At 39.2% G+C, this 144,179-nt stretch overlaps 3 protein-coding genes and 1 long non-coding RNA gene across 6 annotated transcripts in view; 1 reads left to right on the forward strand and 3 right to left on the reverse strand.

The window, feature by feature from the left end:
- Positions 1 to 6,063: 6,063 nt before the first annotated feature.
- On the forward strand, positions 6,064 to 12,922 carry LOC145979713 (uncharacterized). Its single transcript, XM_083112687.1, has 2 exons — positions 6,064 to 6,157; positions 12,517 to 12,922. Exons 1-2 carry the CDS (start codon positions 6,118 to 6,120, stop codon positions 12,786 to 12,788), a joined length of 312 nt encoding a protein of 103 aa, XP_082968813.1. The 5' UTR covers positions 6,064 to 6,117; the 3' UTR covers positions 12,789 to 12,922.
- Positions 12,923 to 21,881: 8,959 nt separating this feature from the next.
- On the reverse strand, positions 21,882 to 47,962 carry LOC145979308 (putative rRNA-processing protein EBP2 homolog). Its single transcript, XM_083112149.1, has 6 exons — positions 47,789 to 47,962; positions 38,808 to 38,897; positions 34,433 to 34,540; positions 28,965 to 29,195; positions 24,575 to 24,825; positions 21,882 to 22,148 (listed from the first exon to the last, which is right to left on the reverse strand). The coding sequence occupies exons 1-6, from the start codon at positions 47,858 to 47,860 to the stop codon at positions 21,941 to 21,943; spliced, it is 960 nt and encodes a 319-aa protein (XP_082968275.1). The 5' UTR covers positions 47,861 to 47,962; the 3' UTR covers positions 21,882 to 21,940.
- A 7,563-nt stretch (positions 47,963 to 55,525) lies between these two features.
- On the reverse strand, positions 55,526 to 71,541 carry LOC145979424 (uncharacterized). The gene is made up of 3 exons (XR_014440782.1): positions 71,393 to 71,541; positions 70,843 to 70,912; positions 55,526 to 55,656 (listed from the first exon to the last, which is right to left on the reverse strand). It is a non-coding gene; the product is annotated as an uncharacterized LOC145979424 (long non-coding RNA).
- Positions 71,542 to 93,243: 21,702 nt separating this feature from the next.
- LOC145979701 (MAP kinase-interacting serine/threonine-protein kinase 1-like) overlaps positions 93,244 to 144,179 on the reverse strand; it is a 169,507-nt gene continuing 118,571 nt past the window's right edge. For 2 of the 3 annotated variants that reach the window (XM_083112678.1, XM_083112677.1), the window contains 9 exons: positions 108,410 to 108,532; positions 107,118 to 107,215; positions 105,918 to 106,039; positions 105,478 to 105,509; positions 102,324 to 102,428; positions 101,184 to 101,338; positions 98,090 to 98,284; positions 95,798 to 96,006; positions 93,244 to 95,177 (listed from right to left, as the gene is read on the reverse strand). In XM_083112678.1, the coding sequence (XP_082968804.1) occupies positions 94,904 to 95,177; positions 95,798 to 96,006; positions 98,090 to 98,284; positions 101,184 to 101,338; positions 102,324 to 102,428; positions 105,478 to 105,509; positions 105,918 to 106,039; positions 107,118 to 107,215; positions 108,410 to 108,532 (1,313 nt within the window). In that variant the 3' untranslated portion in view covers positions 93,244 to 94,903. Of the gene's footprint in view, positions 95,178 to 95,797; positions 96,007 to 98,089; positions 98,285 to 101,183; positions 101,339 to 102,323; positions 102,429 to 105,477; positions 105,510 to 105,917; positions 106,040 to 107,117; positions 107,216 to 108,409; positions 108,533 to 110,753; positions 110,992 to 144,179 lie in introns of those variants that run through there. The other variant, XM_083112679.1, reaches the window with a different exon arrangement.

A 144,179-nucleotide genomic window follows, 5' to 3' on the forward strand; every position in this document is an offset into this window, starting at 1 on the left:
CGTCATTGTTCACGGAATTAGCTGCCTTGATCCACTAATGAAACGCTGTGTATTGAAACTACCACCTCAACTTTCTAAGAGGTATGAACTAATGAAACTCCATTTTTGGAAGAGTAAGTTGTGGTTGATTTGTTTTATTTTAAGTCATTTCTCTGCTAATTTTGATAATGATGACAATAAGGTTCAATGGTGATTAGATGAAAGTAACGCAGGGGCGAAAACAAACACATGCTGACACTCAAAATACAAGCCCTCGTAAATTATTACTTTGACAGTGGTTCCAGGCGCCATGGACTCGTTGCCCTGGAAGAATAAAGTTTCCAGGGTATGCTGCACAGGATAGAGGTTGACATTCTAGTGTGTTCGAAATGGTCACGCCATACAACCCAAGTCATCTATGAAAAATAGATGAATTATTCCTGCCACGGTGATCAACTTCGATGAATTCCTTGTGTCCTAAATCATTTTGTTACCTCAAAAAATATGTTCATGTAACCATACGTGTATTGCTTGCTTCTCCCGCATTAGTAACATGACAGTTCAGGAAACGAATAGCAACTTAGCTAATAATCTCTTCAATTCTGAACAGAATTTTCAATCTTACTTGTTTATTACTTATGAGTGATATTTTGTCAAAATAGCCTTTCATTAGCCTAGGAATACTTCATGGACAATGATCAAAGAATTGGTTTGCTGTGTGTGTTTGAAATCATTCCTAATAAGACGTTTATTTTAATCCAAACATTCAGTGGCGGCGATTAGGAGGAGCGGGAAGTGGGGAATGCAGTTCCCCCGCCACATTTTGTCACTTTTTGCCCCCGCACTATGGCCTTTATGCTACCAAGAAAACGTATATTGTCCTTTCCCCTAAAATGTTTGCACCCAATCGCCGCTACTACAAATATTCAGATAGATTTGTCAGTTGTACAAACCTTGTAAGCTAAGAAAAGTGACCCCCAAGGAGTAAGAAAACTCTTTCAGTCAAAAACGCATACGATGAAAATACTACGCTCAGGAACATGCATTTAAATTACGAGGTACTTCACGATTGTCTACCATCGCACTTTCTATTATTGTCGCCGAATACATAACATCAAGTATGTGCCTCGTATTTACAACACAAGCTTAAACCTAATTCACATTTATTTCACTGTATTAACATGCATGAAAGAATGTGATTAGAATGTATGGCTGCGCATGATTAAACACTTCCTTGAAATAATTGTGTCCATCAGAGATAAAGCGAAAGGAAATGGAACAAGATGTGAGAATAGATTAGAAAAGAATAAAGAGGAAAACAAGAAAGGAAAGGGAAAAGAAGTAAAGGAAAATCGGGGGTGTAAGAGAGAGGGGTACTATATATGGTCTTACATTTACACTGCCCACCCTAATCTATCAATATGGAGCTTCTGCCCACCCGGTCGAAAATTTCTGGCGCCGCCCCTGCACCGGGGATCGCGACTGAAACTCATTTCGGTTCAACTTCTGGTTCGGGCTAAGCACTTCGGCATATCGGCCCGACGTAACAGTCCACGCCGCGGGAGAAGTGAGTTATTCTGGAATATTGGTTCGAGTAACACTGGCGAAACTACTGCAGAAAATCCATGCGACCTTCTAAAAAGCCAGAAGCGCGCAGAGGAAAGGCGAAGCAACTTGTACGGAGGAAGATAAAAGGCAGACAGGTGTTCATGCAAAACACTCGCTGGTGCATGATTGCCATATCTTTCTTTTACGCTGGTTACGTATGATACTTTGAATGTAGCGAAAGGGAAAAGTTTAAAATAATTGGAAATTCAGGTTGCTAATTTTAACTTTTCGATTTTTGAATGTATGAAGTTGAAAATCGGAATCATGCTTATTAATGTTACCGTCGGCCAATAAGGAAACGTTTTAATTTGAAATACAAAGTTTTCATATCTAACTTTTTAAAAATCGTGACACTAGAAAGTTGAAAACCGGCTTAACCAAAAATGTAAGTTGCCACATTTGGTTTACTTTTATGAAGGTATAAAGTCGAAAATCGGAATGCTGTTTGTATACAGCCGAACAGGGGAATTTAAATAGTATGAAATACAGGGTTGTCATATCGATTCTTTTTCTCAATTTTAAAGGCAGGAAGTTGAAATAGGTATTCAATAGTTACATACGTATACTACTGCAAAAATTACAAAATGTCTGGTTGCCATATCTAACATTCCAAGTTTGTAAGCAGTAGCCTAACCTGGAAATAGGCATGGTGGTTATAAGAAAATTGCAAAAATTTTGGAAAAACGACGAATGGAATGTTGCTATATTCAACTTTCTGAGTCTAGAAAGCCAGAAAACGTATACGTATAAAATTAATATTTTTTGTATTGAGTACGTTGTACACAGCAAACTGAAAGCAAGTTTTCAGTAATGAACAATGTGTAGTCAGTAGATATGTCGAAACAAGATGTATAAACCTTAATAACCGTGATAAACACAAAATGTAATATTATCTACTTGGATAGAGTCATGTTTCATTTTGAAACACAGGCCTGCGAGCAATACGTGCCTCCCTCACTGATGGCATTTGATTTTTGTTACTTAGCTTTGAATTTTGGCTAATCGCGACGATGATAATGAGAGAATTGATAAAAATTTGTACTGAAAAAAAGAGTAGCGCGCTGTACCCTGATAACATAGTGGTAACAACGTCACCTTGTAATGAAGGGGCACTGGGATCGATACCCGGTGGAGGGACATAGTGGCTCGAATCCCACTTTAGATAGGATTTAAACTGTAGGTATATTCTCGTTAGCGTATTGTTGAGTCTTAAATCCACCAAAAGTCCATAACAAAAGGCATTGTTTCAACGTATGTTGAATGTATAATAGCAATGTATATTGTGATAAATTAATCCTTAAGCAAATATACATTTGTAATTCTGTTTAAGAATAAGACTTTTCACTTTTCTTTACATCTATTCACAAGAGCATAAAAATACAACTTGGAAATTCATTTCCAAATATACAACCTCTTATGCATATCTTTTACGTGTGCGTGCGTGCGTGTGTGTGTGTTTGCGTTTTTTTTTTCTGAAATCTGGCAAAGTCCTAATAATGTATTCACTTCATAAATGCCTATTACATAACAGAAAGCATCATTGGGTATTCAATATCAGACGAATAACGAATTCCATGGGAATATTTCAGCGAGTTCGTGGATGTGAGTTCAGATCTCAACGACAAATGGTGTTGGTTTGACCCGCGTTAATGTCATTGGTTTTTCCTTTGTGTTTGTTTCTCTATCACAGTTTATTTCTTTTCCATAGTTTCGGTGTTCTATTATTTTTACCGACTTATCTAGAATTTGTTTAAAATTACGGATCATGAGAAATATACGACTAAAGGCAAGGCAAAGGTAATAGTCCGGAAAAGACAAATTGAAACTTATACTTAGTTGAAAGGACAATTGGTCATTGTTGATTACAATTATAGAAATAACTTGATCGAAATACTTTGTTTTCTTTTACATACATTTTTGTAATACTTTTTGTGCACCTTTCCATTCCTACTTCAACAGGTAAACTATAAATAAAAACTCGGCATGGTTTCCTTCAATTCATTATTACAGTATAGATCTTCCACGATTCTCGTGGCTTATGATGCATAGAATTAACAATTACGGATTTTTCTTTTTTGTTCTTGTATATTGATTTAACAAATCTAGTCACCTTATAATTCCATTAACCGAGACTGGGTTGGAATGATTTCTCCATTCGCATGGACGTCCGGAAGGGAGGGGGCCCCGCCACCCGGAAATGAAAGTCAATCAAAAAGTATATTTTTCATGCATATAATTTCATTTCAGTCACAGTAATATATGTTAATTATTGCAAGGGCGTTGCAGGAACACGTAGAATTTTTTTAAAGGGAGTAATACTATTTTGGGGAAATTCTGCCTCATTCTGCCCCCCTCCATTGGACAAATATCTTGTTTGTCCTTTCCTGGAAAAAATCCTGAAGACGTCCATGTATCAGCGGCGTTAAAAATTTCATTAAATGTCCATACATCACCGTTGACAAGCACACATAATATGCATGTAATGATAGAAGAGAACGCAGCTTTTAAAGGCTTCTTTTTATGACAGTGAAGAGAAGAACAACACGCGCAAGTAATAATTTTAAAAGAGAACAATCTAGCCAGAATTGGTGTAGCATAATTCTAATACAACTGGCAACACTGGATCTGTCTGGCAAAGGCGATGTCTCTACGGATACGTCGAACGCAACGTACAGCGCAGCGAACGAAGTTCTCAACCCCGAAAGCACACACAAACAAGCTATGTACAGTGGGATCCATGAGTATTACCTTGCAAATTGTCCATCACCATGTTCGTGCAATTTATTTGACCCAATAACTGCTTCAAGAATTAAAAGAAAACTCAAAACAAGCTGTTGACAACTTCTTCACCGGCATACATAAAAATCCATCGCTTAAAAACACATAGGTTTTAAAAAAAATAATAATGAAAATAGTCACGGTAATACACATGGATCCCACTACCAGTTTCACCCTCCTCCTCCCCTCTTGAAACGGGCACAAGACCAATGCGCTAGCCGATTGCACTGAGTCACCTGCAAGGAATACGGCACAAAACGAAGCTGTCTGTTGTATGGGGGACGTGGGTCGGACAAATCCGCAAAGCAGAAAAACCGATTGCTTGAAATTATTCGTAACCCATTCAACACAACATTCAAACTCTTATATCTAAGAGTCACAATACAAAATAGTAGGCTACATCTCAATACAGAAATACTATTTACGTAATTCATATTTCAACTTACATCAAATGAACAATTTACGTACTATAGCTCTCTCTCTATTGAGCCAAAACAACATTCTTGTATTGTTTTACCAATGTTTAATGTGCATGATTGATTGATTGATTTAGTTCATTTTACTTCTCTTCTTTGTCGCTTTTGGCTAATCGCGAAGATGGGGATGATCGATTTTATGATTAAATTGATGAACGTTACACACAAAGATTGTACACTCGCCTCACTTAGTACTCCGGCAGTTTGTTTCTTTATACAGCATATTTGCAGAAGATACAATTCAACATATAAGTGTATAAAACAAACTTATTAGTAACTTTGTTGACCCTGTACAAGCCCATGCTGGGATTTGAACCACCCCACGGATCCCTGACGTCATAGGGTGCTGTGCTGTAGAGCGACCACAAACAAAAAAAAAAGCTTCGGCCCAAAAGTCCCCGCACACCTCCCCCTTCACCCGTTCGACTAGGGCCATAAGGAAGCATGATCCACTCTGTCCCTCCCCTCCAAGCGGAGGCGATCATACAGACAAACAACTAAACTAGAGTACGTGGAAACAGGACTGCAGGCTCTTTTCCATGTGCTTCCACTATAACCACTCCGTCACGGAAGTCGGCTTTAATCCGCACATTCCATTATTCATAGTTGCATTACAGCATTCGTGTAAAAAAAAACTCCTAACCGGATCGGAGCGTGCTGTCAAAAGCAGCACGCTACGGAGCGGAGTGCTGTTGTCTCACGCTCCGTTCTGGATCGGAGCGTGCGTCTAAAAAATCTGAACCACTCCACTCTGGAGCGGAGTACTGCTGTATCACGCTCCGCTCCGGATCGGAGCGTGTGTCCCAGAAAATCGAACCACTCCGCTCCGGATCAGAGTGCTGTCGTACCACGCTCCGCTCCGGAGCGAGGAGCAGAGTAGAAATGAGGCTTCAAAGTCGCTCCGGAGTGCTCCTTTAGTACGCTCCGAAATCCTGCTTTACAGTGAAGTGGAAGGTTTAATCCTAATCCTGAATTGATACAAATTCCCCACTTTCCAAGATTTAAACTTTATATTTGCATGGATATTAATTTGCTATTTTTTTTTTAGACAGGCATTTATAGTTTTTTATTACCTAACATGGTTTTAAAGTATTGCTTTAAAGAACAAATGTTTGCACTTGGATAATTACTAAAATAGAAATATATAGACTTGTGACAAAACCAACAATGTGCAATGGAAGTGTAGATTTTTGTGCATTATTGTGGGGATTGAATTTGTTGCCATGTGAAAAGGAAATGTAGTGGCCACAATCAGTCACAGATTGAGTTTGCCACTATGGCCAAGATTCAGATAACAGATATCAGGCAGCTAAAAAGTATGCATTTGTAGAGTTATATACCTTGTAAAGATTTCTATACTTCATATTTTGGTTAGTTTACATTACTTTTCTACCTCTCTAAGTTAACTGCATTGATAAGGATGAGCATGAATAAAGAAAAGCAGTACACAACCTGCATTCAAAATTTTAATAAAATCGGTCATCATCCTACATTACACTAACCACACTCCCTTTAAAACGGATGGCTTTGAGAATCAATTCAATAAGATGCATGTGAAAAGTTTAGTTACACATTCACAAGTATCCAAAGAGGAATAAAGTCATGGAAAAGAAGTAAAATATAGGGTAAAAGTTTCATACATCAGACACATATTTCTTCAATTTTACACAAGAAACTACTTACGGAAATGAGTTTCTCCAAGGTTTACAACGTTCATTGAGATATTTTCTTTCATCGTGGAATATATTTGACTGGGAAATCACGTATTTTTCAAGAGAAATATCTCACCGACCCACAATTGCCATTGCTTTCATTTGCTTGACCTACGACAACCAGATGCTGCGTACATTTGATGACGTAAGCCCCTGTCAGTGTTTCAAACCCTTTTATTTGTTTTTACTATGCTTACCTAACGTAACCAAACCTAACCTTATCAGAAATTGTTTGTGGGGCTATCCATGAATGGTTCGTGGGGCTATCCGTGTATGGTTCGTGGGGCTATCCATCAGCTACCCGGGCTATACATCAGCTACCCATGCATAATGTATAATTTCCACCTGTGACGAACACGATAGTAGGTATTGTTCGGTGAAGAAGGTTGAAATACTGCATACCCACAACGTGAGTCAAGATGTGCCCGCCATATTGTGTGTTCCGGAAGCGAAGAAAGGAATAAAAAAAAAAAAAGCACTCAGAATGGAAAAAATTGAGTTTGTTTTCGTGTAAAAAGCATAATGGCACCTTGAACTATGTTCCGCAATACACAATTGGTAAGTACGAACCATGCGAAACACAAAATATCCGATTTTAATGTGTCTCCGATCTATGAAACTGGTACCAAATATAGTACTGTATTTGCCAGCATATAACACACCCAATTTTTCATGCACATTTCTGAGGAAAAGCTTTATCACTGGTCGTCACACACTGCCAAGAAAGAAATTGTCTAACTCAGAAGAGAAAATTTCCAGAAATGAAGGTAATCAAAAACTGAGTATTCAGATCTATTTTTAAAGCAAAAAAAGTGCATCTTATACGCTGGCAAATATGGTAATTGATATATTATTATGGGTTGCCTGTTATTTATTCGTGTTTTTAAGAACTCTTGCATACCTGAATGGTTAGCGCTTTTCCCTTTGGTTCATGCAGTTCAGGGTTCAATCCCCAGGACCTTAAAAATCTTGGTGTTGAACGAGAATCATGAGGACAATTCAGGATGTATTTCAAAGTAGCAGACTAAACTTCCATGATGCAGCAGCCATCTGAGGCAGGTCTGCCAAGCGACTTTTCATCATCACACCACTGTTTTCTGGCTTTCGAAACTGGAGTCTACAACTGCTTTCAATTGTCCACATAATGCTGGATCAACACAGATACTTTTGGAGCGCCCACAAGGATTGAACCAAGAATTGCTTGCACCAAAGGTGAGAGTACTAACTGTTTGGCAAAGTGGGAGCTCTGGAGTAACAGACACCGGTCTAGAAAACTGGTGATAGGACTTGATGCGCTCACCATGTATTGCTCAATGAAAAGTTCCCTGGACCTCACAGGCCCGTTGTGCTGTGGAATCTAATTTTACATTGTATACTGTTATGCTTTATTTACTCTTCAGGGGGAATAACCTGCCTTGGCTCGACCTGTTACTTGTATTAGTTACTTCCCCAGGCAAATAATTAGCATAACACTTAAAAAAAAAACTAACAATAAGGTTCAATCAAATTAAAAGACATTGAATAACTACCATATTCTTTACCATGGATATTAGGGAAAAACTCATTCTTTTATTTTGAATGATAGCTCAGACGTTCAATTTAAAAATATATAAAAAGACTATTTATTTCGTTGATTTAATATATACAAAAAAATTACATAAGAAATAACCCCCACATAAGAAATGACATGATCCTCTTTAATTGTAACACTGTAATATATATATATGAGAGAGGTTCGAACGCTGGCCTAGACCAGCAGTACTAGTTCAAAAATGAATCTAGCTTGTCACTAGCATACATGACATGTTTCTCTAATTCCCTCCCCTTCTAGTTTATAATGAAAATTGCCACGCAAAAAGAGACTAAACTTGATTGAAATTACAACAACTAATTAGGCGCTATTCTTGAAATTATATACAACAAAACTGTGATGATTCTTTTTCCACCCTGTCACTGTCCCTTTAATCCCAGATTAAATAAAATTCGGACCCTTACAGTGTCAAATCTACTGTACAAATTTAAACTAATAATTTCGCTTAACAAGGCACTTCACTTTTCACCAACGGATAGACATATACTTGAAATTAAACGTGTCCCTTAATTCCCTCCGATACGACGTTTCTCTAAGAATAATAACAAATGTCCACCGAAAACTAAGCCTTGGCTTGTCACCAAATGAATCAAAAAAATGTGTGGACATATATATGTATTTCGATGAAAGAAAATGGTTTATCCGTGCCCGTTAGCCATTTGACTAGCCCAGCCACTTTACCGGCACCGAGAGAACCTTCCAAAGGTCTCCCTGCTTACCAAAAAAAACTTAAGAATGCCAACCCCCGTACTCAATCGGTTCTCTTATATAGGCGATTACAAAAACCAGTAAACGGAACTTTTTTCAACCTCCTTTCTAGTTCGAAAGGACAAGATTTTAAAACTCGCCGCCTTCTACAAGCTGGCTTTCACTGTCACGTAGGCCAGACCTACAGCAGGTTACATTGGAGACTGCATAAAAAAGTATTATTGTCACTAAACAAAAAAATAATAACAAACAAACACAAAAATTAATATAAAAAAATATCATGTAGTGATTCTATCATTACAATACCTACCTCTTTTAACACTTTCCGCACAGATTACAAATACCAGGCAAAGCCTGACTTACAAGCAGGGACTGCGAACCGAATTTGAACTCGAACTGAAACATGCTCCAGTTCGACTTATAGTTCGTACTCGAACCTGAACTGAAATATTTCGCTACATTCTGGTGTACCATAACCCTCCGTGTACTTTCAATTTTAGTTCAGTTCTGGAATGAAACCCCATTGTGAACACTTTTGGTTCGCACCCGAACCTTAACTGAAATGTTTCGCTACATTCTGGTGCACCATGACCCTCCGTGTACTTTCAGTTTCAGTTCAGTTCCGGAATGAAACTTCATCGTGAACACTTTTGGTTCGCACCCAAACCTGAACTGAAATGTTTCACTACATTCTGGTGCACCACAACCCTCCGTGTACTTTCAGTTTAAGTTTTGTTTCAGAATAAAACTTCATAGTGAACAATTTGGTATTTTGGGGGCTGCCAGATCCGAATATTTGGAAATAGATAAGATCTGAAATGCCATTAAGGCAGTTTTCTCAATTTTTTTGCCTGAGAGTCCCCCTCGACATAATTGAATATTTCTGTGTACCCCCTGAATTCTCAATATTTTATATACCTAAAAATTGTATGAAATAAGTGTGAAAAATGACACCAAACACAAACTCATTGCTTCCAATACGCTCATAATAATATGGATACGTAGTTATTACTTCTGAGTGGCAATATGTAATTTGTATATCTTGGTCGTGTTTGGTGTCATTTTTCATATTTTATAGCCCAGATTTCAATTATAACAAAATAAATGTAATATTGTTACAACATAAAAAAATAACATTGTTGATTCTCAGTAGGTGACTCACTAGTCACTACGTCCGTCCGGTCTATTGCGTCACCACCTGTAGGAAGGGAAGTATGTATTTTCCAACAGTGCCTTACATCGCATTGCAATCCCGTTCCCAACCAATCACGTGGCCTCCTACCCGACTGCCATGCCATCAAACTGTTTAATTCCCGGTACTATAAATAACCCTGTTCATACAAGATATTAATCAAATCCACATTGGAATCGTGTTTTTCACCACAGCTGCAGAGCAATTCAAGAAACAATTCTCATATTGGCATTGTCCAAGAGTGGTGGTCATTGGTTCTGCGGTCACGAAAGAAGTTTGATCGACACACTGTCGTCTTAAACCACAATACATTTTCTTTCAATGGGTAACTGGGGAAGGCAAGTGCAAGGTGCATTTTTCCACTTTTCATTGTGGTTACTCTTGGGAGGGCACATTTTTCCCACTTTTATTGCGAGAGTGCACTTTTCCCGGGCACATTTTTCACAACACCGTTGGTTTTGGCTGCACGAGCCACCCAGGTAAGCGTGGAGCGGTTGTTCTCAAGTGTGAAGTTTGTAATGTCAGATTTGAGGTACAACCTTTCCTCTCCAACACTTGATGATCTCATGGTCTTGCGGACGAATGCTTTATTCCAAAAGTGTTCTGATCAGCACTTGCCAGCCTTAAACCAAGATGAAAATTCTTTCAGTTCCTCTATTAGCTCCAGTAGTGTTTATGAGTTCGTCGAGGAGGAAGGTAAATAGTCATTGTCTTTCATGCTCACATGTTTGCTGTCGTTTTTCATAACTCTCGTTTGGAAAGACATTTAAAAGATTAACATTGTAAGATTTATGTATGACCTAATTTCTTTTTTTATTCAAAATTGAAATAATAGCTGTTAAAGTGCAAATGTTACATACGAGGAGGAGAAACTCGTACTACAAAATTATGACATGTATCATTTACAATCAACCAAAGTTTGTGAAGCATATTTTTAAGTGCTTTTTCTTTAATCCATGGTTATTTGTAGGTGTGAAAATATCCATCGAGGATAGATGCTTATTGCATTTTTCATAAATTAACAGTTCATACACTATTTTATTTTAATTTTCTATTTTCAGGAATTCAGAAAACCAAACAAAATTATGTAATTACATACAAAAGAGTAAATGCCATTTTCCATGAATTGGAAAATTTGCTGCCATAGGAAAATCTAATGTGTATTAATCTTATTGATGTAGTTTTGCGCGAAAATTGACACACTTATGAAGCTAGCCACAGCTCACATAGAATTGTATCTGTTTTATTAACTACAATTTGGTTGCTGTACTGTGATGACATATGCTACTTTCAGAAATGTATGTTTGATTAACTACAATTTGGTTACTGTAATGAAGATACGTAACTTCTTTCACAGTTAATTTTCATCCCATTGTTTGATGCCATTTTGAACTGAATCAACTGAGGTAAAAGTGACGCTGCGGATTCATATAAACTTTTCGTTTTCATTTCACAGATAATTACAAAAAAGTACAATTGTCAGTACAATGTGAGATACAGTTCTTAAATGAAAATAATGTAAAAGGTACTCAGTATTTTTCTCGATCTCAAACATAGCAAAACGTGCCCAGATCCTTAACATTTGGGTCTGGAAACGGTTTAAGTTCGAGAACTGAAACTGAACTGAAAACTTTCATTCCGGGCCAAACTGGAAGTGAAAGTTCAGACCATCCAATTACAGTTCGGGTAGATATACTCCAACCTCAGATCATTCTAGTTACGGTTCGGATAGATATGCTCCGGTTTCATTCCAGTTTCAGTTCGAGAACTGAAAATGAACCGAATGGTTTCATTCCGTGCCGAACTGGACGTAAAACATCAGATCATTCCAGTTCTGGTTCGGACATATATACTCCGGTTTCATTCCAGTTTCAGTTCGAGAACTGAAAATGAACCGAATGGTTTCATTCCGTGCCGAACTGGACGTAAAACATCAGATCATTCCAGTTCTGGTTCGGACATATATACTCCGGTTTCATTCCAGTTTCAGTTCGAGAACTCAAAGTGAACCGTAATGTTTCATTCCGAGCCGAACTGAAACTGAAACTAGGTTTCAACTGCGGTCCCTGCTTACAAGTGGAAAGGATTAGATTAATACCAATGGTGAAATACTTTACCCTGGATTCAAATCTTGAACCAGTACCAACCACTGTCATAGATACTATTTTTAAAAGTAGGGAAACTACTTTCTGAACAACCCTAGTAATGATGAAAAGATTCTGTCCGGCTATTGACCACGTGAGTTATGGAAGGATTCTAAGCTTTCGAGAGCTAACATCACTCTCATCTTCAGGGTAGAAGTTCAATAACTGATAGTTACTTTCATCATTTGTTGCCACGAGAGCTTCAAGACTTAAAATTCTAGTAATAAAACAAACGAGGGTTAAAAAAAAATAAAGGAGACAGTTAAGTAGCATGTGGTCTCAATAAATTAGCAATGGAATGTTAAAAACGAAATCTTCTCTTTTACAGCTGGAGCTGTTTCCGGAAAATTTTATTCTAGCCACTACGTTGTTGACGACAGTGAAATAACTGCAGACCTCATGGAACAGTACACCCGGCTGAAGGAGAGTGGGCCGAAAGACAAGTACGAGCTGCCATTGACGGAAAGCCACTGCATTGGCTGGTACCTTGATCCTCTGATAGACACAAACAGGACCGACAGAAGACTCCATTTCTCGCACAAACAGACTGAACTGGTTAGGGTGCAGGCAATAATCAATCAATCAAAGACCAAACGGTAATGGGAACTCTTGTAAATGTGAGAAAATTTATCTGGTTTTGATGCTTAATGGTTTACTGTAAATCTAGTAATGAACTTGTCAAGATTCTATTGGAATCAGTTTCTATTATTGCTATTGTTTGTACAACAAAATTTAATATATTGAATCTAAAATCAATTATTTCAGTTTGCTTTATTATATCAATTATAGCAATTGGGCAGATGTTGTCTGGACAAAATTTTAGTGTGTTAGTTGCCAACATCACTTTTTTACTTCATCTATAAAACTGCTATTCTCTGATCCATGAAGTACTGCTTATGACACCTGTTTCAAATTTCAGCCATTACAAAGCTTTGAATCATGATCCTGTGATAATTTCTTTCTCATAATTGGCATTCTGGAAAAACAATCAGGAACTGCCAATTTCTAGACAATTATGAATGGAATAAACTGACACTCAAAAATATCAGAAAATATGTAAAAAAAAAAAAAGGACCAATATTTTTTAAAAAACAAGAAAATGATAAAAGAAATTTATTGTGATTGATAAAAAAGTACATACTATGGCTATTTTTCGACGTAGTCACCATTAACATCCAGACATTTCTGATAGAGTGGCACAAGCTTCCGTATACCCTCTGCGTAAAAATCTGCCGCCTGAGAGTGCAGCCAGTCCAGAACTGATGTCTTAAGCATGTCACTGTCGTTGAAACGCTTCAATGCAAGCCACTTTTTCAGGTGAAGAAATCGCAGGGGGCAAGGTTGAGGCTGTAAGGGGGATGATTGAATAGTTCGCATCGAAAATCTTTGAATTGTCTCAACAGTACGAGCAGCCGTGTGTGGGCGGGCGTTGTCATGGATCAGAAAAATTCCAGAGCATAGCATTCCTCTCCGCCGATTTTGGATGGCACGTCACAGATTATTCAGTGTTTTGCAATACCCCAGGTTGTCAGTCATAATTCGATGCACTGTTTTTGCAGACACTTCTGGAAACTCTTTGGCGAGTTCAGATATTGTGAACCGGCGACTGGAATGCACTTTCTTGTTAACGCGTTCCACCAGATCGTCCGTCTGAACACTAGGCCTTCCGCTACGCTCATCGTCATGGACATTTGAACGCCCTCCCCGAAACTCTCTGCACCATTGCCTGACCTTCCCTTTACTCATCACTGTCGGTTCATAAATGGCACACAATTCCAGATGGATGTCAGCTGCATTCTGTCCCTTGGCATTCAGATATCGTATGACAGATCTCACTTCACCATTTGGCGGGATTTTGTATTATGGCAGCCATTTCACATACGCAAGCTTACTCTGACGATTCTATCTCTGTTGCAAGCACAGAATACTAGGGCATGCTCAACTTCCATCAGTGTTGCCAACCCCGTGTAAAAAAATTATCGGCCCCTTTTTTAGATATGACCTCATATATCAATGAACAAAGGTTCGTAAAGCAGAAAACTTGGTGAAAAGATATCTTACAGTTTTCGGGACAAACACAATCAAAATTAAGTGTGATTTCCCGAACACAAAATGATTATGCAAGACCCAATTTAATGAAGGTATGAATAAAGGTTCTCCTCCGTGGCCCTGCGGTCCAAGGCGCTGTGCTTTGGACTCAGATTGTGGGACAGGATGGGTTTGAGTCTGCCTGGGTTCAGTTTCTGTATTCTCAGCCTGTGTATACGACCAGTGGCAACCCACCACCGTGAAGGAATTGGGGAGCTACGAGTGAGTAGCATAACCTAGTCTGGGAAATCTCTATAATGGCTGGGGATTGACATGCTGACCCCACGTCACTCCATTACTGGTTGAAGATCTCAACACCTTTAGGTAGGATTGTGGGAGACTGGCAGTCGGACGATAGGCCTAGGCCCTTGAAGGCGTACAGTGCCAAAACCCCAATGCACAGTAAAAGAAGGAAGCACTACACCAACACGAGAACAGCAGAAAGTAAAAGGACTGCGTCAACTAGAGCTGTCACAAGCACAAGCGGGAGAAGAAGGAACCATGCCGGCCGCAGCAAGACAGTATACGCCTGACCAATCCACCAGACAGGTGGTGAAATCGATCGCGAGAAAAAAGTAAGCTTATCAGAGTAAATTACCTATCTCCGCATAACCGCCAAACAGATATCTTTAGATACAACGTACCTTCAAGGGCTGTCAAGCCAAAGGTTATTTTTAATTATTTTATTATGAATACTAAAATGAAACCGTGGGAGGGTAAAGGTGGCCAGAGCAATCACAGCACCTCCAAATGGGCGATCCCCACATCCTGTAAATGTGCCTCCAAGACATGGTGCTATATGCATGAGGAACTTTACCTTTACCTGTACTAAAGTGAAATAATTCAGAATGGTGAGCTACGTTTAGTTGTCTATCCAACTTTGCATTTGCATATTTGTTATTTAATGTTTCTTTTCTGGCACTTTTGCCAAACAACGATTTGATGAAACTGTGAAGGAACATTGAGGCAGACCTCAAAACAAAATCCTTGTATGGTGACCTTAGATCATAAAATCATTTGCAAAATGTCTGTTGACAAGGTCTTTGTTTGGAAACTAAGCAAGATTTGAGGCTGCTGCTCTGAAAGCAGATACATTGTTTGTCCTGGTCTCTGTATTCACAGAAAAGTAAATTTTAAGCTGTCTCTGTGGGTCAGTTTGCAGTAACCCCCACCCCAACTCAAGCATTCCATCCCCCTACTGCTTTCCCTACAGACCAGAAAAATTATGATTTAGTGGACTTCAGCCCTGAATATGTTCGTTAAGCTTTAAATTTAAAAGTATATTAAATATGTCTTTGTAAAATTTTTCCATTATTCCAGGAATATTTAAGGAAATAGTTTTCAAAAATACGAATTCATGGGTAAAAAGGGAGTGAGAAAAAGTAACCAGTAATGTCACACTGGAGGTCACAAGTGTTTTGGAGGGGACAGTTCAATACTACAAGGTTACTATGAGGTGTGACAATTAAATTCCCAAACTCATCCTAGAAAAAGTGTGACATACCTCATTGCTGAATATTACTGTGGCCATCTTCGAAGCACTCCACTTGGGAAGCTATGCATGGACGACTGTGCCTAGTTCACTCTTAAAAACAATTTGGAACTCTCTTTCTGGAATGACCATCCAAGCTGTCATCATGTAACCCTTGATGTCCTGAATATCATCAAAACATCTTCGGATAAAGAAAAGACATCATTGGGGACCATGATTTCATCACCAGTGATAACATGTCCCAAAACACTGTCTTGTCTCTAAAAAAAGGTCTTTGTAAACTTCAACTCTCCATTGGTTTTGTTCATGAGCTCCTTCAGGACCTTTCTTGCACACATCTTTCTTGTGCAAAGATATCAGTTAATATTTTCCTAACTGTTCCTATGTCAATTATATTACTTGGGTTGCTTTGCATCTCTCAGTCAACTGAAGATTTTGATGAACAATTTGAAAATTTTCTTGCAATGTTTTCGCCAGTTCTGGCACTGCTCTTCAGTGATGTTTTCTCTTTCCTTAGAAAAGCATTTCATGCATTTGTAAACTGCTGTTTCTTCATGGCATTATCCCCATAAACTTGGACTAACATGTCCCTTATTTCACTTCCACTCTTGCAAAGTTTAACAAGAAATTTAGTAACGTTTGTTCATTGAAGTAATTCAAGCTGCAGAACACAAAAATAATGCAACAACGAAAATGAACACCACCCAGAAAGACACTGTCACACGTTGGAATGTAAGACGAACACAAGTGTGAGACATTGATACATCAAGGTTACGAAATCTTAATGAGCTGCTTTTACAGTACTGCCAACTTAACAAACTTAATTGTCAAACCTTGTCTGTCACAGTGAAATTAGTAACTTCAAGTATTACCCACTAATTTCCTGTGAGGTGGAAAGAACATTTTCACAATACAAGAACATCTCAAGACACTAGAACATAATTTACTGTGAAAAACTTATACATGTATATATTTATTTGTAATATAAATATACAGGGTGGGCCAAAAGTCAGGTGACAGCATTGTCATAGGAAAGGCTGGTGTGTTGGAGGTCCACTTTGGCCACGTGTGGTGTTTGAGGGGTGGGGCAAACCCAAGGACACATGTGACCACCCTGGGCGCCATCTTGGAATCCGCCATCTTGAACGCAACTTAGGTTTCTTAAATGGAACCATAGGCATGTGACATACGATTTCCAATTGTTTTTTCGTCAGGAGTTCAATGCCGCAAACCGTTTTGTCCTATCATGAACCTTTTCCTAATTATGGCCTGTCTTTCCCCCTTTGTGTCTCCTCACAACACATGCCCGAAATGACCACCCTCGTGCACAATGGTTTGTGCCACACGCCTCTTCCAGTTCTCATGCACAGCCAGCAATGTCTCCGGACGCACAGCAGCACAGGCATTCACAATCCGCTGCACCAGATGCTGTAAATTCTGGATTTTCACGGCATAAACCATGGTCTTGAGGTGGCCCCACAGGTAAAAGTCGAGAGGCGTGAGATCCGGTGATCGTGGTGGCCATTCTACCGATCCCGACGCCCGATCCACTTCCCAGGGAACTGCTGGTCCAGGTAGTCCCGTACACAATGTCCGTAGTGGGGAGGGACTCCATCCTGCTGGAAGAACGTTGGGTATGAACCGTCCTCCGACAAAACTGACGAAAAAATCTCCTCATCCAACAGTCGTTTGTAGTGGTCGGCGTTCAGCGTGCCGAAGATGAAAAATGGGCCAATGATCCTCGTGCCAAAAATACCACATCATACCATAACCTTCTCGGAACCAACAATCCTCGATGCATCATGCATCAATCCAGTGTGGGTTGTTTTCACTCCAGTAATGGTGGTTTTGTTTGTTCACTTCTCTGTTTACGTAAAAAAGTGCCTCATCGGAGAACAACACCTGTAAGGGGAGATCCGGGTTGGTCTCCAGTTCCTCCGTCGCACATTCGGCAAACTGTACCCGACGGTCAGGATCGCCCTCGGTCAGATGCTGGTGCATCTGAATTCTGTATGGGTGCCACTTGTTAATGGCAAGTATCCTCTGTATGGACGTTCGGCTAACTCCAGATTCAAGGGCGATACGTCTGGTGCTACGTTGGGGGATTTGGAGAAGGATGCGAGGACAGCGACAGTGGTTGCCTCATCTGTTGACGTTTTTGGGCGACCACTGCGTGCTTTATCGGCCACACATCTCGTCTTTCGGAATCTGCAGATGAGTTTGTCCACACCATTCAGGTGTAATGCATTAAACTATGCAGCCACCACACGCGAGTTCCGATTTCCACACATGAGGATGATCTCCACACGTTCCTCGGTCTTCAACACCATTATTCAGTCGATTATACCTGCAAAGATAAAACAGGCCATAATTTGGAAAAGGTTCACGATAGGACAAAACGGTTTGCGGCATTGAACTCCTGACGAAAAAACAATTGGAAATGATATGCCACATGCCTATGGTTCCATTTAAGAAACCTAAATTGCGTTCAAGATGGCGTCCGGGGTGGTCACATGTGTCCTTGGGTTTGCCCCTCCCCCCAAACATCATATGTAGCCAAAGTGGACCTCCAACACACCAGCCTTTCCTATGACATTGCTGTCACCTGACTTTTGGCCCACCCTGTACATACATACTTGGTCATAAATTGTAATGTCAATGCAAATCCATAACTGTGAAAGTGATGAAAGAATATTCTAATTACTTGTTCATGTTTAATGACTACCTTGATTATATAATGATTATTTCCATAAATTATGGTGGCTATTTGCCTCCCTATCAATGGGCCCATAATATAGGTCAGGGCACGAAATTTCCGGTCGCCAGGTCGCCATTGGCGACCAAAAGTTTTGGATTGGCGACTAAAATTTCGTTGTTTCAAATGTGTGTCAAACACGCTTCAAGACTTCACCTCTTGAGAGAAACGGCAGAAGTTATAGAAGAAATTCTAAAACTGAGTGATATCCACACTATTAGGTGGTTAGCCAGCGAAGAACGTGCAATAAGAGCTCTCTTGCAATCATGGAAAGCTGTTGTGACCCATCTTGAACAGGTGGCCCATAGAAGAGACAATGATGGCGGCGCTAAAGCTAAGGATTTGCTGAAAAGTTTGAAGCAGGGCAATTGAACCCTTTATGCGTGGCACTACAAAATAAGAATCTTTTGATTTCATCTCTGAAAACAAGAATTGAACACTGTATTTCAGTTTTGGCTGACCTGGAATCTAATGTTGGACCAACCGAACAAGATTTCTTGGACCATGTATCCATTTCAGGGAAGATCAGGGATGTGCAAGAGTTTCAGACTGTTAGAGGAAACTTAATTAACAATGTGAAGGTGTACATCACAGAAACATTGCCGCCTATGTCAACAGATGCGATTGCATCTCTGCATGTTTTTCGACACCTTGGGTTGGCCTCCCAAAGAAAATATTCTTCAGTTTGGGATAGAAGAAATAAAGAAGCTCTACATATACTTGAACCCGAGCCTTTATAATGAGAAAATGGATGTTCTGTCAGCAGAGTGGACAGAATACAAACTATTGTTTTCTTCAGACTTTGAATCAGACACTGGAGAAGATTCACAGTGAGGAGTGTTCAGCAAGATTCCCCAATTTGCTCCAGATTTTGACATTTTGTGCTGTTCTACCAATGAGCACAGCCTCATGTGAGGGAGGTTTCAGCTGTCACAACAGACTCAAGACTACTTACAGGAACTCTCTGAAGACTGAGACACTGGATGATTTGCTCTGAGTTTCCGTAAACGAAAACCCTGCCCCCCCATCCTCCCTGTCAGAGTTTGACCCAGCAGCTGCGATTGATAAGTGGTACTTCAGTGCAGAACGACAGCTCTACACAAACATTAATTCCTAACTTTTTTAATAATTGCTCATATTTTCATTATTTATCAATATAAATTAGTGGCGACCAAAGATTTTAGTCTGGCGACTGACTTCAAACTTGAAATTTCATGCCCTGATATAGGTTTTAAACTTTAAACTAATTTGTAAAAATAAATTAAAACAGTGTAGTGTACCTATCATGGTGTGTTTTGTTTACATTCAATATTTCACCTATCATGGTGTGTTTGGTCTACATTCAATATTTCAATCAAAATAAACATTCTCCACGTAAAATTACGAACTCTTTTCACTACAAATGACGTTGGTACATCATCTCCCGGTATTTTTCATCTTAATTTAAACATTTTGAACTTTTATTTATTTTTATCTCAAGAATTTTCTGCTGCTTCCTGAAAACCAATGTTCACTTGAACAGCAATGAAAAGTTGAATCAAGAAAAACACATCACCTTAACATATTTTGTTTTCATTTCAATTTTCACAAATTTGAGATTGAATGTGGTAACACAGGCAACTCCGAAGAAAACATAAGCTTTTTACAGAACTTGAATATTTTACCAGTATACTGAAATATCAATCCTCTCAACAGGTGACATTAACAGCTTGTCTGAGAAGGAAGCAAACCAAATCAGAGACTAGCAGTGTTTCAGGCATCTCTCCGAGGGTGTGGACCACCCCCCTCCCCCCCACAGACAAAATTGTATGATAAAACCAAAAAGTATAAAACTTTTCTGCTACCTTTGTCTCCCTTGCATCGAACTGCATTACTTTGTGTGGCAAATATTTTTGCCTTTATATGTCCCTCTGTAAATAACAATGCCCACACTTGTCCAGTCTTACTAGGGGTGTGCGGAACAGAATATTTTGGGTCAGGATGGGAATTTTTTTTAAATCTCGACATTATTGGATGGGAAACATTTGCCATTTCCCGACTTGGGACAGGAAAAATTTGCAATTTCCCGACTTGGGACAGGAAAAATTTGCAATTTCCCGACTTGGGATGGGAAATGTTTGAAATTTCCCCAAGCTCTGGAAATCTCGAATTCTACACGTAATTTTCACCTTAGGTGATTGTTTTTGCATTTATGGTACAAAAACTAACTATTTCCGATAAGTTTCAGACATTTACAATGCATAAAACGTCGAGAATTAACAACTTTTTAAAATTATCATTTGGTATTTCCAGACTGCACAGGATCCCGAAAAGTCGGGAAGCCATTTCCCAAAGTCGGGATCAGAATGGGAAATTTTTTTCCCAATCCCGGTCCCGACTTTTCGGGATCCTGGACACCCCTAAATCTTACATAAGAAGCAGAATAAAACTGGCAACTGCACTAGCCTTATCTCCTCTCTCCCATCTCGAATGTGCAGTAGTGCTTTCCACACCAAAAGCACAGACTCGTTGTTATCAGAGTCGACGCGGTATTTTCTTTGTAATTGATACACAACAGTATATTTGTAAAAGATAAGAAAATAGATTATCGAGCCGAAGGTGGACTGACTGAAAAGTGTTGAGTTGGAAAAAAAATCTTTATGTGATAGTTAGAATCTAGCCAACGCATTGCATTCGTCAAGTTCATTGACGAACCACGAACGACCACTGGTAATTCTCAATGTTAAACGCACATATGTTGTATTTCGCAGATGAGATTTGCAATGCCCTCCCGGTTCTCTGGATTGCCCCCTCGGAGCAAATTTTCTGAAAGAAACACCGGAGACTAGATTTAGCTCAAAGAAAGAAAAATCTCAAGGTTCTAAATTCCCAACTTCGTTCAAAGTCCATTTGCGAAAATAAAAATGAAACAAAGCAACAAAAAACTAACACTAAAAGCATTTAGAACAAGCTGTTACTGTTCCTGCGATTGTCGAATGTTGACCTTTCTAGTAGAAACCACGGTGCTATGTTGGGAGAAGCAAAGGCTGTAAATAAGAAACACGAGGATGTACAAATGTCTGTACAGCACACTGACCACTACCACGATAATTGTGAAAAATTAACATCTTGAATGGCATAAAAACGTGAAGAATAAAGTAGGAAGTGGCAATATCACGTGAGTAAGTGCCACTTCTCTGCTTCCAATTCACTCCTCACTGTCCAGTGGAAATTATTTTCCTCACTTATGATTGGCACAGAAAGTGTGCACAATTGCTAGCGTGGGATAGGTGGAAAAAAAACATACAATGTTTCACGTAGACCTTTAAAATTTCCATTTTCAATTTGTTTTTTTCCCCTAAAATGAAGTACGATCAAATTCACAACAGAATGGGTTTATTATTACAAGAGTTTACAAGTAAATTAAATTTCACAACGTTACTTCCTCTTTGCCCTGTTCCTCATTTGCTGTCTCCTACCCTTCCCTGGTCGTTCAGATTTTCCAGCCTTGGTTTTATTCTTCTTTGTGAAGTAGCGACCTCGTGGGCCAGCATCCATGGAATCCTCCTTCGTATTTTTCTTCCAACCTTTTTTCCGTCCTCCGAAACCATACTTCGTGTCCTTAAACTTTCTCTTCGCATTTTCTCTGCAAGAACATAAGCAGCATGTAACATACACAAGCAATGAAAAAAAAAAAAAAAAAAAAAATCATGTCTGCAGAATCTGCAAAGTGGTACATGCTGCAGCAAACAGCTGGTAGAAAACTATCTACCAAACATGCCCACAAAAATTGCAACAAGAAAGTGGCAAATACCAATAGTCACTTCTTGTAGAATTATACACGAAAATAGAAAATAGTTCAAAACAAGAGCCAGTTTCTTAAGGGTATTTAATGTAATATTTCTGGTCTAACTACTGGTAATACTCAGTGTATCAAAGTGAAGAATAATTTGTCCACAAAAAAATTTACTTCTTGTTCTTTTCTTCATCTTGGAACAAATTATAGTAAATTAATTACTAATCAAATATGTTCCTCCCAGCCTCATCCCACACATTGCATTAGTGATAAGAGCTTTCAAATAGATTGATTTAATAGTTAATTTGTCTTAATGTAGCAATTATGTAAAATTCACACACCCACAACCCGAAATCCGGACACTCGGACCGACCTGCGTGCGAAGTGGTTAGCATAGAATGCTAAAATGCCGGGTGTTCTATGCTCGAATCTCGGCCAGGGAATAGAAGTTTCTTGTGACTTGCCGTTCAAGAATTTCATCTAATCCCCATTCTTCATTATTGTTGCAATTATCCAAGTAGCAGAAAGTGACTAATAATAACCAAATTAGTCAGTCAATCAACGGACACTTTATTTTAGGATCAGATCCAGGTACCGAACTTTATATTGTTTGCCATCTCTAGTATACATGTGTATAATCATGTATTATTTATACGCAGACCTTCCCGATTATGTCGTCGCCTTGTAATAAAGGAGTCCCGAGGTCGATACCCAGTTCAGGCATTGTGGATCGGACTCCACTTTAAACTGTAGGTCTGCCGGCCCATGTGGCAGAGCTGTTATCACACAGACCTACAACACCAGGGGTCCCGGGTTCGAATCCTGGCCTGGGCATGGATGTTTGTGAGTGTCCATTCATCAATTTCATCGTATCATCACTCATCCTCATCTTCAGTTAGCCAAAATTGGCACAAAAAGCGAAGTAAAATAACACAATTCAATCAATCAATCAATTAAATTGTAGGTCCAGTCCTTTCTGTGCATAAAACAAATTTAAAAACAAACTCCACATTTATTTATACATATAAAGTATGGTTTGTTATCTACATTCATAATGGAAGAATCGGCAATAGGGTTAATAATAATAATGCCATAACCAGCCCCGTTACTGAAACACCACTGCTTTAAAAACATAATTGGCTTTCAGGCTCATACTCTCGCACCACATTCCAACTTTATATTCTTCTTGGTTCTGAACAAAATTTCATGCTACCATTTTCAGTCCATAATTTAAAAGATACCCAGTTAAAAGTCAAAAGACATGTTGCGCTCTGTTCCTCTTCTAAGCCTGCTGTGTGTTGGGGCGAAACCAGCCAACGTCTTCCAAACCCCTCTTTCTACAAGGTTATTAGGCGACCACGACGACTGCGAGCACCTGCAGTGTCTCTTGACCAAAAAAGTACGATATTTCACAAGTAAAATGACTTAATTAAGTATGGGGACGTAGATGCAGAAAATGAAAATATCGATCAGTGGTTCTCTAGAAACATCCTTTCTCAGTGTTGAGTTAAAATTTGAAAATGTTCTGTCGTCTGGCTCTCGAGATAATCGTGACCAAAGTTACTCCCATAAGCTTACATGGAAAATTGCTCAAACCTTTGCCGGAGTAGGAGATCGCCTTAAGTTGCAAGCCTACGCAGGGATATAATTAGTCATGATCCACATTAAATCCCACAAGCAATCCACATAAGAAACTCTGGATCATTAACTCAATGCTTCCAAAGACACAAATTGAAGGGCCAAGGGGAAAAAAACAGGTAAGTCAACATTCATCGAACTGATGAAAAGGAACTCTTAATTGCAAAACATTACTGAACATGTACATGAAAAGGTACAAAAACCATATGGTTTGATGAATGATTGATTTGGCTAATGCTAAGGCTAATCGGGACTGGACCTACAGTTTAAAGTGGGATCCAAACAACTATGTGCCTCTACCCAGTATCGAACCCAGGACCCCTTGATTACAAGGCTACGACTCTACCACTGTGCCACAGGGGAGGCCTGGTTTGATGAATGAATGTATAAAACAAAACAAAGCACGTTGTAATGTCCAGTACAGCATCCACACGGCGAGAAATGACACCACTACCTGTTAAACAAAAAATTGACTTACCTATTTTTTCCTTCCCTGGCCCTTCAATTACATTACATTGCCTTCCAGAACAAGTTATCACAGCTAGGTATCTACGGATTCAACCTGCGACCTTAAGATTATGTACTGGTTGACTCCTATCACCATACATATTTTAAATTATTAATACTAAGTTCCATACCTCTTGTCTTGTTTTGAGCCTTGATTCGGATTGCTTGCTTTCTTTTGCGGCTTGTTTTCAAGGAAATCTAAATCTTTCCTTAGCCCCTTCCTATATTTCTTCACTTCTTCCATTAGTTCCCTCTTTGCCTTACTCTTCTCCAACTCTCTCTCTACTTGGACCTTCTTGCCAAACTTCTTCATCTCCCGAAGTTTGCGAACCTTTTCTGCCCTTTCAGTACCTAGTTGTTTATTAAGCAAACGCCTTCGAACCTACAGAGATAAAAGAAAATGGTTCAATGCACATAATTTTACATAATAAAGAAGCACAGAGGCATACATGAAAATCAAAAGAGCCAACAATGCTCGTATTAACACCTTAATTGCATGGCCAAAATTTTGCATTTTCTAGTGGAAGGCCGGAGCTATTTTGATGGTGTGTACAATTATTATGCACACAACCTGTACGATACATAGATGCATGCATATTTAGTTTTGGATGAAGACACAAAATGTGAAATAACATGCTCGAATATTCATTCTTCATGTTTCTGAAAGGTGATAGATGCATTTTTGTACCCTGTTTTGTCACGAAATGATGCGAAATGAATTGCAAAATGTGAAATAGACTCAAACATGAAATGTAGTTTATTTAATGATGCACCACTTTCTGAAGTTTGAATTAACCTGCGAGCTATGCAATTCACAGAAAATCAATTAATTCTGCTGTAAATATTTGGGAAGCAAAAATGGACTCCATTATACATGAATAAACTTAATACTCTGGTAACTACATAATTGTGTTGTTAAAAAGGACATGTTTATTTTGTGTAATAAGTGCAGTTTTCAAACCAAATTCAGGATTATATTTACAATTTTAAAACCAAAATGTCATTTTATATACCGCATGTGATCCAATTTTTCACAGCTATAACACAGAAATTTTATTTTATTTACCACCTTTGAACCCGAAAATGAAAATCTCTTTACCGATATTTTGCCTTTTCTGTACCAAAAGTATGTGCCTCTAGTGACACATCTTTTAGTTGCTTTCAAAACCTAACTCTGCGAGAAAGCTCAGAAACCAACACTGCAGGGCATTTCCAGGAAGCCTGGGAAACTCATTCACGCATTTGTTTTCAAAGGAGCTGTGTATGAGAGCTATACACGCTGCCTGCAAGTTGTGTATCAATCTGATACACATGTCAGTTAAAGTGTTAATAGGTAAACAGGAAGTATTTTGGCTAGATAAAATTGAAAGTTTAATATTTTGCAACTTGACTGTATTCCTAGCATAGGCGTAAAGATGACATCTTTCAAGCTATACTAATGATATGACTATGCTGTAATATATACAGGGTTAGTCAAAAGTATCGGGACAGGCCAGTAATAACAAGCAGCGTGGACGGAGGAAACTCACATGTTGCAAGTGGCTATTGGTGTGGAAACTGCATTGAATGGGGGTGTGGCCATCATGGCAGCCATCTTGGATTCCGCCTTATTGGATATCACACAATTTTTTCAAATGGAAAGTGGTAGGTATGACACATCCAAGTTAAGCTAGAATCGTCCCACAAATGACAATCCGAACTCATTTCGGACCTATCGCCATTCGTGGAAGAGATAGGGTGTGCTATGTTTGACTGCAAAAAATGAGATTTGTTTGAAAGAATTGTTTGCTGTATTCCTGTGGGTAACTGTACACTGCAAATTACAGAGAGCATGAACAAGAAAACATGACATAGACCTACAGAATGCCTCAAAGCAAGTGCTCACACTGCTTCCCGTCGACTTGACAATGTGCCAACCGATTGTAAAAACTGCAAAGTTCACGTTGTAGCATATCCCGAGAAAGTCCTCTTGTTTCGTCCACAATGCGATTCCGTAGATCATTCAGGGAACGTGGTTTGGTGCGATACACTTTGTCCTTTATGAGCCCCCATAAAGTAGTCCAGGGATGATAGATGGAGATCGGTTTTCCTCAGTTCCCCCAGGCAAATGTTGGGATGGTACCTTACTTCGAGGCCGTGACTTTTACTTCTCTTTGTTTCTTCCTTTCCTGCCTCAAGGCCATTCCCCAGGTTGTTTCGACAGTTTGTTGAAACAACATAATATCGCAAATTACCGAATTAAAGAATGCCAGACTAAACAATTCTCGCTTACAACAGAGTAACATACTCTTTTGTAGCTGACAATCCTATTTGACGAATTAAGAGCATCAGGTACGTATATGTTTTACTTTCCCTTCCACGGACAACAATAACAGTGTTTGTCTGGATATGGACTCTACCTGTACACATCCCTTGTAGATTGTAGTCAACTTCCTTGAAGTAAGTCAATGTCATGTTTTCTTGTTCATGCTCTCTGTAATTTGCAGTGTACAGTTACCCACAGGAATGCAGTAAGCATTTCTTTCAGACAACTCTAATTTTTTGCAGTCAAACATAGCACACCCTATCTCTTCCACGAATGGCGATAGGTCCGAAATGAGTTCGGATTGTCGTTTGTGGAACGATTCCAGCCTAAATTGATGTGTCATACATAACAATTTCCATTTGAAAATATTGTGTGATATCCAATATGGCAGAATCCAATATGGCTGCCATGATGGCCACACCCACATTCAATGCAGTTTCCGCACCAATAGCCACTTGCAACATGTCATTTTCCTCCGTCCACGCATCTCGTTATTAGTGGCCTGTCCCGATACTTTTGACTAACCCTGTATAAAATGGCAAATATTTTGTTGGATTAAAACATTGATTGATTTGGTGTTTTAAGTCCACTTTATGCACAGTAAGGCTAATCGGGAATGGACCTACAGTTTAAAGTGGGATCCGAACCACTACGAGCCTCCACCGGGTATCGAAATCGGAACCCCTTGATTATGGATTAAAACATGACCAACACCTTGTGGCAACATAATTTATAATAAAAAAATACACACAAACACTTACTTGTACAGTTACAGTTCTAACACACATAAAACATAATATTTAGAGAACTTAATGGCAATTTTTGTTACAAAACAAAAAATAATGAATGAAAGAGGAGAGAGGAAAAAAGACAAAGGAGAATTATCTCATAGACCAAATTAGCTAAGAGCTACAGGACATCTGAAATTAATGGCTATTTTAAAGGCACTTCGGAAATTTGAGGAACAGACGATGGGTGTTTGTGTTGTATTTTCTTATTTTTCTTCCTTTAACTTTATTAGGAGCTACATACTATGTATAAATTTCACTTCCACTAAAAGGCATGTCATTCCAAGGAACAAAAAAAGATTTTGTTCCTCTGTGACAATTAGTTCTCGAGCTGCAAGTTGTTTGAACTTTGTGCTAAGTTTGAAATACGTGTGCTTGAGAAGTTCCCATCTGGGAGACTATACATGCAGAAGATGTGCTGTCTTCTGAGGGCTAATCATCATGAACTATGAACTTCGTCATTAAGGGCAGGAGGAACAGTTTCCATGTCCAGCCAGATGCAAGGACCTGAAAGTGCTTCTCCCCACCAACCTTTTGTTGTGGCAAGATGGGGATAGAGAAGTCTGTGCGCTGGATGTTCATAGGATGGGTAGAAAACTTAGCATCCTGCTTATGGCAGTATTGCTTTATTTCTTCTTTTGAGAATATTATACTTAAAAACACACAAACAGAACAGGCTCAAAATGATGTAACTTGAAGTTGCCTCTCCATAAGGAATATGTGGGATTCTGTAATACTTATTGATCATATTTCTCACAGATCATATCTGGCTTAATAATCAACTTAAAATACCCTTCCACTTCCAGCATGGGGAGCAATTCATGCTCTCTTTTGTCTGTCGTTTTTATCAGTAGCAGTTCACATTTCGACGTTACTGAAATAAATGTCCACCTGGTGCAAAAATGTTCCTTGTAGTCTTAATTCTTTAACTGTGTTACCAGAAACATTAACACTTTTTATTCAGGTAGCAATCACATTATTTTTTGATAAATAAAACAATATTAAATAATTTCGGATTCAGCCAACTAAAACAATACTATGTTCAGATATGTTATGGGCAGAAAAAACGTGTATCCTTCAATATTTTTAAAATACAGTTTTAAGCAAACTATGAAAAAATGCAACCAAGTTGGGTTTTTCGATAAACCAAGCAAAATGACCAACCACAATTACTGCCCTTCACTTTATTGAATTGCATCATCATGCATGATCGTTGATTAGACATACCCAGGAGGCATACCACATGGTTTTTCATTTTTTATTCTGATTAGATATTTCATCCCCATAATCAGGGGGGAGGGAAAGTAAGAATAAAAAGTTAAAAACTTACTACCTCATCCTGACATTTTTTGTTCCTAGACTCATAAACAATGTGTTAATCTATCACCAAAAAGACACAGACAATGTGGCAGCAATTTTGTACATTACCTTATGCATGTGATGGTCAGACTTGGCCATTTCCGCAAAGTAATCCTCCGGGCGTTTCGTTTTCACCCCTGCTTTATGCAGCCGTGGAATTCCTTCAAGCACAGCTGCCTGGGCTTGCCTGTAGAAACCCATTTCCCGCAGGAAATCATTGTGGACTGGATCCTTCTCTATGTCAAATTTAGTTTTGTTGGTGTTCATATGCCTTTCACGTTTCTTTTGATGTTCGTCCACCTGAAGAAAAGCATTGCTTATGAAAGTACCAAAAATATTTTTTTTTTAAAAAAAACTATAGCAAGAAAATATAATTATAAAGTGTTTTTTGGAAGTAACAAATTACTTATAATGGAGTTACTTTTCAAGACATGCAATGGAATTAATAGTTCCACTTACAGATACAGTAGAGCGTCGATTATCCGAAGTAATTGGGGGACATGGGTGTTCGGAAAACTGGTTTGTTCGGATAATCGAATTGTACATGTTTATTTGCCAAAAAGAAGTACTGTACAGTAAATTTATTCATAAAAACAGACATCTCTTTAAGTATGTATTACAAAGTAACGTACAAAGGCAACTTTAGTAGGAATATATAGTATGTGGTACAGTTTATTAAACAAAAATATGTACATATTACATACACATTTTGCATGAACAATACGCACAGTACACAAAATTAACGTTTAAAAAAATCCTTTATTTTGGTCTGTCTAAGCAAGCCTACAGGCTTACGAGCAGCTAAGTCACGTACTTTTTTCATTACAGATATCTGAAAGTGAGCGAGTACACAGTTCGGTTAAGCGGTCGTTCGGTTGACCGACGTTCGGATAATCGCCGCTCTACTGTACTTTACATTTTCAGGCAGGGGCAGCCGCTCATAAGGACGATACGGCAGGGTGCCATCCTCCCACTTTGAGACGGAGAGCATTCTCAGGTGCGGCCGCGAGGGGTCAGAGGCGAGGGAACTGGGGGAATAACATGCGCGGGATCTATGCATGGGAGGACGGAGGGTTTGTCATCCGAAACCCACCCCCTAGGCAAAACTGGCTCTCTCTCCAGAGAACGGTAAACAATGAAGAGATGCCAGAAGCAATGAAGTTAACAAAAAAAAAAAAAAATACCATCCAATGGGAAAAATCATTCTGTATTCCATAATCTTATTCACTTATGACATAAGAGTAGAGCAATAAATTACGCTATTTCCAATGAGGAAAGAAAATATCGGTAACTGAAAAAGTACAGATTCTTGCTTAATTTTTATTTACTGTTGCTTTCTGATACTTTTCGGTAATCCGACGATGAGGATGAGTGATGATATAATGAAATTGATGGAGGGGCACTCACAAAGAACACCTATGCCCATGCCGGATTCGAACCCAGGACCCCTGGCTTTGTATAATGCAGTATACTAGCCACGGAAGTTGGCTACAGCTTCTTGTTACTGGCAAAAATAGATTTAATTACAGGTTTTGATCAGCAAGTTTAAAAAAAATCTTGATAGTGTGTGACAAAGTTTTACAATTTCTTTCAAGCTGGCTGTTAAATAAATTAGAAGCTCGTCATCTAAACTCACCACGAGCTGCTACAGGAACTTGTGAACTACGAATTTCTGAAAATTTGGCCAAATTGTCTGTCAACCACGAGGCAATAAAACGACCGGATAGGAAGACGATAGTATTGACACTTGTTGTTTCTTCATTTTCCATGGAGAAGTGAAGCTTTTTCGGCAGAGTGTGATGTAGTTGTGCGTTTGTCACGATGAGAAGTGTGGAGAACTTGTTAGTGCGAAGTTTTTCCACCAGAAGTCAGGATGAAAGAAATAAACATAAAAAACCTAGGCCGAATTTGAATCTAGAACAAGCATGCCTGACGAACATTTCTGGTAAGTTTGAAGTTTTCACTGTAGGGCTTCTTGTAACGCAGATATCACCGTTTCAGTGAGATATTTACTTTGCTGCCCTATTTCACATATCAATTTGTCATGTTGGACAGGAATCTTTTTCTGTGTAACTTTTTTACTAGTAATTTTTGCGTTCAATGCACGTAAATATTCGTCATTGTGCTTATCAAGCTGCGTAAAAATTAATATTGCTTCTACTCAATTTTCCCCTCTGTTAAGTTAAAAAATGCTACAACTAAATCTGTTAGAATTCTATTTCTTCTTCCATCTTTCGTAATCTTGGCATTACTGTCAAATAATTATTAATTTATCATAATATGTGCAACGTGCAAAACATGATATTCGGTAAAGACGAATATATCAATTTCTTATCACGCTGTTATGTAGGAAATTCACCATTTAAACTACATTACTAGTAGAGCAAATTCGTGAGCTGTCGCCCCTCCACTTTGGTTCAGCACGAGCCGCCACTGTTTTCAGGTAGAAGACAATTTCATCTCTTAGATTTATTTTGTGTGTGTGTGTGTGTAAACATACTGAAAATTAGGGGATGTGGGGGTAGTGATCTCAGTCACTTTGGAGATGATGTGACCAGCATCATGCTCCAAGCTGCCTTTAACCCTTCCCCTGGTACCCATTGAGTTCAGGCTCGGTGAGCCCTGGAGCTGCTCTATGTGCATACAAGGCCAGAAAAATTCGGACCTTAGTGCACCAACCCTGGGAATCAAACCCAGGTCTCCAATGAAGCAGTCAGATGCTCTACCTATTAGACCACTGGGCTCTTTGGCAATTATGGCCAACTCTACCACTAACTCAATTGTGTCCCTAAACCTTAAGGTTAATTGCTGCAGTTCCAACTCTCCCTTCTGTGCAAGATCAATCCACTCTCCCCAATTTACTTTAGGTCCATTTTAATATTATCATTCTATATTCATCGTGGCCTTCCCATAGGTCTCTTACGAGGGTCACTATTTATATTTTGAGCCTTGGCAACACTGATTGGCATTATTGACCATAACGTACTTCAAATGTTGTGTCAATAGCTTGATTTGTGTTGTTTATGTTGCCTTGGAGATTGCACGACGCGACAACAATAAAATGGACTTAACTCGTGAACATTTTCGTGCGATGATTTTTTACGATTATCGACGTGGATTATCAAGACAAGAGGGTATCGATCAACTTACTTCCACATTTGGCGATGAAGCCCCATCCTTTGCCACTGTGAAATGCTGGTATAACGAATTTAATCGTGGCCGCCATCTGCTCACCGATGAAATTCGCGAAGGTCGTCCAAAATCAGTTGTTGTTCAAGAAAACATTGATGCTGTGCAAAACCTAATACTGCAAGATCGTCATGTGACATACTGTGAGATTGATGCAACCATAGGCATTAGTTCCACCAGCATAAATAAAATATTACATGATCATTTAGCTTTGAGAAAGGTATGTTCTCGTTGGATCCCACACAATTTGACAAAAACTCGAAAAGACGCTCGCGTCAATTGGTGCAAACAAATGCTCAATAAATACAATCGTGGTGCTTCAAAAGACGTATATAAGATTGTAACAGGTGACGAATCATGGATATATGCATATGAGCCGGAACGTAAACAGCAGTCGACTGTATGGGTGTTTCAAGATGAACCCAATCCAACAAAAGTTGTTCGTGCTCGAAGCACATCCAAACAAATGGTCGCCTGTTTTTTTCGGGAAAACTGGTCATGTGGCAACTGTGCCTTTAGAGGAAAGTAGAACGGTCAACTCTGAATGGTACACAACAATTTGTTTGCCAGAGGTCTTCGGTCAAACACGGAAAACAAACAAACGCCGTTGGATCATTCTTCATCAAGACAATGCCAGCTGTCACACATCTCGTCTAACAACCGACTTTATGAACAGTCAAAAAATCGAATTGATGGGTCATCCACCGTACAGTCCTGATTTGGCACCCAATGACTTCTTCTTGTTCCCGAATGTCAAGAATAAATTGTGTGGACAACGATTTTCGTCAGCGGAAGATGCCGTTGATGCGTTCAAAAACCATATTATGGAGGTGTCTCAAGAAGATTAGAAAAACTGCTTTGACAAATGGTTCGAACGAATGCAAAAGTGTATTGACCATAAAGGAGAATACTTCGAAAAACAATAAAGCAGTTTTCAATGCCAAATTCCTGTCTTTTCATTGTTAGGCTCAAAATATAAATAGTGATCCTCGTACCATTAGGTTGCCCAACAAAAAAATTATATGCATCTTACTAGGCCTGGGCACCAAAGAGATCATAACTTAATAATTTTAATACCAGCAGGGGATGACTATCAATTATGCAATTCAGTATTACGCGCCTTCTCCACTTCCCTATTTTCTTCATCTCTCTTAGGTCAAATTATCTTTCTTAAGATTAAATATATGAGGGTGGATCAAATGAAAACGGAACAGAAGCCACAGAATGAAATCAACAAGGTTTATTTCAAACGTAATCTCCAAAGTTACACAAGCGGTGAATACCCCGCTCGTAGAAAAAACTGTCCACCCAAATATCACCAAAGCGTTCTTTGTAACAGCTGACATATGCGGCCGCACGTTGTCATGCAGCAGAACAACTCCAGAGGACAATAGGCTGGGTCGTTTGGCATTGACTGCTGACCGACCGCCTATGCATATCACGTGCTCATGCATGACTATCTTGGGCAAGTCCATTATGCAGTAGGGGTTTCCTTCCTTACCTCCAGCTCTACATCTACACAGGTCTGTCACCACACACATACATAAATATAAACCAATACATCCACTGTTCCATTTTCATTTCATCCACCCCATATATCTATGTATGTATATATTGTCTTCAACCAAAAGTTGACATTTGTGGAAGATATTACAGACACCACAAAAAAAGCCACGTGACTCTCAGGTTTACTATACCGTCAGCATTTGAAGTGGAAAATGTTACCCGGAGGGATGGCTCTATGATTTAGCATAGCATGTGGCAATGAGACAGCCGGGGAGATGCTATGCACAAATTTTGCTAGATGGGGGATGGGATCTATTATCTACACAAATTGTCACTGGCAAAATCTTCTGCTACAGACTCCTTTCAGTTGATGCATAAAATATGTTATCTAGTATAAAGTAATAGTTGATTGATTTGGTGTTTTAAGTCCACTTTATGTACAGTAAGGCTAATTAGGACTGGACCTACATATTAAAGTGGAATCTGAACCACTATGTGCCTCCGCCGGGTATCAAAACCAGAACCCCTTGATTACAAGGCGATGATGCCACCACTGAACCATCCGGGAGGCCCATATAAAGTAATAATAATAGCAACTTACTCACATTATAAGTAACAGTGACTAACTCTGTTAATTTCAAAAAAATATCTTTCCAAACACTATTATAAAGTATACATAGTGTTTATATTCAAAACTGTATGCGTATTATGAACACATCCACAATAATGTATGGACTGACACAAGATGATTACCAACGTCAATGTAAAATCTACTTAAAAAATATTATAACAATGTTGATGAAAAGAACTTCCTGCCTTTTTAGTGGCTCAGTGATAAGTACCTGAAGTGCCAATTCTGGAGCCAGTGGTGCAGGATCATTCACTAAATCCAGGCGTTCAATCCACTTCATCCTCAACTGGATCCTTTCTAGAGCATCTGTTAGCCCAATCTGTAAAGGAAAAGATTTCTTAATTCCTGCTTATGTACATTATGCGGCACCACAAGTATACGTGGGTTGTAAATTTAAAAGTGGCAACACTGTTAGGAAGAGGTGATCACACCGTGTATGTGCTATCAGACACCGAGCATTGTCACTTGGGGTCCATGTCGATGCGTGGAGTACCAAAAGTGGACGGTGCAGCGTGTGCTGTTGTGTACGTCCAAGGTTGATATTAACACCATTTTGTTCACTGCCCTAAAACATGTTTGCCAAGAAAAGACAGCGAAATCCAGGTGGCCTGCATCCAAACTGTATGAGAATGTCAACTTCGTCAAGTCTGGTTGAATTTTGCAAACCAATTTTTCCCAGCATGTAATTTTCCCAGGAATGGGGAATTTTGAAGCCAAATTATTGCAGGCAAGGGGAAAGTGTGTTATGTGGCAGGGACAAGAACATCATTGAACGCTTGCAGAGGAGTTGAAAAAGATGTTGTTGACCTTCAAACAACTAGAGATACAGTGGGGGGTAGAAAATTGTTGGCTGAGCAGGAATGGTTTATGAGTGCATTTAAAAATTACCGAAATGACAAGGACCAGTTCTAGTCTAGATCCTGTCGAGTGGTCTTGGTGCGTGGAATTTATTTAGAGGCAGCATGTGAATACAGTAGTGAGTGGATTGTATTTCTGTGAATGATATGTGCTGTGTTGTGTAGTGAACTGAAATGAGGGACAGAATTAACAAGATGTCTGTTTGGATTACGAATGGCGATCAACTCCAAATCGTTGTGCATTTGTCTCGTATGTCCACTTTATGAACAGGTAAGCTAATGGAGATCGAACCTACAGTTAAAGTGGTACCTAAACCACCATGTATCGAACCCGGGACCCCTTAGTTTCAAGGCAACGACATTACCACTGCACCAACAAGGAGTAACCGAACTTTAAAATCGTGAAAATAGGTAGGTTGAAATTTCATTTTTATTCTTGTATATAGGCCTACATAATATTTCACAATATGGGCCACTCATTTATGCAAATAAGAATAAAATTCTTGAAATCCTTTCCTTACTCACAGTGTACATTTCCATGTTTTATTTATGAGGTATATATTTTTAATCCCAGAGTCACATCACTTCAACCCGCCACCCCAAATGAATTAAAAAAACAAAAACACCCCTACCAGCAATTTTTTTTCCATTTGAACAATATGATATGGTGCGATAGCCCAGGTTCTTAACCCAGTGTATGCCACTGACAGCTAGGTATTGTTGCTACAGGTTTCATGCAAGCCTCGATGACATTCTCGTACATTTTGGATGCAGGCCACCTGGATTTCGATCCACAATCACTGTCTTACCTTGAGAAACATGTTTTAGGGCAGTGAACAAAAGGGTGTTCATTTCAATCTCGCACGTACACAACAGCACTCGGTGCACCGATCACTTTTGGTACTCCATGCATCGACATGCGTCCCAAGTGACAATGCTCAGTGTCTGATAGCACATACACGGTGTTATCACCTCTTCCAAACAGTGTTGCCACTTTTAAATTTACAACCCACGTACTTTGGAACAAAGTTTTTATGTACAGTTCTTAACTCTTGTCTTGCAAAGTGTGAGGAGGCAATATTTAAGGGTACTCCCTCAAAAGATGAAAAATACAGTACAAGGACAACATTTCCAACACCATTATTGACATTATTATTACCTAAAAATAAACTCCTCTCTTAAAATGAAGGCTTGATATTTCAAAAATGACAACACAAGTTGAATAATTTGATAAAACCGTTGTTTTGTGGTTTAAACTACAGTATGTAACATTGTTATTCGTAAGCATAGAATTTCAGAGGAAAAAATGTCATATCTACTAGTAAATATAATCATTTTCAAATGTACCTGGAAATTAATATTAATCAAGGTTTCACCAATAAATGTCAACAAAAATTTATGTTCAAAGTGTATAAAAAGAGCATATAATTTGTGTGAAAAGAGAAAAACACGCTGTTTCATGCAATATTGTTATTCATACAGGCAAAAGTTTCAATATTCCTCGCATACAGCACCACCGCTATTCGGGCAATTTTGTGCAGTTTGCAAGTTCATGACAAGTTTCAACATGCAGGTGCACTCCCCATCAAGCGGAATGTTGATGTAGGTATTGTTGTAGGCCTATCGTCTATCTATCAGCATGTTCGAAATGGGCAAGGTGAAGGAACTTCGTTCCGATCTGAAGTATGTTATTATAAATTTGGCCCTTAGAGGTTTTTCTTTAAGAAAAATTGGACAAACAGTCAATAAATCACACTCCACAGTTCAATACATAGTAAACAAATTTAGAGAGGAAGGTTCAACACAGAATGTGCCGAGAAAACCAAAAGAGAGATGGCGGTTGAATAAATGTGATGAACGATTTATTTTAAAAAGAGTGCGAGAAAAACCCCCGACTAAGTGTTCCTCAGTTACGGCCGTTAGTAGAAAATGTTGCTGGCAAGATGATGACCAATCAAACTGTCCAACTTGTCTTGTGGAAGCATGGATATCATGGCAGAATACCATGAAACAGGCCGTATGTAAATAAGGTGAACGCAGGAATAGACTTTCATTCATGAAAGAGCACATCCACAAGAACAAGGAATTTTGGGATAGTGTCATATGGTCAGATGAGTCCAAGATCAATATATACAGGTCAGATGGTATAAATAGGGTCTGGAGAAAATCAAAGACAATGATCACATTAACACAATTCCAACAGTTAAACATGGTGGTGGGTCATTAATGATTTGGGGCTGTATGTCGTCCAAAGGTGTTCGTACCATTAACTTTATTGATGGTATCATGGATGCATATGGGTCATTCCACACCAAATCAACAAAAAAAAGTGTCATTTCTGACCGACCATCTCGGATTTTTCTGAAACCTTACTATTTGGTAGTCTTCATGAAGATATGAAATCCTGAGAAATTGTAGCTTCCTGTGTGGCGTAGTTATGGAGTTCTGGGGGCTCGGATATACAAAATATTGTCGATTTTTAGTCTGCGCTCCAGACTTTCATGGATAATTGCTCTTACCCTAATTGACGTAGAGAGCTGGTTGAAGTCTTGTTTGAAAGGACATGAAATAAGCTTTTCAACGGTGTATCACATCACTATATTTAGAATAAAATCTCTCTCAAGGTCATCCACTTTGACCTTTGTACCTTGAACTTTTGAAGATGCATATCTGCGATTTCCTTGGAACTGAAATATATTGTTAACACAAAGTTAAAATTGCTTTGGAATCATGTTGGGAGGGTCTCAAGCACGACAACCCTCCAATTTTTTGAATTTGAGTTTGAGTATAAAATTGTGGGTGCGTCAGCACTAAGGTTATTTTGCACCCGTCACATTATACGGGGTCCAGCCCCTTTTCGTTACAAATAACAACTCTATCGTTGCAGAACTAAAATCATAAAATATTAAAATGTTCTGACTTTCGTTAAAAGCTGAGGCTGTAAAGGGGCACTCAGCACACATAAGGACAAAAGAACAGGACAATACAAACAAAATTATACTGGCCATGGGGCCAGTCGCCAGAGCCTCGTTAGTCTTCAGTCCAGGGTGTACTAACGTGGAAGTGAGGTTGACATTTGGGTGTACTATGTGGAAGGTCACCCCTTACACACCAACAACCCTCCAAGAGCCAGCACCCAGTAAATATGAGAAGGGTCTGTGGAATGACTTGTTAATGGGAAATAGGGTTACGTCTTATTTTCCGCTGAGAACTTTTTGGAGGTACAAAAAGTGTTAATTACTTTTAGGAAGTTTCAAATTTACTTTCACAAGCATTATCAATATTCTGTGATACTTTTTCTTTATTCTGTGAATGAAATATGTCTTGTCGATGGAAAGCACGGATGCTTGCATAAGGTAGTTTATCTCTTTCTTTCACCAATAAAATGCACTTTTCTGAACTCCAAACAGTGGTAATTACTTCCAGCAAGGTTGAAATTTCTATTACAATCAATTCCATAATTCTGTGATACTTCAGCTTTCTTCTATGAAACTCTGAACAAACTCATTAAACATTCGGAACCATTACCCATCCACCTACCTGTTCTCCTGGTCACTTTTGACACATGACTTGCACTCCATGACTACATGGACCCCCTCCCATCCTGGTGCTTACTTTTAAATATTACTTGTGTTTTAATTGCAATATTTTAACATGCACACAAAGAAACAAAACAAAAAATTACATTATGATTATCAGATTTATGAACTTCATTTTGTCTTCACTTACCACATCATTTGTGAAATCTTTCTGTGGTACGTTCTTTTCAATTATATTCAATCCTGGTTGAAGCAATCCACACGCAAAGGCATTTTGCAACTGAAAACAAATAAAATTCAAATATAAAGGCTGAATTTACAAAGCACAATTGTCTGGAGTTAAAAATACACAGGCAATTCCCTAGAACTGTAGCCTGTGGTCTGCAGACCACCAGGGAAGAGCTTGGCATGCCCTTCTAGGAGATCCACAAAGGCTCAAAGAATTGTCATGAGATTTTATACTTTTCGGAAAATAGACTATCAGGTATAAAGTAAACCAATTTAATAAATTTTCGGAGTGACTAGCTTCACGAGGGTGAAGATAGCTTTGAGCTATTTTCACCAGGTTTTAAACTACATACATGTCCATGATCCATGACCTGGCCTACACGTTCTTTAGTTGTTGATAACTTGTGTGTATAAAGTAACATCTGGGTGATTTTTTTTTTCATGCAGGTGAAAAGTACTTTTCTTTTTTAAACCATGGAGTTGGATAACACCACAAGCTGTTCCGATATGGGATGCTACTGCGGTCACATGATGGAGGTATGAAAGGTTATAAGTTCTAAATGCATTCATTGTTAGTTTAAGCAGGTCAAGTTTAGGGCCGTTAGCATTAAAGGTATGAATTAACAATACCAGAAGTATCTTCAATTGCTTTAAAATTTGGCATACTCACTAATTTTGGCCTCATGATCACGAATCTGCAGTTAAAAATTGGTGGTCATGTCTAGAAATTGCAAAATAACCTTGTCAATTACCGCTATGATTCTCCACACACTAACATGGAAACGTTATGAAGACGTCTTTCTTTCCGCACAACGGTCGTGCTACCAACGCTGCTCAAGTGTTCTGCAATAAGCAAGAGGTTGATTTGCATGCAAGAAAATGGCATCTTGCGTAAAGGTGGAAAACATGTTTGCTCCATGAACCATTCACAATAAGGTTAGGTTAGGCAAGCATAATTAAAATTAAGGGTCATCATAAACATAGTTTTGAAATGCTGATCATTGCAAAAAATAGTTGTTTTCTTCAGATTCGTGATTATGAGGCCAAAATTAGTGAGTATGCCGAATTTGAAAGCAATTCAAGATAGCCTACTTCCGGTATTGTAAATTCGCTCCGAATTAAATCTACTTCCAAAACACAATCATGTGATGGTAAGAATTTACAATACCGGACCCTTCCGTAATTTCTATACTTATAAAATATGTAGTCCCGATGAAGTATCTGAGGTTAACAAGGGGATGTGACATGTTGAAATTGTTAATTGACGTGTAGAAGTTGTAAAATAAGCTTTTCAATTACTGCAATCGTTCTCCGTATACAAGCACAGAAACCATGTTTGCTCAACGTAGCGTTCACTTGTTCAGCAATCTGTGTGGTGTGAAGATGGCGACTTTGGAGGTAGGAAATAAATTTCTTTCTTTCGTAAGTTCTTTTTAGTAACTTTTAGTTGGGTACATATTAATAATACAGGGCATTCGTTCATATTTTGTATAATCAATAATTTAGGACATTTGATCACGATTGTGTAGTTAAAATTTGTCGCTCAAGTGCTAAGAAACTGACATCTTTTTACGGTGCCCCACATATCATTCACGCATAGCCCCACAAACCATTCACGGTAAGGTTAGGCAAACAGTCAAAATTTAGTTCTAAAATGTAAAATATTGAAATAACCAATGTTTTGTGGAGAAATCCAGGGTTTCTGTTCCAATCGCGGACCACTTAATTTAGCTTATTTTGCAATTTCTACATGTGACCCCCAAATTTTAAATTCAAATTCGTGATTCCCTACTTTCACCAGGTGGTGAGAATAAGCAAAGTGCTGAAGACCGGAAATCACATGGGAGCGAATTTACAATACCGGTCCCCTCCCCGTTTTTTGTAATATTTCGCATACTCACTAATTGAGGCCTCCTAATCACGAATTTCAATTTAAAATTTGGGGGTCACATGTAGAAATTGCGGAACGACTTGAGATGACCGGACCCCTCTCTGATTTTCTTCATATTTGGCATACTCACCTAATCACGAATCTGAAGTTAAAATTTGTCGGAAACATCTATAAATTGCAAAGTAAGTTAAAATAAGGCGTTAGTTTTCGGAATGGAAACTGTCGATTTTCGCGAATTTTTTTGTTTCACAACCACATATATATATTCCTGATACTACCACGACACCAAATTTTAACTATGTTTGCTTCACCTAACCAAGCGCCAATGTTTCATGAGGCTAGCATCAATGGTTCGCAATTTCTAGACGTGACCGACAAATTTTAACTTTAGATTCGTGATTAGGAGGCCTCAATTAGCGAGTATGTCAAATATGAAGAAAATCGGAGAGGGGTCCGGTCATCTTAAGTCATACCAAAGAAAATACCATGACGAACGTTGGAAAGCTTGGAGAAACTCATTTCCGTAAGTAGTTTCTTCTGTAAAAATGAAGAAATGTGGGTAACAGTAGGATAAGCCGGAGACACTTTATACTCGGTTGTTTTCAAATAAAAATCATTGCGACTTACCTCATATGCAGTGCGGAAGATTTTTGAAGCTGGCGATAACTTTTTTTCCATGAAAAACACGTTACTTTTAACGTTATGATTCTTTATTTGTCGTTCCTAATTCGGCGGCCAAAGCTTGACTCACGTTGTCTGTCGTCAGCTGATATGCAGTACTGTCAGATGATGTGCAGTGTTGCCAAACTTATGAACCTATAAATGTTGCACAGGCTATTCACAAAATGTTTTTCATCGACAATTTTTCCACAAAGAGCTATCGAAACTTGTTCCACAAACCATTCACGTAAAGTTAGGTTAGGTTCAGTTAGGTTACGAAAATGTAGAAAAATTAATTTCACCAAAAAAAAAAATTCATTTTATTAATTTCACCAAAAAAAAACATTTTATTAATTTCACAGAAAAAAATTAACTTTCACCACCCTTAAATGTATTTTATTAATTTCACCAAAAAAAATCATTTTATTAATTTCACCGAAAAAAAAATAACTTTCACAACCCTTAAAGGCTAGAATTTACAATATAGAGAAAGTCTCCAATTTCGTTAATTTTCGGTATACTAACTAATTTTGGCCTCCTAATCACGAATCTGTTGTAAAAAACCGGGGGTCACGTCCGGAAATTGTACATTTTGATGAAAAATTGTTCGTTAGCGCCAAAAACCATCCACGGGTAGCCCCACAAACCATTGACGTTAGCCCCAAAAACCATCCACGGGTAGCCCCACAAACCATTGACGTTAGCCCCACGAACCATTCACACGAGGTTAGGTTAGGCCTGTTAGGTTAGGTTCCATTAGCACTCATTTCACCCCTAAATTCATCGAAAAAATAGGGATCGTACTAGAATTGAACATCATAAATCATTTTCTTGTAAAACAACGGCGTGGTTGGACACAATGACAGGAGATTACATTTTTGTTCGTAAAACTACGCATATACACCTATATATAAAAAAAATTCAATCAGCTTTTTTTTTCAAATTTTCAGACGTGACCCCCGGTTTTTTTCAACAGATTCGTGATTAGGAGGTCAAAATTAGTTAGTATACCGAAAATTAACAAAATTGGAGACTTTCTCTATATTGTAAATTCGCTCCCACTTAAATGTATTGCATGCGACCGGCATGCTTAAAAAATTCATGGACTCTTCTCTCAAGTGGGAATTTTTTCTTGAAGAGGTACTCCGATAAGTAACCCGTGAAGTGATGTTTCTTGCGACCAAACATTGGGATGGAATGACGGACATTACGCCAGGCTCTTTCAATGTTTTGAGAATGAACTTCTACATTGGCGCCTCTCATTCTTTGCTGGTTTTGATTATGGATATGTGGACTTGCAGGTGTGTCGATGAACTCCACACTGTGGTTAACTCTGAGGTGCGTGTACCCTGCTCCCTGCAAGTTTATATATGCTTTCCAGCAATCTGAAATAATGGTTGTTCCAGGAAGAATGAATTGCTGTATTACTTGTAGCAGAGTTTGTTCGTTGCGGTTTTCTACAGGAACCATGAAGAAACGATCACTGTTCTCCCTTTCAATTCCTCCAAACACCCACTGACCCCCAACTGGACGTGCTCTTCTATTCAAATTTTAAGAAATCCGTCTCCGGCTTATCCTACTGTTACCAAAGATTTTAATTATGCACTCATTATTTCAACACCTCATTGCTGCTCACTCAGTGGTTAGAATTTGTTGAAATTGTGCATTTGTATTAAAAAATAAGAAAACTTGCTTGCAAGTATGCAATTTTAGGAAATTTGCTAACAGTTTGTTATATCGGAGACGGATTTCTTAAAATTTACAGGAGAAAAGACGAGAAAGTACTTACGGAATTGTGTTCTTGAGGTCTTTACGAAGCCGGAGGTATTGTTTTTCAGAATCGTGCTACGTTTTTTGCCCGTGAAAAAGGTATTTTTCGTCAATCGTGCATCTCCGTTGTGCGATAGCTCATGCCGCCATTACCGTTGACTACGTGAATCAAATGTTCCGTGCGTTTGGTTATGTAACCCCCTCACAGTGTAGCAACCACGCGGAAGTTTGACAAGATGACGTGTCAAGGTTGCGTGGTGAAAATGTTCCCGGATATTGAGGATCCTCGAGATTTTCTAATCGAACATGGAATATTGAAAGAAGAAATGGAATGTCCGAAATGTTCAAGTATGTGTAAGCTGCACATTGCTCGGGGATGGGAAATGGCTGTACATATGTTCGAAAAGAGTGCAGGGGCGTGGTAAATTAAAGCATAAAAGATTTCCATGTGGATTCAAAATCTCTGCAAGGAAGGGTACATTTATAGGACAAAGTAAATTAACTGTTCAGAATATCGTGAAATTTTGTAAAATTTGGCTGTTGTTGCCCTACCCAAGACAAGAGTACATGAAATTCGAACTGAACATGTGTTCAATAACAATTGTGGATTGGTCCAACCACTGCCGGCAAGTGTGCGAAGACTGGGTTCTTGCCAATTCGAGACCAATAGGAGGTCCTGGAGTGGTTGTAGAAGTTGATGAAGCAAAGTTCGGAAAGACCAAAAGATGTTTGAATAGAAGAGCACGTCCAGTTGGGGGTCAGTGGGTGTTTGGAGGAATTGAAAGGGAGAACAGTGATCGTTTCTTCATGGTTCCTGTAGAAAACCGCAACGAACAAACTCTGCTACAAGTAATACAGCAATTCATTCTTCCTGGAACAACCATTATTTCAGATTGCTGGAAAGCATATATAAACTTGCAGGGAGCAGGGTACACGCACCTCAGAGTTAACCACAGTGTGGAGTTCATCGACACACCTGCAAGTCCACATATCCATAATCAAAACCAGCAAAGAATGAGAGGCGCCAATGTAGAAGTTCATTCTCAAAACATTGAAAGAGCCTGGCGTAATGTCCGTCATTCCATCCCAATGTTTGGTCGCAAGAAACATCACTTCACGGGTTACTTATCGGAGTACCTCTTCAAGAAAAAATTCCCACTTGAGAGAAGAGTCCATGAATTTTTTAAGCATGCCGGTCGCATGCAATACATTTAAGTGGGAGCGAATTTACAATATAGAGAAAGTCTCCAATTTTGTTAATTTTCGGTATACTAACTAATTTTGACCTCCTAATCACGAATCTGTTGAAAAAAACCGGGAGTCACGTCTGAAAATTTGAAAAAAAGCTGATTGAATTTTTTTTATATATAGGTGTATATGCGTAGTTTTACGAACAAAAATGTAATCTCCTGTCATTGTGTCCAACCACGCCGTTGTTTTACAAGAAAATGATTTATGATGTTCAATTCTAGTACGATCCCTATTTTTTCGATGAATTTAGGGGTGAAATGAGTGCTAATGGAACCTAACCTAACAGGCCTAACCTAACCTCGTGTGAATGGTTCGTGGGGCTAACGTCAATGGTTTGTGGGGTTACCCGTGGATGGTTTTTGGCGCTAACGAACAATTTTTCATCAAAATGTGCAATTTCCAGATGTGACCCCCGGTTTTTTACAACAGATTCGTGATTAGGAGGCCAAAATTAGTTAGTATACCGAAAATTAACGAAATTGGAGACTTTCTCTATATTGTAAATTCTAGCCTTTAAGGGTTGTGAAAGTTATTTTTTTTTTCGGTGAAATTAATAAAATGATTTTTTTTGGTGAAATTAATAAAATACATTTAAGGGTGGTGAAAGTTAATTTTTTTCTGTGAAATTAATAAAATGTTTTTTTTTGGTGAAATTAATAAAATGAATATTTTTTTTTGGTGAAATTAATTTTTCTACATTTTCGTAACCTAACTGAACCTAACCTAACTTTACGTGAATGGTTTGTGGAACAAGTTTCGATAGCTCTTTGTGGAAAAATTGTCGATGAAAAACATTTTGTGAATAGCCTGTGCAACATTTATAGGTTCATAAGTTTGGCAACACTGCACATCATCTGACAGTACTGCATATCAGCTGACGACAGACAACGTGAGTCAAGCTTTGGCCGCCGAATTAGGAACGACAAATAAAGAATCATAACGTTAAAAGTAACGTGTTTTTCATGGAAAAAAAGTTATCGCCAGCTTCAAAAATCGGTAAATTTCTCGTATCGGACAAACAGCTGAAATTTCATACTTCTTTTCATTTCAATATTCGTACTTACGTATTCTGCATTGACAAACATTGCTGAAGGTGACATTTCGCTAATTTCACCGAAAATAGCTATATTTGCGACATATCGAGTAAGTTTTCTTGGTTGCTTCTTCCCTTCCGTAACACGGGAAATGGCCGTCACAGTTTCACCACCGTAGTCCATATGCAATGTTTCAACCCCACCCCGCGTAGAAAGTGCAAGATAAGCGAAATTGAGTGATCCGCGATTGGCACAATTGCTCATTATTTACCGGTGAGGAGGAATGTCGGAAATGTGTTCGGGAATGTAGTTTTGATCCATTTTAATGCGAATGCATGTGGTTTTCTACGAAAATCTATTTCCGACGAGCTATTGCTGCTGCCGCTATTTGCTTTCTGCACGAGAGCACAATACACGCTATTGCTGCTGCTGCTAGAAGCCGATGTTGTCCGAATGTCGGAAACGTGTTCGGGAATGAAGTTTTGATCCATTTTAATGCGAATGCATGTGGTTTTCTACGAAAATCTATTTCCAACGAGCTATTGCTGCTGCCGCTATTTGCTTTCTGCACGAGAGCACAATACACGCTATTGCTGCTGCTGCTAGAAGCCGATGTTGTCCGAATGTCGGAAACGTGTTCCGGAATGAAGTTTTGATCCAGTTTAATGCGAATGCATGTGGTTTTCTACGAAAATCTATTTCCGACGAGCTATTGCTGCTGCTGCTATTTGCTTTCTGCACGAGAGCACAATACACGCTATTGCTGCTGCTAGAAGCCGATGTTGTCCGAATGTGGGAAACATGTTCGGGAATGAAGTTTTGATCCATTTTAATGGGAATGCATGTGGTTTTCTACGAAAATCTATTTCCGACGAGCTATTGCTGCTGCCGCCATTTGCTTTCTGCACAAGAGCACAATACACGCTATTGCTGCTGCTAGAAGCCGACATTGTCCGTATATGCTAAATTGGACGAAAGGAGTGCTAATGGAACCTAACCTAACAGGCCTAACCTAACCTAGTAGGCATACCTCGTCCCCGTGATGGTCCGTGGGGCTATCGTGAATTTTTAGGCTAACGTCAATGGTTTTTAGGCTACCCGTGGATGGTTTGTGGGAAATAAGGAACAACAGTAAGTACTCGTTAATGTAAGAAATATACATTATTTTCGTTACAAATTCATTATTTCACCTAAAGAAATGTTCCGCAATGCAGAATGTTGCGTTAACTACATTAACGAGTACTTACTGTTGTTCCTTATTTCCCACAAACCATGCACGGGTAGCCCCAAAAACCATTGACGTTAGCCCAAAAACTCACGATAGCCACGAGAACCATCACGGGGACGAGGTATGCCTACTAGGTTAGGTTAGGCCTGTTAGGTTCGGTTCCATTAGCACTCCTTTCGTTCAATTTAGCATCAGCGCATCCTGCACACGTCATTTTCAAAACGTTGATCACGTTCAACCGATCATACGTATTTAAACGTGTGACCAGTTACATAAACGTATGTTTGGAAACACTGGCCCGGATTACGTCATCATGCACAGGCTACATCCACCTGGAAGTAAATGGATGCAAGAGCTCTCGTGCAACGGTCACACATTTATATCGAAAAAAAGATGATTAACCGGCAAAATTGAATGAACGATGCGAGAAAACACTTCCCCGAACTTCCACAACTATAAAGAAACTGCATTCGGTAAGTAATTTCTCCTGTAAATTTGACGAAATCCGTTTGTCCGATACGAGAAATTTACCCAAAAATCTTCCGCACTGCATATGAGGTAAGTCGCAATGATTTTTATTTGAAAACAACCGAGTATAAAGTGTCTCCGGCTTATCCTACTGTTACCAAATCTTTTGTCAGAAGCATGTTTTGGCAAATGTTATACCCCTGTATCTCTTACGCACAGTGTCCAAGAATTATTAAAAATTTGCATTTCTGCAAGGACCACATGCGGAACAAATGTAGCAAATTTGAGGTGGAAGGTTACACTTTTGACTTTTTCTGTATTATTTCATACGACCCCTGATTGATATTTCGAGACGCCCTGCTCTCAGTTGCTTCAGCTGGAAAACTGCCAATAATATGGTGATCCGATATGCCAGGAAGAGATTACAGATTAGCATAATCGACGTTCTTTGATCATCCACTAGCAAAAATAAAGAAAAAGCTTACTCGGTACTATATCTTGTCTTTAATTTATGTGATAAGTTCTGCCAAACAAGCTGGAAAGTGATTTCTTATCACCTGCAGCCAAAATCGAAATGAGTATTAATATAATACTCATTATTATTATCTCAGGTTTCAATAGTTTAACAGGAACTGACTTACTTCCGTTTCAGAGTCCTCCTCATCTGACAATGTGTGTTTTACTCGTTTTGCTATCACAGTATTTTGGCGCATTTCAAATACTATTTCCACACGTGTTACTTTAGAAAACAAAATTAAAATTACTCCCACTCGCACAACACATCTCGTACCACAGATTAGTCGTACTTTGTAATAATCTGTGCACAGATTACTTACGACAAACACCACAGATTAGTGAATATAGCAAAACAAAGACCTTGTATCTGTGCACAGACCAATGGAGTCCATTAGTGGTGACGTCACAACAGAAGAAGCGCTGGGACTGAGTCCTCGCGAGAGAACTTGTTTTCTTGGTATCCAACTCAATGCTATTTTCCTTCGGAAGGGGTAGCTTTAATTATTGTGACTGACAGCAGTTACGGAACAAAATTATGGTGCGTATCGTACATCAATGAAAATATGAGATTTCGGAGAATACGACTATGGACGCTATTCACCGGATGTTTACATTCCTGTGTTTCCTTGGCGCTGGCAGGGACTGCACTTCCGGATAACATTGATTCAATGGTGTAAAGGCAGTGTCTTCGGAAAAGCCGACAATATTTGTGCGGATTTTGCATTTTGATTTCAACATGAAATAGGGAACAAACGATTGTTCTCACGCATCGTTTTCAGACAGACCCGATATTGAAAGATCAGTGGATTTAGGCAGTAAAGCGAATAGATTGGACACAAACACGAGGAAGTAGGCTCTACAGTCGGCACTTCATCAAATCAAATGAAAATATTTTACATGTTTCGAAAATTATAATTGTCTAACGGACATGTCTTGACTACATTTAAAAGTTGGAACCATATGTTATAACGCATTTGCCTTTTGGGTACTGATAAGTGATCTCTCCATGGGCGTCGGTAGGTCAGTTGAGCCCTCCTCCCCCTCTGGAAATTGGCATCCTTCATTTCAAGTTGCAAAAAAGCAGGAAGTTCGTTATTTTTATTGTTAATAACAGAAATAAATTTAACTTGGTTAGTATTCAAACAGAGTAATCAATGTAAAATATGCATTAGATCGAAAAAATGAGTGAAAAATACAGGAACCAGGATATTTTTTCATATTCTACCATTTAATTCAAAGAATAAATGGTTCCACAGTTTTCAGAATTCGAGAAATTATAATTTTAGACGAGGTCACACAATATAAACTTTGTGAGTATTTTTTCTAACTTCTAAAGTCCTTTCTTGAACGACACTTGCAAAAGTTAATAACAAAATACAATAACTGTGCATTTCAGTATAGTAACTATGAAATGTAAAAGTATTAATGGAAAATAAGTATCCACTCGGCTTGTGGATCGAATAGCATGATAATAATAAACAACAATAATAATTAAATTCGAATAAAATATATTTAATTAGGTAGTAATTATTATTATTTCATTTACTGTTGTTATCGAAGTATTTCAATGTTTATAATTAATGTAAGATTCATTTAAACCTGGAGAAGTCTTTTCAAAAACGAAGCTGATGGTATATTATTATAAAATATAATATGATTATATTATTTTATTGGAACTTGAAATAGAAGAAGAAGGCAAGTTAAGCTACCTTGATATATTGATGAAAAGGAAGAGAGGAGAAGAAATTGAAACCGCTTGGCATCAGAAGAAGTGTGCAGCAGGGGTTTTCTGCCACAAAAGAAGTGATGTAAGTGAGGTGACAAAAAGAAATTTCATAAAGAATATGGAGGACAGAATAACGAAATATGTGCGAAGGAATGTGAAAAAGAAGGCAAAATAAATAGCCTATGGAAACAGCTGGAAAAGAATGGCTATGAGAAGCAGGATAGACTAGACATAAACAGAAGAAGGAAGAAAAGAGGAAGGGGAGAATTGGAAGAGAAAGAAAAAGATGAAGAAAAAGAGAGAAGGTTTGGAATAAGGAGTATGGGGAAGACCACGGAAAAGATATGCAAAGTGCTTAGGAAAGCGGGCATTAAAACTTACAGGAAGGGAGGAAGAAGCATCTTAGGAATAGCGAAGAATGCAAACAAGAAAAAGGAAAACAGAGAAGAGGAAGAGGAAGGGATTATCTAGGAAGTAAAATGTAAAGAATGTCAAAGTGTGTACATAGGAGAAACAAAAAAGAGACTGAAAGATAGGTTGAAACAACATAGGGATGATGTACGACTTAAGAGAGAGAGAAATGCGATATTTAAACACACGAGAGAAACAGGACATGATATAGAGTGGGATGAGGCTAAGCAGATAGGAAGGGAGAAGAGAATGCTAGTGAGAAAATGGAAGGAAGCCAAGGAAATAAAGAAGAAAGGTGAAGAAGACACAATGAACTGGAATGGAGGACTGAAGTTAAACAAAGAATGGAAGAAAGTGTTAGAAAGAGTGGAAAGGACAAGAGAGAAAGAGGAGAGGAGAAGGGAGAAAAATGAAGGAAAAAGAGCGTGAGATATTCAATATGAATATCTCTTCACATTCTATATGAAAGTAATTATGTTTAGCCTTTTAGGTGAAAGTACAGTTGGAAAGTGAAAGCCACCTGCTAGAAAGTTCCTAACAACTTTCTAATAGTCTGGAGGGAGTAAAGTTTGTGTATATATAATGCCCTTTTTGTGTATCTTGTTACTTTTGTACTTGATACAGAGTCTGATGAAGACCTTGCAAGAAGGTTGAAACGTTACGTTTAGTTTATGTTTTTAATAAAATAAATTACTGCCTTGGTCAGCATATTTATATTTTTTTAATTGTCAGTTTCGAGCGCCCGGTAGTTTACGAACGCGGCGCAGCGGCAGTTGTTGTCAGGCAGGCAGATCGGTCCCGCACTGCCAGGGCGTTGGAGAGGAAATACAACGTCTTACCACTTCCAAAACATAGGATGACCGGGCATGCGCACCCTGCCACCCACCACCATGGTTAGCTTCTCAAGGCGTTGTATTTCTTCCCAACGGTTTGGCTTTTATTCACCCCGCGTTCCGCGTTGTTTTGCTCGTGATTGTTGTGCATTATTTTTTAAACGTGTGGTGTGAAGTAATGTGATTATTTTAAGATGGAGAATAGTGAAAGTCTTGTGCAAAACTATTTAAATTATTCCTTTTCTTCGCTTTCGTATTCAGAGAAGAAACAAGTGATTGACAATGGTCGACCATGTCCGAATCTCACGATGTCAACAGATGTTAAAGGAAAAAGTGGTGCTGGAGAAGGTTTTGAGAGACATTTTCGAAAAGAACTCTATGAAAAATCAGACTGGCTTTGCGGGTGTGATGTGGTGAATAAATTTTACTGTTGAACATGTTTATTATTCTTACGGGAGTGCGGGATCCCGAAAAGTCGGCACCGGGATCGGGAAAAAAAATTCCTGTCCCGATCCCGACTTCGGGTAATGACTTCCCGACTTTTTCGGGATCCCGAACAGTCGGGAAATACCGAATGATAATTGTAAAAAGTTGTTAATTCTCGATGTTTTCGGCATTGCAAATGTCTGGAACTTATCGGAAATTCTTAGTTTTTGTATCAGAAATGCAAAAACAATCACTTAAGGTGAAAATGACGTGTAGAATTCGATTTTTCAAGAGCTTCGGAAAATTTCGAACATTTCCCGTCCCGAAAATTTCCCGACTTTGTCGGGAAATTGAGAATTTTTCCCGTCCCGAATGTCGGGATTTAAAAAATATCCCGTCCCGACTTTCGACTAAACAAGGTGTTTGGAATTATCAAGGGTATGCGGAAACTTCCTCCCCTATCGAAAATCCTGGACACGCCACTGAGGAAGATATAGGGGGGAAATGAAAGACTTCTTTCTTTTATGAAAAATGTCCCGGCATTTTGTTGCTTTAAAAGTCTGGTCACGTTATCTTAAGCACCAAACCTGGATCGTGAAAAGGAACCAGGACATAATTGTATATGGGCTTCTCCTGCCTCTCCAACATGGTGGCCATAATCTTAGCGGCGCCTTCCTTCACCTGCATCAAGCCATCGAACATGGACCCCGTTGAATCGAAGACGAAGGCAAGGGTGGCAGCCCCCTCGGAGATCTCGCTCTCCTCCTGCGCACACCCGCACCCCACCAGGAACAGCAGAGACAACACCAAGGGTAAAAACACAGTGCGGCACAAGGACCCTTGCTAATCGAAAGAAGCCCGGTGAAGCCATAAAAATGTCAGGATATAATGAATGAACCAGATGTCGGACAGGCACCTCGAACAAGCCTCTCCCACTCAAACTGGTCCCCCCATTCTTTCCGTTGAGCGGAACTCTGTCAAAAGAAACTGGGAAAATGAGGAGGGTGTCTTCTACGAAGGGGAGAAGTGCCCTTGAGTGGACCAATCGCAGAACCTTCTACTTGAAACAAGAGACCCAAGATCAAACCGTGTTTGATCCTGGGAACATCTTGCGATGAGCGGGGCTCCACCATGTTTTTCCCCATTTGACTCCATGGTTTTGAATTGCCGGAAACTTGTCCCTGCGAGTTTCTGACAATTAGCGATGAGGGATGTGCTTCACTGTGTTTTTACCCTTAGAGGGAAATATCGTGCGTACTGAAAGTCGTGATCAACATGTTACAAGAAGGAAGTATACTGTACAAAAAAGAATCTAATATATGCCTGTTAAAGTACATACCTTTATTAGTCTTCAACATAATCACCATCTAAATCGACACATTTTTGCCAACGTTCTGGAAGTTTGAAAATTCCTCTGTTGTAGAACTCAGTTCGGGCACGTCTGAGTATTCTCCTAACGGCAAGTTCCACTTCCCTGTTGGTGTCATATCTGTTTTCCCGCATGAGTTCTTTCAGAAAAGAAAACAAGTGAAAGTCAGAAGGAGCCAGATCTGGACTGTAGGGAGGATGTCGAAGGAGTTCCCACCCAAATCTGGCAACTTCATCCCTCGTTAGCTGTGCTGTGTGCGGCTTGGCATTGTCGTGTTGGAGGATAACACTATCCCTGCCAGGACGTTTTTCACGAATAGCACGACGAAGTTTTCTCAAAGTGCGCACGTAGTGAGATGCATTGATTGTTTCCCCAGGAGTGAGAAAGTCCACGAGAAGAACACCCTCCGAATCCCAGAAGACAGTTCCCATTACTTTGCCAGCTGATGACATTGTCCTCGGTTTCTTCTTTCTTGGTGATGTTTGATGTCGCCACTCCAGGCTTTGACGTTTACTCTCAGGCTCGTAGAGGTGGAAAATGGTTTCGTCTCCAGTAACCAAACACTTCAAGAAACCCTCGCCTCCATCCTCTGCTCGGTACCGCGCCAAAAGTTCCGTGCAAACATCTTTTCTGTTTCGTATTTGTGCCGCATTCAAATCCCTTGGCACCCATCTGCAACACACTTTGCGGTAACCCAGTACACCAATCATCTCCTGGATAGCACTGTGCCCTACTCCATCGATGTGTGAAAGTTTCCTAACCGAAACACTCCTGTTCCCCTGGATGATTTCCTGGACGCGAGCCACGTTCCTGTTGTTCGAGGCAGTTCTCGGGCGGCCTGTGCGAGGGAGATTACTGATGTCTGTGTTTCCACCTCTAAAATGTTTTATCCATCGCCTGATGCTACTGGCAGCCATACACTGATCACCATACACTTCCTGCAATCGGCGGTGGATATCTGATGCCGATGCACCTTCCTTCAACAGAAATTCAATTACTGCACGCTGGCGAAACGACGTGTCAAACGGAGCCATTACTCGCTACTCGCTAATGCGCATACGTACTGCGCCGATCACCCCACTTTCAAGTGTATGTTGTCACAATAGATGGTTCTAACTGTCTTATACAGCGCATCGCTCTACGTGAACATTTACGTCTAAAATAAAAAGTTGATCACGACTTTCAGTACGCACCATAGAAGCAAGGCCGCCCATGACGCACAAACAAACAAATTCCTCTCTATTAATTCCCAGACGAGAAGGAAGGATGACAAAAACAATTAATGAAGGCATCACTGTCGATTTCTTAGTGTGGGATGTCATGTCGCTTCTTGGTCTTAGTTTTTGATGTTTGCGAAATGTTTAATCATTAATCAATGGTGTTACGTTAATGATTTTTGAACAAGGATGTGCTGTCTGCAGGTGGGTTTAAGGGTGGCCAAAAATTATGTCATGGTGGACGTAGTGCTAGGGAACGGATTTTAAGGTGCAGTACCTTTCCAAAAATATAGCTGTTTTCATGCCGATCGTTTAAGATATGTATTGTAAAGTATGATATGTATAACTAAAATGAACACACTTTGTTGCATCTTTTAGCATACTGTCCCGATTAGCCATACTGTGTAAAAGTGAACTTAAAACACGAACTCAATCAATCAATCGTATTACATAGGAAATAAATCCGCTGTAGATGCTTTGGAACTTTCGTCGGCTTGAAAATACTTTATTTTTTTAAACATAGTAATATTGTCTAATAACAGTAATAAGATTTATCTACACTAAATTTCTAACTGAGCGTATTAGGAGGGGCACCTTGCGCACGCCTATGTTGTAGATAATCTTTGTTAATAAGGGCCCCAGGTTCGAATCCCCGCCCGGGCGTGGGTCTACTTTCCTTTCTTCAATTTCATCATATCATCACGCATTCTCATCTTTGCGATTAGCCATATGTGACAGATAAGCGAAGTAAAATAAACTACGTCTATTAATCAATTATTTTTAAAACTCTTTAATTCTTCTTTAGCATGCCACGTTTTTGTTAAAATTATATTACGATTTGTAAAATGACCAAATTCTAAAGGAGAACACGCAACTTTCTTTGTAGCGCATTGGTCAGAAAGTTTCAGGAATATGGATTTTCAAAATAAATTTTTTCACATGTACTTTGCCCACTTTTAAAAGTAGCGCGTTTTCAATTATGTTATTAATCATTAAAAGGATGCCTCAATACCATCTTGGAGAATGACAATTATTATTTTCCCTCTCCTAAAAGTAATAATATACTTTCGCTCTCTGAATCTCCCATATAAATGCTAGGGGCCGTCTGCTTCAGCCGAACTCACTGCTTCTCCTGTGACGTCACGCGTTCGTGCAAGATCGGCAATCTTCGGATGGCTTTACCTAATCTCTATGTACCTTGCAACAACATTACTTAACAAATTTGTTGACTGATGTAATTGTAAAGCCTGTAAATAATAATAATATAATATCGTTTGCTTAGTGTTCATGCATATGTCTTGTTTTGTTTGATGTTGGTTGTAGGTATGAAGATTACTAAGATACCCAAATATATAGTAACAGTTTGGTGCAGTTTAAAATTACTTGTCTTACATTTTTATAGTGGTAAATATTGCCTCACAATAAGAATTCACACTGTGAAGAACACTCAAATAACCATTTTTCATTCGTGAAATGTTGGTATCCCACCATCTTAAAAACTCAAAATAACTATATACGTATATTAATCTTATTAATATTAGACAAATAGTTGTTTGCTTATGGTTATTTTTATTTGAAGAAAACTGTTTTTCATGTAAGATGAAACATTTAATGTTATGAATTTTCCAGATAACTCATCTTCAAATGTCTGTTAAAAGTTGTGTAAAACTCATATTACGAGAAAAATGTCATATCTACATCCTAATCAGAACATCTTAAGCGTTTGATAGCGTTTGTTCATATACTCCATTTTACCCTACAATAGTACCAATGTAATAAATATCGAAAGTAAAACATTAATTGCTTGTAACTATATAAACATTTATTTCTTCTGTACAGTAGCACCTAGGATCTCATGAGGTGACTTCGGTGTTCAGTGAGGAACTCTCTCTGGTGTTCAGTGAGGAACTCTCTGTTGCAGAAGTCTTTGTTGCAGTAACTCTCTGTTGCAGTTAGTCTCTCTTACAATAAGTTTCTGTTGCAGGAACTCTCTGCTGACTCAATGCATGTCCTAATAAAAATGCAAGAACAACGAAATACACTCTAATCTCCTACACAGACTTCTAGCCTAAAAGTTATGTATGAACTTGCCTATTTATAGTAATTAACTTTAGGAAGCCAAATTTCATCGCATTTGCTACTGTAGTGGTCGCGTGGATCACAAAGGTGATCCACTCGTATATTTTCACGTGCTTCAGCAGGTTGGCAACACTCTTTACCTTGGCTCCTCTACTTTCCTGGAAAAGTTCAGGATGTTTGTGCAGCCGTTATTTGAAATATATCCAATGTTGATTTTTTATTAGAGCTCATATTTCATGGAACACAATAGTGTCACGCAAATATTGATGGTTAGTGTTTCTATGTATATAAGTACGCGTTTCTCAAATCTGTTATAAATATATGAATTGGGTGTGTCCCAGTGGCGGATCCAGAAGTCACAGTTGGGAGAGGCGAATTTCAGTCGGGTGCTGCACATCTCACCGAGTCTAACCTACACTTGCACTGTTTTGTAAAACAATATATTGTACTGTAAGAAAGGATAAAGTAGCGTTCCATGTTCTAGAAATTAGAGTATTTATTGTTTTGCAAAAATAGGGGTCCAGAGCTGCAATAAGTGGTTATTATTGTCTGTTGTTATCATAATTCCTCCCATTGCAACGGCAAACTCAACGGTCAGATATGAGGAGTAGAGTGGATTAAAAAAGAAGACAAACACCTATCCTCTCAAGGGGTCTAGGGTTCGATTTCCTTTTGAAGCACACCGCACGGTGATTTGGGTCCAAATTTAAACTGTAGGTGGTCCAGTTCCGATTGGCCTCTGAGTATAACATAAACTTAGATGAAGCTTTAAAAATTATTCTCGAACTAATTAAAGTTGGTGATAAAAGACAGAACATTTGAGTCTTTAGGGACAATAATAAATCCAAAAACCTGGCAATTGGGGGGAGGGCAATCGCCCCTATCCGCGCCTGGTGTGTCCAGACCACCAAAAACATATTTTTGAATTTCTTGGGATAGAAAATAACAAAAGTAAGATTCCAAGATACGTAATTTTGTTTGGTTTCATCACATCCAAATGTTATGCACTAGATTCAGGGTTTTCTGCCTCCTGTAATGTGATGAGTAAAATAAGTTATGATTTTGTTAAGTGAACCAGAATATTTCAAAAAGGGCATTCTCGATATAAACCCAGATAAATTTTGACAAACAATGGTCCACACGACCAATGACGGGAGTTTTCCCCACTCGACCACTGCAGTGTTAAGCTTTGACAAACCCTGAAATTTGAGGACTGAAGTACTGCAAGGTGGAATTTATTTCGGAGTTTCAACCGATGCACATAAAAATTATATTTGTAAACTAAATACTGTTACCTTACAAAATAACTGAAGCGTGCATGTGTTTTTGAATTCTTAATCAACATTCAACATGACCACTTTTGTTACTACGTCAATGGCGAATCCAGAAGAGCGTTGAGAGGGGCGAATTTCAGTCCGGTACCTCACCTCACCGATAATCAATTCTGAGCTACAATTACACTTTTCTATGTAAACAATATATGTTTCTATATACAGGAACCAATTGACTTCCATGTTTTAGAGATTAGAGTATTGTTTTGCAAATGTAGGGTCCAGATAGATAGTTTGTATATCGTTATCATAATTCCTCACATTGGTGCGGCCAACTGAACGATCAGATATGAGGAGCAAAGTTAATAAACAAAAGCCAAAGCCAGAAACTATTTATTCTCTTAAGGTATCTCGAGGTCGATCCCCTTCCCACTTTAAAATGTAGGTCCAGTCCCGATAAGCCTTCCTGTGCATAAAGTGGACTTACAACACCAACTCAATATATATGTGGGGGGTGTAGGCATATTGCACAATGGTTCGAAACCAATTTTAAACTTTAGATCCAGTTTTGTTTAGCCATGAGAATAAAATGAACTTAAACTTCGGGGAAAAAATGCTCGAGCCTGTTAAACTAGCTTGATCAGACAGAACATTTGAGTCTTCAAAAATATTAGGCAAAATCTTGGAACTTGGGGAGGGGAGATCGCCACTATTGCCCTCTCCGTGGATCGGAACCTACTGTACGTTCATACTGTTTGACTCATTGTTAAATGCACATTTTACATTCATACTACATCACACAAGAACTACAAAACTTACCTGTGTACGCTGCACTCCTTGTTCCTGGGTAGCTGCATAATTTGGAGCAGATCGCTGCCCTGACACTTTTTTTTTCCTTTTTATTTTTTTCCATGCTCCCGCGGAACTGGAGTTCCACTCTCTGAGGATTTCTCAGCCTTACATGTTCCCTCCCTGGCTTCTTGAGCCTCCCTCCCTCAGGACCTAAGTGTCTCCTGGACCCTTTAAGGCACAACTTGGCCCTTTAGTCCCCCGGGGCACTTTCAGGGTTCCCCTTGGCCCTTTTGAGAGCCCCTGAGACCCCTTTGAGCCCCCCAATCTCCCCTAGGGGGAAAACAACCACTGCGGAAAAGATCCTGGACAATGGAGGAGCCCAGATCGGAGGGGGACGTGCGGGTACCTCCATGCCTTCCGCCCTCCTTCCCTCCGTATCCCCCCTCCCCGTAGGAATGAGCCCCCCAGGACTCCTGGGCGCCCACGTTAAAGGCGCAATGTATCCGAATCGCCGTAGTGAACAACGAAAGGGACTAAAGAGGCCCACACACACGCACATACACACACATAAATACGCATGCACACACTCGCACACACACACACCAAAAATAAAATATAAACTACGAGCTACCAGGAACTAAGAGGGAACTTGAAGGGTGAACTACTTTACACATTAATGGGGTCTCCAGCCACCTCTAAGCAACTGGAGACCCATTTAAACTCTACGTGGTGGCTCCAGCCACCATACAGCAGCCGGAGACCACCCTTATTCATTATGGGGTCTCCAGCCGCCTCTAAGCAGCCGGAGACCCCCTTATACCTATGTGGTGGCTCCAGCCACCATACAGCAGCCCGAGACCACCCTTATTGACTATATGGTCTCCAGCCACCTCTAAGCAACCGGAGACCCCCTTATACTCTACGTGGTGGCTCCAGCCACCATACAGCAGCCGGAGACCACCCTTATTCACTATGGGGTCTCCAGCCACCTCTAAGCAGCCGGAGACTCCCTTCCTCACTAAAGTAAGCACAAAAACCCATATTCTACCTCAGAAATAGCGGTAGCACAGAAACTCTATGGTGTGTGGAGATAGTTTTAGTGTAACAGCATGTTTAGACCCAGCCTCTTCGCCATTCCCACTTGCCTCTTGGTGCCAATGCTTTTCCTAACCAAGAACAGATGCTAGAGACTGTCAAGACTGGAGGCCATGGACGCCTACAGGAAGGGGATACCTAAGTATACTTTCGGCTGACATTAGCATGATCTGGAAAGTCAAAAGTCCTGGGTTTGAAACAGATTTCATTTTATAATCATCATCATCTGCTTGCTTATCACAGCACGCTTTGACTCTAGGAGTCCTGGGTTCGAATCCTAGCCTGGGTATGGGTGTTCTTTGCGAGCGAATGAGTGAATGTAGTGTACAATATTTCATTGAGTAGGCCGCATGCAGAAAATATTTCAAGGGTGTCAAAATCGAAAAACTGCATCCTGAAGTTAGATATACTTACTGTATTAACATCGTGTTTACTTGCCATCAGAAGAAAGAGATAAATGAAGCGCTAGAGAATGAGAGGAAGGAAGTGAAAGAGAGAGACGAGAAGGAAATAAGAATGTGAAATAGAAAGAGAGAAAGAAAGACAAGAGAGAGAGAAGAAAAAGAAATAAGAATGTGAAATACAGAGAGAGAAAGAAAGGCAAAAGAGAGAGAAGAAAAAGAAATAAGAATGTGAAATAGAGAGATAGAAGAAAAGGAAATAAGAATGTGAAATAGAGAGAGGAAAAGATAGACAAGAGAGAGAGACGAAAGGGAAATAAGAGTGTGAAATAGAGAGAGAGAGAGAGAGAGAGAGAGAAAGAAGGAAAGAGATAAGAAAGAATTGAGAATGTAAAAATAAGGAGAGAAAGAAATAAGAATGTGAAATAGAGAGAGAAAGACGAGAGAGAGAGAGAGAAAGAAGGAAAGAGATAAGAAAGAATTGAGAATGTAAAAATAAGGAGAGAAAGAAATAAGAATGTGAAATAGAGAGAGAAAGACGAGAGAGAGAGAGAGAGAGAAGAAAAAGATAAGAATGTGAAATAGGGAGAAATAAAGACAAGAGAGAGAGAGACGAGAAAGAAATAAGATAGAGAAAGTGAGAGGAGAAAGAAATGAGAATGTGAAATAGAGAGAGAGAGAAAGACGAGAGAGAGACGAGAGAAAAGAAAGAAACAAAATAGAAAAGCGTGAGAAAGAAAATAGAAAAGCGTGAGAAAGAAAATAGAAATTTAGGCAGAGAGAGAGGGAGAAAGGAAAGGGCATAAGGTCGAAACAGAGACAGAATGAAAAAACCGACAGAAAATGGGAGGGGAAACACAAAAATGAATAGTCAACAAGAGAGGAAGTATACATGCAGGAGTATGTACTAAAACCGAGAAAAGGTCAAACTCTAGGAGGATACAAGGAAATAAAGTGGGGAAAGTTACAAGTAAAAGGAACGGACGAAGGGGTAGTAGACATTTCTTCCTTATTCCAATGAGTGAGGGGAGCTCCCTGTGGACACTCGTGAGTTCTTATGATGAACACAGTAACACACCATGTTCAAGAGTAGCGGAAGCTTCGTTGCCTGAAAGCAAAATCACTGGTCACGAACATTTTTTTCTTTTCACCATTAGCTTGCTCTGGATATCCTAGACCTAGAGTAAATTTCCTTTCATTTTTCTTGTTGCGTGTAACCAAAGAGTTGGAAACCCTGTAAACGTCCATGCCACAGCCTCATGATGACAAGAAAGAATTCAGGAAATCGAAATTTAAAACCTCGTAATGATAAAGGTGAGTGAGTAGTGCGGACAGGATGGATGCCATGCAAACAGCTACTTAAAACACACGGCAAACTATGCACGCAACCTAACAGCAACTCATCTAAAGCTATCCTAACTATCCAGTGCCTTCGACATCATTGTCATTTCGTATGAACCAATTCAATACTTCTCATTAGCTGTAAAATACTCAACTAATTGACGTATTTCTCTTGTAGCAAATGCTAATCCCGTAACCGAAACCTTAATTATTGTAATAATTCTATAATTCTGTCTTCGCGCATTCTGATTCCGTGTTTCTATTTACGGATCTTCTCTTAACTCTAACACCAAAGGAATTTCGTCACATGAAGCACAGTTTAGCTACATTTGCTGTCCTTGTGCAGTGTGCACCTAAGTAATATACACGTTTCCCTATTTTTTCTTATTTTTTTTTACCTAACCCTGGCGCCATTTCAAAGTATGTTTTGAACATACTTTATATACTTTACATACATATAATTATAATTATTTTTCAACCTAAGTAAGATTCATGTCGCTCTCTATCTTAATTCAATCTAATTCAAACTAATTCGACATGTTGCTTCTTTCTTCTTTATACGGCGCTATAACTAACTCTCTGTGAGTTTTAGCCAGCTCAACAATATTGTGCCACTGCTTTCTAACTTTGGCTTGTTGTCTCCGATTTGTAGCTTTCATTCTCCTCAACGTCTTATTCTACGTCAGCTTCCCATTTCTTTTTTGGTCTTCCTCTTAATCTAGATGCAAATGGTTTCCATTTTGTTATTTTAACTGTTCAAGCTTCCTCCATTCTTTCAATATGGCCTAACCAAGCTATCCTTCGAGATTTCACCTCTCTTACTATATTCCTAGTTGCATAGCTGCGCATTTTCCCTGCAAGTTACTGTCTAGTAAACCTGCCGATATCTATACCTATAGATTATTTACCAAGCTAGATACGGGTTGAAATTCTAACGTTGCCAATTTTCTTTCAGCATGTAACTGATATCCACGTTTACCGTAGATATACGTCTAGTAATCCTTAAAGTTTATAGTAATATTGTTCGACTGTGACCTAGATGTGTTTCAATTGAGTTACAACAAGTTGCTAATCGTATAACACATATTCTAAGTGTTCATAATGGTGGGAATTGATTGTGGAAGGTGTGACGTCATAATGAAGAATGGCTTCAGTACGAGCTAAAGACCTGTTGCATTTGCAACATGGACATCGCACCAAGAAAGTAATCTAGAGGAAGACTGTAAGCATGGCAACGAGAGGCAAAGAAGGAACACAGAGGCAGCCCGATCTCCCTTTCCAAGGGTTTATTAAGAGAAAGGAATGCCACCCGTGGTGGCAGAGTGGTTACGTACCATGCCTGGAAGCTAAAGGCCTAGGTTAAGACAATGATATTTCATTAAGTGATCATCCGTCCTTTTTTCAATTAATCTAGAGATCTAGAGATCAAATAAGGAAATTCCAGCTCAAGAAGGAGATGTAACATTAGGCAGGAGAAGAGTGACAGGAAAGACCAAGGTGAAAGAGAGCGTGGAGAGGAACACTGATAAATGGGAGGAAGGGCCGAAGGAAGATCATGAGCAAGAGGACAACGGATGGAAGAAATGACATGCAGGTGATTCTGGTGGATAAATTAACAAATAAAATAAATTTACCTTACACTTAAATGACATCGAGGCACACAGAAGAAAATCTTCTATCTCTTAATCTGTTGTTAGTAGGTCTCTGTGACGAAGAATCTCAAGAATCAAAGGGTTCTAGTTTCGAATCCTGGGTAAGCATAGATGTTCCCTTATGTGTAGGCTACCCTATTAATGTTCACTTCATTATATCGTCGCGGTTAGCATAACATCTTTGCTGACATAAATGATACGTAAATGGCATTTTTACAACAGACAGCACTTTGTACGGAAGCATTTCACGTAAAATTTTGGTTAGCATTTGTGATTGAGATGCGAAGGGTGGAGTAAACATGAGATAATGTATACAGCAAGGCTTTTATTTCATTAACAAATTTAATGGGGAAGAGATGACATTTAAGAGAGGAAATCGTTATTCAGTTCCTGAGATATCGTGTAAACAAACTGAAGCTCTTTACCTTTTTGTAATATCAAGAAACAACCACCTAACCTCGTATATATGGACCTATATATCTGTCCATGGGTCAGTGGCCCGTGTTTAAATTGAAATAACTGACGAATTCTTACGTAGGTATTGATTGATTTATTGATTGATTGAGTTGGTATTTTATGTCCACTTTATGCACAGTAAGGCTAATCGGGACTGGACCTACAGTTTAAAGTGCGATCGATCCGAACCACTATGTGCCTCCACCGGGTATCGAACGCTTCCGTAGTATAACTAGCGAAGTTCTGTATTTAAGCAACGCCATTGATTTGTGCCAAAAACCTTTTCGTATAAATAGGTTCTTCCTCTGTGTTGAATAGTTATTTTTATGTGAAGTGATACATTGTTTACATCGTACTTCGGCCGCCATTAGCTACATCTGCAGTTGTGACGTAGAGCTCACTTCTGATTGGTTATGTACGCGAGATACTAAGTAAACTAAAACAGATTCTATCTGTGAAATATGCAATATGGTATCAGAATGCTATAAGATTTCTTCACTTTACACAGTGTAATTTCGATCACAGCAAAAATGTTAAGAAAGATGCCATGGAAAATGTTTCCGTCTAAAGCGGGCCAAACACACACGCACGCATTGTACAAACCATGACCAAAGAGAGAAACTCCATTAAATGAAATAGTCAAGCAAACTAAGAAAGCATGAAAGAAAAGGGGCATAAGAAAATGTGTGGTCCAGTGGCTCGTGGTTTGTCACATTCAGTAGCCAGTTACTTTTGGATATCTAAGTCCTATCGGATCCTGTGTAAAGGAAGGACGTTGAGTTTGTTTCCCGTCTATTTCATCAATTTTCCATTCATCCTCATCGTCATGATTAACGTAGAGAGGTAAATAGAAAAAGACAACCAAAATACACAAAACCCGGTAGCGAAGCTATTTGAGTGAGGAACGCAGAATCTTCCCACCAAACATCGACATATTTTATATGAACCTAAAAAAGTATATGAGTATTAAAAAAATGTTTATCCTTGAACTTGTTATTTCTAACTCAGAAATTTTATTGTTGAATGTATTCTTTGATTCTATCTTGTCAAGTTTATTATAATTATTATGAATGAGTACAGTTCGAGATCTAATAAGAATATTTATGGAAGTGTAAACGAAGTTGTGATTACGGAAAGCATATTTAATTTCGTTAAGATCCCGTGCATGAGATTACAACTGTACTCAGCCTGTGTTAATTGTATTGCCACGCTTTCTTTACAGAACGCTGTAACTGGGTATCTTCTTGTTGCGTTCCTAAATAAATAAGTAAATATACCGTGTTCTAGTGCATATACGGACATGGGTGTTACTTTGTGTTCATTGGTTTCATATTATCATCATTCATCTTCATCGTCGCAATTAACATAAAAAGGTGAAAAACTAAACAAATTCGCTCCTTGCCCTTTCAAAAGTATTCCTAGATAGAATTCACAACTAGGTGGTTCTGTAAATGACAATATGCCCTTCCCCAGTGTAAACTGACCTTAAACATCTGTGTCTGTATTATTCAAAAACTTCTTGAGAAGAAACATTCACCACACTGAATGATATCTTATGTACGTGGGTGGAGATTAATAATACCTTGAAATGTATTCAGAAGCTTTGTAAAAACATTGTTGTATGAGGAAGCCTTTAGAATGTTAACTGCGCCTTATTTGGAAAGTTATGACAATGAGTAATTTAGAGATATAGTAGTTCAGAAGTATTGTTACAACTATCTTCGCTATGTAAAATGAACGGCTGTTAATACAATGCCTATAACTAGGAGAGAAAATTGGATTGTCTGAAGAGTATGAGATCTAAGAGTAGACTACTGTTCATAGAAAGAATATTAATAGACTTTGAGCCTGTTGGTGATATTTAAAATACATTGATTACTCAATTGTGGTTAGAAGACTAGAAGCGTATTAGTGTTCGTATGTAGACTGTTGTTCCGAAGTGCATACAGGCTTGTTGAAGCAACTACAACTATACTCCGTAGCGCAACAGCCATTGAGAGCCAAGGCCTGTCAGGCGGGTTTTCATTGGGTGACAAGTGGTCAGCGCATCTAGTCCCACCGCCGCTGTTTTCTGGCTTTCGAGATCTAAGCCCGCTACATCTTCTCTTCAAGAAACTCACCAATTGTTCTCACGTTGGGAGGCCAACGCCGAATTGTTTTGAGCTCCGACCGGAAATCGAACCGGGCCGCTGGCACATTCCCCATATCCCGTCCAAATAAATTAAGAAAGGTATTCACCTTACCCCGATAACCTTTTTCCAGCGTATGTTAGAAAATGTCGAGTGAATGAATGTATTGTATGTTCTGTGTGTGGAATGACAAGAATAACGCGATGCGAAGCCAGGTGCCTTAGGTTCGAGTCCTGGGTAAGAGCAAGAATGTGATTTTCTTATCGTTTGCTTCATCATTCGTCCTTGTTGTTGCGATTAACCTAGACTAGTGTTTCTCAACCGCCGGATCGCTAGAGGTTTATATTCGTCAACTAAGGTTCAAGTTACAGAAGCCCAATGACAGTACAATGTAATCGCTATAATTTTATTATTATTATTATTATTACTTATTTATAGTTATTAATAATTACTATTAAATTATAAACAATTAACATTTTCTCTTAACAATTTGGATGTAAATATTTGCTTGATATAAGTTAATTACATTAAACTTAACAATATTATATCAAGTACATTTAAGTTACGTTTTCATTTTTAGAACATGATTTCAATCCACATAATGTATTGACTAATTTAGCACTGTTGTTTGTTTCATTGTACAATTAGTGTAAAATGTTTACTGAACCAATGGGAATGGTTTGAACTCGTTAAACTCTCCCCTTATATTCAGTCATGTAATCGAACTATTACTCTTTATGATTATGCTATAATTTTTAGTCATATTTAATTTCAAGAGTACAGATTAATTAATGTATAATGTTTAAAAAATGGAAAGTATTTACAAGTATTTTTTTTTTTTTTTGGAATTGGGACGTAGACTTTTAAAGAAAGAATTTACCGGACGACGGTCTCTCAAAGGCTGACCTAGACAGGTAAAATAGAGACATAAAATAACGTAACCAAAATAGAATGTGGATAGTGTTTCCTACTCTCAACTGGCTCTTCTGACTGACACCACGAGTCACTGGAGGAATCGCTGGAACTGCTGGAGAAATGGAAAGGAGATCGAACTGCTTCCAGGCGACAGAGGACCGAGCAGTGTGAAGTGTAGACGAGAGAGTCGAGCGAGTTTCCATGCAACCACTACATCCCCTGCAACCCTTCCCCTAACGCAACTAACAGGGGACAGGGGGCGGCCTCCCCCGCCTCTCACGAACGCTAACAGAGGAAACCCGGATACCACCTGGATGGCGTGCAGGAGCCCCAAAAGGTTCATGCAAACGGGGCTCGTTAAAGGGTGGAAGTATGGAGTTTTCACCAACGAGTGCTTCCTCAGCAGCCGCTGGTGCCTAAGTCCCTCCCAGCTTGGTTACAAGTCCCTCCGCAGAGCTGGTTCTCCCCCCTCTGTAACCCTCCCCTGCCCTACCCTTTTCCCCTAAGGCTGAAGCGATCCTTGGAAAATGGACCCCAGTTTTTCTCGTGGCCTTAAGTAGGCTTTCTAACGATGGGGGATTTTTTGGTGCAAGGCAGTGATCTGTTTGCTAATTATGCTATATTCCCCCCTTTTTTATTATTGGAACCTGAAAGAAATTAATATACACTTAGACCTGTTGGGAGATGATTTAAAAAACAACGTAGACTTAACAGTTTCCTTAAGTTAAAAACATTTAACTAATAGACAGCGGCGGCGATTAGGGGGTGCGTGCGGGCAGTTCCCCCACTAATTTTCCCCCCGCACTATGGCCTCTTAAAGAAAACCTTGCCTACCAAGAGAAAGTAAACTGCCCTTGCTCCCAAACACAGTTTTGGCACCCAATCACCGCCACTGCTTACAGAAGAACTCCCAAAGATGGGGAAGTCCTCGAGTTGTGTGGACGAGGATAGACGTCCTGTCTGTCTAAGAAACCATTTCGCTAATGTCGTAGTCCCAGTCATCCATTAGGGTGCAACAACATTACAAGCATCAACCACGCAGACAAAGGGGTAAGGGGGGACTTTCAGGATGGCAGAACATTTTGCAAAAATACAACATTACTCTATCTCATTTAGTTGCACCCTGTATTGTAGGTTAGGTTTTTCATAATGTATTTCATAGAAGTCTCCCGCAGCTATGCGATTGATCTGCATGGTTGCTGCTTGTGCCACTTCTAGAAAAATCACTGTTCGGAAAGTTACTTCTTAAAAGTAAACTGACTTACAGCTCCAGTCACTTGCTTCAAAAAGTAACCGAGTTACATTTACTCATTTTGAAAAGTAATTCAGGGACAGCTAAGTTACTTTTACATTTTACACTTACGTTCAGCTGGAAATTTTTTTACTAACATATTACAAACAATGAATGATCATTAACGAAATAAAATAAATATGTGAAGTCTTACAAGTCTTTTATTTATGTCTTTGGTACATAATATATGTCTTCCTATTAGGACTGAGCCCAGTGGCGTGCCCAAGGGGGGTTGATGGGGGTTATAACCCCCCCCCTTTCGCCCAGTATTTCTGAAAAATAACGTCAAAGGTAGGAAAATATGACAAAATGAGGGCTGACTACCAAGAAAAGTATACATAACCCCTCCCTTTCGAAAATCCTGGGCACGCCACTGACTGAGCCGGTACCGATGTATCGGTTTAGTCGATACCAGAGGTATCGTTATTATCATGTTAGGCGATAGATGAGTATTTGCCGAACTTTGCACAAGAATAAAGACCATTGAATTAAATCGAATCAAATAGGGCCATCCAAACGTTACGCGTGAGACATTTTACACACAAATTTTAAGGTTATAGACAATGAATGGATGAAAAACATTAACAAAAATGTGTTACGTGTGTGACACTTTAAAAATTTAGCAAATTTTGACTTCATTTGTCTGTGAAGCATGTAGGCTGCAGATGCTAGTAACATTTCTTGGTGAAATGTACAAATTATATGCATTCACAAACATCTAAACCTTAACGCAATTAAAAAAAAAAAAAAGGTAAAGTGTTCCCCTGTGCATAGCACCACGCCATGAAGGCGTATAGGGGGTGTGGGGGTAACGCCCCACACTTTCTTGATCCAAAAAACAGTAATAATTTCCATATTTATTCATTTTGTTCGCCAAATCAAATTATCCCGAAAGTTGTGCAAAATTTGACATGTCCATTGATTTCGTAGCAATATTAATGTAAAAGTGGACTTTGTATTTACATAAAAGGTATTTGTATATTCTGATGTAATTGTTTAATGATTTTAAAGCAAAACTGGTGAAGATTTACTTATGATTGGAGTGTAATTTTCACACACTAATATTAATCAATATTTTGAACAGCTTTTAAATATTACAATTTTTAAGAACCGGTATAGGTGTTGGTGGGTATCGGTTAGAATATTGCTATCGGTTTGAAAGTGGTATCGGCTCAGCCCTACTTCATATAGTAATATTATTACAACAAATAAAAACATAACAACAAATAATGGAACAAAACAGTGAAGTCTTCATTGGATATGGCGGTTTTTATTAAAGCGAGGATGTTCTAAATTTATCATGCAACTAAGCCTATTGTTACCAGCCTTAACCGGAACAATCCTAGTACTTACCTGCTCCAGACATCACGTATGAAACGTGTAAACAACCTTTCTCGAGGAGACCGCACAAGATTACAAGTACGGTGTGATGCATAAGTATTACGAAGCTAATTGCCCGCCATATTTAGGCTTTTTGCTTTATGCAATGAAAGCCTTGAGAAAATTGAAACAAAACGCCAAAGAAACTGCTGAAAGCCCTGTGCCAGCATACGTACAAATCCAGCCGACCCATGTGGCGGAGTAGTTAGCACATCGCGCTACGACTGGTTCGAATCCTGGCCTGGGTATGGATATCTGTGAGTGTCCATTAATCAATTTCTTCATATCATAATTCAACCCCATCTTCGCAAATTACCCAAAGGTGGCACAAAAAGAGAAATAAAATAAAGCAATCAATCAGTCAATCAATCAATCCAGTCCCTGAAAAATAGTCGTTGACAATTTGCTGAGTAATACTTTGGCATTCTACTGTACACACTGTGTCTCGGGAAACTGCAGAGCAAAGTAACATAATGGTAATTATGAATGGGAGAAAACGAGTGGGAGGAGCAGAGTAGTGGGCGACGCTGCAAGCGGTTGGTAGCTGCAGCTGCTTCCCTCCTCCCCCCATGCATTCATTAACCCCACTGAGACGCTAATTAGTCGAGATCTCACAAGTTCTTTGTGAGTGTTCCTTCATCATATCATCATCGCAATTAGCCAAAGTAGCAAAGAAAGGAAGTGAAATAAACCAATCCGAATAATCAATCAAGCAGGTCCCGTCCTCAGGCCAGCTAACCGGACAGTCAGAGTGCGAAATCCCGGGGGGGGGGGGGGGGACAGGGGAATCCCCCCACCAAACTTTTCCGTGGGGGAGAGTTTTTGTTCTAACAACAAACATAAACAATTAGTTTGGGAATGAAATACTTCGGGAGTCAAACACACTTTACTGGAATAATATCGAAAACATTCGCAAAGAACGGACAACAAAGAGCCTCATCTCTAAGGATACTGCACCAAGCAATCCCCAGAACACTGAAATTAGTCCATCTTGTTATTTCCTCTCGCTTTCTCATCGTCTTTCTTAAGCTACCTCGAAGTACATAAATTTATTAAGAAAACACGCAATAGCATTTAGATATGAATTTTGTATGGGAAACCACTATCTTCTTAATGTCTCTCAATTTTTTCCCTCCTTCGTTAGTCACGCTTATCATTGTTGATGTTCATAGCATTAGTGGTGTATTAAAATCTTGAATTTGCAATCGAATTTTAAATGAAGGATAGTCAAAATAATGTATTGTATATTTTATAATATAATTTGATTATTTAATAATTGACACATATTTAGTGTTTATAATATATATTGTGTGGAGTGTGTCTGTCTGTCTGGTCCTTCCCCCCCCCACCAATTTGCAGTGATTTCGCACCCTGCGGACAGTCACCCGTACCGAAGCTCGACCCGGGTGCAGAGAAGGAGGACAACAGCCCAGAAAAGTTCTCTGCTCCGGTTGCTGTGCTCACCCACTCATCCTAACTCATCTCTCATAAGTTGCATCGTAAGTGGAGTACTTATATCACATGCATCTCAAGCTGTAATGTGAACGTCCTGTTTGTTGTTGTTTTAGTGCATAGGGCCATTAGTTCGAATGCGTTGCGTATTATTACAAAAATAAACAAGTTTATGAACAAATTAAATGCTATACGTGAAATGTGAAGAGAATGTTACTGGAAAACTTAAAGGGGAGCGGTAGTCCTACAGGATTTCACTCTCTGTCCTGATTGGTCCCGTTGACCAATGAGCGGCGAGGCTGAGCACAGACATATGCATCATACTTCACAAAGTGCCAGAATATCTTGATGCTACGGAGGTTACATTTTGTAATGTACATCACAAGCAGCAAGAAATTAATTGTTAAGTTGGAGGTATTTTATGAGTTAATAATAATAATAATAATCCTTTGCGCAACAGCCCATGAAGGGCCTAGGCATACCTACCGACTGCCGGTCTCCCTCCCACGCTTTCCTTCGCCACCTCTAAGCGTGGAGATCTTCAACCAGTATTGGAATAGTCGGGGGGGTCAGCCCGACGTATCCCCAGCCGTTATAGTAGGTCGTCTCGACCGGATTACGCTCACTCATTCGGAGCTCCCCAATTTCCTCACGATGGTGGGTTGCCACCGGCCCTATACGTAGGCCGAATAAGTTCCGACCAGAGCCGGATTCGAACCTACGCCGTCCCGCAGCGAACGATCTCAAGACGAGTGAACGCCTTAACCCGCTCGACTACGGAGGACGACATTTTATGAGTTGCCAGCCGAAAATGATATGGACATGTATTGAATGTGCAATTTATATTGAAGGTATGCTAAATGTCTCTCGTTTAATCAAAGCAATGATATTTTGGGATGTTATTAACGACTTAATGATAAGTGATATGAATTCATGAACTCACCAACCCTTCCTGGTGATTCCACTTGCGAAGCACAGCATTTCTCTCCTGTCCCTGCGTCACCGTGTTGCCTCTGAAGGTACAAGTAAGACACAAATAATCCATGCTGTAATGTTATTTATTAAGAACTAGAGTAAAATACAACTGGAAGCTTCTCATCAGGGTAGCCTCCAGTTACCTTCCACACTGTTAAAAACGAGACATACTGCAGGAAATGTCACCAATTGCTTCAATCTACAGGCATCTATTACGCTCAAGTGCAAGTCTGGATTGGTACTCTAAGATGTTTATCTGCCGCAACAACTCAATGTCGCAATATTACCAGGAACTGTACTTTTCGCTAACTGAATCATACAATCAAACCGTCATGTCTGGTTTGACTCCTCACTGAATTATAGGTGAAATTAGATTGTCCCAACAAGGCTAAAGTGAAAATTCCTAGTTGAGAGTCTTGGGGCTATCTGGGGGTAATGCTAATAAGGTTTAACATGGCAATTTTATGGTTTGTATAAATTTTCATTGCTGTATATAAATAGAGAGAAAGAATTCTCACCTACTGCTTGCACAGTACTCCTCTTCTTAGGTGCCGATGCCTGGATTCTCTTCTCCAATTTCATTGGCTTAGGAGACGTGGTGAAGTCCAATCGTAGTCGAACTTCCGTGTTTCCTCAGGCTGTCTTGTCGAAGTCTTCAAAGCGTGGCGAGACCTTATCTGTGAAACAAAAATGTATTCTTTTAGGACTCCTCAAGTCGTTTCACAACTTTAACTTATGCAAAATGGACCAGGACATATGTAAATGGTGCGTATATAAGAAAAAAACCATATCTGTATCGAGATTTTATGCATAAACATAAGGATAATGTTAACTGTAATTTCATCACTGATGTTAACAAAAAATAAACCAACAAAAAATTTAATAGGTATATCATTCCAAAGCTCAGAGGCAACAAAACAAAGGGTGCATTCAAGTGGTTTATTTTATTCTTCACTGCAATTTAAGATGGATGACATTCCAATAGTGATATTTACTATCTTTTGTACCCTGACACAAATTTCTTTCGAATTCATTCATAGAATTGAAAATCTGCATAAGGTGGTTGAACAGTGTTATTTTAAATGAACATGACGGAATTACCAGATTCAAAATGAAAAGTTATTAAAATAATTTATGCAAGGTACAGTGGGATCTACTAGTATTGCTCGGCAAATTGTCCATGACTATTTTCATTAATCTTTCTCTTACATCCTATGTGTTTTTAAGTGATGGATTTTATGTATGCATAATGCAGAAGTTGTCAACAGCTTGTTTTGAATTTTCTTTTAATTCTTGAAGCTCTTATTGGGTCAAATAAAGTGCACGAACATGGTGATGGACAATTTGCACGGTATTACTCATAGATCCCACTGTACAAGAGAGCCACAGTAAACTCAACAAAGTGTTCAATGAATTTTCCACACAATTGTATTGACAGATTTTCAGACCTTTGAACGTAATAGAAAAACTTTTAAAAGTTATGTTAAAAGACCTTCTCGATTGTTAAATGTAACAGAATATAAACAGCATTTTACACAGAAATAGCTTACCGTATACCGAACTCTCCCTTCCATTTTCGTTAAAACAACAAAATGACAAATGTACAATATATTTTATGATAAAATGTGTATGAACGAGCTTGTTATCATGTGAATCCTAACTTTCATAACAAACTTAGGTTTTAAAAATGAAATAGCAAAGTATACACTAATTTACATTAATTCATGATTTGTTCAAGAACACACGCGCATAGTTCTGATAAGGTACATTATGCGCAATTTTAAACAGTCGTCACATCATTTATTTGTGTACTCACTTATAGATCAGTTTATATTAATAATGAAGATATTCCACTGATCACTGAAAATCTGATACTAGTAAAAAAAAAGGTAAAGTGTTCCCCTGTGCATAGCACCACGCCATGAAGGCGTATAGGGGGTTTGGGGGTAACGCCCCACACTTTCTTGATCCGGTCGTGAGTGGGGGTGATGTGATCAGCATCACGCCCCTAACCGCCTTTACCCCCCAGGGTTTCCCCCAGGTACCCATGTTATTCGACGCTGGGTGGGCGCCGGGGCCGCTTTCACCGTTAGAAAAGTTCCCGGATTTGAACGGACCTTGAGCATGGTAGTCAGACGCGTTACCGACTGAGCCACCGCGGCCAATCTAGTGCAACTGAGAATTGTTAAACTTTGGATAAGCTCACAGTATTTATAAATTATGTAAATATATATTGTATCTTAGTACCTTTCTTTTTTGTTTGTTGAATACTGTCAAGTTAGCTTTGATTTGGTCTAAATAGCTTCTAACCATTTGCGAAAGCCAGGCATTTGAAATCTCATTTTCCATAGTTCATTTGTACATATGTTCTATGGAAACCTTTAACTCGCAAGCATTATTATTACAAGCCAACAATGCATTATTCCAAATTGTTTGAAATCATTTGTTAAAAAATTCATGCTAGAATATTCTCTAGATTGCTGTTAGGTTCAAAATAAAAAAAATGAATGAATATTCTCTAGAGTCTGAACATGGATTGAATTCGTCATTGTCTAGACAGCGGCGCAAACTTATGGGCGCGTGGAGCTTGAACCTACTCAATAATTGGTCTATTATTATTATTATATTTAATAAAGTGGTAGACAGAAATATCTAAACCACATGTTTCCTATCAATTCCTGCCGTATTGAAGACATCATACCCATTAGTCATATTTTCACACTATGTAGGCTCAAGACAATTATTACGATTTTGGCTTTCAAGTAGTTCAATAATAACAAAAAAAATTATTGGTTTAAATATACATAAAGATCGTAAGTAGAGCAGAAAGCAAAAGCATTACTTATCAAATTTCCCACACCATATTTACTCTCTTCGTTCTACCTAGCGCTTGGAAAGTGGAAAATTTTGGGGTTATCTTGGGGGATGGTTATATGGTTTAACGTTGTGACAATAATACAACTGAGGGTCGATGTCTTGTGAAAATGTTGCTAGCTGGGAGGGTGCCATTCCCCTGCATCCTCACTCACTTTGAGTACTGGTTCTACCCATGGAGAGGATTTGCCACTAGGCTATCCTAGGTTATAGAATAGGGGCCGCACAAAAATGAGCAGACAATATTGTAATAATAGCAAAATAAAACAACATGAATTGACTTTGAGTCTCATTTAGTAGTCTTCTTCTCTGATCCTTATCGTTGATAGCAAACTCATTCCCTAGTAAAGCATAATTACGTAATGCATTGGAAGCCACAGTCTTACATTTCATTACTTTTGAATGTTGAATTACTTTTATATTTTCAGATGGAACCGGATTCTGCTGGTTATGAAGATAGAACAACATTAAAAATATAGACTAATTTATTTTACTGTCAAATACAGATGATCTGCAAATCGAAATAACTTGTGGCTTTAAACTGGCATTGGCTATGCTTTCAATTGAGAAATGTTTTGCCATATAGTTTTCGAGAAATCGACGGGTGGATTTTAATCAATTGTTGTCTTTCGCAACCGAAGAGAATGGTTATCCTCCCACAAAATCTTCTCTTCATCTGGCTCAGGTTATCTTCGCGCCGAAACGTACTGCAGGTAGCTAGGACTTTCTGGGTAAATTACTTTATGGTTCAGCATGGATAGAGGCTTTCAAATTGCAAGAGACAAAATTCTACTGTTTGTCCCTTTTCTGGCGGGAGATGAATGACAAAGATGTCGCGGTTCCTTCAGGTTCCCACACTCAACCCTTGTGCTCATAACCTGCAATGAAGGGAAAGGCCATAATAAGGCTTTGTAATGTATCGACTTTATATCCTTCCTTGGTAACTTTCCACTCATTTTCAAGAAACATCTGCTTCTTTTTGCCCTACTGTGTTGATTGGTCGACAATTGATGACTGTCAGCTATAGATCGACCACAAGGGGAAAAAAAACTTGGGACGAAAAGTCCCCGCCCAGCTTTCCCTTCTTCCCTTCACCTCGGACCATAAGGAAGCATGGTCCACTCTCCCCCTCCCCTACTCACGGGGGTACGGTGCACAGGAGTCGCGGGTCTGCGCAGGTTGTTTTGCTCGTGGTTACACTGTAGTTCGAAGAACAGTTTGATCCAAGAAGTGGTTTGGTTTCATTTTGTAAACGTGAGATTCCGGTAGGATCACGGAGTGCTTGAGATCTCATTTTCATGCATTGCGAGTGAAATTTCAATTGATTTGGTTCATTTTATTTTGCTCTTTTGCTACATTTGGCTAATTGCGAAGATGCGGATGAGTGATGATATGATTAAATTGATCAATGGACACAACAAACACCCATGCTCAGTCCGGAATTCGAACCCGGTACACCTGGCATCGTAGCACGATGTGCTAACCGCTCCGCCATGGGGGTAGGCGAAGTGAAATTTCGAGTGTGAAGCTGCCAGCTCGTTTTCCTCTCGAAAAAAATGAAGTAGGATCGACTGATCGACCAAATGTCCAACACGTTGATTTTCTAAATTGGTGTCCAACTACTACACAGGAGACCGCGTTTGACTCCCAGGGCGGTTGATCTCACATGTGATGAAGAATAAGTCAACTTTATATAGTAGTGTGCATGCTCTAGAAATAATATGTTTCAAAATTCTGCATATTTTGTGATTTTTCTTCATTTAGCCTCTACCAGGGTTGTCAAAGGTCCATCTACCCACAACTTCTATGGGTTTTATTGGGTTCCGTTGCAGGACCGGAATCTTTTTTTCTCGCACAATTTAAATTCGGTCCTAGTAGTGTATTGTTCCATTAAAAAAGGATACTGGATCGTATTTATATTGATCCGGAAAAGATTCCTGCGCCGAATTTTAATTGATCCTGGAAAAAAGGTTCTTGGACAGTGCTTAAATTCATCCGCAAAACAAGGTTCCTGCACCGTATTTAAATTCATACAGAAAAAAGTTCCTGGACCGAATTGAGGCATAGAACCCATTTACACTTGCTGATTTTTTCTCCAGGATGTGAAATGAATATATTTACAATACCTGGACCATTGACAACCCTGGGATTGTTAAAGATTATGGAACGCATACGTTCTAATTTGTTCTATAGGATTCCGTTATAGGACCGGAACCTTTTCTCTCGCACAATCTAAATTCGTACCAAGTTGCGAATTGTTTCATTTCAATACGGAACTTTGACCCTATTTAAACTGATCCGGAAAAAAATGTTCGTTGACCGTCCGTATTTAAATTCTTCAGGAAATAAGGTTCCTGGACCGAAATTAAATTCATTTGGAAATAAAATTCATGGACCGAATTGAAAACGTTACAGATGAAGAGGTTCCTTACGGTCCAGAACCCATTTACGCTTCCTGATTTTCTCTCCTGGATGGGAATTGAATTTATTTAAAATTCCTGGACCTTTAGCAACTCTGACCTCCACCCGCAAATGCAGACGCTGTGGCTGCTGCTTAGTGCTTAGGCGGGAAAGTTGACTATACATACAAATAAAATTACTCCAAAATTATATAGCGAATAATAGTTACTTACATAATAATATCATGAAATATGGAGAGCCAAATTACTTATCAAGTATTTTCTGTTATTTGCCTATCCTAGTGGGAGCGTAAATCCTTTGTCCTTGCTGGTGAACTCGGTTCCTGCAAATTCAAGACGGCATTTTCTAATTTTCATTTCTATTTGGGAGTGGTTAGCAGGTTACGCTACGAAGCAGAATGTCTCGTGTTCGAATCCCGGCCTGAGAATGTGTCTTCTTTGTGATGGTCCTTCCATCAAGTTAATCTTAACTGATTCTCATCTTCACGATTAGCCAAAAAAGTGTCAGAAAAGTGAAGTAAAATGAACCAAGTCAATCAATAATTTCTATTTCGTTATTTTACGCCGCTTTTCTACCTCTTGGGTTAAATGAGATTGAATGATGATCCGAAGGAATAGCGATGCGAGACATGATGCAACCACACCTGTCCAAGGTCCGAACCTTCCGAAACTACAGTTATTCAATAAAATTAATTTTGAAGGACAAAGCCTCCGAAGTGTTTTCCCATTCGGTGACGCGTGGTCATCACATCGAGTCCCATCTACTTTTGAGAGTGGAATTCGCTTACATATTGATTTCAAGTAGCTTCTCAATTGTCCTCACGATGTTAGGTCATCACAGAAATTTTGGAGTTTCTACCAGGGATCGAACCTTGAAAGACTAGAGCGCAATAATTTGAGCGCGCGAGAATTTTGTTATTTCTATTGCCATCATATATTCAGTTTTGCACTCGCAAAGATGATTACTTTTAAGAAACTAGATGTGTGCATAAAATTTCATATATATCGTCATCATTCTCCAATGTGTACAGTACAACGCCACAAAAGACTCGTGCATGTCCCATAGAATAGTGGTTAAGGGTGTCGCCTTGCACTAAAGGCCGCCGGATTCGATTCTGGTATAAACAATATACATGGGATGCCTATCTTAAACTAATTACACAAACATTTCATTTTCGCACCGTTATCATATTTGTACGTACACCTGATACCAGCACCCTTTTATATCTAAACCCACGGAAGTGGGTTTTCTCTACTTCTCAATTTTCTTCGAGCAAATTTACAAATCTAAGGAGTAAGGACTAATGACATTATTCTTGGTGTCTCAAAAATCTAACATAAGAGAAAATACATGGATTTTTAAAGACTGTCTAGATGCCATTAAGTTAATAAGTTCATTTTGCATTTAGATTCCCGAATAATGGCCGTGGATTTCGCGAATCTATATCCGTAAATTTTTGGGGGCTACTGGAGAAAATAATGTTCTCTTCCAACAAGATTATATATATATATATATATATATATATATATATATATATATATATATATATATATATATATATACACACACACACACACACACACACATACTGTACATATACTCATGTAGGCCTATATGGTATATTAATAGTTTGTTAGTTTTTAATGATTTGATAGAAAAAATCTTAAGTTTTGACCCCCCCCCCCGAACTGATCAACCTAGCTACGTCCCTGCTTACAAGGAAGCTGTTGAGCCATTCCACACCCAAGAATGTGACGTCATTAGGATATTGCACGGCCTTGTGTGAACAATTAGCACAGGGCGAGGCGTATATATTCACTACATGAGGAGCACGTTACACAGTATTTATTACCCTGAGTCATACGTTTCAGAGAATATGTTTCGTTGTCGATTTCTTCTCGACAAAACCATTCAAACAATAAAGGGTTTACGATATATTCATTTCTTCTGTCTATATGGTTTCGTATTACTAAGATAAGTCCAAAGGAGCCGACTTTTTGCAATTCCTCATAACATTCATTCTTACTTAATACTACTCGTTTCTAATGTACAGGGTGTCCGGGATAAAGGTATAAAAATACACATATACTATTTTAGCATCTGTAAAGTTTACTGACTTTCTTGTTCTGATTATGTGCAAAGTAACTCAGAAGGTTTTTATGTACGTGTACACATCAATGTTAGCACAATTCGTAGTTCGACACATATCCAAACGAATGGTCAAGCTCGTGCCAATTATTGAAAAGCATTTGAGGCGTTATTAGCGCAACGATACGCTGTCTCAAATCATCAAAATCGTGAACTTTCCATTGTGTACATCTTTAATGAAGCACCGTTCAAAAAAGTCTAATGGTGACAAATCTGGGGATCTCGGTGGCCAGGCAGTTTCTGCGCATGCGTGACTCAACAGCACGACTGATCCTTCAAGTGGACTACTAAAATCTTGGATCGATGGTCAATCGACTGAGTTTCACTACGAGACAATTCAAAGAGCAGTTTTCGCATTATAAGTAGTTACTTTTGTATTATTTTTTTTACCTCTATCCCGGACACCATGCATTACGACCCACACACACACAGGAAAAGGTAAAGCTATCCCTTGCACATTGAACATACCGTAAAGGCATATGTGGGGGGGGGTGTGAAGATACGTTCCCTTACATTCACTTTCGTGGAGGTGATGTGGTCAGCACAACGCTCCGTCGGTCTTTACGACCCGGGTATTCATTTTGTAGAGGCTGTGTCAACTCCAGAGCCGCTGCATGCAGGGACATGGTTGGAAAAATTTCCACCTGAAATCACGCCACCTGGGAATCGAACCCAGGTCTACCCTCCTGGCATTTACATCCCGTACCTGTTGGATGGTAGGCTACTATGTATGCTACAATAACTGTAGTTATACCGGCTTTGAGTCTCCTGCAGAACTGAATAAGTTCTATGTAAATCTATTCTCGTAACTTTTCCCCGTAGTTTCCAATATGTAAGTTCATTACAATCTATAGAAATAATAAATTGTTTGTATTTGTACGATAGACAAATTTGACATGGAGTACATATTTGGCGCATGTAGTGTAATGGTCGAGGGAAGGGGTAAAATTATTGAGTTATTTGTCACTTCAAAAAAAACTTATGAATGGACAGAAGTCCCGATGTCGAAATCTACTAAATATATGTATACCTATATCTCTCTGTTGGTTCCTTGCTTTCGAGTGCAGGCGGGAATCTCGTACTGGAAGGTAGCGTTCGCTGGCTTCCACAAGTGCAAGCGATATACTCAAGCCTGACGTAAATAGGTAACATATTACCTGGTAACGGAACAATAAGTAAATTGCACACCACCTTTCTAACAATACAATGCTTAAATCGAGAAGGCTTCGGTGGACAGAACATGCTCAGGCCGACTTCCAGGCGTTCCGCGTTCGAATCCCGGCCTGATCATGGATATTCTTTGTGTGTCCCTTAATCAATTTTAATTCATATCACTCATCATCAACTTTGCGATTAGCCAAAAGTAGAAGAACAGCGAAGTAAAATAAACGAGACAAATCAATCCAGAACATGCTCAGGATGGTTTTGTGTAGGAATTGCTCCCTCCACCTTTGACCATTTCCCATTTACCATTTACTTACACACACACACACACACCCACCCCCACAACCCCCCCCCCCCACATATATATATATATATATACCGCGTGAGGCACCTAAAAGTACCACCTGAAATAGCGAAGAAACCAGAAACAGTAGCGATGTGGGGTTTGCGGGAAACAATAATATCAAATGGGGCTCGTAAATCGGAGGTATGGGGTGGGTCGAAAAATATTGACAAATGAGGCATCCGGAGCAAAGTCATATTTTTTTAAATGGAACGATATACAATAACATGCATAATATAAAAGAGCACACGCAGAGAAACACAACGCCGTTGGTCTCATGCATCTACTGCACATAGGAACGAAGATATGGCCATGTGAAAATATGTAAACAAACTAACAAGTGGCCCACTTGACCGTCAGTACCACGGCATGTAAGACTTCTCAGGTGCCTGACAGAACTGCCTTTACGCAGAGCAAGTTTTGATAGCAGGTCTACGAGATCGTGTTAGTTCATAGCAAGCAGTCGTAGTGGTAAGAGCGAAGATTATGGTGTTCACAAACATAGAAAAAGCGGACATGATCCTGATTTATGGGGAATGCCGAAAGAATGCCTCAGAAGCCTACCGTGTGTACGCAGAGAGATATCCGGACAGACGACAGCCATCTCGACGTCTGTTTGGTAAGTTATTTATTAATTTAAGAGACACCGGAAGTGTAACACCACGAGCACGTGTGCGGAACAAGCCAACTACAGGTGAGGCAGGTGCAACAAATGTTCTCGCCGCTGTTGCTGTGAATCCGCACGTTAGCTCCCGTGAAATTGCCAGGGATGCTGGGATGAGTCAGCGAAGTGTATTGCGCATTCTGCACACACACAAGTTTCACACATATCATATCTCCCTCCATCAGGAACTTCACGGGAATGATTTTGTAGACCGTGTTCGGTTTTGTACATGGATGTTACGACACGACACACCCGATTTGTCACGTATCCTCTTCACTGACGAGGAAACTTTTACCAATCATGGAAATGTCAACCTAAGGAACATGCACTATTGGTCGGTGACAAATCCACATTGGCTTCGCCAAGAGGAACGCCAGCGCCCATGGAGTGTGAACGTGTGGTGCGGTATAGTGGGTGAACATCTCATTGGCCCTTTTTTTATACAAGGGACACTGAATGCTGACCGATACATACAGTTTTTACAACATGAACTGCCTGTACTATTGGAGGACATACCACTTCAGACAAGGAGGGACATGTGGTACCAACATGACGGGTGCCCAGCTCACAGTGCAAGACGCGCTACAGCATGTGTGGAAAATATATTTCCAAATCGTTGGATTGGACGTGGAGGACCTGTCAAATGGCCGGCTCGTTCCCCAGATTTGTCACCGTTACACTTTTTCCTGTGTGGAAAGCTGAAGGACATTGTCTACCGGGATGTGCCAACAACTCCAGAGGATATGCAACACCGCATTACTGCGGCCTGTATGGACATTCCCTACGAGATGCTTCATTCTGTGCAACGATCTTTGCGTGGGCGCCTCGTTGCCTGTATCGCAGCTGACGGCCACCACTTTGAACATACACTTTGACAGGTTTTCGCTTCTTACGCAGTGGTTCTTCGACATACTGTCATGGTCATTTTCATTATGCTGTAACACTGTCAAATACATGGTGCTGACGATGTCTACTGGATTTTTTCTTCCTTTAACACGTTCTGTCTTCATCTTGTCCAATGACTTCCGACATCTCATACTTGTACATGCCGTGGTACTGACGGTCAAGTGGGCCACTTGTTAGTTTGTTTACATATTTTCACATGGCCATATCTTCGTTCCTATATGCAGTAGATGCATGAGACCAACGGCGTTCTGTTTCTCTGCGTGTGCTCTTTTATATTATGCATGTTATTGTATATCGTTCCATGACTTTGCTCCAGATGCCCCATTTGTCGATATTTTTCGACCCACCCCATACCTCCGATTTACGAGCCCCATTTGATATTATTGTTTCCCGCAAACCTCACATCGCTACTGTTTCTGGTTTCTTCGCTATTTCAGGTGGTACTTTTAGGTGCCTCACGCGGTATATATATAGTCTTGGAAAGAAAAGGATCAAGGGCCTCCTCGGTAGCATCGTCGCCTTGTAATCAAGGGGTTCCGGGTTCGATACCCAGTGGAAATTCGTAGTGGTTCGGATCCCACTTTACACCGTAGAACCAGTCCCGATTAGCCTTACTGTGTATAATGTGGACTTAAAACACCAACTCAATCAATCAAAAAATTGGAAAGGAAAATGATTTTCTTCTGTAGCCCCCAACAGTCTACGGATATACTCTCGCGAAATACACGGCCATCAATCGGGAAACTAAATGCAGAATGGCTGATACACCAAGAACAATGTTATTAATCTTTAGATTTCTAAATTTGCTGAAAAAAAATGAGAAGTAGATAAAACCCTTTTCCGTGGCTTTAGATATAAAGTGCTGGAACCAGATTTACATGTATTGCAACAGTGCAAATATGAAATGTGTGCGTAATGAGTTCAAGCTAGGCATCTCATGTGTACCGGAATCGAATCCGGTATCTCTTAGTTTAAGGGCGGGCCCGAGTCTTGTATGGCATCTGATTGTTCACTTAGGAAATGATGACGATAAGAAATTATATGCACACGTCTAATTTCTTAAAATTAATCTTATTTGTGTGTGGAAAACTGAATATATGATGGCACTGGATAAAACAAAGTTCCCACACGCTCAAATAATTACGCTCTCGTCTTTGGTTCGGCAGGTTCTACAACCTGCCCGGGTTCGATTCCCGATGGAGACACATCGTTTGTTCGGATCTCACTTTAAACTGTAGGTCCAGTTCCGATTAGCCTTACTGTGCATAAAGTGGACTTAAAACACCAGTTCAATTAATCAATCAATTGAAAGGTTCAAGGTTCGATCCCTGGTGGTCAGGCCGGTAGCCAGAATTTGATTTCGGAAGGGGCTTATCCCTTATCGGCAGCCGCCATCTAAAGACGAAAAGGTTGGGGGGAGGAGTAAATGTGCTGAAGATGAATTTCTTGGTATATTGCAACTTACCGTTTAATCCTGTTAATGAAGTAAATTTAATTACTACTACACATTATTAAAATCAGATATTTGTAAGATTTCGGGAAAGGACTGAAGGAAGCTCCCGGGCCCCTTCCCTGGTTATGCGTATGCTTGTGTTAGTTCCAAAATTTCTGTGCTGTTCCAACATCGTAAGGACAATTTGGGAAGTACTTGAAAGCGACATGGAAGCAAATTCTGCTCTCGAAACTATGGGACTTGATGTGATGACCACGTGCAACCGAATGAAAGAACTCTTCACAGGCCTTGTCCCTCAATATTAATTTTACTGATTAATTGTACGTTTTTCTCGGCCTCCTCGATGACGCAGTGATAGCGTCGCCGCCTTGCAATCAAGGGGTCCCGGGTTCGATACCCGGTGGATGCACATAGTGGTTCGGATCCCCGATTAGCCTTACTGTGCATTCAGTGGACTTAAAACTCGAACTCGATAATTGGAAGGTTTTAGAAGAACTAAACATGACTTTTTATGCATCGTACAACTTTGCTTCTTTTCACCCTACTTTTACAGTTTTTCTTCCTAAGAATTCAACTGAGTATAACACGCTAAGAAACCAGAGGTCCAAGGTTCGGACATTGGGCAGGTATGGTTGTATCATGTCTGTCCCATTGCCATTCCTTCGGCTCATCATTCATCCTCATCGTCGCATTTAATCCAAGAGGTAGAAAAGAGGCGTAATATAGAAATATACAGAGTGTTTCAGAGCGACCCAGACACTACCTTTTTTCTCGAGAACGGATCGTATCAAGTTGAAACAAAAAACATGCACTACTAAGTTCGGCCCAAAGAATCCGTAGAAAGTATTTGCAATATCCCGAAAGCCACCCTTTGTGGTTTTAGTGGGGGGGCACATGCCCCGTTCGTGCGATTTTCAAATGGGAAGGGTATGTTTGGAATGCAGATACGGAAAGGCGGGGAAAAAAATACGATTGTCATATAAAACATTTGTCTTTACCACCTACCGTTTTCCGTGTAGAAAATGGTTTTGCAAAAAAAGGAAGGTGAGCCAAATCGAGTATACCGAGCTTAACAATTAAGATAAGTGCAGCACCATAACAGTTTCTGAAAGTGCAGGACACAAGCTTTCCAACGATATGCCACATGATGACTGCGGGACTAAAAAAGGATGAAACCGCGAGACCCAAAAAAGGGGGTCTAAAGTTAGGGAAGGACTCGAAAATTTCAAATGGCAAGGGGGGTCGAGTAACACCTCGTTTTAAAGGTCACAGAAAACGTGTAAAGGATGCGAACATGATTTTGTAATCCACTGACCGGTTTCAAAATGACGACCAAAACAATTCCGACCCCTGAAGTTGTTGTTCCAAAGTGTGGAATTACGTACGTAAATAGCAAAACACAAACACTGGACAGAGTACATGAGATCCTGTACAAAGAATGCCAGCGGAACAGCTGTTTATTCGTGACAAGGTTTCTAAATGGTTACTGGTTCGCTACCATTGTCAGACCATGTCACCCGTCACATGTAACGTCAGTGTACTGAACGTCCAGGTGAGAGGTTTGCGGTTTCGTATTAGTACATGCCTCTGTAAGTGTACAACATGCAGTGAGTAGAACTTCAGGTCCATTGTGTACGAGTAGGAATAAGCATAAGCCCACGTGTTGGGTAGGCTGCAGTACACAACACAGCATGCTGGCCCAGTCGACAAATTACAAAGTACGCCAATTGCCGATGCGTCCAGTTCCATTTGACTGCACGTACGCTGTTCCCACTGCCCGATTCAACAAAGGCAATCGGAAAGTACCACGAGTCGAGGTGTGACGAGCTCTCCTGCATAGCAGTCGGTTCCAGTGTGCTTCCACTGATAACGCGAATACGCCCCTCCAATCTTGGTCTCATTCACCGTTGCCTGTTACAAGTGGTTGCATCGTCGAAGGCATTGTGTGGTACCTCAGGACGTTCTACAGTGCATTCCTCGCGGGTAGTGTGCATTCCTGTACTTAATTCGCAGTGGCAAATTGTTGAATGTGAACTAAAAATGCCTTTCACGAACGAAGAAGCATTTGATGTACTCATGGTCTTGGGTGAGTGCCAACGAAATAGTTCTGCTGCTGCTCGTGTGTATGCTGCAAGGTATCCCGATCGGGAACATCGTTCAAGACGTTTCTCGCACCCTTGCCGATCGTGTACGCAGAAGGGGCAATGTTCAGCCTTCTAGCAGTCACAAACATAAACGCATTGCTCAGCCTGTTCCAGATGAGAGGTATGCTGGTGTACTTTCAACCTTCCATCTCAATCCTCACGTAAGTATCAGGTAAGTTGCTCGTGATTCTGGTGTCAGCGCAAGTACAGTGAGAAGGATTTTAAAGAATCACAGATTTCATCCGTACCACGTATCCTTGCATTAAGAGCTACACGGAACTGATTTTCAAAGCAGGCTAGACTTTTGCATGTGGTCTCAAGCTCAAGTGAATGCAAATCTTCGATTCTTTGACGAAATGTTGTGGTCTGACGAGGCTACATTTAAAAGTGATGGTCAGGTAAATCGGTTCAACATGCATTACTGTGCCGCCGAAAACCCACGGTGGATGCAAGAGGTTGATCATCAACGTAGATGGTCTGTGAATGTGTGGTGTGGAATAATTGGACCTAATTTTTTCCAAGCGAGGTTTACGGGTGTTGTGTACCGCACATTTCTTCAAGAAGAATTGCCCAGTCTTCTCGAATACGTCCCCTTACACATCAGAACACACATGTGGCTACAACAAGATGGCTGCCCAGCACATTTTGAGCTGACAGCGAGGAATCAGGTGAATGCAATGTTTCGTGGTCGCTGGGTAGGTAGAGGTTGGCCTGTGCCCTGGCCTCCTAGGTCACCAGACTTAACATGTTTAGATTATTACCTCTGGGGACGACTGAAAGAAATCGTTTACCAAAATCGCCCTACAACGAGGAACGACATGATCGAGCGCATAGTTGCTGCATGCAGGCAGATTAGTGAGGCAGAAGAATATTGAAGAGGATTCTCTGTGACTTTCAAAATTAAAGTTTCGATTATGACATGCGAGAGATGTACGAAAGCCAATTCCGGCAATCTAACATGTGCAGATGCATTCACGGTAGCTCCATACTTTGCACAACTGATATTGGATGGAGCAGAGATAAGAGGAGCGAAAGCAGCGAGTTAAGTTTTACAAGGGAAATTTTACATGGTGTTTACTTTCATCGGCAGCTGGAGAAAAATGTCAGTGTATTTTTGCACGACGGTATAAACCAGCGTTTTTTTTTCCTTGCGTAGTTGAAAATAAAAGTATGTAATGCAAATGAGCGTCGGGAAGGGCGGGGGTTCGAACCAGTACGTTGACCAGCGCCTAGAATTTGACATCGTTCATTTGAAGTTACAAAAGACAGAAAGTATATTATTTTTATTGTAAATAATAATAACAAATACATTTCAGTTAGATATTATTTCAACCAAACCATGGGCGTTGCCAGAATTTTTTGCTGGAGCTCGGGAAATGATGAAACTTGAATAGTAGAAATAATACCAATAATAAAAAATGATAATAAATTTGTTATTTTACAATTATATACTAATAAAAATAAACAGATGAGTGAATATCTAGTACAAAGTTATTTCACACATTTTTTTGTTCACATTTCACTCAGTGGGAGGATTAAAGTTTAATTGAATATTCTTTAAAATTCACAGTTATTGTATTTGTTATTAAATTTTCATTCGCGAAAAGGCTGTAAAAGGTAGGAGAAGATTTTACTCATAAAGTTTATGTTGTGACCTCTCCCATAAAACTATATATTTTTTGGAATATTGAAAACTGTGGAACCATTTATTTCTTGGATTATATGGTAGAACATGGAGATACAACTTGGTTTCTATATTTTCCTTTAATTTTTTTGATCTAATACACTTTCTACTGTCGCTCTGTTCAAATACTACCTAAATGATCAGGGCGTCCGACTCCCCTCCTTTCGATGCCCATTATTCCAACAGAATAATCAAAGTAAAAAATGCGCGAGATCGAAAAAGTTCAGTGTAAAATGCAGGAACCATATTTTTATTATTGAATCCAAGGAATAGGTGGCTCAAGTTTTTAAAATTCCAAAAATTAGATTTCTTATGTGAGAGGTCGCACTATATGACCAAAATTTACTCCTAACTTAATTCTTTCTTGAACAAGGCCTGTGAATGTAAATAACAAGATATATTACTTTGCATTTCAGTACACTAACTGCATTTGAAATGTAAGAATGAAAATAATAAATAAATAAATAGTTGCACTGCATATTCGCTCATCTGGTGGACCTAATAGCACAGCCTGTCCAAGGAAGGATGTAATAAAATTATTATAGAAATAAAAACTTTTATTAGTTTACAATAGTTATTGTTGTGCAATAACAATAATAACCATTATTATTATTATTATTAATCTTTTAACTTTTATCAGAACCTGAACCCCCTCCTTCGTACAAAAATTTCTGGCTACGGCCATGGTAATGCACTACAATGTAATCAAATAGAACAGTATTTTTAGTAACTTGCACTTTTACATAGCTTTTTAGTAACTTGCACTTTTACATAGCTTTCACAGACCAATTTCATTGTTCTTGTAGCTTATCATTCATGTGGCCTCGCTATGTAAATCGCACAAAAACAAGTCATGTTTTTGTTTTTCATTCGTGCCTGCGTTGAGAAATATCATATTGGAGCATCTGGTACTCACTCATATTTGTGCATAATGGTGAAATCTTTATTTTCCTCTGTGATATCCACAGCACTGACCAGCTATAAAATTCGGGCTGCTCTGCTCTTGTAACTCACAAGATGGAAACTTGTTTCGGCGCAAGGCAACAAAGAATAGCTTTCACAGACCAATTTCATTGTTCTTGTAGCTTATCATTCATGTGGCCTCGCTATGTAAATCGCACAAAAACAAGTCATGTTTTTGTTTTTCATTCGTGCCTGCGTTGAGAAATATCATATTGGAGCATCTGGTACTCACTCATATTTGTGCATAATGGTGAAATCTTTATTTTCCTCTGTGATATCCACAGCACTGACCAGCTATAAAATTCGGGCTGCTCTGCTCTTGTAACTCACAAGATGGAAACTTGTTTCGGCGCAAGGCAACAAAGAATAGCTTTCACAGACCAATTTCATTGTTCTTGTAGCTTATCATTCATGTGGCCTCGCTATGTAAATCGCACAAAAACAAGTCATGTTTTTGTTTTTCATTCGTGCCTGCGTTGAGAAATATCATATTGGAGCATCTGGTACTCACTCATATTTGTGCATAATGGTGAAATCTTTATTTTCCTCTGTGATATCCACAGCACTGACCAGCTATAAAATTCGGGCTGCTCTGCTCTTGTAACTCACAAGATGGAAACTTGTTTCGGCGCAAGGCAACAAAGAATAGCTTTCACAGACCAATTTCATTGTTCTTGTAGCTTATCATTCATGTGGCCTCGCTATGTAAATCGCACAAAAACAAGTCATGTTTTTGTTTTTCATTCGTGCCTGCGTTGAGAAATATCATATTGGAGCATCTGGTACTCACTCATATTTGTGCATAATGGTGAAATCTTTATTTTCCTCTGTGATATCCACAGCACTGACCAGCTATAAAATTCGGGCTGCTCTGCTCTTGTAACTCACAAGATGGAAACTTGTTTCGGCGCAAGGCAACAAAGAATAGCTTTCACAGACCAATTTCATTGTTCTTGTAGCTTATCATTCATGTGGCCTCGCTATGTAAATCGCACAAAAACAAGTCATGTTTTTGTTTTTCATTCGTGCCTGCGTTGAGAAATATCATATTGGAGCATCTGGTACTCACTCATATTTGTGCATAATGGTGAAATCTTTATTTTCCTCTGTGATATCCACAGCACTGACCAGCTATAAAATTCGGGCTGCTCTGCTCTTGTAACTCACAAGATGGAAACTTGTTTCGGCGCAAGGCAACAAAGAATCTTATTTGTAATGTTAACTCAGCACAGAAAACTGTCGTAAAGCACTGATTTAGGGCTTGCTTAGTTGTAACGACCATTTCCTGTTCTAGTAGTTACGTATCTTTTCCAATCCATCATCTCATAGCAAACAGAGACACGTCCTAACACCAAATGCTGCCAATGCGAAGTGCAGACGACTGGATGACGTCACAACATGGCACAGGTGTGTTTTGCACGCAACGCTCGGCTCGAAAATTAGAAACTATTTTCTTTACCTAAAAACGAACACACATGAACGTGGGAAATTGCAGGGGTTATTTGTCGATGGTGTAGATTTTAAAAATGATCTTCAAAAAGTATTGAAAATGTCCATTGTAAGAAGAAGTAGTTTGTCCCATTATTAATTACAATAAGAAGAAGTCTTTCTAGTATGGATTACTGATTTGTAAGAAGAAGAAGTCTTTGCATATTGAATTGGAAGAAGAAGCCTTCCCATATTGGTTACTAGATGATAAGAAGAAGAAGAAATCTTTCCTATACCTTGTAATAACAAGTCTTTCTCATATTGAAGATTCCGTTGGAAGAAGAAGTAGTCTTCCCATACAGATTATTAGATAAAAGAAAAGAAGTCCTTCTTATATTGAATTGGAAGAAGAAGAAGCCTTCCAGTAAAGATTATTGAATCATAACGAGAAGACGTCCTCCCATATCGAAGATTCAGTTGGAAGAAGAAGTCTTCCCATACAGATTATTAGATGATAAGAAAAAGAGGAAGTCCTTCTTATATTGAAGATTGAATTGGAAGAAGAAGCCTTCCAGTAAAGATTATTGAATCATGACGAGAAGAAGTCCTCCCATATTGAAGATTCAGTTGGAAGAAGAAGAAGTCCTCCCATACACATTATTAGATAAGTAGAAGAAGAAGCCGTCCCATACAGATTATTAGATGATAGGAAGAAGTAGTCTTCCTTTAGATATACTTCAATATACCCACAAGGATATATATATGTAGATAAATAGACAGACAGCTTGAATTATGATTATGTATATCCAATGAATGTAATCTGAAGAGAAGAATATAAGGTGCCTTGTACCTTCTGTAGTGGGTTAAATAAGTTGTTTCCTTTCGGTTCCTTAAGGTTATCTTTCAGTTTTAGTTACCCTGGGTTTCTCATGCTTTACCCTGGCCTACGCTGGACTGGTGCTACCCTTTCCGGGACATAGCAGTGCTTGGAGCAGCAGGGAGGACAATTTCAGCATTTGCTGAAGAGGTTATAATCTCCCAAAGTTACTCTACATTTGTGGCATAAGAAATTGTGTTTAGCAACTTGTTGAAATAAATTAGGAAATAAATTTGTTATGTTTCTGTGAATCACCCTGTATTAATGAATATCGAGAACATCGCTTATGTCTTGCAATGCAGCTATAGTATAAAACTTCACATTCACCTCAGTAAAGCTCAAATACGAAATCTTGCAACACATTAATGCGAGTGAAGCGAGCAAGAAAATGTTTACATCCATTTTCTTTGCAGGCTTTCAATATTAATTGAATACTTTCTTAGGATCTCGAGATATTTAGTATTAACCAGCTTCTCTTTTGACACGTTTAGGGTCGAAAATGTGAAGATACCATATCGCTAAATACAGTCTCCAAAATTTAATGTTCGAACTCTCTCCCCACTACAGAAATCCCTTGACAATCTAAGATTTAACACTTTATCAAGGGTTTCCTATCTTCCCTTTAAATTTAATACTCTTATCCTATCACCAAAATTTCTATGTCAATTTTAGACTTGCTGTTGATATTGAAGAGTGGATATGGCCTCCTCCAAAAAATTCATTCTCAGTCTTCATACCAGAATTTCTGCAAGTTTAAGACAATAGTAATACACAAGAATTTGATATCCCCCTCAATTTAATGCTCAATCTCCCTCCAACTAAAATACCTGCAATAATCAAAGACCTACGAGTTGCATACTGTCCTCCCCCCCAAACCCAAATGTCAATTAAGACCTAATATGCAAGATATTTGGATATTTATCCACACAACCCCCCCCCAATTCGATAATACCCTTGAACACTTTATGTTCTTCATCTAATGGATTATATATAGTGCATTTAAGACGTAAAATTTTAAATATATTTTTGAAAAATATATATAATGTTGAATTTTATATTATTTGAAGGGAAAAAATCCCCCCAAAAATTTCGATGGCACTGAATGCGCCATAGTTATTCCCTTTAGGCACCCCTGACTGTGCCTTGTAATAAAGGGGTTCCAGGTTTCACACAGGGTGGTTCAGATTCCACTTTAAACCTGTATGTCCAGTCCCGATTAGCCTTACTGTGCATAAATGGACTTAAAACGACAAATCAACCAACTTTATTGCTGCTTGTAGAAGTGTTGACAAATAGTGTTAAGAACCAAAGACATGGATGTTGTTCTTGCTGAATTCAGCATGAATTTGTTCGTTTACCAAGCACAGTTTAAGGCTCTGAAAAAATATTATTCTCCAACTTCCAGGCCATATTCAGCACATTCATTGTATCCAATTTGATGATTGTTCCTATTGCTTTTAAATAATAATAGAAAGAATTACTTAGTGCAAATGGTAATAATAATCAAGGATATGTTATGTAAATTAGTTTCAAAATAATTGCAAACTTTTTACATGTAGCATTCCAAATTGAGTGTAAAGTTAGTGCTCTGAAAAGTATACTTTAGTGGCAAATAAAAAACAAATATATTGAGCTGATGGAAACGTTTGTCTGAATTCCACACCGAATTAATTTTTGCGAACATTCCGATACAAAATTATTCAACTTAATTGCTCAACTTCATACTCAATGTATTTTAGCGACATACTAACAAAAAAAAAGATAAAAAACTGCAGTATTTCGGATTTGAACCAGCAACTCTTAATTCCTAGGGGGGAGATATGTGACGGGAGTACTTTACAGATACTCTACCACATCGCTTGTAGCAAATGATTTGAAACGTGATGATGATTATGCAAGCTACCAGTTTCCTATACGATGGAACAATTTTTGCTGCAAATTGAATTTTTAATTTTCACTCATTTCATAGTACAAGGTCACCAAAAAAGTTCTTGCTGTTCTTGACGTCCCATTAATCATGCGCTCACACAGAGGAAACTAAATGACGCACGTGCCTGCAAAGCGATCAGGAGTTAGTCTGACCATCGACTGTCAGTAATACAGGCACGTTGCGCACACACAGCAGTCATAGCTCATCCAGTGTCGAAGAGAAATGGAGGTATTGAAGCAGCTTGTTCGCGTGTGTTTGTTGAATGACTTTAAAGTGGGCCTGTCAGCTTCCGCATCAAGTCGCTGCATTTGCCAGGCATTTGGGGAGAATGCCGTGAATGAACACACTGCCAGGCATTGAAATTCCGTTCGGGAGATGCGAGTAGCCTGTTTGTCCTTGCTCACTGGGCACCTGAACACACCCATATTTGATAGCTTGCTCACTGATGACGAAAAGTGGGTCCTCTTATGACACTCTCAAGCGTACCAGACATTAGTTGTCGCCACGTGACCCTGTTCCTCACACTTCCAAGACCACGAAAGTTTATGCTCTTGTATGGTGGAACTGTCGGCAAGTGGTGCATTACGAGCTCCTTACACCTGGTCAGACCAGACTGGATCCTGATTGAGATTACTTCGAAAACTACATGTACATACTGGCCACTGTATTGCTCTTTGTTTATCACTGCTCTAGCACGGCAAGAACTTTTTTGGCTAAATTGTACTTTGCAAGGTGTTCTTATATTTGATATTTATAAACGATTCATAATTATGCCATTTTGTGTTCAAACTTGAGAGCGATTTCCTTTAGATGGACCACCAGCAAGTGCAGTTCCTCAGATTCCAATTTTAACATGCCGAATGGCAAGTATTCTCTAAAATTATTTCTCATACTTATGCTTCAGTTTTTTCTCTTTTAATATAGTTTCTGACTTCATGTTATAAACAGTAATTCCAGATTTGAAGATCATGGAATATTCGAAGTAGTATATGCTTTGAACCATGAGAAGTGGCCACAATATGAAACCGAATGTATGTCGTATGGTGGCAAAGAAATCACTTTGTTACGTGGTAGGGTTGTAATAGAGCCACTGCTCAGTTTGCAACTAATGCTAACATGAAGATGGTACATTGTTTACATCACACACTGCTTCTGATTGGTTATGCTACGCAAGATGTTAAGAAAATCAGGACAAATCTACCCATGAAATATGCCATAGAATGGCAAGAAAATGCTATAGGATTTCTTCACATTACACAGAATTTAGACTTAGCAGAAATGTCAAGGACAATACTTTCATCTAAAGTGGGGCTATGGCTATTCTTAACAGTGTTAGGGAAAGGTTATCACATAATTGATACAAAAACAAATTCTTCTGATGTAACTTTATATTTATCAATTTTTTTGCTTGTTTTTCACAGTTAAAAATAAAGTTTTGTGCTTTTTCCACACATAATTACAATGAACCAGATCTAGTCAGCTGAATCTAGGGGAAAAATAATTCCCTGCATTAGATCCGAAACAAAAAAAAATTAAATTCTGCACAGATGTTCTTGTAAAAAAATATACATGATGCAAGAACTAGATTACAATGAGTTTGAAAAATAACTCTTTTTAATCAAAGACCTTTACACACAATATAACTGAATAAACTTTTAGTGCTAAATATATCAAATAATTGAGTCTATGCTGTCTGAACAGGGCATATTCCCCACAGATAATTTTATTCTATAGTTAAGGAAACCACTATCTTGCAATTTCAGTTATACAAATTTATACATGTACACTGATGTATACAATTTATGCTACTCAATATATTCTTTTTTACTTTCTTTAAAAATATCATATGTGTATTAATATTTGAATGGACTGTTAAGTTTATTTCTTAACTGATGAAATATGGTCTCACTACTTTTATATATATGCTGTTTTTATTGTTGCAAGTACTGCCTTGCGTTTTTAGCCATATTTTTTAAAGTGAGACTAAGCTTTATGTCTAACAGTATAAAAACAAAATAACAAATTTCTTTCTTTTGCATATCAGTCACTCTCTCTCTTACAGGCACACTAGTCCAATCATACGATCTCCCTCTTGTGCTTTACCTACTATGATTATCACAGATAAAGTGCTTATCCCCCATTGCAACAAGAAGCAGAAAAATTATAGTAACGCATTTGGGAAAATAAAATTACTCGTGTATGATGACGAGACTGCGATGAACGGGTGGACCCCATACCAGCTCACAAGTGATTTTTCTTAATTATTATTATTTAAATCATACCGCACGAGGTACACTTATGGCACAGTAATAAAAAAAAATAAAAAAATGCCAAAAAAGCACAAGCAGAGAGATGACTATGCCTATCATACTTATTTACAACTATATACACACACTGAAAACACACATCCCTCTCGCACACTTACAAGACTAGATGCCCCATGGCCCAGATCATAAACTTTGATGTAGAAACTGAGCATTAGGGCATAGTTAATCTTACTTCTACGTAAAAAAAAAAAGATGAAAGGTACGGTAACGAATTGAGCTACTGATTTTTACCCACCCCTCCCTATTCCCCAGCTTTTTTTTTCCATTTTTATTATTTCTTTTTTTGCTGTAAGAATGGTACCTTCTATATGTTATGAAGATTACAAATCTTACAATTAGAGAGGAATATTCAATTCATGATTCTTTGTAAAAGAAAAAAATACTTTGTACAAATTCGTACATTCACCTCCAGCCTTTGCCTTGCACAAGTGGTGCCACTTGCATGAAATTGTTACCATGACTACAAGCTAAAAAAAAAAAAAAAAAAAAGAAAGTGTTGCACAGCATTTTATACAACACAGTCTCTCTCTCGTTAATGGCCCAAAAGGCTTGGAAGCTTAATACAACGCTCCTACCAATATTCTCAACAATCTGCAGCAATTCAACTGCTCCAGCGACCTTGTCCATTAAATCACACAATCGTCTCCCACGGGAGAAAATTTTTTAAAATAAACCCTGAGTATTTTTCTTAAGCCTGTGGGAATCAGCCACTTGGCGACGCGATGGCATCCTGCTTCAGGCTCTGAGCTTTGAGCCTTCGCTGCACGAGCCTGGATTCACTGGGCGGAGACAGACCGAATGGCGGCGTCTGCAGTGACGGAGGGTCCGGGACGATGATCTGGGGTCCTTCACCGGCACTCTCGTCACTCTCAGACAGATGTCGCAGGTCCATATTCATGCTGAAATGTTGAAGAACAACTCTATTCACAGCCATTGCACTTTCTGCAAATGCAGACAACTCCTTGGCACTGTTATTCCTGCAAACAAAAAAAAAAAAAACAAAGCCATAAGCATACACGGAGCATTGAGGGTCAAATTCAATTTATAAAAAAATTAGTTTTCCCGGCATTCATTTAGTTTTACCTCATAAAACATATGCTATTAGGAAAGTCGTAATTTTTACACTTTTTCTAAGTTTCTTAGTCAACAAGAAACAACCAAGCCTACCAAAAGCAAAACCTTTACGGAAATTACATTGAAAAAGTTAAGATACAGTGTATTCTCTTTAATTTGATTTACACAAAAATCTAATTAATAAAAACATGCTTTACAACCACACAAGCAATAATCATAAGGTGTCAATTGTTAAAATTTCATAATGAAAACATACTCCTTACGACGTCAATCTTCCTACTTATGGAACATTACCGATATATAACTTACATTTACTAATTTAAATTAATAATGTGTAATGTGGAAATTCAGTCCCAACTATGATTCGTCATCCCATCCTGAGACCCACTCTTCTATGCATAAGAGTAGCATTCTTTCAGTTAACAATTATTCCAAACAACATACAAGATTCACAGCATGTATATTTATACTACTGTAGCAAATAAGGTACCCACATCTACTTGAAGTTTTAACTCCAACTCACCTCCTAATAACTTGTGGTGTGATGAGAGGTGTTGCTGGCCCTAATCCCTGAACCCAAGGGTGAGACAACACGCTATCGGCTGACAGACGTCTACTTGCTTCCTTCACAAGCAACTTGCGGATCAGATCCCTGGCATCTTCTGAAATGGTGACCCATTCTTTGTCTGGGAATTCGTACCTTCCCTCCTGAATACTGGTAAAAAGCAGTTCCTGCCAAAATTTTAAAAAAAGAAACTGGTAAGTACATAAATATTATGATGTTCAGTAAATCAGTGCACACAAATGCTAAGGAAGGGAGGGAGGGAAAAAAAATGGTATGTACTATGGATGGGAAGCATATCTGTACTATCTGAATTGGCTGTTATGGGCATACTAGTAAAATTGCAGACTCAATATTTATCTATAGTCTGTTTTTCAAAGGAAAACCTATTACAGTCACCTCATTAAGTATTAGTTTAACTAACCACTCACCTTCTTTAAGGAACATTTACTTTTCTTATATCGGATTGGTCAATTTTATATTGGTATTTGGTATTGGCAAAAAAATACATTACTGGTAGGGCCACATATTTATCGTGAATAAAAACTGGACATTTCGGGATCAAAAGTTACATTTCAGTGTTAAAATGGTGAATATAATTCTAAATTTGATTTAACAATTACACTTATTAAACAAAATACAAATTTCCCTTGTAATAGTACATTTATGTAGTTATCACAGTAAACTTTATTCCTGTGTAAAGGACTCCATTTTTGCTTCTCAATCATTTACAACAAAATGAAACAATCTTCCCTGAGTTGCATCACTCATAGGGTAATTCAGACTTCAGAAAGTGGCAACCTCATTAAAAAAACTCTAAATTTCGTATTAAGAGCTTATTTCCCATTTTGCAATTAATTTCATGACAAAACAGGATAGGAAAATCCACCTCACACCTTTCGAATTTCTAAAAAATAAAAATTCAAACTTATTTATTGCTTACGTAAAATGAGTATCTATTTTGTACACCGACAACGTTTCGGGAACCCCTGTTCCCTTCTTCAGGTCCTACATCTCAGCTTTCCGAAAATTGCCATAGCCTCGTCAATTCATACACTTGTTGGGAAAAGAAATTGGTACAATATGGTAAAGGTAAAATATTTGGAAAACACTAAAACCTTTGCTTCACACATGCTCACTGCATTATTTGTTAAAAATAATCACTACAAAACTTTTCACTTAAGAACCAGTGCAAGTTAAAACTTTTAAAAAAGACAAGATGCCCTCTTATCACACTATTCCCATGCAGTCTGCCTGTGCTTTCCTTATCGCAATTTTCGGATAGCTGAAATATAGGACCTGAAGAAGGGAACAGTAGTTTCCGAAACGTTGTCTGTGTACAAAATAGATACTCATTTTACGTTAGTAAATAATTTTGTATTTTTAATATTTAGAAATATGAAAGAATAATATATATATATATATATATATATATATAAAAGTGAGTAAGCCGCACAAACCTGAACTATGAATTACAACATGTGATCTCACATTTCGTATATTCGTCAAAAACTCCTTTAATTATTGGAACATTCCTAGCAGGTACACTATCATTCAAATGCTGTTATGGATTTAGTACTGGTAAAATCATTCAACTTTGAAAAATGGAAAGGATGGGGCAAATATTCTCCTATCACCCCTTCCTAGAGGGAGAAAGGGGGGGGGAGAAATGTGGTATTTTGCAAAAGAATTCAGAAAAATAATCTCTCCAAGCATGAGCTGGACTCAACGAAAAGACCAACAAAACCTACTGCAGCTCACTCAGTGTTTGATGAACATGTGCATAATATAGAATGAATCACAGGCCACCGACGGTGGCCCGACACACTTGAAGATTGGGTTATTATTGATGATATGACAAATGAAAAAAAGGGGGCAAGATGAAGGCTCTCCAACTGTGTAAATACAGTGGAACCTTGATTTTACATTTCTTAGAGACCAAGCTGAACAAACTTAAAATGCGGGAAAATGTAAAACAGAGGAATGTAAAATCAGGGTTCCACTGTACCAGGTTTTGCCTGAAGTTCCCGACTTCAATCCATAACTTAGACAAAAGTTCATGCACAGGCAACAAAGGATATTAATCCAATCCACAAATTCCATCTTAGCACACTTCAATGCATTTAGCTATGATAAAAGACACTGACAGGCTGGCTCCTCTAAAAATAAGAACGGTACTTGCTTGATTTTCTAACTCTTTTGTTCTTAACCAAATAAATGAAATTATTTGAGAGGTTAAATCCAACTGCTTACCTGACAAGCATGGCAGTTTTCGCCACGTTCCCAGCCACAGTCTGAGCCACACTTTCCATAGAAAGGCGGATATCCACACAAAAGAATGTACATAATCACACCAAGTGACCAAAGATCACATCGCTTATCATAGGTCGATGCCTCACCAATAAATGCCTCAACAACTTCAGGAGCCATGAACTCAGCACTTCCCACCTAGAAGAAGACAACATCAAGGTAAAATATATGCTTGCATCTAATATGAAAGCATGATATTAGTTGACAAATTTAAAGTTTTTTCACAAGATCATTAATTTACATTTAACCACACATGGTCTAATTTTCAGACTGTCACTTTAAGCTGAAGTAGGCTACATTGTAACACATTAACTGCTAAGTGAGTTGTAGTAAAACGCATGCGACATTTAGCCCAGGGCCTCTTAAAGCATATATACCTCAAATGTCTCTTTACCTTGGGAGTACTATGGTGTGCACGCAACTTACGTTGAGATGCTGTAACATACATGTTATGGCCCCCTGGACATGGGTGAAATGAATACAGTCAATAAATTCAGATTTTCTGTTGTTTTTTTTACCACCCAAGGCCCACTCCAGACAACTAAATACTTGTGGAATGAGAAAATAATATATGGTGTTCCGTATAGGAAGCCGAATGAGAAAATTAAATAAAAATAGGGACAATATCATGAAAATAGTTATATTTCACATATATGCAAGCAGTAACATCTCCCATTTACGTATGAAAGACAATGTCAGGCATATGTCCACCCCTACTGAGTCTGCATGCATTTATATGCTCCACAAAATAATTGATAACCCTCTCGCAGATGTCAGTCCCGATGCCTCCAATCAGCCGTATGATTTCCGCCTTCAGTTCCAAAAGGGTTCGTGGTTTGTTGGAGTACACCTGTGATTTTACAAACCCCCACAAGAAGAAATCCTGGTCATCCTGAAAAGATCACTGTCTGCGTTGCACTTTCACCACTTTGGTAAAATGTCTTCACAATGAGAATATGTTGCTCACTCGTAAACTGTTCGATATCATAACCACAACAAACGAGTCAAAACAATTGAGGCTACATGAATCGGCATGACAACAGATACCAACATTGGTCTGCCAACCTCGAAACAGAACACAATAGCACACAATTCAAATTTGGCATCCTATACGGAACACCCATTATATTCTCGGAAACAAATTCAACAACATACTCATATGTTATTGAGTCACATGGTGCGCAGTGTAAAAATTGAAGTTAGCAGCTTCCACTTAATAATATACCCCCTTAACTGAGAAATAATTCCTACTCTTTGCATTACCTTTTCAAGATAAAAAAAGTTAAAACAACTCAAGAAATGCTCTAGGGCTGCATGAGTTGCACTAACTATTGAACAGAACACAATAACAGATAAATTTTCATTAAATTACAAGGAATCGTTTTGTATTCGAAGTTTCTATTCCATTTTCTAGGGATGGGTCAATATGAAATTTCGGTCAACACAGATATAAAATTTACCGATACAGATATTCCACTGATCTCATATCAAATTTCAAATGGTCCTTGAAAAACTAGAATGGTTCATTGACCTTCCCAATAAATATATATTTCCAGATGACTGCAATGCACTGCATATTTAGAGTCACTTTAAAAAAAATATGATGAAATAGAGATTTTATGACTATATCCATTCTGGATATTGAACTAAATTACAAGATATTTATAGACATATTACATCAGTAAAATTATCAGTAATTTTACCAATATGCCTGTATCAACTGATACCTAGGAGCATGTATATTTAGTAAAAAAAGGTAAAGTGTTCCCCTGTGCATAGCACCACGCCATGAAGGCGTATAGGGGGTGTGGGGGTAACGCCCCACACTTTCTTGATCCGGTCGTGAGTGGGGGTGATGTGATCAGCATCACGCCCCTAACCGCCTTTACCCCCCAGGGTTTCCCCCAGGTACCCATGTTATTCGACGCTGGGTGGGCGCCGGGGCCGCTTTCACCGTTAGAAAAGTTCCCGGATTTGAACCGGCCGGGGATCGAACCCGGGACCTTGAGCATGGTAGTCAGACGCGTTACCGACTGAGCCACCGCGGCCACTATGTATATTTAGTTTTTGACGAAAACACGAAATGTGAAAAACAACATTGTAATGTTAATTTTTTAATGTTTCTGAAAGGTGTGAGGTGCATTTTCCTACCCTGTATTGTTACAAAATGATGCGAAATAAGACTCAAACACAAAATTTACATTGTATCTAAAGATATCTCCTACATGGAGATAGGTAATTAACTCTGATAAACTTTCTATTTACGCCTGACAAAGCCACCAGACGAGTGGTGAAATAGATCACTGAAAAAAACGTACGTGGACAAATGAATATCAGAGTTAATTACGAAATTTAGAGTTTATTTACAGACTTGTCACTTTCTGAAGTTTGAATTATCCTGTGAGTTATGCAATTCACGGAAAACTGATTAATTCTGCTGTAAATAATTGAGAAGCAAGAATGGACCCCTTTATACAGGAATAAACTTAATACTCTGGTAACTATATAAATGTGCTATTAGAAGGGTTATGTTTATTTCGTAATAAGTGCAGTTTTTTAATCAAATTTTGGATTATGTTCACAATTATAAAACCAAAATGTCATTTCATATGGCTGCTTTTGATCAGTTTTTTAACTGCTACAACACAGACATTTTATTTTATTTACCAAAAATATGTGCCTGTACCGATACAGAGTATTGATTAATTGGTCTCATTCCTACTATATTCGCAAGAAGAAAACACCATGGACCCAAGGTAATTTGTTTCTCTAGTGAGGCAGTCAACGTGTTAAATTGGACACGAATGAACAATGAACCTTCAAGCAGGAATCTTTTGGTTACAAGGCTACATCATCAAAGTCCTATTTTTCAGCTGGCCTTGCACTATTTATTTTATTAATATTTTACAAGTGTCTATGAAATAGTGTATGTCTACATTCAGTAACAATTGAAAATATACTTTGTAACACACAAACACATGCATATTCATGGTCACCCCACTTACAAACTACAAGACAATGGACAAAAAATACTCACTGGTGTGAGCAATTGCGGTGTGGTGATGGGAGAAGTGAGTGTGGAGTTGAACTTTATTCCAGATCCAAGGTCGAAGTCACAAATCTTCACTGGACTCAACTTGTCTGGATATACACAAAGGATATTCTCTGGCTTTAGATCACGGTGGGCAATGCCTGGAAAAAAAAAAAATGCAGGAATTGAAGACAGAGACATGCATTTTAAAAAAAGAGCACATCAAGGTAACTGCTAACAAAAATATATCAATATTTTCCCAATCAAGGAGTCGAGAGACTTTACTGAAGTGTGGAAATAAATTATAAGCATGCAGTTTTAGACAATGTGACCAAAAGTTTCAGAGCACAAATAATGAGTAGAGGCATGCATATTTTGTTTTTGACGAAAACATGAAATTTGAAATAACACATTGTAATGTTAATTTTTCAGGTTTCAGAAAGGTGTGAGGTGCATTTCCCTACCCTGTGTTGTCACGAAATGAACTGCAAAATGTAAAATAAGACTCTTAAAAACGAAATTTAGTGTTTATTTACAGACAACACTTTCTGAAGTTCGCATTATCCTGCTAGTTATGCAATTATTGGAAATTTGATAAATTTTGCTGTAAATATTTGAGAAGAAAAATGGGTCCTTTATACAGGTAAAAACTTAATACTCTTGTTAACTATGTAAATGTACTATTAGAAGAAATATGTTAATTTTGTGTAATGAGTGGTTTTTAAATCAAATTTAGGTCTATATTTACAATATTCAAACCTAAATCTCATTTTTACATACCACTTTTGAATCCGAAACTTAGCTTTTCTTTTATTTACTAAAAATATGTGCCTCTAATAATGAGAAATTTGGTCTGGATGTTAATCAAATGTTCGCAGGATCACAATTTAAAATCTAATTCTAAAAACATCAGCTTACTACAAAAGGTTCCCAATTGTAAGAACTGACCTGGGAATTCATTAATTTCACTCATCATTCATTCATTCTCCTCGAGAGAGATTACAAATAAAAGCATGATAGGTGTTGAGTTTGGGAAATTTCAGCAATAATGTAAATGCCAAGGCGACAGTAATCAACTGATTTACCCTCAAATGCTCATAAATTTGCAAAAAATAATACAGTAATACATTTAAATATTGAACTTACCTTTCCTGTGCAAAAATTGCAGAGCACTTGCCAGATCTCTCACTATTTGACTGGCTTCTTTTTCTGTGAAATGAATATGCTCTTGAATCCTATTCAGAAGGGGACCTGCAACAAAGAAAATGCATGCTTACTACAGATATTACATTACAATTGCAATACAATGGCTAGCTAGTAGCAGGTGGTCACAATAACTCAAGGAGCCCTCTGGAGGCAGTCAGAAGCAATGGATTACAGTGAAACTTTGTATAGACAAGAGGGGAAACAAATGCAGACGAAAAAAAAATGTTCAAATTTTCACCACCCGGTGGAAATGTAGTGCTGAAATCTAGTGCACAGCGAACATCATCTTGGGAAACAGCTCATGTAACCATGGATCACGCTTCCAAAAGGACATTCACATTGAAAACTGCTGTCCTGACATAACTAAAAATAAAGTTTTGCATGCCAGACTTCTCGTTGTTTTTCAGTACCATATTTCCAACTGGTGGTGAAAACTTGACTTATTATTTTCTTCAGCATTTCATGTGTTCACAATAAAAATTTCTAATGTACGCTTCTTTTTTAAAATGCCAATATATATATGTGTATATATATGTGTGTGTTGTGTGTGTGTATATATCTGTGTGTGTGTGTGTGTGTGTGTGTGTGTGTGTGTGTGTGTGTGTGTGTGTGTGTGTGTGTGTGTGTGTGTGTGTGTGTGTGTGTGTGTGTGTGTGTGTGTGTGTGTGTGTGTGTGTGTGTGTGTGTGTGTGTGTGTGTGTGTGTGTGTGTGTGTGTGTGTGTGTGTGTGTGTGTGTGTGTGTGTGTGTGTGTGTGTGTGTGTGTGTGTGTGTGTGTGTGTGTGTGTGTGTGTGTGTGTGTGTGTGTGTGTGTGTGTGTGTGTGTGTGTGTGTGTGTGTGTGTGTGTGTGTGTGTGTGTGTGTGTGTGTGTGTGTGTGTGTGTGTGTGTGTGTGTGTGTGTGTGTGTGTGTGTGTGTGTGTGTGTGTGTGTGTGTGTGTGTGTGTGTGTGTGTGTGTGTGTGTGTGTGTGTGTGTGTGTGTGTGTGTGTGTGTGTGTGTGTGTGTGTGTGTGTGTGTGTGTAAGATATTACAAATATTGGATAATTGATATTTACTAATACAATAGAATTTGGAAATGTTTTTGAGAAACAAACACCTCTTTATTTGATGATGTAACCATGCAATGTGTATCGACTTTGGATATGCATACCAGTATTCAGACACTTACTTTACAAAACTAGAAGATGAATATGTTTACATTCATAAATACGTAACAGAATTTGTTGTCAGTAATGTTACTTAAAACTTTATATGCCTACTGATATAGAGTACAACTTTATGTGTCCCATCCCTATTACATACATTTTTACCGAAGATAGACCCAGGAGTAGCAAGCCTTCGCAGAAATAGACAATGTATTTGCTCTAGGAATTAATTCGTGCACCTGGACAAGAGATGGCGTAATGAGTGTATCGTCCCACAGTTCCGTGTATCCACACATGCGTTGAAAACTCCTGTCAGCGCGCATCGTTCGTAGTATAGGGCAGTTGATTGACGCGTCAACAACAGCATTTTGTAGTCAACTGAACATGGTGCAGTTCGTGCCAGATAAAGTGTTTTTGCGGGGTGTTCTGCTTCATTACTTTAACATGCAGAAAAGTGCTACCGAAAGTCATCGTATTTTGGTGGAAGTGTATGGTGACCATGCGCTAGCTGAGCAAACGTGTCAGAAGTGGTTTGCACGGTTTAGAAGTGGTGATTTCGGCCTGGAAGACCAAGAGCGACCTGGACAGCCAAAAAAATTTGAAGACTAAGAATTGAGGGCATTGCTTGATCAAACAACAGTTTCCAAACGCCTCAAAGCCATGGGAATGATTCAAAAGATGTCACATTGGGTTCCACATGAATTGAAAGACAGACGTTGAAAGACCAAAAACCATTTGCGAATTGCTGCTTCAAAGACAGAAAAGAAAGGGGTTTTTGAATCGCATTGTTACTGGCGATGAGAAGTGGATCCATTACGAGAACCCGAAACGAGATATTCACTGTGCAAAGGTTATGCTGTGCATATGGTGGGATATGAAAGGTGTGGTGTACTATGAGCTGCTGCAACCGGGTGAAACTATTAATGGAGAACATTATCGACGACAATTAATGCGTTTGAAGTAAGCTCTGGCCAGGAAACTACCAGAATGGGAGAACAGACAATATAAACTTATTTTTCAACATGATAACGCTCGCCACCTGTCAAAACCTATTTACAAAAAGTTTTACCCACCCACCGTATTCACCAGACGTTGCTCCTTTGTTGCTGTACTTGTTCGACATGAATAATGATTTGATTGGACAGCGGTTCACTTCTTCAGAAGATATCGAAAAATGGGTCTCTGACTGGATCGCTTCAAAGGATGAGGACTTCATTCACCACGGAATCTGTAACTTGCCTGACAGATGGGCGAAAGTGGTGGCTCGCGATGGACAATATTTTTCTTAAGGTATTTATGTATTTTGTGTTTGAACTACAGCTTCAATGTGTGCGTAACAACCGCACGAATTAATTCCTAGACCAAATAGTTAGATCCTTATTACACTAACTACTGCAGTGAATGAAATGATGGAAACACAAATTAAGAATTTAATAAGAATTATTACCTTCATGAAGCTACATATGGAACAGATGACATTTCTGTTCATATATGCAACAGGGGTCATGACTACTAAACAAAGCAAGGGTAACATCACAGCTTAAGAAAAACATGCTCCCCTACCATACTTGCAAGGGGCAGTTCAAGAAATAAGAAATTAATTTCACTGACAATCATTATAAGGCAAAGGCTTGAACAAAAAAAAAACTACATTAACTGAAAAAATAACTTTTATTTGGGGGGGGGGGGGGGTTCCATAGCATAAATTCAAACTCAGTTACTTTACTTACGTAAAGTTGTAGAAGACTTTTCGGTGGCAACTGACCCCTTCTTTAGGTCATTAAGTCTGCTATTACGTGCATACGTAAAGCTTCGTCATTTAGAAAGGACAACTATATACTCACTTTACGTAAGTACATTAACTATTTTCGAATTTATGCTCAAATAACTACATTTCTTTAAATATCCTAAGTGTATACTTAAATGATTGTCTTGAAATTTTTACTCACCTCCATTCACTTTTTCAAATACCAAGTAAAACCTGAAAGTAGGCAATAAAAAGCAATTAGAACATGACCATCAAAAGAGTTTCTGATGAAAACAACAAAAATTACAAACAGATGTCCAACAAACACCACTTCAAACACCCTAAAACATTATAAACTCTGCAACTTCAGTAATTTTGTAACAAAACTTGCAAAAAAAAAAAAAAGTACGTTTTGTGATTCCGTATGATCTATCATAGTAACCTAACTGCCTCCAACATGAATGAAATAGGTGCACTCCAAGATTATAACTTTGAACATCTTAAATTGCTATGCTCAAATATCAGTGTAGGATATGAGGTTCAACTATAGCAGCATCAATCTTTGGTCTTCCTGATAGTTAATATTCGTAAATTTAGTAAAATGTATTTAGAATTCATGCATGTCCATTAAAATCTACTAACCTTTCTTCATCCTCGAAGAACTCTATCAGATGGATTATATTTTGGTGGCCTTGACAGTGATGGAATGTCTCCACTTCTTTGAAAACCCTGCTTCTACTATGTCCTGGAATCTTTTCTATCATCTGGAAAAAAAAAAGAAGGAAATTAGATTCCACACACTTGCCTCGATGACACATTACAACATAGTCACTAGACTCACCAAATCTTACCTGTACATACCAGATCAAGATTTTGTTTCCCTCTTGGAAAGTTACATCAACAAAAAAATCATTGGAAAAGATCCATCAAAAGAACTTATGATGCACAAAATATAAATATAAATTCAACTGTTTTGACGTCCATGTCGTATAGCGTACAATGTTATAGATGTCAGAGAGATCTCCAGGAATGACAGCAGATGCTATGAAATCAACTACATTACACTTTCGCACAAAACTGTTCGATAAATATTTTTACCATTTTGGTGTTACGCCTGTATTTACCATTGCCAATCAAACTTATGAAAGATACATTCTATTTGTAGGTCAATCTCTATTTTATCTTATCTTTGCTGCTCATATAGAATTAACGACAAAACTTATCAGCAAGAAGACTAAGACCACACTAAAAGTGAGCTCAGCATGTCAAATTTTGCTTGCAGTTAGTGTAAATTCTAGCAACAACTTGACAGTGTTGCCATCTACACTTTGTAAGTACCAATATGCACACTTTTAAAGGCACTACAAGCTGTCATTTTCATCTAACCTAATCTTATCATTGGCATAAATGTGAGCAATTGAGAGAAATATAAACTTTATGATGTTCAACCTTGTGATCAGAGTCAGTTCACGCAGGGACCGTTTTACCCAACGCTAGAGAGTACCAAAGGTGACACATATGCCCCATCTAGTTCGCTGCACTACTCGACTCTCTCTGCACTCGTGCACCCAGTTGGTTACAAAGTACAACACTGAGTTTTGTATGGTGTGGTGCATGCTATCAAATGGATGTTGAAAGCAGCAGACATTAATTTGTTGAATCTTCTGAACTTTACTTGATTGAACACAATTTCCATGCACCAGCCTGACACTGTCAAGTGCACTGAAGTAGCTAATAAAACACCCCTGAGGAGATATTGACAAGTAGCACCTTTAGTCCTGCTAGACCCCCCCCCTCGCCCTCTTACACCACTACCGCTATAACAGAGAATGAAACACTTACTTTCACAGCATACTCCATGTCAGTCCAAACATTCACACAGGTTTGAACGGATGCATATGCCCCTTCTCCAAGCACTTCCCCAGTCAGTCTATACAAATCTGGAATGAAAAGAAGCAATCTTAATTTCCCATATAAACATTCAACATAATAATTTAATTAATGCATGAACTTATGCAATAAAGATATTATGAAATTTTGACCAGAAATTAAAAGCACCTGATATATTGTTAAGTATTCAAAATGATACTGTGGCAAAATTTGAAAAACATACTATTTTCAAATGTTACGTACTGATATTGATAGCTGCTTCATGGTGCCACAGTTGAGAGAATAGCAATCCATGGTGGCTACCCTAAGACCTTGATAAAATTCAAGTATAATTTCCAGTTTTCAAGGCTAACTTTCCAAACATTCAAGTGTACGAGCAGATGTATTCTCTACTTTAGCCTTATGTATTATCACCTCTCACCGCTCACACCCATACATACACAAATATATTAACAATATAAAAGGGGATCCAAAAATTCTAATTCAATTCAATTGTACATATATTTAAAATTTTTCATTTAAATTGTGGAGTTTGCATTTGCCATTGCACATACTCAAGACTCTAAATACTACTAAAAATACAAGTCACAAATGTTATGGGATATACTATTCTACGAATATTTGTTATTTGTATGAAAATTTCAAAATCCAATTTACCTAATCAACTTTAAGATATCTTATCTTGCAATAATCTTCCATCTCTCAGATTGTTCTGCAAAGGACACTAACAAAGCAAACTAAATGCACTGAGAGAATTATTTTATTTTCCTTCGACGATAAAAAAAAACTAAACTGTGAAAAACTTGCATCCGAGCATTAATAAATATATATAAATTCAATGGGATTTAGATTAATGAAAGTTTCAACTTTTCACGTCTACAGAGAAAAATTCAAGTAGAATTCACGCATAATTCCCAGTGAGTAGACACCCTGCAATCTCACCAGCAAAGGATATGGGTTCAAGTCCTGGTCTGGACATTTCTTTGCAAGTGTCCCCTTATTAATTTCATCTATTTATCTTCCCTGTCTTCCTTTGCATTTGATATTTTAAGTTGCTCTTCCGACACTTTTGGCTAATGGTGTGAGTACGAGGATGAGTTACGATCAGATGAAATTGACAAAAGGACACCGACAAAGAACAATACCCAGGAAGTTATTCTGTTACCAAAAAAAGTGTGCATCCTCTGAAGTACACAATGGTAATTACTACGTTCTGGAAAGAGGTTACCGAAAATGCTACATACCTTGGAAACAGGAGGCTACCAGGCTGGAGCCGGCTCTCTTCTTCTTCCTTCTCTTCCTCTTGGCCTCCTCTTTTCGCTGCTGGACCTCATTGGTCTTGTCTCTCAGCACACTCAGAACCTCACCTGCAGACGAACCAATCAGGCACAATTAGAGCCATGTTTGGACAAAGCAAACACAGAACTGTTTAATACCCATAATCTTTCACACTTGTGTCTAAGGTTGGACAGATAATTTCCATATTAATTATGAAAAGTTATCTAATTTGCTTTAAAGTTTGCTTAAATTAAATTGTGGTTCAGATAAGCAAGTCATGACTAAATCTAAAATTTAAAGTGGGATCTCAACCACTGCACAATGTGGTTGCACCAGATAGATCTCGCTGGAGTGTATTCACATTATTTTTCAGAGCTACAATGCACAAACTTATTTTTGTTCACAATTAATGTATATTAACTTGCAGGAACAGTTTAATAATTTCATGTGTTGCCTGCATTTCAATGCATGTAATTGAACCGGATGTTGTGAGCATCTGATGACATCATCCCTGGTGTTTCCAAACCGACAGTTTTTTCACTGTATTGCCCAACCTAACCTAGCAGTGAATGGTTTTTGGGGCTGTTAAGACGGTAGAAACACTGCTTTGCCGTTTGAAAACCAGCATATCGACAACGCTAGTCAAGATTTGCCTGCCATTTTGCGTGTTCAGGAAGCGATAAAAAACGAACAATAATTACTCGATATGTCGACATGACACGGAATTATTTTACTACGGCATGACAAACTTGTATGCCGTGAACGATTAGTTGCGATACTAGTTAGTTAGGGGCAGATAATTATCTAACCTTTTTTAAAGAATGAGTAATTATGAAAGTATCTTGCAACATGACAGGACTTGCTAGACCTGTAAATTTCCTCCGAACTTCATAAACATGGTAAAATTAATTTATAAAAAACACCGAGCAAAGTTTATTTTGTTGGGTTAACAGTTCTTTATATCGGAGCCACTTTTATTCAAAATTACCGGAGAAACTACTTACGGAAATCCGTTTCTGTAGCATTGTCGAAGTTCTTCGAGGTATTTTCTTTCACCTTTCGGTATAATTTAACAATACAGGGAATTTATCCAATTTGTTTGAAATTTGGCGCTTATTTGGGGGCAGGTGAATCCAGCCAATTTCTAACATGCCTTTAACAGAGAGTCTATAGAGAAAGCCGGGGCCACGTTAGCGGTCGGTAGGTCAATTACCCCAGGGGCGGAGCCTGGAATTTGTGGGAAATTTGGAAATCGAGGGTGTAGAAATAAGAGCTTAATTTACATTATTTTGCTATTTCCACGTGTGAGCGCCAAATTTTAACTGCAGATTCGTGATTAGGGGGCCAAAATTAGCGAGTATGACGAATTCAATTTCAAACAACATGGAGAAATTCCTGGTATTGTAAAATCGCTCCCTTCTTCAATCTATTTCAGCCGGAAATCAATTCCAGTTGCTTCAATATAAGCGAAAACTTAAGCCCGCTGTTTTTTTGTTTTTTTAAACTATGTTTGCCTAACCTAACCTTCTGTGAATAGTCCGTCGAGCTATCCGGGAATGGTTTTTGGGGCTATTCGTGGATGGTTATACGATCCCAAATGTTTTTTGGGGCCATACGTGAATTGTTTTTGGGGCTATCCGTGAATGGTTTGTGGAGCTCGCACCATGACGTGCGTTCCGTAACACTTCGAGAAATGGCTTATTTTAGTGCAAAAAATGTTTCTATTCGTGTGAAAACTTTAATAGCACCTTCAAATATGTTCCGCAATACACAATTGGTAAATACGAAACACAAAATAACAGATTTTAAAGTGTCTCCGATATAACGAAATTGATACATTTTGTTGTACACCGGATACAATTTACGAACACCTGCAGCAAACGGGAAACACCACAATGTAACCGCATTAGACAGAAACACTAATACATGCATACGCTAAGTGCTTCCGGTGTTTTCTGGATCACTTACCGAAGTTTCCACTTTTTCCTAAAGGGGGAAACAAGGGTAAAAAATACTTGCAATTTTCTGTTGTGTATTGAAAAGAAAGGTGAAACCTAGTAGCTGGCTACAAAACACAAGTCTCGATACGCTCGTTCACTCTCTCGAAGGGTAAACTGCTGCTCCTTGTGCCAGAACAAAGGAAACTAGAAGCTTTGTTTATGGCCAACGAAATGTGGAAACTTGCAACTTTGAAACAAATTCATAATTCAGTTGTAGAGAATTCACTTATTCTGTTGTGTATGTGTACGAAATAAGTAGTGAAAAACTCGTAAACTACAGTAATGGTACGTTTGCTTTCTTACTACTTACACGATGGCACCGTCTCGGCCTCCTGCACTTCTTCAAAGATCTTCTCGACCATTTTTATTTGTCACAAAACAATCACGTGGATCACAAACTTGACTAGATATTTGCACACTCGCAGGGCACCCAAACAATACGGCTAGCAGCGGCCTAAGACGGCTTTCTACAACACAACACACACAACAAACTTGTCAGTCCATCTTACTTCCTTCCCGATCACAACATCACTGGCGCTTTTCGCACTGCCGCATCGCTTTTACTGCGCAGCTGGAGGCAGGGGGGTGAAACTCTAATGCCGCGAGCTGTGGTCTTCGTGACGTCAGCGATGTTAGCGACATCTATTGGCAGTGCACCCAAGTTATGCGCTTCTCAGTCGCGAAGTATTTCATAGTTCTACGCTAGATGTCACTCCATCGCCAACTAACAGTGAAACCAAACACAATATACATTTGCTGATCCTAGTTACATTGAACGTTTTTAGGACATCTACTTGAAAGTTCTCTTAGGAATATCTCCAGAAGAAGTTTTGAATTTTAAGTTTGTTTTATGCACAGGACTGGCCCAGCAGGTTAAAATGGGATCACACCATTAAATGCTTGAAATGGACAACGATGTGCGGGGTATCTGCAAGGTAGAAATATCTACGTAAAGCATCCCCATCTGTCCTATTTTATAATTTATTATTTGAAAATATAGGAGCATTCAACAACTGAACTCACGGCTCGAGCTAGCATTCCCTCATCTAAAAACTTCCATTCCGAACACACTCTCCAGTCTCCACCAGTGTGATATCGAACCCAACACACCTTGATTACATGGCAACGAAGTTACCATTACGCCATCCGGGATGCGACATGGTCTTATTCATCATGTGCATTATGTAATACAGTTTTGAACTTCTTTCCTTGAATAAGAAACTCGAAATCTGGCCCCGAGTTCCCAAAGAATACTGTAGACATCTTAGAACTAATTATTTATTAATTAGTATTAATTATGAATTATATCTAATCCTTGGTATTTGCTGCTTGTAATATGAAGCTTATATTACACAGCGCTTCACATTGATATTTATTTCCACAAAACATTTTTTCTGTCATCCAGTGCTCAGCTCATTTTCTGCTAGTAGAGTTAGCAACACTCATTCAACGTTCGCCAGCGCCCGCGAGCTCCGCTTTGAATTTGAAACGGCCGTCACCGCCAGTTGGACAATAGACGTGGATAGACAAGGGTCGAAGGTGCAGCGTGATGTATGGAGGATGCTTTGTTTTGGACTCGTTAGCAACGGCAGTGGGTGGATGCAGTTTAATGCACTGTTATTGTAACCTATAGATGCAAAATTAGTTATTTCGCTCATGCTTTCATTGAAGAGAAGATGATATTAACAGTAGGATATTTAAAAGGTAAAAAGGAGAAACTTAGAAAAATATTTGAAATATATTTGTTGGTACAACCCCCTCCCCTCCCACTCCTCTACACAGCCTGCCATCTAGCGTGCCCACAGAGAAGCAAATCGGCAACGTAGTTGGGTGCACTGACAATAGGTGTCGCTAGTTTCGCCCATGAAGTATTAAGGCCACAGATTTTAACATTGAGTTAACAAGTCTCTCCTAGTAGTTTGTCTATGGCTGGAGGGCACGAAACACGTCACACACAACACGCTACTGACTCACTGCCAACCAAGGTTGCTAACTGCATGATTCAACTTTTGCTATGTTTACATGTACAAGTTTCCAGAAAGTACTAGAAACAGCGTGAGCACGTTTTGCTATTGCTAAACAGCAATTATGCTTATCCAAATGATAAAGCAATCTGGGTTTTGTGTCTCCTATCCTCCTCCAACCTTGACAGACTTCCATCTTCAGTTGAATGATCTCAAACAGCACCTTCAAATCAATTCCCAGTCAACGGGTAAGGCTTACATTTTAGTGACTTGGGACCATTTTACAGCGTGGCGATTACAGACTTTAAAATAAATGCTGTATTAATTTGCTGATTTTCCTTCTATTATTAAATACATGAGAGAGAAATATTTCGTATTATAGGGCAGATGAATTCACTGGTTTTTTTGGTTTGGATTCAAGGTAAAACAGGGCATCAAATCATCCAAAACATTTTATTTGATCTCACAGTAGCGGGGGGAGGACGAGAACAGGAAACGCTTTTTTGGCTGAATATGGGATACACAATTACATTGAACTCAAAAGTGAGCAGGATTTCATATACATAGAAAAAATAGTATACACTAAATTGCCGCGCAGGGAAGGCATATTATCTAAAAGAGATAGTTGGTTCCAGTGGCGTGCGGTGCTAGATCAGGCAGGGGAACAGGTCACCTCACTTGCACCCTCACCCCCCATATATGTATAGGTATGTGTGTCCGTTAATATAAAGCAGCATAACCCGTAAAATTCAACAATTATTGCAAATAAATCAAATAACGAATACTATATGATGCATATATTACATATTGTCAGAGGCCGCGGTGGCTCAGTCGGTAACGCGTCCCGGGTTCGATCCCCGGCCGGTTTAAATCCGGGAACTTTTCTAATGTTGGAAGCGGCCCCGGCGCCCACCCAGCGTCGAATAACGTGGGTACCTGGGGGAAACCCTGGGGGGTAAAGGCGGTCAGGGTCGTGATGCTGATCACATCACACCCACTCATGACCGGATCAAGAAAGTGTTGGGCGTTACCCCCACACCCCCTATACGCCTTCATGGCGTGGTGCTAAGCACAGGGGAGCACTTTACCTTTTTACCAGAAGTGACACATATTAGACACATTTATTTTACATATGGCCATTATAATAATAAAGTAAATATGAAAATGTAAAGAAAACATTCAAAACAAAATACTTCGTTGATGAACAAGAAGCAAAAAATAATAATGTAAAACTTATTGATCAGAGAAATAAATGTTTTGTCGAACATACCTGTGTCATATTTTTATTTGTACATCAAGTCCATTCTTCTTTCTTTTGTTAAGAACTTGTCGATAACTACATCGTAGAAGCCATGTGAGTTTTTGAGATGATTCATTAAGTCTTTCTCTATCGAAATAAAGGACAAATTTGATAGTCTTTCTTCGCTTTGGGTATTCCTAGCGTAAGTTTTCACTCTTTTTAAAGTGGAAAAGGACCGTTCAACACAAGCACTAGACGCGGGAATAGTCAAAATGAGGCAACACAATTTGAAAAGTTCTGGAAAACCATCTTCACTCAGCTCAGTTGTTTTCAAGAAAGTAGTTGCTTCCGACACCCTTTTCCCACTGAAGTCTTCTATATTGTAGGATGCAATAAGTTCACTACGCAAGCGGGAAAAATCAAAATGCTGGCCATATGTCTCCTTTAAAGAATGGAATGCACTTTCAGGAAAACATTTTTTATGTTCGCTCCATTTGCTTGGGTCAACAAGTTCTAGAAACTGAAGTTTTCCTAATTCTCGAAATCTTTCAGAGATTTGATGTGCAATGTTATCTACTATTTCGTTATATAGCCTTACATAACTTGTCTTCACATCAATATCGCTTGTTCTCCTTCTTTTTGGTGGTAGTTCATGACTATCTCGTATCTTCTCCCAAAACATGTCGAAATCTGCCCTCTTTCCATTAATAATAACTTTAAATTCAGATATTTTGTGCAAGCAGTAATTGATATCCATTGCTTTCTTTTGCAGAATCTCAAAGAGAGTGTCAGTGATAGAGAAGAGTTCATTGAAAATTTCTAAGAGAAATAAGAAATCGAAATCTTGAAGTGAAGCCAGAAACCCCCGAGAAGTAAGATGTGTTTCAGTGTCCCATTCATCAGGATTGTCAATAATGTTTTGAAAGAAATTTTCCAATGATAATTGATGCTCGAAAACTGTTTGAACGATTCTAGAATTGAAATTCCATCTTGTGGGTGCAACTTTGGGAAGTCGTTTTTTTACCTCTCTATCTAAAGCATGCGATCTTTTCGAAGATTTTGAAAAAAATGCTGAGAACCCAGTTATTGTTTTGAAAAATATCTTACAGTCCTTGGAATTGTTTATGGCTTGTGAAAGAACCAGATTAAGTCTGTGCGCAAAACAATGTACGAACAGAGCATCTGGATAATTCTGTCTCACACGCGATTGCAAGCCGCTTAATTCTCCAGACATTACTGCAGCTCCATCGTAAGTCTGGGCTACCAGTTTATTTGGACCGATGCCGTATTTGAGCAGACATTCAAGCACATGTTCAGCTAAAGCCGCTGCAGACCTATCTCCACTCACATCCGTAAAGCCCAAGAAACGTTCTTCAACCTTGCCATTGTTCATCACATAGCGCATCATTGTTGAAAGTTGAGACTTGCTTGCAATGTCCGTATTTTCATCAATTAATATCGCAACAAATGGAGTTTGGGTAATTTCCCTTTTTATTTCATTAAACATAACTTCCGCTACAGAATTAATCATATCGTTCTGAATTCTGTTGGACATTCCTGTGAATGTCTTTGCGGTAGACAAGTGGTTTGAAAGCCTTTCATCATATTCCGCAATCAAATTTATTAGTTCGATGTAATTCCCTTTATTAAGCGAAGTATTGCTTTCATCGTGACCTCTGAATGACAATTCCTGTTTTGATAAAAAACAAGTGACATTTATTAAACGTTCCAACACCTGCCTATTCTTTTTTACATTTTCATTATGGATGGCTACATCATGACGACGTTGCTCATCGAGTTGCGTATCAATTCTTGTGAATCCAAATGTTTTTAATGCAGTAATGGCATGCAGATGGCTCTGACTCTTTTCATGACGTCTGCTAGATTTGTGGAAATTATTAATGTCACAAAACCCCGTACCGTTCCAGACCCCCTTCTCACTAACAAACAAGGCCAACAATATAATTTGCCGCTGGACGAACATCCGGTTAACCATTTTACAGAGCTATAATAGCTAAGCCAAGCGTCAGGTTAACCTTGCAGCAGGTTTTATGTATCAATCCGCGCGAGAACTGAGCTCAGAATCTTCCGTGCCAGTCTTTCCTCAACCGCCGAGCTGCTTACATCGGAGACACTGAGAAAATCTACAGTATTGCCAACCGCACAACACATCAAAACCCGCATGCATGTCAAGTGGATTGTATTTTTGCTTCTCTTTGTCTCCTGAAACATAACATTTTAAAAGTACTTTCTGCGCATATATTATTTAATAAATGTGTCATTAATATAAGAGCGAAACAACTTCTAAACATGAGAGCATGTGTGTATATTTCGAGCACGCAAAAATAAAAATAAACAAAGATAAAAGTAAACAACGATAGGCCCCTCTTGAATTTAATGACAAATTATTGTTTTTGGTTTAGAAAGAAATAGATTTATGAAAAAACTTGGTTGCTTCGTTCGCAATACATCCGTTACTGTAAGACACACGCACTTCAAGTTGTACCACCAAAAAAGCATGATTTGTTATTGGTGATATATACAATCAGGTGCATTGTCTGTCGCTATTACTCTGGTTTCAATTTATGAATCACTTCACTAAACCAGGATTCAAATCTTGGTCTGTCTATTTGTTGCTGATAATCACCCTTCCCTTTCTTTGCGCTGAAAAGTAAATATGCGCCTTCAACAAAGCTTTCATTGCCGCCAGTGGGTGAAACAATAAGCCTCCCCCTTCCCCTCATCGTCGGTTTCTTCAGCCCTGGCGGTGGTTTTGCATGGTGGTATCCTTCCATGGTTTATTCCCCCTTCCCCCACTCACCGAGTTGAAGGACGTCTCGTCCAAATAATAAAAATGTTTCTTCTCACTGCGATATATTTTAATACCGCGGAGATTCTTTTGTCGTCAAACAACAAACAATCGTTTCCTCTTGCTAAACTCAAACCGCAAATCATTCAACACCCGTGATACAATTCGTGTGCACATTGACGGCAAATCACCTCACGCCCTGTTTTACTTTGATCTTGTTGCCGCAAGGAGGATTATGCATTTAAAACAACTTGCTTGACTTTGAAGAACATTTCCTTTCGGATGAAGCCCAAAATAACATTCGGGTAAAACCGCGCGCTGAACAGGAGATTCAGCCATTCTCGCCGCTCTACAATAAACATAGGGTTAAAATAGTGGGATGTGCAACACTGGTATCAGCGATTTCACGCGCTCTGCAACGCATTCAGTCTCGCTCGACTCGCTCTAAAGTTTCAATGTCTCTTCAACGCAATACAGATTCGAGTTGGCGAATCTGCGGTTCTAAGTTCGTCTGCACAGTGATTGCAACCAATTAAGTCCATACCTGCTAATCAATGTATTATTTTGTCTGTATATTACAAATTAAATAACTGTTTTCTTGCAAGTATGCAGTTGTGTCGGAATAGAACCCGTCTCAGTGGAACTATATTCTTGCGCGCACGTTTGGATCTACATATGCTAAAACCTGCTGCAAGGTTGACCTGACGCTTAGCTTAGTTTGAAAATGTCTTGTGTATGACTTCGTTTTAGTTTTTACTTCACATAGATCAGGTGTCGGTTTGCCATATAAAAGGACCGCTGTCTTTTCTGAAAACTTCAATGAACTGAAAGCTTTCGCCTTCAGCTGATCTATCACACAACACTCGAGACCCTTGCTTTCTTGTCCTACCGCTGCTCGCGTTGGAACTTCGGGGTTAGATTTGGCGGAACAGGTGGATGCGAGCTGTTCCATGGCCAGCTTATTTCGAAGGATTTAACAGGCACTTACACGGTAGACGATTTTTCTAGTTCGTTAGGAATGTTAGACACAAGTTTGTAATGAGATTAGAATGTTATTGACTTACCACAATCAAAACTATCACTAGCAGGCGGTTAAATTCCACAAATCAGGAAAAACACGAAGAAAAGCGAATTCACTATATCTATCGGGGGAACAGCTTGGAGCTTCAGCTTCCGCGGTGGGTCATTTACCTTCGCGCGTGTTCGTAAATACTCGGGTCAGCAGTAGACGAGTAGGGTGAAACGACGCGCAAAGGTCCAGCCAGGGTGAAAGCTTCTCCTCAAGTGTTACTTTTGGAAGCGTTGATTTCGCGAGAAAGAAACGTTCTTATTATGTTAATATATAGCTAATTGTAAGTGGTTGAAAAGGGCGACAAATACGAGGGAACAGCCTGTTCCCTCTGTTCCATGGAGGGACCGCCACTGGTTGGTTCCCTGCTTGTGTTTATTTCCTTGTAATTAATATCGATCTACCAATCAACAGGCTTGTTTTCACAATACAGTACACGGAACTTTCTAATTAATATGTATAGTAATTCACGTTGGTACATAACAATTGCACATTAATACGAAATGCATTGCAAAAACTATGACACCTGAATATGGAATACAGTTAAAAAGCACGCCGATCGACGAAAATTGACAGCGTTTGTTTCATAAAATAAAATGTATATATTTTCGCCGAACTTAAATGATTATAAGATTCGATTGTGAACAGTCAGTCTTCTACTGACAATGTTTACGAAAATATATGTTTAATAAAATATTTATTGATTATAATAATAATAATTTCCATAAAATAATATTTAAGGACTTGCTTTTTTATCAGTTGGAAACAGGGGTGCTCATCCCCTCAGGCCTATGACGCAATCCCCCCCAATTATTTTCTCAAATTATTTTAGTCAGACAAAATTTGGGGAACAATATAATACAGACATATTTAAGCAATATATGTTTAGTTTAGGTACTTTAGACTTTCACGTTTGATACACATGAAACGCTCACTTCCATTCTTAGTGTACTGAACCTTATTCGTAACAATTTGTCTGCTTGACTAACCTTATATTAATGCGAACAGCATACCCCATTCTTTCCCAAACCGATTCTAAAAGCATAAGAGGCGGTGTTTCATTTCAACCCCCTCGGCGCGATCACCCACAGGTAGGTACAAAAACTGTACATAATAACCATAACGAAAAATCAATAACAAGTCAAAGAAACGATCACCCCATTTTTGTGTGAAGGTATATAGAATTGGTATAAAATCTTTTCCCCCCAAAAATCCCCTCTGTGGGCACCCCTGGTTGGAATTTTCGCGCCATATTTTATGTAATATTGTCTAATTAGTATTCTTGATGACATTTATTGTTAAATTGATATTATAATAATTATTCTTTATTATTAAACGTGAAAAAGCGTGCTAGGACCCCTTCTAGTTGCGTGTCGGATTTAAACCTAGTTTAACAATGCTACTATTGTGGTAGCACAGCGCGCTAGGATGACAGAGGTCGCGTGTTCGAATCCCGGCCTGGGAATAGGTGTTCCTTGTGTCACCGTAACATCACTCATTTCCTTCTTCGCGATTAGCCAAAACTGGCAGAAAATAAAAATGAAATAAACCAAATAATGCTGCTAACATTGGTGTTACGTTACGCTCAACCGACGAAACCGTGCATCATGTTGTAGTTACCAACGAAACCTGGTGTCCAAAGTTCAAATCTCTCGAAAACAAGGTTTGCCTTTCAACACGCCCTGTAAACGAAAGCTACAAAATAAACAGGCAGTTGGCTACACTGTTGTGTTGACACGCATTACTTCGCGGGAAATGTATTTCGCGAGCGTTCAAACTTTAGGCTCTGTGAAATTACGTGAAGCGAGGCGCTGTTGTGCTTCAATATCTAGCATGGTGGGTGAAACAGATAAACACACGTCTTGGCAAAGGACCAACACTGAAACGGCTACCGCGCACTTCCCCTGCTTGCTAGAGTCCTGACGAAACAATCGGCCGTGGTTACGTGAGAGATCGAGAATATGTCGCAGACGTGCGGAAATTATCATCACATACGTTTTCTTGGGCCACGCACGTCCACTTATCTACGTGGCCGCTCCCGTGGGGAAATTCTTAAAACTGATGACGCAATCAGCAAGCTCACCTGTGCTGAACTATGAAAGCAGGAGGGGAACCGGGCGGCCGACCATCTTACCTGGAAATTGGCATTGTTCAAGTTTGAGAAAAGCAGAAAAGTTGTTTTTCATTTTTAATAACTAGGGAGAGCTGATGCAGACACCGCTGCTTGAAAATTGCAATAATTAAAAGTTGTTAAAAATACACTAATACTAGTATTTATGTGTCATATAGTGGTTCGGATCCCAGTTTATACTCTAGGTCCGGTCTCGATTAGCCTTTCTGCGCATAAAGTGGACTTGTACAAATTTATCAGGATTTTTGTTTTAAATATATGACAATTACATCATAATATTAGATTGCATGTTATGCTATCACAAAATTAAGTTTTTTTTTAACCCAAAACTGGTGCAAAATGAAAATAAACTTCAAATTTTTGCATAATTTCCAGGATAATTATGAATTCGCGAAAGCGTCTAGAGGCTTTTTTTTAGGAGTCTATGAAAGGCCAAAATGCCAGAAAAGTATCGGCAGGTATCGGTAAATAAATTCCACCCGATACCACCGGTCAGTGGCGGCGAGGGGGCAGTTGCCCCCCACTTTTCGCCACTTTTGGCACCTCGCCCCCCCCCGGTTTTGAGACCCAATCGCCGCCACTGCCACCGGTTAAAAGTGGTAATTGGGGGTTGTTTTACGGGGGGGTTGTTACCACTTCCCGCGTTCTTTACTGCTATCATTGGCTTTCTCAAAATTTCGGTAGGGGGTGTAGCCCCCTACCCCATCAGCTCCTACGCCAGTGCATCTGACAGAACAAGGTGTGTATATAATTATAAAATTTGTAATCAAATGTATTTATTGTTCTACTATCATAACCATTACTACTGATTGATTAATTTCGTTTATTTGCTTCGCTTTCCTGCCACTTTTTCCCACACCGTGGCCGTGTGTTCTAAGGCCTCAGACTTTGGCCTCGGGTTACAGGACACGTGGAGGTTCAAGTCTCCTGCGGGAAGCTAACAACCTTTCTCCCGAGATTTCGGCCTGTGTATGGGACCGGTGGCCACCCACCATCGTGGGGAAATCGGGGAGCTACGAATGAGTAGCGTAACCCGTCATGGAAACCTACGACGACGACTGAGGGTTCGTCGTGCTGACCACACGTCACCCCGTAACTGGTTCCATGATCGCCCGTCGGTGAGGCCTGCGGTCGGTAGGTAGGCCCTGGCCCTGAAGGACTGTTGCGTCACTATTATTATTAGTTCTGCCACTATTGGCTAATCGCGACCATTAAGATGGATGATGATATGATGGACACTCACAAACAACACTCGTGCCCAGGCCGGGATTCGAACCCTGGCGACGTAACGCGCTGTGCTAACCACTACGCCACGGAGGTCGGCATGACAATCATTATTATTGTTATTATTTCTACTATTGAAGTTTTATCGATGGCCTGACACCCTGTACAAAAATTTCTGGCTACGTCCATGCCGTCAGTATGACGAAACGCAACCATCACCTAACAACGGAGGCCGCCTTGTAATCAAATGGTCCCGTAGGAGGCACATTGCACAGGTTCGAATCCCACAGTAATAGGTTCCGTACTGATTAGCTATTCTGTGCATACTAGGGGTGTGTGGGATTCTGAAAAGTTAGTACCGGGATCGGGTAAAGAATTTCCCGTCCCGATCCCGGTACTGACGTTTCGGGATCCCAATTGTCTGAAACGTCTCAGAAATGCAAAAAGAATCACTTATGGGGAAAATGACAACAGGGCAGGGAAAATTTCAACATTTCTCGAATTTGTCTGGAAATTGCGAATTTTTAGTCCTGAACGTCGGGATTAAAAAAAATTCCCGTCCCGACCGATTTTTTTTCCTCGCACCACCCTTAGTGCTTATAGCGGACTGGACAAAAAAAAAAAAAAAAAAAATCAAACCAAACATTGGAAGCAACAGCATGTCTTCGCAGGGCTTTTGAACGTTATGCCGCTGTTATTACACGCTTTCCGTGATGCTCCTTCACGGTCACGGCACCTGTAAAGGTGACCTCCACGCTGCCTCCTCGGGAGAAATAAAATAAAAATCCCCGCCACGAAGGAGTTCCAATTTTCATTCCACCACACGATTTCCCAGTTTGCACCAATGTCATCCCAAGGTTAATTCGACACAGGGCATTACCGCGCTGTCAATTTGCACGTTTAGCAAAGGTGGAGTCTCTACGTAACACATTCACACAGCAAGCGATGGACATCGTCATTGTAAAACTGTGTGGATCAATGGAATGGAAATCACGAAGCGGCTGAAACTACTGCGGTCCAGCATCACCCGTTGACTTGGGCCTTAACATTTATGCCATGACCAAAATGCGAACTGAAAAATCTTATGGCACTTCAGATGGCATGCCACATTTCATGACATTTCTCAAGGATAGAATGGGCTCTATTTCCCTAGCATAACCAATCAGAAGCGACCTCTAAGTCACGAGTGCAGATATAATGGCGGTCGAGTGAGATGTAAACAACGTATCACTTCACACAGTGGCGTGTGCTGAGTTCAAGATCTGGGCTATTTCACCATATTGTAGTGTTAGATTGAAAAAAAAGTGCTGAAGGAGGGAAGGCTCCTCCTTCTTTAACGATTTTATATTCAAAATTGAAACCAGGAATCACATCATAATAATAACAGTCATGGCTATTATTATTATTATTATTATTATTATTTGACCATGCCTATAAATGTGGAAACCTCAGTCAAACGATAAAATATGTGTTTATCAGAATGAGTAGGTAAATAAGGAGGCGAAAAAGTATGATTATTGACATTAAATTATCTACCTTGTGAAAACAATACGGAATACAAAAAAATCATGGTACTATATGCGACTAGGTTTGAACCAGCTGAGCTGTTATAATAGTTTTAATAGTTATATATTCTGAAGCCAAATTTACATTTTTAATTATGGTTCATTTTACATGTTTATGCTTTAAAAGAAAGTAGAAAAAAATTTACATTTCAAAGAACTTGAACCTAAAATGTGAACTTACAAAATTTACTTGTTTTAGTATTCATCTAAAATTCATTGGGCTTTGCAGAAAGCCTAGCTAGCCTAGAGTATACGCCCCTGACTTCACAATTTTAAAAGCCGATAAGGAAATACGTTTCCTACTCAATGTATTAGGTGCAAATCAATGGCGCTGCTAAAATACATACTTTGTAGAGTTTACTGTACATGTTTGGATGAATATTTTAGTTGTTTCAATCGTAAACACCATGAACTCACAATAGATGGTGTACCTCGATGTGCCTTTTGTGCTGTATATATTATACAATGCAATCGCAAAAGCTTGCCGAAATTCATTGATTTGCTTTACTTTACTTTGCTTTTTGTGCCACTTTTGGCTATTTGCGAAGATGGAGATGAGTGATATGATGAAATTGATGAATGGACACTCACAAACATCCATACTCAGGCCGGAATTCGAACCCGGGAACCCTGGCGTCGTAGCGAGATGTGCGCCACGGGGGCTGGTGCTTACCAAAATGTTACATAAAATGCTTTCATGTAAGGTACTATCTGCTGTAAGATTCTTGGAAGCATTCACGTAGCATTTATGCTAGCAAAAATGTTAAACGAAACGCTTCCGTCTAAAGCCGGTCTTACCTCTACTGTCTATTGGGGACAGGTGCGGATCCAAGGGAAGGGTGATGGGGATGATCGCCCCTCCCAACTGCTAGTTTTTTTTACATATATTACTAAGGCTAATATTTTTGAATGTTCTGTTTAATCACAAAGTTTAACAGGCTCGAGAATATTGTTTAAAAGTTTGTTTTCGGCCAACTTTATGCTCATGGCAGCCAATTCGGAAATGGAACAACAATTTAAATTTGAATCCTCAAGAGGGTATCAAACCAGATACACCTTGAGGTGAAAGGTTTTGTTTTCTTTTGTTTATTTACTTTCCTCCTCATCTCTGACAGCAGCGGCTGGTGCATCTGGACTTATGAAGGGCTAGTAGGAAAAAAATGGGCTAATGTAAAACACACTAAAACACCCTTCCCATCTTCGTCTTTCCAACGAGAAAATGGGGTTTCCAACAAAACACAAACTAAATCATAAACGAGAGTCAAATGTGTCGTAAAACTGCACGAAAGACAACCACACGGGTAACAATATCCATTCAGTTCAATATCTCGAAGGACAGGTGAAGTATAGCTTGGTTTGTTTGTCCGTAACTCTTAAAGAACCTTTTCGAGCAGGCCTTATCTACAGGGAAGGTATCAACTCGGGGCATGTCCCGATACCTACCGACCTGTTGGGTGAGAATGATTCATGGCAAGGACTTCCAAGAACCTTTCGCTGCTCCCCCCAAAAATAGGCAATAGTTAGGCTGGAGAGTTCATGTGAACCAAAAGATCTCTAACACTTCACACCCGGAGGAGGCACATAGTGGTTCGGATTCCACTTTATTAGGTCCAGTAGTCCCGTTTAGCCTTACTGTGCATAAAGTGGACTTAAACACCAAATCAATCAAATCTAACTCTTCACTTGCGAATGGGCGAACATCGAGTCCAAACAGCGACTTCACGTTTGTCATGGCAACCAACGTACACAGCTACCCTTGTGTGCATGGATTTCGCTTCCCCAGCCATTTCTCTGCACCTCGAGAATAATCGGTCCGGCAAAACATGTGATCGAGGACGCACGATGCACAAATACGTTGTTTTTTATAAATTACTAAATATGTGATAAGGATAATTTAATAAAAACATTGTGTACATTAATATGTGGTGAAGTGCCACTGCACCTACTTCACCTGAACAGCCGCCACTGATATCTGATCGATCCCTTTACGGTGGAAGAGGAATTATGACCACATATTTCGGACCTGCACCCTATTCTTGCAAAACATTAAGCTCTAGAACATGTAAGTCAGCTGGCTCTTGCAGTACTATATATATTGTTTATGCAAGGTGGTCCTCAAACAAGGTAACCAAAAGTATTAAGCAGTCAATATTTCGGTTATCTTATTTTTTGGCAACCCTGTATATAACAGTGCAAGTGTAGCTCAGAATAGATTCTCGGTGAGATGAGGTACCAGAGTTAATTTCGGCCTTTCCAACTGTAACTTCTTGATCAGACACTGATTGAGGGGGTGTGTCGAAAATATTGTACACAGTACTAATGATGCTATCATGTACAGGGTATTCCAAAAGTTAGTTAACCGAGATTAACAGTCCTTGAGTAAACTGATTTATGGAACACACTGTATATTTCTTTCTAAAACCACTCCAGTGTTAGGCACCGCCCTAGAAGATAAGAGATAATATTTCAATTTCCCAGTTTCAATAAATTAAGAAATACTGGTTTGGATGAAAAGTACAAGAGGAAAATAACTTTGAAAAAGCACAAATTGAAACGATTTTTCCTGATAGCTCATTCTTGGAACCAATGCTCTTTCTGCATTACACATTCAGAATGTAGGCGAACTTGTTTCCTCAAAGAAGCTGATGCAATATTAGGGCAGTCGCATGAAAAGACACGTGGCTTTTTTGCGCTGGCAGATTGTGACCAACGTATGCATGACCGAAGGTCAGGAATGATCCAGCAGAACGCCCTTACGCAAACGAAACTTGCTGGCTCGAAGGAAGCAGGTGGGAAGAATCAGTTTTCTCGACAATGACGCAAATGTAATAATTGCTTCCCCCTGGCGAAGAGGAGGAGGAAAGAAAAGATGTTCGAGTCGGCACCAAGTTGACCACATTTGCGTTGCTAATGCGTACAATGGGCTCTTCACTTGACCTTGAGTGTGGGCTTACCAAGAGCGTCAACTTGTGCGTTCCTTTCGGTGGCTACCTTGATGCAATACCTACTCGTTTTGACATCAGAGTGCGTTGTAGGTGGTACGTGAATGAACTGTCAAGTGGGGATAGGGTGGTGCGCACCAAAGTGGTACCATATTTGAGGATCCTTTAGTGTAGATGCCTGTGTGTTTGCATTTGAACCCTATTGTACCCGCAGTTAACTCCTTGCTTCCTTGATTTTGAATTTTTACAGACACCTTTTTTATCTTTTATTTATCCGGGTTACCAAAAGTATCTTTTTCGGGTCCTAAAAATGATCCAGGCTGGTTTTTAGGAAAATTGGGTAAATGTCCTCTTTTTAAGGGGGTGTAAACTTGATTACAAAGCGACGACGCTACCACTGCGCCATCGGGGAGGCCTAGGGACTGGACCTACAGTTTAACAGATTGATTTGATTAACTTTACTTCGCTTTTCTTCCACTTTTGGCTAATCGCGAAGATGGGGATGAGTGATTTTTAGGGGCCGGATGCTCAGGTTTTAACCTATTTTATTCCTTACTTGGTAACGTCACTATTCTAACATATATTTTTGTTTTAGCCATTTCTTAATGAAATACATGAATCCTATAAATCCTAAAAACGGCTAAAAGGAATTAAGATCCTAAAAAAGGCTAAATTGAACTTGTAAGCTAAATAAATGTAAAAAAAAATTAAACTGCTGAAACCTTGTTTTGTTTGATCAGAGTGAACACATTGTTAACTGTACGGCAATATGAAAACGTATTCTCTCTCTCTCACATACACACAAAAGGGGGAATGGAAATGAGAGAAGGGAAAGGGCATGAGAGAAAAAGGGAAAGAAAGTTGGCATTACAAAAGAAATAGCTTAACAATGACACGTTTTAAATTTTTACTGTTTTCTGTATTTTTTAAAAACTGTGTTTTTTGTATGCTTTAGTAAACATATAATATGTGAAGGTAAATGTGTTTGCAGTATTGATGCTCATGTAAATGCAAAGATTTGGGATTGATTTCAATAAAAATATGGGTAGGGAAAAAATCCTAAAAAGGGCTAAATCATCTCTTTATAAAGCCTAAAATGATGTCTATAAAATCCTAAAAGTCCGGGCCTTAGTGATGATATGATGAAGGATTACTCATAACGTCATTGCGCCGAAGCCTGCTGCGCTAATAAATCCGCCAAGGAAATTAGTATCTTCAGTTTAAAGTGAGATCCCAACCAATTATGTGCCTCCAGGTCGGACCCCTTGATGAGGTTACCACTACGTCATCGGGGAGGCCTGCATCTTTCTTATCATTTACCTCTCCTGTGCATTACTATATACGTAACTTACTATTTTACATTGTAACGAACTTGAGAGTTTAAGGTTTTATATTTGTAAGAAGTTAAGATTTTTAAAATGTTTGTTACTTCAAATAATGTGCAAGTTGTCACAGACAACTATAGTTACATTGATACAGTTGTGGTTGGAACTTGTATATATGTTTATAAATACGTCATAATCTGTTCGTGTTGACGTCACTTTCTCATCTCAGCAGAGGAAGTGAACCCACCTGAATGTTTTTCACCTGACGACAGACTCAGTTAGAAAACAGGGGAAGGTGAGAAATCAACAGAAACGTGGTAACGGTTAATGGAATGCCCGAATAGTGTAATTGGTAATTATTTTCGTTTCATTCTGGCTATACTCGGAAATAATAATTAAGTACAGAAACTTTCGTGTATTTACATTTGTCTTGTCCAACGTTAGAGTTGACGAGCTGCATCTCTGCGGGTGACCTTGACTAATTCGCGCAGATACATGTCCGTAGATGCTACCTACTCGCCGTTGAGTGGTCGACAGCTCTTACAAAGTTAGAGGAGAATGACACCTATTGGCTAAGGCAGCCGGTAGCTCCTCCCTTTGCTACTGCGCACCCAGTCACGGTCAAGGTTCACCCGCAAAGATACAACTCGTCCACTCTAATTCTATATGCAAGTGTGTTTAGTGATTGTGATGTGATTTAATAAAAAAAAAAAAAGGTAAAGTGTTCCCCTGTGCATAGCACCACGCCATGAAGGCGTATAGGGGGTGTGGGGGTAACGCCCCACACTTTCTTGATCCGGTCGTGAGTGGGGGTAATGTGATCAGCATCACGCCCCTGACCGCCTTTACCCCCCGGGGTTTCCCCCAGGTACCCATGTTATTCGACGCTGGGTGGGCGCCGGGGCCGCTTTCACCGTTAGAAAAGTTCCCGGATTTCAACCGGCGCTATAGAATTGTTCCTCTTCAGGCAAACGTAAACAAATCTGCACCTTGCTTGTAAGTCCACATACGATAGGAAATATAAGTGATTATAAAACTGCGTTTAACTTTGAATACTGTGTTGTGTTTCTGTTCTACCCAGCATGTCCTGATGATTTGCAAAGATTCGCATGGTCCCGACTAAAGGAGTAGCGGACTAACTTTGTAACGACTAGTGTCCAACTGGAGTACGTTGCAACATACTATGTAAAATATTATTGTATGCAATATCACGATGACAAGGGTTAGGTTGTAGAACACACCTCAGAATAAAAACCTCATCCGCTTAAATAACTATTATTATTATCATTATTATTATTAAGACCTCGCATTTGCCACACATCACTTCGGACAGGTGCTCATTTCTCATGAATCCATAGTTGTTATTAATGTACTAAGACGTCAGGTTTGGGACTGGACTCGAGCTACGAGAAGCACGCTGGTTCGAGTCTTCTCGGGGAAAGCGTAATAACTTTTCTCGTAAGATTTCGGCCCGTGTATGGGACCGGTGACCACCCACCATCGTGAGTACATTGGGGAGTTACGAATGAGTAGCGTAACCCGGTCACGGAAACCTATACTAATGACTGCATGTTGTTCGACGTGCTGACCACACGCCACCCATAACTGATTGGATGAACGTCCATCTCTGCAGAGGCATCTGCAAGTGATGCCGTCAGTCGGTAGGTAGGCGACTCTGGTCTTCACGGCACAAGACCGGAACCTCCCCCCCCCCCAATTTAAATTCGGTCCAAGTTCCGTATTATTTCATCTCAACTTGGACAGTATTTAAATTGATCCTGGAGGAAAAAAAAAAAAGATTTCGGGACCGAATTTATGAAACATAAAATGGTTCTTTTCAGACCGCAACCCATTTACGATTTCTGATTTTCTCTCCCGGACCGGAATTGAATTTATTTACAATTCCTGGACCTTTAAAGGGTACGGTACCGGAAAGTATCGGTTCGAATTTAATTACCGATACTTCTCCAGTGTTTGGGTCTTTCAAGGACTATTCTAATTATTCTGAAATTTTGCAAATTCCATGTTTCTTTATATTTTGCACCAGTTTTGTGTGAAAAAACTGAATTTTGTGATAATATAACATGCAATTTAATATTCTCATGCAATTCCAAAATCCAAGCATACAGGGTGTATCATAAGTAATAGCGCAAACTGACACAGTTGAAAGTACACGACAATGGAAGCAAAAAAGTCTCAGTACACATGGGTCTGCAAACGAGTGTATGTGGTGCGTGGTTACAAGCCATCACGGACTTCATTGCTTGTAAACGTCGTCCTAGTTGGTAAAATGCTAATAATGTGTGCGAATGTGTGGTTAGAAGCTCTCACTGATTGCATTTTGTAAACACCGAGTGCTTTACTCCTTGCTCTTTGTTTACAAAACAACATTTCCGAGAAGTGGCGTTGTAATCAAACAGGATGGATACACTCAATACAGAGAATTGTACATGCTTGTTACCAATTGCGAAATGAACCGGGGGTTTTCTTACTGTATTATTAGCATTTTACTAACTAGGACGACGTTTAGAAACAATGAAGTCAGTGGCGGTTTGTAACCACACATTCGCAATTATCTCGAAAACGGCTCGTTTGCAGAACCGTGTTTACTGAGACTTTTTCTTGCTTCTATTATCGTGTACTTTCAACTGTGTCAGTTTGAGCTATTACTTATGATACACCCTGTATAATTACACACTTTTAACTAATTTTCAAGCACCGGTATAGCCCTAATCGTATATGTTAAAATCACTGGGACGGTGTACGTTTTCTACGCAAGCACTTGTAGGTTATGCAATGGAAAAGTAAGCACTCGCGCTACGGGGTACCTATCAACCACAACACCAGCGCGAAGCAATATGTTGGACGAAAAAAGTCACGCCGGTACATGTGATTCGCGAGTACTTCATCAGCACGCTATCAGGACGCTGTTGGCTGTACACACACACGTCACGCACACAGTGCTTGCTCGCTTCCAATCCACGAAATCTGCAGTTACGTAAGGCACAGAGCCGCCCAAGGTTAAACCCAAACTTAGTCAGAAAATGCAAACAAATTTTTCCCGCGTTTTTATACCGCGTGTACTACCAGGATAGAGCAATGTCAAGGTGAAACTACAAGGTAATCGGTGCTCACGTACTCGGAGAATGCTCAACAAAAGAGCGATTGTCTTTTTTTCCTTTCTTTTTACAAGAAGAAAACTCGTAAGACTTTAACATAACTGGCAACAATGGATCTACAATGTTAATAAGGATGCTGCAGAAAGTCAAGGACCAAATTTGGATTTGTAATAATAAGTTCACAAGTAATGAGGTGCTTGAGTAAGAGGCAGTGTTGCCAATTTTTAACCACATTTTGCCAGTTCAGGGACAAATTCTCTGCAAAGTTTATTTTAGGCTCGGACCGGTTACCAACAGGGGACGGATATATACATGTACTAAAAAAGTGTTAGATATGTAAATGTACATTTAGTTGTTCTAATGGAAATAAATGGAATTAGATATTGACTTGCAACTTGAAAAACTGCAACTTCATTTAAGCAATCAACCACCTACTCAATTAAATGCAATAGACTTGCATTAATTGTAATGCAAAATTCAAATACAAAACGTATTTTATTTTTTGTTACCAAAGCAATGGATTACTGTACTTTCTTTTAAGTGTGAATCTCCTCTTGTTGTCCCCAAAACCAGATTTACATTAACTGAAACTGCGTTCAATATCGAATGAAGTAATGGTTTGGTTTATTTCAGTTTTTAAGTCCACTTTTATGCACAGAAGGCTAATCGGGACCGGACCTACAGTTTAAAGTGGGAGCCGAATCACTATGTGCCTCCACCGGGTATCGAATCCGGGACACCTTGAATACAAAGTGACGACGTTACCACTACGCCACCGGGGAGGCCAAATGAGGTAATGGGAGAATATTTAAAATACGCAATGGATTTCACCGCGAAAGCTTGAGCTTCTATTCTCTATAATTGTTGATAATGTTAGAATAACATGGTGCATATAGTCAAGATTTGAACTAAACAGAAAATAAAAAACGAACAGAATACAGATGATGGAAAATCTTTAGCATTTAACACAATAAGATTGATTGAGTTGGTGTTTTAAGTCCACTTTGTGCACAGTAAGGCTAATTGGGACTGGACCTACAGTTTAAAGTGGGATCCGAACCACTATGTGCCTCCACCGGGAATCGAACCCGGGACCCCTTGATTACAAGGCGAAGACGCTACCACTGCGCCATTGGGGAGGCCCCAACATAATAAGAAATGTATTAATAGCATGAATATGGAATATGTCGCAAAATGAAATATGTTTATTCACTCATCTGGTGTATTGAAGTGTCTCGCAAAATATATAATAATACCGGGTGTCCGAATTGAAACGCCCTAATTTCAAATACTTATATTAAACATAATATACAGGCATGAATAGCGTGGTAATGTGGTATATGGTAGCTTCGCTGTGGAAATTTTAAATAGATAATGAATAGTAAGGTTTCGTTTATTTTGTATCGTTCCAGGGGGTGAAAAGTGAAAATGACAACCAATGCTGAAAAAGCGCAGACTGTGTGGTGGTACGCAGCATTGGGATCCATTATTGCAGTTCAACGACGGTGTCGTGCAGAGTATCACAGAGACACTCCAGATGCCAAGAGAATCAAGGCGTGGAAAGCAGCGTTTCTACAGACAGGATCTGTCGCTAAGAGGCATGGCGGTAGCCGATCGCGAACATAAGAGGAAAACGTTCAGCGCATTGCAGATGCATTTGCACGAAGTCCCAAGAAATCCGTTCGTACGGCGTCACGTGAGGTTGCTCTCCCAAAATCAACAGTCCACGATGTGCTTCACAAGCGTCTTACGCTTCATGCATCCCAATTCTGCGTACCACCACACAGTTTGCGCTTTTTCAGCATTGGTTGTCATTTCCACTTCACCCCCTGGAACAATACAAAATAAACGAATCCTTACTATTCATTATCTATTTAAAATTTCCACAGCTAAGCCACCATATACCACCTACCACACTGTTCTTGCCGGTATATTATGTTTATATAAGTATTTGAAATTAGGGCGTTTCAATTCGGACACCCTGTATATTAGATTAATTATACGTTTTGATTATTATTAATTCTACTACTCAAATTTATATCAACGACTTGAACCCTCCTTCTGGCGACGCCCAAGATACAAAGGCTAAGATTCAGAATCACTGATTTGGCAGACGGAAATACAGAACAACGCAAAAGTAGGTAACAGCGTACTTCCAACGTTGGCACGAATAGGAGCGGCGAGTGCGTTTTGCGCTCAAATACCACACTGCCTTGAACTCGGTTCTTTTCACGAAAAAAAAAAAAAAAAAAAAGGTTGGTCGCTTCTTCTTCGCAAGTCACCTTTCCATCTCAGTTGAACGTCTGCACTGACGACACTGCGCCTATTTCGGTATCGTTTGACTGGTGGCAGTCGCTTGTGTATTTTCTTTGCGGGCGCCAATTTCTTACGGCGGATGTAGCAACGAACTCGCTGGGTTAATGACTGAGTGCACCAATAGTTAGAAAGAGGCACATCTTAGTTGATTCATTCAAGACACAGGCCTAAAGAGCAGAGGCGCAACCACGATTTTTTATCGGGGGGCAAGTACAAGGATAAACGTACCAATAATGTTAATAGACCTAATAATAATAATAATAATAACATTATTATTATTATTAGTAGTAGTAGTAATATCAAAGACGCCATTATCATCGTAATGGAAAACAAGCACACAAACTATTCTTGAAAGACAGAAAATGCTTGATAAATGTATTCCAAATATATTTTTTTATATTAACATGTATAGACGATATATATTTCACACATATGCAACATGCCAACACTAAATTGAACGTAATAAATGTTTCTTAATGCATATACTGTATATACAGCATATATTATTTAAATACATTACGCAATCAATTCATCCATCTCATAATAAACCAAAAGCAAAAATTACATAAATTGTCTCTCAAATGTGCACGCTCCCTTTCCTCAAAACAATTGTTCATGCATTTAAGATAGACCAATTAAGAGAAGTCTTACTTCACCTCTCTGGTAATTTACAATGAATTATAGAAAATAATTACGAATTGCAAGCGAAGCGAGGAAGAAAATTTTTAGATCCAATTTTTTTGCAGACTGAAATCAATATTGAATTAATAGGGAGCATGTAATTTCACGGGGCGCCATGGCATTCTACATTTTTAATTTAGATCGTTCGGTGCCCATGGCCGACTCCCGCCGCCCCCTAGCTACGGCTCTGAACTTTATAAGACTAACAAAATTTAACGAAAAGTATTTTTATTTGTATAACATTTGATGTTGGGGGTGGTAATTGCCCCCTGCAGGTACCTTTTGCCATCAATGTTTGCCCCCCTTGCGCCCTAGAACTCATTTCCTCCACTGCTTAACAAAAAGGAAAATCTTACGTATAATCAATATACATATAGATAAAATTCCATTTCACCCATACTTTTCTACAGTACAATACTGAACCTTCGCGTCATTAATGAGCAATTCTACACAGTTGTGTTAATTTGTAATCAACACACCCTCGCTGACACCTTTGTTTCATTAACGAACAATTCTGCACAATTCTGGAGGGTGAGATTGAGGTGTGCTTCAGGAAGTTCGCCCTCCGGATAGTAAACACCCCAATGATGTATCCGACATTCCACGAAAAAAAATTTAAATCTCGCACTCAATCTGCCCATTTGCCATGATTCCAGTGGCCCGTAGCAAACACAATAGCTGTTCCACTTTCCACGTGCATAAGCAGAACTTGTAGCTTATGAAGAGAAGGCAGCGTCGCTAGACAGCACTGTGGTTCTGTGTCATTCGGTGAAGATTTTGTTACTTTTAGCTACATATCTCACCCACAAGGTTAACTCTCACCCTTTACCACTCGACCTCATCTCACAAGACTTCTGGACAGTGAGCACCCTACGGATGGTGATCACATCTGATCAGCCCCTGAAGTGGAAAATGTTAGCTGGGGCGTGCTCCTGTGGTTTAACATGGTAACAATGTGACAGCTGGAGGTTGCTTTCCGCAAAATGTTGCTAGCTGGTGGATAGCATCCCCGTTCATCCCTCCTTAAGGCGGTTTACATTGGTCGAGTGAGCGGGAGAGTTACTGGCCTGTCTACTCGACTCTACCTTTCTATGGCGAGTAGCTCTTTACACACTTTCTACTAGACTCCAGTTTGGTGCTCTTTTGGCAGAATGATGGTGCTCTTCTGCTCTTTTGGCAGAATGAACCCATCGACGTCGTTGTCGAGTCTTGTGAAAAAAATCTGAAACTGTTTACACACTTTTTTTTCACGAGAAATCGTTCTTGGTTGTACGTAGAACGTAATGTATTTATTTTTAATTTTACTTCTCCTACGCCAAATACATCAAGTCTCATTCTTATACGCCCGCAGTTTATTTTCTTTCTTCCTACGATCGACACAAATTCCATTGACACACAACACAGACTCCATACTGTCCTCAGAAAGCATTACATTGATCAAATGGTCTGTCGAGTTTACGCGCGAGTGACAGCTCCGTGGACAGCCACTCGGCTGTCCTGACTACTGGAGCGAGTACTGGCTCCAGTACTCTCCCCAGTTGTTTACACGGGGAGAGTAGCTCGCTCGTTTTACCGTACTCGCTCCAGCTACTCTCCCGTCTACTCGACCAATGTATACCAGGCTTTATTTCTAGCACTGCCTCTAATTGTACATGACTACTCAGCGACTAGAAATTAAACATTAATCGCCAAATGGAGCGTCCATATAGAAACCTAGTTTCCAGTGGCGGCGATTGGGTTCCAAAACTGGGGGGGGGGGCAAGGTGCCAAAACTGGAGGGGAAAAGACAGTATATTTCCATTTGTATATAAGGTTTAGCATAGTGCGGGGACAAAAGTGGCGAAGAGTGGGGGCAATTGCCCCCCCCTCGCTCCGTAATCGCCGCCTGTTTCGAACACTGGCTGTAATCAAATATGTTAAACATTATTCTGGCCGAAGGTATTGAGTACTCGTCCCACTATCTCGCAAAGAAGGTTCCGCATTCCAGTCTTGGCCTAGATAGGGGTGTTATTTCCTTGAGACTGTACCTTTATCAATTCCCTGAAATCATCATTCATCCTCATTGTCGCGATTAGTCAAAAGTGCAGAAAATACGACGCTAAATAAGAAAAATAAAATATATGTATAACGTGCGATAAAAATGCAATTTCAGTTTTTGAAATACAGATTTCTTGCGTAACACACACAACTGATTGGTTGATTTGGTGTTCTAAGTCCACTTTATGCTAATCGGCATTGAACCTACAGTTTAAAGTGGGATCCGAATCACTATGTGCCTCCACCGGGTATCGAACCAGGGATCCCTTGATTACAAGGCGACGACGCTACCACTGCGCCATCGGGGAGGACCTGTAACATGCACAAAAACTCAATTTATTCAGGGTGCTGCACGCAGGAAATTTTTGGCTGGCTAACATTTCTACTTTGTTACTTTCTGCTCTAGAAGATAAGAGTTTACTGCTCTTGCTGGAATCGGGCGTCCACTGATTACAAGCATAATTCAAATTACCCATGACCTGTCATTACCACTACACGCTTTGCGAGACTTTGAAATTTAAGGTGTGTTCGTGAAGTTTCCATCACGACCAAGCCACGTACTTTGCACATCTGGTAAGGCAGTAATAGCGACGCACTCTTCAACTGTTTCTTTTATCCCGGTACAAACACCACATTATCTCCCATGCCACCATTTGATGAAGTATGATGTATACACATAGATAATTTCGCATACCGCTTTATCAACTAAATCAACGGCAGTTTCATGTGTGTGCAGTGCGTGTGTTGTTTGTCTCGTTCTCCGCCTCATCACGATGTATAAACATCTCCAAAAGCACGTCTGGATTTCGTCCCAAATACAGGGTCGGCGCTAGTCATTTTGCCGCCCTGGGCAGTAGCGGCAGATGCCCTCCCCGATACCCGCTATTACGCAGCAACGGGAAATTGAAAATCAATATATTCCTATGTAAAATATCAAACTATAAAATAAATAATGAGATTTGTTACGCCATTTCGATAGTATTAAGCACAAAAGGATATCTCACTCGACCACAGTTAAACTTTAAAAAATGCGACACTATCTTTGAATCATCTATATCTACATTCGATGCCAATTCTTTCTCATCAACCGGGACTCACAGGTCGCCGCCCCCCTACGTCTCCACGAGTGGAGGAAGGGAGGCCCTGCCAGGCTGCCAAGTGGCGTCTAAGAAACTTTGAAATTTTTCATCACTCCTGCTTTTTTCAAAAGCGCTGATATGTGTGCAAGAAATCATCTAACACATCGTAGATTAATGTTTATGCTTATTACATTACGTGGAGTAAAAAGTCATACCAGATAACTAGTGAGCAAAGGAATGCAAAGCCACCCAACTGGTTTGCAATAGACTGAGCCTCGTATGCGACCATTTGGACAATTCTATTGTCGTCACTTATTTGAGGGAGCGCATCATAGACCTCTGAGTTAAGGCATCGAATATGCTTTCCCAACTTGTGGCACTCAGTGGTTTTAAAGTGAGACTACTGATATGTTCCTTAAAAACGGTGTGCTGGCATATATTAACTTCTAAGTTATATATCTTTCAAATTTTCATTAGGCTTCTTTTTTACTTCTCTTCAGTCAAATTTTGCCGCCCTGAAAATTTGCCGCTCTGGGCAGTGACAAGGTTCCTGCTCTGATCCTTCCTTCTACGCATCTTCCTATGTTATTTATTTCATTTATTTGATTTCCCAGGTATTTGAATTCATGTACTACCTCGAACTTCTTATTACCTATCTCTATTTCTTTTCTTCTTTCTGGTTTTCGTGCTATTTTCATATATTTTGTTTTATTTATATTTACTTCTAGGCCCATTTCCTTAGTATAGTTCTCCATGTCGTTAAATACTTGTATTAACTTATTCATAGATCTTGCAATGATTGCTATATCATCTGCATAAGCGCAGATTTGTGAGCTTTTATTAAAGATGGTACCTCTTTGGTCAATCTGTTTTATAGCATCATTCAATGCTATATTAAATAGTGTAGTCGACAATCCGTCCCCTTGTTTTACACCTTTGTCAAATGTAAACTCTTCACTGAGTTGTCCTTTTACTTTTACTCTTGCTGAGGTGTCCATCAGAGTCATCTGTACAAGTTGTCTTAATTTTTTGGGTATACCAATTCTTTCCATTGCTTTAATTAGTTCTTCTCTTTGTACACTATCAAAGGCCTGTTTGAAATCTACAAATAGCATATGTAGTTCGCTCCCATGTTCATAATGTTTCTCTAATATTTGTCTAATTACAAATATTTGGTCTATGGTGCTCTTATTTTCCCGGAATCCTGATTGATACTCTCCAAGGATGGGTTCAGTTATTTCCTGTATCCTTTTATTTAATATGCTCGAGAATAATTTATATCCAACATTTAACAATGTTATTCCTCTATAATTGCTACAATTATATTTATCTCCTTTCTTATAAATGGCACATATAGTTCCTTGTCTCCATTCGTCCGGTAGTTCCTCCTTTCTCCATATTTTACTAATCAGCTCGTGTATTTTCTGGTATAGTTGTGCGCCTCCATGTTTAATCATTTCGGCTACCATATTATCACTTCCTGGTGCTTTATTGTTTTTTAATCTCCTGATTGCTTTTGTTACTTCATCTAACGTTGGTGGTTCTATTGTTTCTTCTTCCTCTTCTTCTGTTTCCCGTTCTGTATTTCCGGCTTCTATTACATTTTCTCTTCTTGACAGTTTTTCTTTGAAACTTTCTGCCCACCGTTTTCTGATCTGACTTTCTTCATACAGCATTTCTCCATTTTTATCTTTACATCCTTCAATTTCTGGTTTATATTCTTTTGTAAGACTGAACATGGCTTGATAGAATTTTCTTCTCTCATTTTTTTTATCTAGTTCCTCTACTTCCACTAATCTTTGTTTTAAATATTGTATTTTCTTTTGGGTACATATTCTTTTAGCGGCTCTTCTTAATTCTGTGTATCTTGCACAGTTGCTTCTAGTTTCTCTCTGTAACTTCTTATTTCTTGCTTCATTCTTCTTCTGGATGACCTCTTCGCATTCTTCATCAAACCATGGTTTTCCATATTCTCTTTTCTTTTCTCCTATTTTCTCTTCAGCTGTTTTTAGTATTATTGATTTTATATTTTTCCATTCTTCATTACTATTCCTCTCTTATATCTCTTCTGTTTGCTCAGTAATTTTTTCATTAATGGTGGCTCTAAAGGTTTCACGCACCTCTCTATCTTTAAATTTCTCTGTGTCCCATCTTTTTCCTAACATTCTTTGTTTTCTTCTGTCCACTTCAACAATTTTTAATCTTATTTTTGCTCGCACCATGTAGTGATCCGAATCGATGTTAGGTCCTCTCAGGCTCCTGACATCCATTATCGATGACCTATATCTTTTATTGGTGAGAACATGATCAATTTGGTTTACTTCTTGGGTTCCTGGAATCTTCCAAGTTCCTAAATGAATGTTTTTATGAGGGAAAGTGGTGCTACTTATTATCAAATTGTTTCTTAAAGCAAATTGTATTAGATATGCTCCGTTTTCATTGCTTATGTTGTGGAGAGTATGTTCTCCGCTAGCCTTATATGTGGCTTCCTCCTTCCCAATTTTAGCATTAAAATCACCAATAATTAAGATCTGGTCATTTTTGGATATTTTCTCATATGTACTTTCTAATAATTCATAAAATATCTCTTTTTCTCTATCTTCTTTTTCTTCAGTTGGTGCATGTATTGACAGCAGAGTTAGATTTCTAAACTTTCCTTTTATTCTCAATCTACAGATTCTCTCATTTATTGTTTCTATCTCCAATATTTTCTTGCTGGTTTCTTTCTGAATCATAAAACCAGTTCCAAATAATCCAGTTCTTTCTCTGGTTCCACTATATATCATGGTAAACTCTGGTTTTCTTATAATTCCACTTCCCTGCCACCTTATCTCCTGTAATGCCATTACATCTATCTTATATTTCATCATTTCTTGTGCCATTTCCATCATCTTTCCTGCTTGTAGCATAGTTTGAGTATTCCATGTTCCAATCCTTATCTCGTAGTCCTTTAAAAGTTTGCCAGGTTCATTTCCTTTATATCTTCCTTTCCGAGGCATAGTGTTTGGTTTCTGAACCATTTTTTGTTTTATGGGGCCGGGTTGTTAGCCCTGCGCCCAACCCCCAACCTGGAGGGCCAGGTAATTTTCTGTTGGGGTGTTCTTCCCCTAGCCTTTGCCAGTCCCCTGGCTACTGCAAGGCAGCAGTGCTGATTTTGGTCCGCCCTGGCTATGCCAGTACTATATATATCTATATAGCATTCCCCTATCCGCCACCTGGGGAGGCGACCGGTTGGAGATCAGCAACTCCTAGCCGGGGATAATTATTATTACTGTTGTTATTTCTACATTTTTTTAAATGTCCTGACACCCACTGCAGGCCTCACTCCAATACGCCTCAGCACAGATAGGCGACCATGCAATCATTTACGGGGTGACGTTTGGTCAGCACGACGAATCCTCAGTTCCATACAAAAATTTTTGGCGAAGCGGCTTATCATCTGGCTTCAATTGTTGCACAATCTGCACTTTATACGGATACAACCGTAGCCGCTTGTGTAGAACTCCATGCATTGTTGTTGGAGGCACATTGAATTCCCTAGATGCCTGGCGGATGCATTTCCTTGGGCATCTCTAAAACCCCGCTCGAATGTCTTCCACCTTTTCTTCTGACACACGACGCGAGCTCCACCAGATTGTTTTAGGACACTGCCGGTTGTTAGAAACTTACTAAACCGCGGCCTAATTGATTTAACATCAGGTGCAACTCCTCCGTATACTTGTCTTGCGTTGCAATCACAGATTTTGTCTCAGCATACCACACCACTGCCTGCGCGCGTTGTTGAACAGTCGCAATTTTAATTTATGCGACCGTGGCGCTGCGTAGTGAGCAAACTAACAACTCCAAGTCATGAAAACAAAACTTGAACTGGCCTTTCATTTGGTGTTATAGTTATTTCACAATTCATCGTAATTCGTTCACAGTAATTAATTGAAATTAGGGAGATTTGAACGGAACACCCGGTATATTATATCGGTATATATTTCTTCGTACATATAATTCCGTCCCCTGCTCATAATCCTATGTATTTTTTCGGTAACAGTCACTGGCGCACGCAAGGGAAAGCTAATGGGACTACAGCCTCTTCCGAAATTTTGATAAAATAAATTTAAAACGAAGGTTAAAAACGGCAATTACGAAATATTTTATTGAGTATCCCCCAATTTCTGGAACGCAGGTATGTAATTGCCACTTTTACAGTTTCAGCCCCCTCCGAAAAAAAAGAAATTCCGTGTACGCTAGTGGTAAGTCTTTCCTGGTAAAGTACACGTAACCCAGCTGGACGTACATTCTAAGTACACCTGTCCTGCACGTATGAGGCATGGGACAACAAATACTTCAACAATCTTGGCAACCTCACCTAAATCAATACAAAGCATGTAAACCTGAGAAGCAACTTCAATACATCACGTGATTTACCAACTGGTGAAGCGTGTGGTAGGCAAGTCCATTGCCGAAGAGGATAGGTCAGTTCAGAATGTGGCGACTTACCAATCCGCGTACGCCATCACATGCCACTAACGCAATATATATCCCCCCTTCTTTCCTCAAGCTTGAACCAAGGCCAAAATACCGATGTCACAAGGGAGAAAAAGCACGCTACATGCAGATATTAGAATTTCTAACATGAAAACCCAACTGCTGGTAGGCAAGGTCAAACTATTTTTAAAATAAGTCTACCAGTTGTCTTCCGCGACACATCTCTGGCACTAACTTCCTGCCGCTGCCGTGTGTGCTAATCCTATGTTACCAAGTTGGATCTCGTATTTAATTTTTAATCGGAAAAACAGTGAGTGTATGGATTGTGAGTAATTGGCGATTTGTAATTCAATTGATCAATTGATTTATTTTACTTCGCTTTTTGTGCCATTCTTGGCTAATTTGCGAAGATGGCGATGTGTGATGATATGATGAATGGACACTCACAAACATCCATGCCCAAGCCAGGATTCGAACCCGGCTTGGGCGATTTGTATTTCAATTCACCCATTAGGTTCTTCAAATGGCGGAATTATGGCACAGGCATTATTTCTCTCAATCATTTTGTAATGTACTGAAAATTTAATCTATTAAAAATTAGTAATTAACAATTTGAAATGCAAGTGGACAAGACATGAATAAACGTACACAGGGAACGAATTTATACGTACTAAAAAGTGTTAGATATGTATTTAGTTGCTTTAACCAACATATGAAATTAAATATTGACTTACAATTGTAAAAAAACGACAATTTGTATTAAGCAAGCTGATCGATCACCTAACTACACAAAACGACTTTAGCTTACATGACATTAATCGAAATGCAAAATTCAAATGTACTCAGTGTTTTATCTTCCGTTACCAAAATAATGGTTTGCCGGCCCCAGTGGCGGAGTGGTTAGCATATCGCGCTACGACCGACGGCAGGTGTCCCGGGTTCGAATCGCGGCGACGGAACGGATGTCTGCGAGTGTCCATTCATAATATTAAAAATATATAATATGAATTTACAAGTGTCATAAATCAATATATATGACTCGTTCTGGACACCAGAATGGTCTGGGAAATCTTATATAAAAGAAAATAATAATAAAGAAAGAGAGGGAGGGAGGGAGAGAGAGAGATATTATAACTAAATAATATATGTAACTGAATTATCTATTCTTATTATACTTTTTTTCTTTTGTTTGATGTACATGTATGTATTAAAAATAAAGAAGGAAAAGATAGCGGGGGAACCGATCAATTCGGAACAAAAGACGTCCTGGTTTATTTAAAGGCACCAGGGCATAAGCGCATACCCTCGAATGCATGCGGGTAGAGGCGGGCCTTGCTTCCCCCCCCCTTTTGTCCATTCATCAATTTCATCATATCACCACTCATCCCCATCTTCGCAATTAGCCAAAAGGGGCAGAAAAGCGAAGTAAAATAAAGCAAATCAATCAAATGAACAATGGTTTCGGAAACAAGAAAACAAAAGGTATTTCATTCTGAATTCACGCAGCACAGGTCCACAACTGCCACTAATGGATTGGCTTTTTAAACTACTATAAACAAAATACAGGGTGTTCCATAATTCCCTCCGGTATTTCGGAAGTCGGTTGCTTAGAGATCAACTCACCCACTGGAACGAGAGCATGTCTGTGAAGAGACTAAGCATCCATGTTTTTAACCCACCTTACAAATGTTCGATATGTACTCCCCTGGAGACTCGACAGAGTCAATTCTGTAATCTTGGTCGTGGTACAGTGGTAGCGTCGTCGCCTTGTAATCAAGGAGTCCCGGGTTCGATACCCGGTGGAAGCACAAGTGGTTCGGATCCCACTTTAAACTGTAGGTCTAGTCCCGATTAGCCTTACTGTGCATAAAATGGACTTAAAACAACAAATCAATCAATCAAGCCTGGATTACATTTTGGACATGCGTATCGCCACCAAAAATGGAAGAGCAGATCACTTTATGATAATATTATAGCAAATTTGCTTTCATTTATTATTTGTATTACTCTTAATATGTTTAGTTGATTGATTGATTTAGTTTATTTTACTTTGCATTTCTGTCACTTTTGACTAACCGCGACGATGAGGATGAGTGATGATATGATGAAGGGATACTCACACAGAATACCCATGCCGGGACCGGGATTCGAACAAGGGACCCCTGGCGTCGCAACGCTCTGTGTTAACCACTCTTCCACGGAGGTAGGCCCTACTGAGATGAGAATTGGGATGCAGAAAAGGGCGCTATGGCCAACAGCTCAACGATCTCGGCATTCTTTCCCATACGAACATACCATCCACACACACACTTGTTTTCCAACTTTATTTACGTAAGCAAAGACCTTTGAGGACGCACGAAGCATCCCTGTTTCCTTCTCAGCATCTGCGCCTGACAATATCAAGAGGCAGGGTTTTTAAAAAAATTGATATTCCTGGAGCACTTCAAGGTCCAGTATTTGACCTAGGGAGTCTGAGTGGATGGCTTCGGGATATTTTTGGAGCGTCTTGAAGTGGCGCAGCTGCTGGTGATAAAAATCGCTTTCTTACTGCAGCGAAGAAATCATCCACGGGGCACAACATCTACATCGGAACGGTTTATGGTCTTCGCGAGTCAATTTATCTGATTATCCCTCTTCCCACGTGTACAGGGATACGCTGAAGTTTGCCGAAGTCGACTTTATGAACTGATAGGCTAATCGAGACTTCACGGCCAAGAGTGTCTACCAAAATAACAAATCCAAAATTCTTGACCTTCTTTTGTTTTTCTTAACCTTTATTTATTCGACTCTACTTAGGCAAAGATGAAAATTAGCAATTAAGAAAATAAATATACAATGAAAAACTCCTACCAAAAGGAAGTTAAGATGATAACTGAAGCTGTATTTATCAACAGAATTAAACTTGCTTTATCACTTAATGCATCCTTGCATATTAGCGAGACACTGGCGTTTGGACTCACAGCCAGTATAACCTTATGTGGTGCTCGAGTTGTTGTACCTATGTTTGTGATTCTCCCTTCACCCATTCTATCTTACCACCATTCATCCTTATCTTCGCGATTAGCCAAAGGGGCAGAAAAGTGAGGTAAAATAAATTAATCAGTCAGTAATTGTGGTAGCACAAATTCTTGACCACAAGTATAATTTGTTGGTCTCCCCGATGGCGCAGTGGTAGCGTCGTCGCCTTGTAATCAAGGGGTCCTGGGTTCGATATCCGGTGGGGGCACATAGTGGTTCGGATCCCACTTTAAACTGTAGGACCAGTCCCAATTAGCCTTACTGTGCATAAAGTGGACTTAAAACACCAAATCAATCAAAGTATATTTTGTTGACTTTTCATTGACTTCTTTACTTTTTCTTGGCTGGCAGACACCCAGATTGATATTACAATACATTATGAGATTCTTTGTGAACTTATACTTCAAATTTTTTAGCCCACCCAATGTTTTTGGAAAGTTGGCGCCCCTGGTTTTCCCAGCGTAGTAGTTACACAGGTTACCGACCAAGCAACAAGATTTCTCCTCTTTCAGCAAACATGCAGCATGATTCATCCATTATTCGCCTGGATGTGTTTCTCCTGTCAGACCTCTTTCTCGCTTCACCTTCTGCGAGAATCGTTCGATCAAACAATGCAACAGATAAGGCACGTGGCTATGACTCATGCGAGTGTATGGAGCATGCACAACTGGAGGAACAATACCTGCAGACATACACTTCCTACTTGGCACACGTGCCACTGCATCACCCTTCTTATCC

This window comes from Lepisma saccharinum, chromosome 26, assembly GCF_977018435.1.
Source record: "Lepisma saccharinum chromosome 26, izLepSacc3.1, whole genome shotgun sequence".
NCBI classification, from domain to species: Eukaryota; Metazoa; Arthropoda; class Insecta; order Zygentoma; family Lepismatidae; genus Lepisma; species Lepisma saccharinum.

Coding starts and splice junctions, on each gene's coding strand:
- LOC145979713 (XM_083112687.1), top strand. CDS start 6,118: ATGGCCAAGATTCAGATAACAGATATCAGGCAGCTAAAAA. Junction 6,158..12,516: donor AGATATCAGGCAGCTAAAAA/GTATGCATTTGT, acceptor TCTCTTTTACAG/CTGGAGCTGTTTCCGGAAAA.
- LOC145979308 (XM_083112149.1), bottom strand. CDS start 47,860: ATGCGCCAAAATACTGTGATAGCAAAACGAGTAAAACACACATTGTCA. Junction 29,196..34,432: donor CTCCAGAATTGGCACTTCAG/GTACTTATCACT, acceptor GCTTTTCTTCAG/GTGGACGAACATCAAAAGAA. Junction 22,149..24,574: donor GGCTCAAAACAAGACAAGAG/GTATGGAACTTA, acceptor ATGTTCTTGCAG/AGAAAATGCGAAGAGAAAGT.